Genomic DNA, 113,408 nt, shown 5'->3' on the forward strand with positions numbered 1-113,408 from the left:
CATAGGTCTTCATCATTGCCTAAGTGAATGAATATGGAATAAATGATCAAGAACTATGATCCACTCTCTTCTTCTCTCCCTCCCCCCATACACATTGTGGTGGACTAACTAATGGTCAACTTGGAATGCCCAGCTGAACTGAATCATCATGGTTCTGTGCATGGAAGATCCACCTGAGGATTGTTGCCAATGGCATAAAAAGAGAACTGGAGGGGAAGATCGCTAGCTGTTGATTTTCTTGGAGAAGCTTGCCATGGCTGGTTTTTCTGATGTGAACTTGACTGTTCTCATTGGAGGAGGAGCTCCAGTCCTTGCTGTCACTAGGAATGGCTGCTGTTCTTTTTAGGGGAGCTTTGGTCTTTGCCTTGACTGTGACTTGCTGACTCCAGTGCAGATCTCTTAGCCTGGTGGCACAAATCCTTCACCCCGCCAGCGCAGACTTTCTAGCTTCCATCACTGGCCTTTGGGCCTTCCCAGTGAAGATCCTCAATATGAACAAGCAAGAGACATTACCTTGGGCTCTGGGCCTCTGGCTGGACTCATGGAGGACATTGTCTTGGGCACTAGGCCTTTAGCTGGATTTGTGTGGGGCACTACTGTGGGATCCAGGCCGGCAGCTGGATTCTTCAGGTCTCTAGTTTGTGGATAGGTCTCTTTCACTCCTCTGAACTTGACTTTTTTGGGTGAATATTATAAAATAATCCTGTAAATTATGTGTCCTGTATTAAATCTATTCCCTTGCAAACCCTGACTACAACACACACATACAAATGCAGTAGTACAGTAATATAATAACAAAAAAAAGGGGACGCTGTGACAGTGGTATGTGCCTATTGTCTCAGATACTTGGGAAGATGAGGTAGAAAGATCATTTGAGGAATGCTTCATTCCACGTGAAAAGGAATTTTCCCCAATAAAGAACTGAACATCAAATCCCAATTAGTCAGGTAGCTGAAGCAGGAGAATTGGAGGATTGTTTGAACTCAAGAGTTTCACACCAGTAAAGCCTGGAGTCATGCCCATCTTGGACAACAATGGGAGATGCTATCTCTTTAAAAAAAAAAAACTTAAAAAAAAAATTTACTTAAAGCAATTTCCTCCTCACTCTAAATGTAAATGCCATTCTGATATTTCTATTTATTTTCTATGTATTTTTAAAGCACACATGTATCTATTTATAATGTGCTGTCTTCTTTTTAACACTAAATATAAATGATACAATCAGTGTATTGTTTTGTTCATTTAACACCCATATTTTTCAGATTTCTCCACATTGTTACATGTAATTCTACTTCATTGTTTCTAGGACTTGCAAAAGTATTTCCTTAGGTCCATTGCCTTAGTGTGTACTCACCCCAAAGCCCCTGGGATGATGAAGGGCTGTCGGAGGGTGAGTGTTTTGGTCATACAGATGGTGTGGATGGACCTTATTTGTGGAGTCTGAGCTGTCTATCCCTGAGGGGTAAAGGGATGGAGTAAAAAGGGAAGCAGCTCAGGAGGTCTCCCTACTTGGAATCCCACTTCTAGAATTTTAAATTTGGACTTGATCTTCCAAGCTGTTAAGATATATTTAAGGGCCAGTGCCGAGGAGCAGAGCTGTCCACAGCTCAGAGGAGGTGAATCTTCCAGGGCACCATACCACTGCCCCCAGTGCTGAGGAGGTGAGCTGTGCAGGAGCCAGCAGCACACATCCATCCTCCCTCCCCCTTGAAATGAGAAGACACTTAAACAAGTCTCAAAACAAGACTCTCAGATTACCTAAAGCAATCCCAAAGGGAAACAAGATGGAACAATCTGATAATCAACCATCTAGACTCCCTGAACTGGCAACAAAAGAGGATCTGGAAAAAATGAAATCAGAAATAATTTCTCAGATAACAGCAGAGATTGTGCCCGTAGTGCAAGACATGATTAATAAATCTAGAGAGGACACAGATAAAAAAATAGAGGAGCTCAGGAACATGATGGAATCCCAACATTGGAAACAAATGGAATCCATAAAACAGATGCAAACAGATGGTAAGGAGATTTAAAACTTCATTGAAATTTTATGCAGCATAATGAGCCAATGTGAGGACAGAATTTCAGATATAGAAGATAAGATTGCAATTAGTGACCAGGAAAAGAAAAATTGCTTTAAAATAGTAAGGGACCATGAGAAATGGATCCACCAGCTGCTAGACAATGCAAAGAAGAATAATATAAGACTGATTGAAGTCAATGAAGAAACAGGAGAGAGTGCAGATGACATAAAAAATCTGTTCACAGAAGTAATGGCAGAAAACTTCCCAAGCAGGGGGAAAGAACTTGACATATAGAGAACTGAGGCATATAGGACTCCAACTAGCCTTGATCAAAAAAAATCTACACATAGGTATTCACATACCCACAGGATTCCACAAATCCAACAGAAGAACAAAATTCTACAAGTAGTTAGAGGAAAGAAACAAATCACAGACAAAGGAAAGCCCATCAGAATCACAGCAGACTTCTCAATACAAGCCCTCAAGGCAACAAAAGCTTGGAGTGACATATTTCAAGCCCTAAAGGAAAACAGCCTCCAACACAGATTGATGAACCCTTAAAAACTATCTTTCAAAATTGATAGAGAAATAAGATACTTTCATGACAAAGAGCACCTGAGGAGCTTCATGAATACCAAACCAGCCTCCAAAAAATTTTAGATAATATCCTAGGAAAAGACAATGAGGATCACAACCCGAGGAAGCCAAAAAGAATGAATCTATCAGGCACAACAAAAAATTAAATGCAAAGGGGGAAAATCCAACAGAAAGAAAAAGTCATGACAATGATAAGTCAATACATATCAGTTATAACCATCAATGTTAATGGTCTCAATTCACCAATCAAAAGAAATAGACTGGCAGAATGGGTCAAGAAGCAGGATCCAACAATATGCTGCATACAAGAAACACACTTAATTCAAAAAGAAACTCATAGACTGAAAGTTAAAGGGTGGAAAACAATACTCCATGTGACAGGATCCCCCCAAAAAACAGGAGTAGCTATCCTCTTTGCAGATCAAGTGGATTTCAAGCCAACACTAATTAAAAGAGACAAAGAAGGACACTACATCCCTGTAAAGTGATCAATCCAAGAGAAAGAGATGACAATCAAACATATGCACCAAACAATAGTGTGCCCAACTACATAAAACAAATACTAGCAGACATGAAAAATCAAATAAGCACTAATACAATAGTAGTGGGGACCTCAATATCTCACTGTCACAAATAGATAGATCAACTAGACAAAAAATAAACAACAAAATACTAGAACTCAATCAAACTCTTGAACAAATGAACTTAACAGATGTTTACAGAGTGTTCCCCTCCACAAAATCAGAATACACATTCTTTTCAGCTGCACACAGGTCGTTCTCCAAAATAGACCACATACTCGCTTATAGAACATGTTTAAGTAAGCGCAAAGGAATTGAGGTTATCCTTGTATATTATCAGACCATAGTGCAATGAAATTGGAGATCAATAGCAAAAGAAACCACAAGAATTTCATAAACACACTTCTGAATAACCAATGGGTCACAGAGGAAATTAAAGAAGAAATCAGACAGTTCCTTCCATTAAATGACAATTAAAATACAAGATATCAGAATCTATGGGACACAATGAAAGCAGTCTTATGAGGGAAATACATCACAGTAAATACTCATATTAGGAAAACAGAGGGAGCCCAATTAAACAACCCGATGCTGAACCTCAAGCTTCTAGAAAAAGAAGAGCAGGACAAACCCAAAGCTCATGCAATGAAGGAAATTACAAAGATCAGAGCAGAAATCAATGCAATGGAGACTTAGAGAACAATACAAAAATCAATGAAGCCAAGAGTTGGTTCTTCAAAAGAATAAACAAAATGAACAAACCCTTAGCCAACTTTATCAGAAAAAGGAGAAAAAGGTCCAAATCCATGCAATTAGGAATGAAAAGGATGGAATTACAATGGACCCAGCAGAAATCCAGAGGATCATCCATACTTACTTTGAAAAACTATATGCCACTAAGATGGAAAACACAGAAGAAATAGACAGATTCCTAGATATGTATGAATTACTAAAGTTGATCAAAGTAGACCTAAAAATTCTAAACGACCCAATATCAATCAATGAAACTGAAAACATAATTAAAAACTTACCAAGTAAGAAAAGCCCGGGTCCAAATGGCTTCACTGCTGAATTCTACAAGACATTTAGAGAAGAACTACTGCCACTACTGTTTAAACTCTTCAGTGAAATTGAAAGGGAAGCAAAACTCCCAAATTCATTCTGGGAAGCAGGCATCACCTTGATCCCCAAAGCAGAGAAAGATCCTATCAAAAAAGAGAACTACAGGCCAATTTCACTAATGAACATAGATGCAAAAATCCTTAATAAAGACACCGGCAAATAGAATGCAGAATATCATCAAGAAGATCATACGCCCTGACCAAGTGGGATTCATCCCAGGGATGCAGGGATGGTTCAACACATGCAAATCAATCAATGTAATATCAATAGAGCCAAGGACAAAAAACATATGATTATCTCAATAAATGCAGAAAAAGCATTTGACAAAATCCAACATGCATTTATGATAAAAACCCTACAAAAAATTAGAGTAGACGGTCTCTACCTCAATCTGATAAAAACCATCTATGAAAAACCAACAGCCAATATCATACTAAATAGTCAAAAACTGAAATCCTTCACACTAAAATCAGGAACAAGTCAAGGATCCCCTCTATCACCACTCCTGTTCAATATAGTCTTGGAAACATTAGCCACAGCAATTAGACAAGAGAAAGAAATAAAAGGAATAAAGATAAGAAATGAAGAAGTCAAATCGTCATTATTTGCAGATGACATGATACTCTCTATAGAAGACCCCAAAAACTGCACCAAAAGTCTTCTATACTTAATAACCAAATTTAGTAGAGTATCGCTGGATACAAGGTCAACACACAAAAATCAATAGCTTTCCTCTCCATGAACAACAGACTCACTGAGACAGAAATAGGGCAAACAATTCCTTTCACAATAGCATCCAAGAAACTGAAATACCTAGGAATCAACATAACGAAAGAAATCAAAGACCTCTTCTCTGAAAACTATAGCACTCTGAAAAGAGATTGAAGATGATATCAGAAAATGGAAAGACATCCCTTGTTCCTGGGTAGGAAGAATCAACGTAGCGAAAATGCCCATACTTCCAAAACTGCTATGTAGATTCAATTCAATCCCAATTGAAATTCCAGCAGCATACTTCATGGACCTTCAGAAAACAATCCAAAAATTCATTTGGCACAAGAAGAGACCTAGTAGCAAAATCAGTTCTAGGGGGTATCACAATCCCCAACTTGAAAACATACTACAAAGCTACAGTGATAAAAACAGCATGGTATTGGAAAGAAACAGACCTGAGGACCAGTTAAACAGATTAGAGCATGCAGAAACAACTCCAGACACCCTTAGCCACCTCATCTTTGATAAAGGAGCCAAACACCCTCTCTGGAGGAAAGATAGCCTCTTTAATAAATGGTGCTGGAAAAATTGGGTTTCAACTTGCCAAAGATTAAAACTACACCTATATCTCTCACCATGAACTAAACTAAAATTGAAATGGATTAAAGATCTAAATATCAAAACAGAAATGCTGAACCGGCTGGAACAGACATTAGGTTGAACTCTTGAAGACATTGATGTAGGAAAAGATTTTATGAACAAAACCTCAATTGCCCCTGAACTAGCACAAACAGTCAACAAGTGTGATCTCTTCTTACTAAACAGCTTTTGCACAGCAAGAGAAACCACCAGCAGTGTGAAGAGACAACCCACAATGTGGGAAAAAATTTTCACCTGTTGTTCCTCAGACAAAGGTCTACTATCTAGGAATATAAAGAACTTAAACAAATCAGACCTCTCAAATTTAAAGACCCGATCCAAAAATGGGCATCTGAAAGGAACAGACATTTCTCAGACAAAGAAGTAGAAATAGCAAATAAACATATGAAAAAATGTTTAACATCACTGGTCATTGGAGAGATGCAAATGAAAACAACGCTGAGTTTCCAAGTCACTGCAGAAAGAATCACTGCTATCATGAAATCAACCAATAAGAAATGCGGGTGGGGCTGTGGGGAAAGAGGAACACTGCTCCACTGTTGGTGGGAGTGTAGACTGGTGCAACCACTGTGAAAATCAGTATGGAGATACCTCAAAGAACTAGGACTGGAAGTCCCATTTGATCCAGCTCTTCCCCTGGTGGGTATCTTCTCCAAAGAATGAAAAGAATCATACCACAGTGATATATGTGCACCCATGTTCATAGCAGCATAGTTTGCAATAGCTAAAACTTGGAAACAGCCCAAATGCCCATCAACTGGAGACTGGATAAAAATTTAAAAGAAAAATAAAATGGAGTACTACTCAGCCATAAAAAATGAGAAATTAGAGACATTCATAGCTAAATGGATGCACACTGAGGCGATACTCTTAAGTAAAATAAATAGGACACACGTGTGTAAATACTGAATAGTTTCTCTAGTGTTAGAAACTGAAAGTGTAAGTAAGGACTAAAAGGTATAATAGATAATGTGAAATAGGAAGAAAAGGGGCAAAGGGGAAGGGGAAGTGTGAGTGGTAGGGGAAAGGAAAGAAGGGAATGGAATTAATATGAGAAAATGAAAAAAATGGAAATAAAGTCTTTGTAAATAGGGAGGGAAGGAGGGTTTGAAGGTAGGGCAGGGGAATGGGGAAAAAATAAGAACCAAGAGAGATTATGTAAGGGTGCAAATTTCCAATGATAAATGTCATAATATTGTATAGCTAAAATGTACTAATAAAACTAATTTTTAAAAGATATATTTAAGGTAGGAAGCTAGAACGTATTTTATTTACTAATTAGCTTGATACCAAACTTTTATGTATTCAGGAAAAAAACAGTATAGACCTCCATTTGTATTTTTGACTGTGCCCCACAAATAGAGGAAGTATGCACTTTTCTCACATCCCACTTTCTTCAAATAGTGTTATAGTAGGAAATTATTTGCTGTATAGATCTCCTTTTATTCCCACCTTCCCCATGTAAATTCATACTTCATCTTCTCACTCCACTGGTTAGGACTCTAGTAACTTAAGTTCCACACCAATCTGGAAGAAAGACACTAAAAGCGCGCCAAGCACTGAAGCTCCACAATTTCAAAGCCCCCTACTGGGACCTGCATTCGCGGAGACCCACCACTCGGCCCCGCGGCATCCTGGGAATTGTAGTCTTTGGATGGGCAGCGGCCGCCAGCAAGACTCCTCCCTCAAGCGTTCGACGCTGCCTTTTGCCCTCAGGACGCCGTGACGTCACGTTCTTCCCATCTCTTGCCTCCTCCCTCTTTCTTTCGCTGTGGAGAAAGCTCAGTCCTGGACTTCCGAAGACCTTTTACGACGTTGAGTCTCAGAGTTTGTCTCGGCCCCAGGTCCACTTTTCGGCAAAGTGACGTGGACGTCAACAGCAATGGCGGAAGGAGAGCAGGTTCCGCCGCTGCCAACGTTGAGCGGCGACGGCTGGTGAGTGAAAGCCCAGGACTGATTCTCACTGGCCCATTATTCTTTCATCTCATCATCTTGCCTCACCCTGGGACACCGGCTGGCGCCGGGATGGAACGGCAAGACGGGTTGTCGGAGAAGTCCCGGGCCCCCCCCCCCCCCCCGCTTGCCGGGTCCTGATCCGAGGGCTGGGGCTCTACTTGGAGAGGGGTGGCGTCCAGGCATGGGCCTCAGTTTGGTCCCATTGCTTCGTCCAGCCGTCTCTAAAAAGTGCTGGAAGAGTGGCTTCAGCGATGGGGTTCTCCAGAGTCCTTGGCCAGAGGAGTTGGAGTAGGCTGGTTAAGGAGGAAGTTCCTTGGCTGTAAATGGGAGGCACTAGAGTATCAGTTGAAGAAAAAGACCTTTTAAAATTACCATCGCGACCTTTGCCCGAGGTTCAGGTGTTGAGAGATATACCGGGGGAGGACTCCTACCTCATAGTTGTTTTAAATCTTGTTTTTCTTTTGTTTCGTTTAGTCTTCCAACAGTTTCCACCATATAAGTTTTCTTTTTCCTTTCTATCCCATTTTTTCACAGCTTAATTTCATAATTCGATGCAGTGTAGGACTTTGTTCTTGCTGCTCCCAAGTCTTTGTATGTTTATTTGTTTATACCTGGGTTGAAAGGAAGATCTCCAATAATTTTTTAGTAGGCATTACTCACCCCAGTGTCGTGAACGTTTGAAACTGCTCTTACTACTGTTGCTCTTACTGCTGATATTCACAGCACACTGTTCCTTTTTCTTCTCCTCCTTTTAATAAAAGGAACCTTTAGAAGCTTGTGTAATTTTTACAGTTGATAAAAAAGTGTCTGGATTGCATGTATTACATTGTTTTGGATGGCTTTTACATTATTATGTGTATTGCTCACTGGCACTCTGTTTACTTAAAAACCAATATGCGACGTTGGTAGACTTTAATCTTTGAGAAAAAATGGAAATAATTGAAAGGAATAGCTAATATCGTAATTGAGAAATTGAACTGAATTAGCAAACATCAAACATTGTCTTAGTGCATATACTCTCCAAAGTGTGGAAGAAAACCTTATGCTGACTTAGATGTAATTTCTTTATATTCATTTTGCTTATATTGGAGTTAGGGAACTGGGACAGGTACATTCCTTAACAAGGGAAAACTTTTCAGAAAATGACCTAGCTGGTTACAAAATAAAGTTTGCCGTTTTGCAAGACTGCACTGTATTATAAATGGAGGTAGTGAGCTGACTGAGGGCCACTGGGGGGGGGGGGGATACAGTGAATCCTTGACTTACAAACTCGATCGATTCCTGAGGGCTGGTTGTAACTCAAGTTGGTTGTAAGTCAATACAGCTGAGATCCGGATGTTTACCTGGGTATGCGCTATAGATAACAAGAGACAGATGAATCTTCCATTAACCTAATTAACACAAGTTGTTCGTATGTCAGGCGGATCGTAACTTGAGGGTCCACTGTATTAATAGTGTTAAAGCCTTTTAGGGAAGCTCTTAAGATTGTGAGCATGTTTCTGGTTCCAGGAAAACAACCTGGAGTGAATGATTGCTAGAGATAGCATTTATTCTTGCCTAGGGTTACTGTGTTTTGGTGTGGCTTCTTAGTTTTTAAAAAATTTTCATGAATGGATGAACCATGGGATGTCCTGTTGTGATTTCTGTTATCGCCCCATTCTCCTCTGATATTTTTCTTTCTCTTCTTTCTCCATTCTTTCTCATACGGTAACCCCCACCCCCACCCCCGTATGTCAGAATAGAGTCAGGAAAGATCTTGGTCTTGGGAATGAAAGGTTCATTAAAGCCTTTCTTCTTAGAATGATTGGTGAATATATTGTTATAGATATTTTAATTGTCATATTTTTATTTTAGTTTTGTCAGATAGGACATTTTGTAAAATGTATTACATGTCTTACCACCTAACCCAAACTCATCTTAATGACCAAGTGTCATCAGTTTACAAATGTAAAGTGTGTAAGAATAAAACTAGTTTCCTGTCCTCAGGAGACACATTTAAAAACATCAGTTTTTTTTTTTTTACTAGTTAATAGTGAGACCTTTAGGTCTCTTTCTAGGTAGATGTAGTAGATTGTTGCTATGTTAAATGGCCCCACATAGCCATTGAAATTGCTTTTAATCAATCTTTACTATTTTCTTTCTTGTCAGAGTATCTTCCAATTTAGTCCTAATCTGTGAAACTAGAAGGTGAACTGTTAAAGTTTGTGTATATATTCTTAGTAAGTCTCAGTACGGGCCTTGAAGATCTTGAAAGTACTTGGAGTCCCTGATGTAACTTTTACTTATTTACTAGTTTTTAGTTATGTTCTAAACCAGTGCTTCTCCACGTTTGGAAAAGCATTGGAATTACTTGGGGAGCTTATGGAAATGCAAGTTCTGATTCAGTAGATTTGGGATGGGACTTGAGATTCTGCATTATCTCCTAGATACCAATTTGTGCTGGATGATGTAAATCTCAGAGTAAGTAGGTCTTAGTAGTATTTGTTATATTGTATCATACAATTTTTGTATGATAATTTAATCATTGCTCTTTAGATAGTGCACTTCTCAAGTGCAGTGGCTGACAGCAGGAGACTCAATAAATGTTGAATGAATATATGCAAGAATGAATGCAAAGGGTTTTTGTGTGTGTGTGTGTGTGTGTGTGTGTGTGTGTGTGTGTGGTACTGGGGATCAAACCTAGAGGTGCTTTACTACTGAGCTACACCTCACCCCTACTTTTCTTTTAAATTTTGTAACAGGGTCTTGTGATGTTACCCAGGCAGAACACAAACTTGTGACCCTCCTTGCTCAGTCTTCCTCAGTGCTAGGATTACAGGCATGTGCCACTGTCCAGCTAAATGCAGGCTTTTGTTTAATCATCTGCAGTAGCATACGAAGCTTGTCATTTCATATAAATTTCCTGACACCAGTGTTTTTGTGAGCTGATTGTTAGCTAGTATAATGCTTATTGCTTACAGAAAGCCACAATGGTCAGAAACTGCCTAAACGCTTTAGCTTTCTGGAACTTCAGTAAGCACAAAGAGCATGGTGAAATCGTTTTTAAAATGTTTGTAGTTAGTTTGGAATGATTTAAATTAAAAAATTTTATGTTACGAAAATCTGAATTTGTAAAAGCAAACATTAGTGAATTATTACAAATCAGAGATTTGCAATCCTCTTCTTGCTATTGATGAAACTATCCTTGGATTATTTTCTGAGCTTTTCTTCTTGAAATATTTCCTAAAGATCTAAATTCATAATTAAAAAATTTATAGTATAGGGTTTAATGATATATGTGTTTATGTTATGAACTTCTTTAAAATTTTTACTCAGTATTCACTTTTTTTTTTTTTTTTTTGGTACCGGGGATTGAACTCGGGTCCTTTTGCATAGCAGGCAGCGAAACCACTGAGCTAAATCCCTGGCCCAGTATTCACTTTTAATTTACGTTTTTAAATTATTCTTAAATTTTTTTGAACTTTTCTTAAAATTGGAAAAGGATCAGTCCTGTAAAAAAGCTCTTGTTGATTTGATATGTGAATGGGAATTGTTTTGAGAATAATAGGTTCTTTTTCAAAGTTTTGTGCACTCTGTAAATGGTACTCTAAATGCTTCCCACTTCATAAGCATTAAAATATGAGGAAAGGTTTAAAATACTTTACCTACTAGGTGATTGTTTTAGTCATGATATAGTCAATAAGGAAATATATTTAATATGAAAGCAAAAGGAACTTTCTAAGAACATTGAGAGCTTGTGAGATTGGGAGGGCTAGATATTACCTTAGGAAAAATGAGGTGAAAACTGAGAATTGTGGTGCATAGCTGTACTGCCAGCTACTCTGGAGGCTGAGGTGGGAAGATCACTTGAGCCCAGAAATTTAAGGACAGCCTGGACAACATAGAAAGGCGGGGTATTGACAACTGATTTTTTATTCCACAACTAGAGTGGAGGCAAGGATAAGAACTGAAGATGACTTATTTTGTTTATACTCTTTACATAGTCTTTATTGTAATTATAATTAACATTCTATAGTTTAAAAAAGTAATTCTGAAATAATTCACTTCGTAAATTTTGTTTCCTATAGATATCTTAATATTCACAGTTTAGAGTTATTAATTTGTTCATGTATGTTAAAGAAATTATTTTAATTAATTTCTTTTCATGTAAATATATTCACTGCAGTGGGAAGGATGACAGATTTTCTATATAAATTTTTTAAGGCAATTAGGTAATTCTGGAGCATCCAGTTAAATGTATTGTGATATACAACCAATTTATGAGTAGTATTTCTGAACAGAATTGATAAAATATGTTTGACAAAGCACTTCTCCATTATGCTAAAATATGAGTTTTACTTGGTATACACTAAAGACAGTGCCCTCTTTTATGTATCAAAAAATTTTTACCAGCTGTTCTTCAGACAAAAGTCTACTAAATAGAATATATAAAGAACTTTAAAAAATCAGACCTCTCAAATTTAAAGACTCACTCCAGAAATGGGCATCTGAAATGAACAGACACTTCTCAGACAAAGAAGTAGAAACAGCAAACAAACATATGAACAAATGTTCAACATCATTGGTCATCTAGAGATGCAAATGAAAAGAATGCTGAGATTCCCCCTCACTCCAGAAAGAATGGCTGCTATCAAGAAATCAACCAATAACAAATGCTAGCTGGGTTGTGGGGAAAAAGGAACCCTTCTCCACTGTTGGTGGGAGTGTAGACTGGCACAACCATTGTGGAAATCAGTATGGAGATACCTCAGAAAACTAGGATTAGGGCTGGGGATTTAGCTCAGTGGTTCTGCCACCTGCCTCTCAAGCACAAAGTCCTGAGTTCAATCCCTGATACCAAAGAAAAAAGCAAAACTAAGATTAGAGGTCCCATTTGACCCAGCTATTCCCCTGCTAGGTATCTTCCCAAAAGAATTATACTACAGTGATATATGGGCACCCATGTTTATAGCAGCACAGTTTGTAATAGCTAAAACTTGGAAACAGCCCAGTTGCCCATCAACTGGAGACTGGATGAAGTTTTTTTTTTTTTTATAAAATGGAATACTACTCAGCCATAAGGAATGAAAAATGAGAGACATTTATAGCTAAATGGATGCACATTGAAGCCATACTCTTAAGTGAAATAAATGGGACAAATATGTAAATACCAAATAGTTTCTCTGGTGTGAGAAACTAAAAGTGTAAATAAGGATCAAAATTTATAATAATGTGAAAAAGGAAGAAAAGGTTCAAAGGGGAGGGGTAAGTAGGAGGCATAGGGGAAAGGAATAAATATGAGAAAAGGCAAAAATGGAAACAAAGTCTTTGTAAATAGGGAAAGGTGGAGGGGTTGAAAGGAGGGCAGGGGAATGAAGAAAAAAATAAGAACCAAGATACATCATGTAAAGGTACAAAGTCCTAATGATGAATGTCATCGTATTGTATACCTAAAATGTACCAATAAACTTAATGAATTAAAAAAATTTTTTGAAGTAGTTTAGGAAAGCATTTGTAGTTCAACAAACATTCATTGAATACTAATGATATTCACACTGCTGTGTGAGGTTTTATAAAAAATTGAGTTTTAAATCCAGAACTGTGCTTTGTTTGGGCACTTCTAAGTTTTTGAAGTATGTAAAGATACCTTAAAGATATCTAAACACTACTGTTTTGGGCTGGGGATTTAGCTCAGTAGTTCCACTGCCTGCCTCGAAAGCTCAAGGACCCGAGTTCGATCCCCAGTACCGAAAAAAAAAATTAAATACTGTTGTTTTGGGAAGTTATATGGCTAAACAGAATATAATAGGATTGTAGTATACAGTTTGAAAAGTGGCAGTGCTCGAGTGACTTATTTAGATATTGAGAATTACAAATGGAAAACAAATGAGTCTCTTAGATTAGATTTATAAGATCAGATTGTTTCTAGTAGAAATAAAGGTAAAATAAATTAAAAGCCACTTAAAAAAAAACATTCTTATTTCCTGAAATCTATGTATTAGTTTTTAAGGGTCTAATTGTTTAACCCAACCTAAGAAAATGACTAATTAAATCATTTATTTCAAATCCTCCTTTTTCTTAAAGTTTATGATTTTCATATCTGGTAGCTGACATAATAGCATTTCATAGTTGGGTGAGAATGTTATAGTGTGTGCTTTGTTTATTTTAAACTTGTTACCTAAAAACTTATTGTGGTATTTAATTTTAGCAAGGAAATATAAGAGAAAAGATAATTCATGATTGATAATGGTGGGATATAAGAAAACACTGTACATTTGCATAAAGCTTTACCATTTATATGTAGTGCTTATGTGTACCACCTCATTTGGTGCTTACAACAGCGTTGTGAGAAAGGGTTGTTAGAAATTATTGTAACTGCCATGTTAGAAGTAAGAGTATAGGCTTAGAGTAGTTATATGACAAATCCAGTTAGTGGAAGATTTGATACTTAAATTTATGTCTCTTCACTCTAAGCCTTGTGTTCTTTCTAAGTCAGTTGCATGTACATTACTTATTTCACATATGAAGTGGTACCTTGGTTCATGAACTTAATTTCCTCTATGATTTTGGAAAAGATGGACCTGTTTGTATGGGGAAGATGGCTGTGGTCGAGTTTGTCACCCAATGCAGAGTTTGCAAACAAAAATGAAATTTTGCCAAATGCTTCTGTTTGTGAACCAAATTGTTTGCAAACAAAAGCATTTGTGAACTGAGGTACCAGTGTACTTTAGTTGACACCCGAGAGAGCCCATATAAAAATATGTTAATCATATGTTTAATCAGCTGTGTTGGGGAAAACACAATGTTAAAAAATATGCATTGTTGAGCATATCTGTGAATTGGTTATCTGTGGTGCCTGTAAAGCTAAGAAGATATGTGTGAGCTGTGTACCACACTGAGTCTTGCATCCATGAGAAGGGACAATTCATGATTGATAACAGAGGCATATAAATAACATTGTGTAATATAGCTTTTACCCCTTTTGTATTTATCATAATAATTTTATATCCTTATCAGAAATCACATAAAGCAATTTTGGGTTTTTTTTGGGGGGGTTATGGGGGATCGAATTCAGGAACTTGTGCTTGCGAGGCAGGCACGGTGCCACTGAGCTAAATCCCTGGCCCTGGTTTTTTACCTTAAGAAATTATAGTTGCATACATCATCTAGAAAATATAATTGTATAATATATTGCATACTAATAGATATATTTATATATTATAAAGTATGTAAATACATTAGTCTGGAAATAATATAATTATAGCCTATGTTATATATTAAAATGGAATTCATTTATTTTGATTTGCAGTAATACTAAGAACATATAAGCAATTTTACTGTTTTAATAACCTTACCAACTCAGTAATTTTTCTGTTATTTTTATTCAGCAGTGTTGGGGAAATAAAAATCTTGCATTTAAAATAATCCCCATGTGTTATTTCCTCCTTTTAGGAGTTTCTAACCTTTCTTTTGAAGTATAAAGGTGATTCACAGAAGGCTGTATCCATCTCCTATAGGTGTGTAATTGAATACCAAAAATTCTTCAGATTTATTTTGTAAATTCCATTTAGATTTAACTAGCAACATGAAAGTAAATGAGATGCTGTTTTTATCAAGTAACTGTCCACTACTGGTTGGAATTCAGGTTAAAAATATGAATCCAGGGCCAAGGATTTAGCTCAGTGGGGCAGCACCTGCCTCACAAGCACAAGGTCCTGAGTTCAATCCCTGGTACCAATATCTATATATCTATATCTATATCTATATCTATATCTATATCTATATCTATATCTAATCTATATCTCCAGCATGCTTTTCTTTTGCTATAGCATGATTCCCATTGGGAAAGTGCCCTTAGAAAGAATTGCCCAAATTTTGCAAAGTGCTGTCATTTCATCTGCAGTAGTTCCTTTTCTTCTACAGTGGTCGTTTTAAGAAGAAAAATATTAAAAAGAAAAAAAGAAGAAAAATATTGGTGATTCTTTTTGCTTCTTTTGGGGGGGGTGGCTACCGGGGATCAAACTCAGGACCTTGCGCTTGTGAGGCAGGCGGCAGAACCACTGAGCTAAATCCCCAGCCCTGGTGATCCTTTTTTATCATACTTTGGATAAACAGATTTGTAACATGTAGATAATATCTGACTTTTTTGTTGTTTCTCATTCCATTCTTTGCTTTAGGCAAGAGATATACTCTTTAGTTTCCAAATAAAGTGCTTTGAGGGGAAAAAAAACCCCGCAAAGGACACACATTTCTTAAAAGTGGAAAGTCATCTCATATTATGTAAAGGAGCAATGTTGAGGACTTTTATCCTCAAGCATGGAAAAGGAAAGTGTGTAGAGCACTCAAGAGGTCAACTGCTTATTAGGGGAGAAATTATTTAATATTGAAGGCGAAATCTTACAGCAAATACATTACAACATTACGTATATAGTTATGAGAAACTTTGTTCTGCTTATTTTTAATTTTTTTTTAACTTTACACAATAACTTGAGTTTTGGTTTGTTTTTTTTTGTACCAGGGATTGAACTCGGGTCCTTGTGCTTGCGCAGCAGGCAGCGAAACCACTGAGCTAAATCCCTGGCCCAACTTGAGGTTTTTTTCTTAGCAGAAGGGGCCACTGTTGGTACAATTGATCTACATGGCTTATGGATCAAAAATAAGTATGAAAAAAACTTAAAGCATTTGCTGCATTTGTAGTTAATTTTAGTTTACTGTTACAGAAAAACAATAGGCATCTCCTTTGCCTGTTGCACAGTAACATTGTAGCTCTCATGTTTGATTGGCTTCTTAAACCAGGAGGACTAGATTTAGCACCTCCTTTACTTGGCACAAAATCCTAGTTAAAAGACAAATTCTGAAGAGGATTATGTTTGTTACGGGAGTCTCCCAAAGCTCTTTTTGTAGACCTGATCCTAGCCAAAGCTTCATTCATTTTTTTTTTTTTTTAAACTGGTGAAATATTGCAGGAAAACATTCAGCCCCTAATTAAAGAGTTTTGGTATGGTAGTAATTAGTAACCAGTCTACTAACAATAGCAGTAAAATAAGTTTTGATGCTGACGTCTCATGTCCAGGGCATTTAAAAATACCCAGAAATACAGGAGTATATAAATTAAGCCATGAAATCACAACTCAACACATTCAGCTTGCCAGTGCTTACTCATTGTCACACCATTTCTTAATGGTTACAGCTGGTTGGCTGTCCTTTTAGAATCTTAATTGGTCAGAGGCCTGTGCCTGGCTATATACATGGGCAAGTAGGGCTGTCATTGTTTAATCTGTGCTTACATTTGTTTACATGGTAAACAAAACTGAATGAACTGCACTCCAGGAATAGTTGCTCCTACCTCTGTTGAACAGGATTTAGGTAAGACTTTGGTTAGAACCTTAGAAGAGCCAACTAGCATGTAAGTCACGTGGGAGTATGGCCTTTTTGTCTATTGCCACATCCCTGGTACCTCACATGTGGTAGCGGTTAGTGTGTAGTAGGTGCTCAATATATATTTATTGAGTGAATAAAATATTTATGTCAAGGAAGGAAAGAATCCAGAGTATGAATTAGGAAGGTAAAGGAGAATTTGAAGAAGAATGCTTTAAGAAGAGTGTCAAACCCTACAGAATTATATAGAGAGCAAAGACTGAAAGATGACTAATGACTTCTTGGAGCAATTTTAATAGAATGATGGAGGTGAGTTAATGGGGAGAAAGTAAGTAGAGATGTGTGAAAACTATTAATAATTTTCAGTTAGTTGAACTGTAAAGGGAGGGAAGGAGAGATTTTGTGAAAGAGTTTAGGTCATGTATGGGGGTTTTTGGTATGGAAAGGTAGAAATATTTGAGGTAAGGAGAATAATATTCACAGGTTATATTTCTTGGTAGTTTTGAGTGTTAGAAATACATTCAATGAAGGTTTCTGAGTCCATTTTTTTTTTTTTTTTTTTTTTGGTACTGGGGATCAAACTCAGGTCCTTCTGCTTGTGAGGCAGGTGGTGGAACCACTGAGCTAAATCCCTGGCCCCGAGTCCATTTTTTAATAACTGTTAGCATAATAAAAGGTTTGAACCATATCCCATACAGTAGAAGTAACATATTCAAGAGGTTTACATAGCAAGTTTTGGACTTTTTTTTTTGGTACCAGGGATCGAACTCGGGTCCTTGCACTTGCAGGGCAGGTGGTGGAACCACTGAGCTAAATCCCTGGCCCCAGGTTTTGGACTTTTATTGATATCCCAGTAGTGTTGCTTTTATATTTTTATATTTATTTATTTATTTGGTACTGGGGATCGAACTTGGGACCTTGCTCTTGCGAGGCAGGCGGCAGAACCAGTGAGCTAAATCCCCGGCCCTTATATTTTTGAGAAAACAATACTGTATATCTTAGACTCTGACCATTTTAAGAAACCATAATAGATTTTTTTTTTTTTGGTTCCGGGGATTGAACTCAGGACCTAGCACTTGCGAGGCATGTGTGGCACCACTGAGCTAAATCCCCAGCCATAATAGATTTTTTTAAAAAATTGGTAATTAAGTTTTCCCTGTGTTTTGCATTTAAATTTAGGGTAATTACATATGTTGTAGGTCCTAAATGGTTTTTCTGAACCGTTTTAATCTTTCATTATTATTTATAATTACAGAAAGGATTAAATATTAGAATTTTGACTATTAGGGCCAGGGATTTAGCTCAGTGGCACCACGTCTGCCTGGCAAGCTCAAGGTCCTGAGTTCAGTACCTGGTACCCCCCCCCCAAAGAATTCTGTCTAATAAAGTTGACTTAGTTGATAAACTCTCAGGCTTCATAAATTGAACATTTTTTTCCAGTCCAGAAATATCCTACCTTAAGTGTTTTAGATTTGATTATTAGGAAGAAAGAATGAGTATCATAGGAGAGTGATCCCTGTGGAGTGGTGGCATTCAGAAAAGGAAGAGAAATGATGAGCCAGGATGAGAGAGAAATAGTGACATATACTGTCAAGAATTCTTTCAAAAACCTTTGTGAAAGGAAGTGTCAAGAGATTGGTAACTAGATGGAAAGAATAAGCTTGGAGGAATTTTGTAGTTGCTATTATTGATACTGTTCTTAATGGCAATTCTTGAGCATACTGACTTAGAGGAAAGAGCAGAGAAAGCAATATGGAAATAGAGAGGTGACAGTTGATGGCACATGGCCCAGAGGAGTTGAGGGAAAGATAACAACCAAGTTACTAGTCTTAGACTAGAGAAAGGACACATACACCTGTGACTACAGGAAAGAAGGAAATGGTGTCTGGAAAAAGGGTTAGTTTGTTATTTGGATGGGTTTGAGATCAAAGGGAAGAGAAATCTGCTGGCCTGTTTTTTTTTTTTTTTTTTTTTTTGGTACTGGGGATCGAACTCAGGTCCTTGTGCTTGCGCAGCAAGCGGCGAAACCACTGAGCTAAATCCCCGGCCCATGACCTGTATTTTCTTTTCTTTTTTGGGGGGGGGGTACCGGAGATCGAACTTGGGTCCTTGTGCTTCCGAGGCAGGCGATTTGAACCACTGGGCTAAATACCTGGCCCAATGGCCTGTATTTTCTTTTTGGAGTCAAAAATAAAGTCATCTGAGGTAAAGTATCTGGGGAAAGGGTTATGAAGGAAGTGGTGAATATAGGAGAAGATTTTCAGGCAATATTGATGCCTCACAGATAGAGATGATGAATTTCTGGTAGCATCATAAAGTTGTCTTATTTTCCCAAGGAGTTTGTATTGAGCAGAGTGTAAATCAAAGAAGGCAGACTTGCTAGACTGACCCCTGGTGGGAATTTACAGTTTCCTCTGTGACAAAAGACCGAGGAGTAGAGAAGTTGAGGATTTTCTTAGGCCATGAAACCAAGACTGAAGACATAAAGTGAAGTCTTTTGAAAGGTTTTCTAATCAGTCCATACCACCATTCCATCCTTTACCCTTAAACTCATACATAGGGAACATGGGGAAGACACTTCCCCTCCAGAATTAACTTTCTTCTATACTCAAAAATTGAGCCAAATACTTTTTTTTTTAAACTGGAACATCAAAGTGAATGTTTAATTTAACAGGGCCTGTGCTGCAGCACAGAGGGCCAGTACGCAGGAGGGAGCCCTCCTACACTAAAGCTCAAGAAGTGGCAGGGAAGTGCTGCTTATGTCGCAACTTGAAGACCTGTTTCAGTGAAGATGAGAGCTGAAAGCTTGCTTTTCTAAGTTTATCATGTATGCAAACCTTTAGAAGACAATTTGTTGTCAGGCATGGATTGAGCTTATTTATCCTTTTTATATTTCCAGTATTCATTATTAGGTAACTAAAGTAAAATATATAAAGTAGCATATATTCTGTAATGTTTCCTTTTTAGTGATTATATAAAGTATCATTTAAGTACCAGTTACTTAATACTCTAAGAAATGTGTGTTTGAGGTAAAAATTCTTATCATACTTTTTTTCTCCTTGTAAATTTACTACATTTGCTTATTTTAGAGACTCCAAATAACCCTGTTATCACCAAAATACAAAACTCTCCTGTAAAAAAGTACACCATTAGGAATATGTGATTTAAAAATATCTTTCCAGTGTGTATGGGAAAGAGTAACTGGGGAGAATGTACTTTTTTTTTAAACATATACATTTGTACATTAATTTATTTTTAAGAATTTTTTATTAGTACATGTTTGTAGTACATAATGTTTACACTCATTGTGGGGGAGTTGGTATATGCACATAACACATCTTCATTCTTTTTACCTCTCCTTCCCCTCTTTTCCTTCCCCACACCTTCCAATTTCTTAGTCGCCTTTCCATTTGCAAAAGTAATTTAATGAGCCTGCTGTGGTCAGAGTTCCTGTGGTCTGGAGGAGTTGCACAAAGCTGGCAGAACCCTAAGATGTTAGGCAGAATGCAGAGTAACCAGTCCTGGGCTCCAAAAATCTTGACTGCGTGGAATACTTGGGGGCTGAGTGACAAGGACTGGGATGTGGTCCGTGGAGAGGAGTGATGGGAAGTAGCATTGATAGCAAACTTAAGCAGCAAGCAAGGTTTCTTCTGAGCCTCTGAATGTCCTGCTGGGAGCAACTATCACTAGTATTGAGGATTCAGGTACATGGAATAGATGAAAACATTTCCAATCACTTTACATTCTGGCTGGGAGGGTTTGCATGTGGCATCTGGAAATGGCCATCTAGATACTGGCACCTTGGCTGGTTCATGGGGGCTGTTATCATACTCTGTTGAACAATAATTTTACAACTTTTTCCCACTGCATATGTGTCCTTAATGGCATAAACTTCTTTCCATGTCATTGTTCCTCAGTATTTTAACTTACTACTTAGAATTCTATCTGCTGATGTAAATAAATTCCTATTTTAGGATAGTTATGTTGTTTTTAATGGTTAAAGTAAGCACTGCTTTGAATGTGGTTGTAGCTAAATCATTTTCTTATTCTCAGTTATTGCTGGGTGAAAGGGTATAAATGTTAAAAAAATTTAACATTTAAATTTAAACCGCTGAAACAGTACATTCAAATATATAATATATACGCAAGCTGTACCCGCTGCTGCTGTGTGAGAAGTGAAAGTCTCTTTGCCATCTCATTTTTCCGAAGTAGTTCCTTTCATAATTTTTTTTGTTCTGATGGATATTGTCGTGATCCTAAGTAATATTCATTGTCTTCATTACTCTATTTAACAGTACCTATAGATTATTGAATTACTTTTTTTTTAGTTTTTATTTTATTTTTATTTATTTATTTATTTTTAGTACTGGGGATTGAACTCAGGACCTTGTGCTTGGGAGGTAGGCAGCAGAACCACTGAGCTAAATCCCCAGACCAGTTTTTATTTTTTATTAGTACATGTTTGCGTTAATGATTGCATTCCATGTAGGGAGTTGGTACACGTACATAGCACATCTCAAATCTTTCAATTTTTTTAAATCTTCTTTCCCTCTCTTCCCTCCCCCCTCATTCCATCTCATGATCCTCTTCCCATTTGAAAAAGATATATGTCTTAGTTACTTTTCTTGTTGCTGAGACAAAATAACAGACACCCAAAGGTAAAGGAGGAAAGGTTTATTTGGCTCACAGTTTGTAGAGGTTTCAGTCCATAGTTGGCCAGCTCCGAGGCAGGGTGGCATGGCAGAGGGGCATTGCAGAGGAGAAATAGACCACAGAAAGCAGGAAGGTGAAAGCACATTATTCCTCTTTCTGTCCCTTATGTTTTATGCAGGCTATCCACCCTGGGATGGTTGTAGCACTCGCACTCTTAATCCTAGCCAGAATTATGCCAAATCAATCAGTGGACTAATTTAGTAATCACACTTCCTTGATCCTAGCACCACACACTCTAAATCCAGCCACCTCTGAAAAGCACCCCCACCATGACTGTGTGAGGCTTTGGGGGGTATCTAGACACATGCCCTAATAATAATATCTCCATACTTCCCATTATCTATCTTTTATTTTGCTTTATATTTATATTTTGGGTTTCTCATGTAGGAGAAACCATGTGATATTTAAGATCATGTGTATAATTTATTTCACTTAACATTATAGTCTCAATTTGTATCTGTTTTTCCTACAGATGACTTAAGTTTATACTTCTTTATGGCGAAGTAGTACTCCACTCTGTATAAATACTACATTTTCATCCATTCATCTGTTGATGGTCATATAGACCATTTCCAAGATTTGGCTATTAAGATTTGTGCTGCCAGGGCTGGGATTTAGCTCAGTCATTCTGGCACCTGCCTCGCAAGCGCAAGGTCTAGAGTTCGAGCCCTGGTACCAAAAAAAAAAAATTCAAGCCAATTGTTATGGGCTGGAGGTTTAGCTCAGTGGTTTCTCCGCCTGCTGCACAAGCACAAGGACCCAAGTTCGATCCCCGGTACCCAAAAAAAAAAAAAAGATTTGTGCTGCCAAGAACATAGGTATGCATGTGTTGCTGTAATATGTTATCTTTAATTCTTTTGGGAAGATACTTAGAAGGGAAATAGCTGGGTCAATTGGAATTTTTAGTTTTATTTTTTTGAGGAATCTCCACACTGCTTTCCATTGTGGTTGTGCTAGTTTATATTCTTACCTACAATGTAGGGTTCCCTTTTCCCCATATGGCCTCACTAGCATTTGTTATTATTTGATTACTTGATGATAACCATTCTTTCTGGAGTAAGATGAAATCTCAGCATGGTTTTAATTTGCATTTCTGTAATGGCCAATGATGTCAAATATTTTTTCATGTATTTATTGAGTGTTTGTACTTCTGAGAAGTGTCTGTTTATTTTGGTTGCTCATTTTTTGATTGGGTCTTTTATGGAGGGGTCTTTTTTTTTAGTTCTTTGTATATTCTAGATATTAGTCCTCTGTCTGAGCAATAGCTGACAAAATTTTTTCCCCATTCTGTACATTGTCTCTTCACTTTGTTGGTTGTATCATTTACTGTGCAGAAGCTTTTTAATTTGATATAATTCAACTTTTTGATTCTTCATACTATTTCTTGTGCCATTGAGATTCTGTTCAGAAAGTCCTTGCCTACGCCTGTGTCTTCAAGTGTTTTACCTATTTTATGTTCCAGCAGGTGGTTTCTGTTTTTACATTTAGATCTTTGAACCATGTTGATTTTTGTTTAGTACATGGAGAGATACATGGATCTAGATTCAGTCCTCTGCATATGGACAGGAATTTTCCCAGCACCATTTATTAAAGAGACTATCTTCCTCCAGTGTATGTTTTTGGTCCCTTTGTCAAAGATCAAATAGCTGAATGTGCCTGGGGTTGTTTCAGTATTGCTTATTGTGATCCATTAATCCACATGTCTGTTTTTGTGCCAATACCATACTATTTTTTATCACTGTAGCTTTGTAGTAGTATAATTTGAAGTCTGGGATTGTGATATCTCCTGCTTTGTTCTTGTTACACAGAATTGCTTTTGCTATTCTTGGTCTCTCCTTGTTGCATGTGAATTTTAGGATTGTTTTCCCGAGTTCTGTGAGGAAAGCTATAATATTTTAATTGGGTTTGCATTAAATCTGGAAGTATGGCCATTTTGTCTACATTGGTTCTATGTGCTGTAACCAGGAAGAGGAGCCATCTTTCTATTTTCTGATGTCCTCTTCAATCTCCTTCTTCAGAGTACTTCAGTTTACATTACAGAGATCTTTCATTTCCTTGTTTGGGTTAATTACTAAATATTTAATTTTTCTTGATGCCATTGTGAATGGTATTATTTTTCTAATTTTCTCAGTGAGTTCATTATTGGTGGACAGGAACACTTTTTTTTTTGCTTAAATTCTTTTATTGGTACATTTTACATACTGTATACATTTACATTTATTATTGGGTGGTTGTACCTGTACATGATGTATCTTGGTTCTTATTTTTTCCCCATTTCCTGTCCTCCCTTCACCCCCGCCACCCTTGCCTATTTACAGACTTTGTTTCCATTTTTTTTCCTTTTCTCGTATTTTTTCCTTTCCCTTCTTTCCTTTCCCCTTCCCCTCCCACTTTCCCTACCCCTTTGGACCTTTTCTTCCTATTTCAAATTATCAATTATTCGTTTTAATCATTTTAACCCTTATTTACACTTTCAGTTTCTCACACTAGAGATACTATTTGGTATTTACACATGTGTGTCCTATTTATTTCACTTAAGAGTATGGCCTCAATATGCATCCATTTAGCTATAAATATCTAGTTTCTCGTTCTTTATGGCTGAGTAATACTCCATTTTATAAAAAAACCACATCTTCTTTATCCATTTTCCAATTGATGGGCACTTGGGCTGTTTCCAAGCTTTAGCTATTACAAACTGTGCCCCTATAAACATGGTTGCACATATATCACTGTGGTATGATTCTTCTAATTCTTTGGGGAAGATACCCAGCAGGGGAATACCTGGGTCAAATGGGACCTCTAGCCCTAGTTCTTTGAGGTATCTCCATACTGATTTTCACAGTGGTTGCACCAGTCTGCACTCCCATGAACAATGGTGAAAGGTTCCTTTCTTCCCACACCCCCACCAGCATTTGTTATTTTTTGATTTCTTGATATCAGCCATTCTTGCTGGGGTGAGGTGGAATCTCAGTGTTGTTTTCATCTACATCTCTTGAATGATCAGTGATGTTGAACATTTTTCCATATGTTTATTTGCTGCTTTTACTTCTTTGAGAAATGTCTGTTCATTTCAGATGCCCATTTTTGAATTGAGTCTTTGAATTTGGGCGGTCTGATTTTTTTCAGTTCTTTATATATTCTAGATAGTAGTCCTTTGTCTGAGGTATAGCTGCTAAAATTTTTTTCCCACATTGTAGGTTGTCTCTTAGCTCTGTTGTTGGCTTCTCTTGCAGTGCAGAAGCTTTTTAATAAGATGAGATCCCAGTTGTTGATTCTTTGTGCTAGTTCCTGTGCTACTGAGGTTTTGTTCATAAAGTCAAAATTAGGACAGGGCCTTTTTTTTTCTTTTTTTTAAATACTGGGGATCGAACTCGGGACCTTGAACTTACAAAGTATTCGGCGGAACCACTGAGGTAAAATCCCTGGCCAGAAACACTCATGATTTTTGTGTGTTGATTTTGTATCCTGCTAGATTGCTGAATTTGGTTATTAATTCTAGGAGTCTTTTGGTGGAACATTTTTGGTCTTCTATATAAAGGATTATGTTATATGCAAATAATAATTTGACTTCTGAACCAAGAAGATATAAAAACCCTGAGTAAGCCATTAACAGGCAATAAAATTAAAGCAGTAATAAAAAACCTACCAACTAAGAAAAGCACAGGCCCTGATGGGGTCATTGCTGTATTTTAAAAAAACTTAAGGGAAGATCTGATGTCAATACCCCTCAAACACTATAATGAAATTGAAAGGGAAGGGGTACCCCCGGAGTCATTCCTTGAAGTTACCATTCCCCTGATTCCAAAACCAGATAAGGATCCAACCAAAACAGAGAACTACAGGCCAGTCTCTAATTATTTGAACATAGTTGTAAAAATCCTCAGTAAGATACTAGACACAAAATGCAGCAAGTCATCAAAAAGATCTTACATCATGACCATAAGTAGGCTTGGGGATGCAGGGATGGTTCATTATATGCAAATCAGTAAATATAATACGTCACATAAACAGAAGCAAGAACAGAAATCACATGATAATCTCAGTATACAGAGAAAAAGCCTTTGACAAAACCCAACATCCATTCATGATAAACACCCTGAAGAAAATAGATAGACCTTATCTCAGTCTGATAAAAGCCATTTAGGATAAACTTACTGCCAGGATCATATTAAATGGGGGAAAACCTGCAAACTTTCCTTCTAAAATCAGGAACTCAAGGAGGTCCACTATCAGTTCCTGTTGAACATAGTACCTGAAACATTAGCCAGAGCAATCAAGCAAGAGGAAGAAAAAAAGGGATGGATAGATACATGAGATAGTATATTCAAACAGTGGAATGTTTGGCAATAAAAAGCAAGAAATCATGTACTGATCCATGTTGTATGTATGCAAAGTGAAAGAAACCAGACACAGAAGCCATGTGTTACATGATTTCATTTATGTAAAATATCCAGAATAGGTGAATGTGTAGAGACAGAAAGTAAGTGAATGGTTGCCAGAGGCTGGGGACAAAGTGAGGATGGATTGATGGGTAGGGACAGTGAGTGACTACTAATGGATATGAAGTTTCTTTACAAGCAGAAAGATACATGTGAAAAAATTTACAATAAGTCTTATTTTCATCTTGTTTGGAGAGTGTACAATAAAGAATTTTCATACATTTTGAAAGTTTGGAAAAAAGTTTTTAGAATATGATTGGAAAGAAAATTTAGGAAAAAGTTCAGTAGTAATTTTTTTCTACTAGATTTTCTGTAACTTTTTAGTTTTAGGAGCATGACACAATCTAGCTTTTAAGAATCATAGTTTTTGGGCTGGGGATTTAGCTCAGTGGTTTTGCCACCTGCTGCGCTAGCGCGAGGACCCGAGTTCGATCCCCAGTACTGAAAAAAAAAAAAAGAATCATAGTTTTTAATGTGATTCACCATGTGGTTTATTCATAGTGTAATTCCACATTTCTGACTGAATTTATTAATCCTAGAGGCAGTTGCAAATGCATATTAAATTTGATAGTGCTTGAAAATTCACTTTCCCTGGTTAACATTGTATAAATGCTCCATATGTTACCATTTGTTTAAGGAAAATGTGATTTACTTATTAGCTTGAGTAAAACATTAACTAATTCCATATAAATCTGGTCATATTATTTGCCTAGCTGTAATTTTAAAGCAACTAGGGTTACAGTGCTATGATTAAATTTTTTTTCCTACAAAACATCAGATGAGAGGGAATTGGTTTTTTCTTTAGGTTTTGAAAACATGTCATTGCTATATTATTGAAGTAACTGTACTATTAGACTAACATGTTATAATTTCAGAGTCACAGATTCAGGAGGTGAGTCTATCTTTTCCAGCTGGAAGATTTGCTCTGGACTGGGCCGGGGAATTAGCTCACTGGCTCCACCTCCTGCTTCAAAAGCATAAGGTCCCCAGTTTGATCCCCAGTTTGATCCCCGGTACCAAAAAAAAAGATTTGCTCTGTCCTGAACTTGCTGAGCAAAGGAAACTGTTGCTTATTTTTCATACTTACTAGAATGAATAGACAAAGGATGTACTCCCAAAGACTTTGTCTGAATATCTAGTACATTTATACTAACCTTTATCTTGTTAAGGTCAGTAAGATCAGCTCATAATCAAGGACAACTCTGAAAAACTCACAGTCCACCCTCTCATACCCCAGTAGACATGTGTTTTGTTCTGTACAGTAAAATTATATGTATTGCTGGTTCAAAAGCCGAAATTTGGTCTTGGGGAAGGAAAATTATTTTTGATAACTAAATGGTAGCAGAGTTTCTCTGCCTGACTCTATTGTGAATTATTTAACTTAACAGTTTTTAGTTGTTTGTTACTTTTCAAGCACACTTGCAATGTTTAAGGTCTGAAAACCAAACTTTTTCCTTGCTCAGAAGGTAACGTTTTTAATTATTTAGGTTTGTGAGAAGTGTCTCTTACTATTTAAGGTGTAGAATTTTCTGGTCTCCACAGGAGTTCTTGCTCATGGTTGCATTGCTGGAGACCAGTTTGTCATTCCCTGGGGACAACATCAGAGAATTCAACAACAGCTGTATCAACAGAGATATTCTTGTGATTTAAAAAGTACTTTGAGGATTGGCATTTTGTCCCGAAATACTAGCTTTGTTGTCTGGAGGAGGAAAAGATTTGGCAAAGTTACTTCAAAAAGCAGCAGGTTTTTTGCATTGTAAAATGGAAACATTAATTCATTTATTTGGTAAAAAAAATTCCATTTCATTAAATGGTGCTTTCTATTTCTCATTTCATTTGCACATTTGACCATTTCAGTATGTGGTATTTATTCTCCAAAGATGCCATTAATTTTTTTTTTTTTTTTTTTTTTACTTTTTGGTTACAAACTGCCCTTCAAATTCTTATAGGCTATTTTAGACATTTTTGGCTAACATGGAAATAAACTCCAGTCTTTATAAACTGTAAGCCTGCCCTCTTAACAGTAGACTTGAAATCTCTTTCCCTTCCCACAGTTTGGTGATCATACAACAAAAGACCAAAATGTTTCTTCTGTGTATATTAGCTATATTCTTTGGGATTTTTTTCCAATTTTTTTATTTTTTGCTAGTACGTGTTTGCAGTACACAATGATTACATTCCTTATGGAGAGTTGGTACATGGACATAACACATCTCAATTCTTTTTTCATCCCCTTTGCCTCCTCTCCCCTCCCTTCATCTCATGGTCCCCTTCCCTTTGCTGTCTTTCTATTTACTATTACCTATCTTGTATTTTGCTCTTTATTTATATTTTGGTTTTCTCATAAAACAGAAAGTTATGTGTCTGATTTATTTCACTTAACATATGATCTCAAGGTGCATCCATTTTCCCACAAATGACTCACATTTATCCTTCTTTAGGGCAAAGTAGTATGAATTTGCAGAGCTTTCTTTAGGAACCTTTCACATTTGATCAGTGCTTTTCTATAGATTATGATCCCAAGTGATATTTTCATTTAATTCCTTTCCTTTAAAAGGGCAGCACTTAATGAACTTTATACATTTAAATGAATACTCTTAGAATCTTATCAATAGGGGAGGGTTAAATTATTGAGAGAATGAAGAATGGGAGTAATTTGTTTTCTGTAAAAACCACAAAAATGAGACAGACTCCTGACTCTGGAGAGTTGCTTTACCATTTAGGCTCCTTCACGGAATGATAAAAATTATCTGGCTGAGTTATGACATTCAAACATTTTTTTCTGTAGACTTAGTGTACACTGAATTTATAAACAATGGCAAAAATCAGATTTTGAAAATTCCTAGGGAATTAACTTAGCTGATTATTTTCTAACTAAAAACCAATTCATACCACCGTGGAAGTTAAAAAAATTTTTTTTTCATTTTAAACAAGTTTATTTAAACAGCAAGACACTTGATTATTTCTTTTCAGAGTAATTACCCCTGCCTAAACATAGATCACCATACATGTAACAGTTATACACAAAAATTATAAAATTGTTCTTAGGTTTAGTGTTCAACAAAAAAATTAAAGTTCTCCAGTTGAACAAGGTCTGCAAGGATTTATTTTTTGTTAAAGCAGAATAACTTACTGGAACATAAAGATGCTTGCCACTAATGGAGAATGGGAATATTTTCACAGAATGAGTATTTTCCTCATCCTATCTCAATTTGATGTCAGTCTAAACATATTGGCCATTTAGTAAAAGAAGAAAATTTAGTGTGCTTGTGCACTCACACCAGTTGCTCAGGTTCCCCTTTTAGAGATAACTCCTCTCCACTGCTAGAACCCACCAGATGTATCTTCATCCTACAGTTCCAACTGTGCAGGTGTGTCTGCTTCATTGACTGACCACTGGTCAAATGGGAATCTAATCTGCCTCATTGAGAAATTCTGCTGCTCACCATATGCTTTCATTAGTTTACTAAGTGTGTGTGCCTGTTACTATGAATCACAGAACCATCCTGCACCCCCACCTTCAAATGAATGTGATTGTTATTCTCAGTCTTGACTCCTTTGGGCTTTTCATCCACCATGGTGAACGCTTAAGTCTCCTCAGTCTCACCTTCACAAAAGAGATACCAGGTCTACACCAAACAAGCAAACAAGCAGCATTAAGAGTACCTGAAGGAGAAGTGGCAGCAATAGAGGGCACAAGTGTACACACTCTCTCCCCTAAAATTATTACCTTACCCATGTACAAATGAAAAGAAAATTGATTGTGTACTTATTCTTTTCTTCATAATAGATTGAATATAACCCACCACTTGATTATTCATAATTTACTTGACAATGTGGTATTTTGGTTTAATGTATAATACCAGTAGATTTTTTTTTTTGTTCCTCTAACATTTATTAACTACTAACTGTAAGCCAGACACTGCTGTAGGTGTGATATCAATATAGCTATGTACTAAATAGTAGCAGACTGCAGTTCTTTGATTCTTGGCTAAATTTTGTGATTTCTCCTCCTTGCTACTATTTAGCATAATGTTAAGAGCATTAATTCAAATTTAAATCCTATCACTATTATACATGTGATTATAATAGTAATACATTAAACACTTGAAAGAATAGTGACCTTTTTAGTATTATAGGATGATTACTTCAGTTGTTTCATAATTTTTACCTTAATTTTTGCTTCTGCAACTGGGCCTAATGATGTATCATATTTCATTATAGTGAGGAAAAAAGAACATAGCTATACTGTTAAGAACCATAACCTGGTACATAGTGAATACTCTAGCAAGTGTTAGTTATTATTACTACTATGATTATTATTACCACAATTTCACAATGCTTTCATCCAGCTCACACTATCTTCTATTAAAATTTGTCTAATCTTGTAAAATAACCAAATTTATTAAAACAAAGCGCAAAATGAAAATAAATTGCTTGTGTGCAACCTCAGTTCATCTCCAAGAAAATGGAGTGTAGGAATGCTGTGTGTGCCTTGGTATTAAATTTTGGCTACTGAGAACCCTTTTATACTTAATAAGCCATGCTTATAAATAAATCTTGAATAAAAAAATATAAAATTAAAATTTATCCTGATAGGAACTGTTTTTTAGGGTAAAGGATCTTGAAGAAGCTCTGGAAGCAGGAGGTTGTGATCTTGAAACTTTGAGAAATATAATTCAAAGGAGACCTATACCTGCTGAACTGAGGGCCAAAGTTTGGAAGGTAACTGGAAACTAAAGTGTAATAGTTTAAAAAAATATTAAAAATTTTTTATTTTCAGCTCTCTGAAAAGTCTTATTTTATAAATATGCTGCATCTATGGAATGTTTGTTAAGCAGAGCAGCTTACTAAATATATAACTCTCCACTGCATTTAATAGTAGTGGTTTAGATTTTAGAGGGTAATTTTTTTGTAGCCATTAGTAATGTTTTTATGAAAACTAATGAAAGGGGAAGTGCAACTAGTAAGTAAAATAGCAGATAAAACAACACATAGAGATAATCTCAGCTGTGTTTTAAAAATTGAAATGTGCTCTGGATGTTGGTTATAGAAGATTTTTTCTGTATTCTAATGCATATGTAATATTTAAAACTTTTATTAAAGTTAATATTTTGCTATATATTTGTGAAAATATGATCACAAAAGAAATAAAATATGTTACCTACTGCTCATAGGTACAACATATGTTTAGACGTATATGTTTTTCTTTTTTTTCTATGCACATATATACTTAAAGAAATGGAATTGTAACTGTAATAGCATTGTGAATGTTTTATTTTAGAAATTTAAACTGATATCAAAGTGTGGAGACTTGTACAATGAACTGTGGTGTACTCATAATGCAGCTTTCACTGTTAGCAACATGTGGCCAATCTTTTTTTGTGTGTGCGCTGGGGATCAAACTCAGGACCTTGCGCTTGCGAGGCAGACGGTGGAACCACCGAGCTAGATCCCTGGCCCATGTGGCCAATCTTGTTTGATTAGTATCCTCATCCTTTCCTTCCCACCCTACCCACTGGATTATTTTTAAAGCACATCCTTGCTTGTATACTAAAATACTTTATTATGAAAGCCTGAAAAATAAAGATGTTTGAAGTAACCCCAAAGCCACTAAACACATAAAAGATTAGTAAGAACTTAATATCATAAAATGATTTCATTTGTCTTGTTTTTTTCTTATGGGTGATTTGTTTAAAATTGAATTCTAGGACCAGGGATTTAGTTCAGTGGCACCATGTCTGCCTTGCAAGTGCAAGGTCCTGAGTTCGATCCCTGGTACCAAAAAAAAATTTGAATTCTACAAGGCCCTCTTGTTGTGGTTAGTTGGTGTGTCCCTTAAGATTCTTTCAATACATTGTTTTTGTACCTACTTTTATAAAACCTTACAAAATAGCAACAACATTTTTCTCATGTCATTATTTTATATAATTTTTATTTGTAGATGGCATAGATGCAGGACTTTTTTCTTTGCCAATATCACATTTTGTTTTTTAAATTTTTAAAACAGCAACAAAAATGATTGCTTGAAATAAAGTTATATAAGTATGTAATTATTTTGTGTATTCAGTGAATCAACCATGACATAGTAAAATCTAATATAGGAAGATTTAAAATAATTCTGTTGGTTCATTGTTATGTAAGTTCATAATTTGGTGAAGTATACTTTACTTGCTTTGTGATCTTCATTATTCCTCATTTGAGGCCTTTTGTTATTGTAGCAATTTTCCAAGACTGAGAAATAACATGAAGCTGATTGCTTTTTTAAATCTGTCTTCCAGATTGCTTTGAATGTTGCAGGTAAAGGCGATAGTTTGGCATCATGGGATGGTATTTTAGATATGCCAGAACAAACCACTGTTCATAAAGATTGTTTGGGGCTTATTGGTAAGTTTAGTAATTATTTTCAGCCAAACATTTTTCTCTTCTTATAATTTAGAATATGTTGAATTTGAATCTTAGGCATAATACCCAATGCCCACAACTTAAAGAAGTAGAGATTTATTTTGGCTTACATTTCAGAGGTTTCAGTCCAAGTTTGGCAGGCTTAAAAACTGAAGCCGCATAGAGGAAGGATCTGGTGGAGGAAAGCTGTGCACCTGCAGCCAGGAAGCAGAGAGAAAAAGGTGGAGCTGTGAGGAAGATAGACTCATCCAGGTTCGACCCTCGTGATCTGACTTCCCTGATCAGAGGCCCCCCTCCTAACAGCAAGTCAGCAGTAGCACCCCAGTGGTCTAATCCTCTTCCAAACCCCTCTACCCCACCTATGAGTGCATGAGGCTGTTGGGGGACTTCTAGATGTAAACCCTAACAGCTTTTAGTTAGTTTTAGACCTTTTCTTTTGAAATTTTTATGAAATATTGTTTAATAATTTAGAGACCCTAGGTTTTACTGTTTCTTTTGTATTATATGTCCAATTTTCAAGTATATTTATAGTTTTGTTAGCCTTAAACTTGGTTTTTGTATAATTAAGGTCTATTTGATTATATGCAGTCCTCATATAAAAGGAATTGTATTCTAAAACTTTATGAATGATAGATCACAATCTACTATTGAAAAACTGCAACAAATCATGGGTTGTTTCCAATCACCCCATGAAGCCTATTTTAATTTACAGTGTAGACTATTAATTTAGTTTTATTTTTTCTAATTCATCTATAATCCATTGGAATCTTGTTTTTTTTTGTATCATATTTTAATTAACTTATTGGTTAAATAAATTTTTATGTACTAATTACTCAAACATTATTGCTAGTGTGGACAAAAAAACACGGTACTTTGGACTAGAGATTTGAGGGTGGTATATGATGTATCACATATATTTGAGATTATTCTGATTTTGTTTCCATTTATAAATTTGTTCACATTTAATTTGAATTTTTATTTCTGTTTATTCCATTTGTAAACTGTCAGTACAGTATAAGGCCATAGGTAGTATTATGTTATTTCAGCAACTTTATTAAAAAATAAAAATTATTGAAGAGAAGAAGGAAAGAAAGAAAGAGAATGAATGAATGAATTTGGTGGTTGGAATAAATTCTTTTCTTTCCCCTTTGAAAAGTTAAAGTAGGGCTGGGGATTTAGCTCATTGGTTTCCCTGCCTGCTGTGCAAGCACAAGGACTTGAGTTCGATCCCCGGTACCAAAAAAAAAAAAAAAAGTTAAAGTAGCAGCTGCTCTTTGTGATGTCGATAATAATCTGTTGTTTAGAAAACACTTTTTTGCTTTCCAGCAATGTACATTTAAGTTTATAAGAAAACTATTAAAGAGTTATTTTTTTCTTGTGTTTTGGACCTGTGAACCAGTAGTTACTAAATAAGTATGAGGAAAAATGCTCTCATGTAATTTTACTTTTGCCTTTGTCATGTTCTAAATGCATGCACAATTACCGGGCCTTTAACAGGTCTTTGGTAACTTTATTTTGATGTTTATTTTCTAGACCAGCTTTCGGTGCCAGAGGAGAAGGCAGCAGAATTACTTCTGGATATTGAATCTGTAATTACCTTCTATTGTAAATCACGTAATGTTAAATATAGTGCATCACTTAGCTGGATTCATCTACTGAAACCACTGGTGCAACTTCAGGTGCCACGAAGCGATTTATACAACTGCTTTTATGCTATTATGAATAAGTACATTCCCAGGTAAAATATGATTTAGTTATAGCTTTAAAAGTTTTCAATAAAGATCTAGTTTGCTTTGAGCTAGAGTTGTTGGAGTTACTTGATGGTAAAGTAAAAGGTTCAAATAATTTTTAAGGTTATTAGAACTGTACAAGTAATTGTTTTTTGACTTCACTTTTGTGGTTTTAAACAAAGGATTTTTGTTTATGTGGCATAACTCTTCAAATTTATTAGGTGTTATCTTTATTTTAGTGTCCTTACCTAGTTTTGTTTTTTAAATATAATATCTGTTACATTGTTTGGATGAAAACTTAAGATTTTGGACTACCACCTTAGTGTGGCCAGGATTAACTTCCTGGGTGAGTGATACAGTGAGATCAGACAGATGTGTAGGTAGTTGAGGTGGGAGTCATGGTGATGGGGCACTCACTGATGAAGCCAGAAAAAATTATTTCGGTTTCTAGTACTATTGATCAGATAGTCAAATTTTACAGTCAAAAGAAAGTTTAGACACCATTTAGACCAATGGCTTGGCTGTGCAGCTTAGATGCATATTAGAATGATGGAGGAGCTCTTAAAAATCTTACTGCCTATTTGTAAACCTAATTAATTACATCAAAATCTCTTGGTGGTGGGACTTTGGCATCAGTGTTTGTAGAGCTTTCTAGTTAATTCTTTTGTGCTGTCAAGGTGAAGAACTGCTATTCTGGGCTGAAAAGTTAACTACTATTTTTTACTTCCTATATATAGCACATTGAGAGTGTTAAACATATTTTTTTTTCCTAATTTAAACAGTGACCAATGTAAGGTAGGTATCTGATTTACAAAAACTAAAGCGAGAGAGATTAAGTTACTTTTTCAGGTTATACTTCTAGTGTGTGACTGAGGCTTTGAACCTATTTAAATAAGCATCGTGTTCTTTACTAATATAGTTTTCCATCTCAGTTGCTTGTTAGAATCAATGAAAGAATGTTTCTTTCCTTTAATAGTAACGTTATGAATTATTTACATACTATAAGATTTACCCCTTTTTTTTTTTGGTACCGGGGATCAAACTTGGATCCTTGCACTTGTGAGGCAGGTGGTAGAACCACTGAGCTAAATCCCCGGCCCAAGATTTATCCCCCACCTTTTTTTTTTTTGTACCAGGGATCGAACTCGGGACCTTGTGCTTGTGAGGCAGGCGGCAGAACCACTGAGCTAAATCCCTGGCCCCAAGATTTACCCTTTTAATGTGTACAGTTCACTAATTTTTTTTTTTTTTTTTGGTACTGGGGATCGAACTTGGGATCTTGCCACTTGCAAGGCAGGCAGCGGAACCACTGAGCTAAATCCCCAGCCCTTAAGTTTGATATAATCATAGAGTTGTACAAACATAATCATACTTTTAAAAACTTTTTTACAGCAAAAGAGTTATTGATACATTTTAAGCATACTAATAACATTCATTGTAGGGAATTTGCACCTGTACATACACAATCACCCTTTTAAAACACTTTGATCACCACAGAAAGAAACCTCATTCCCATTTAGTAGTTAGTTCTCCATTTCCCCCCAGTACTCTTAGCCCAAGGCAGATATTAATATACTTTCTGTTTCTGTTAATTTATTGTGGACATTTCATATAAATGGAACCATACAATATGTGTTTTTCTGCCTTCTTTCCCTTAGCATGAAGTTTTCAGGGTTCATCTGTGTTGTAGTATATATCATTCTTTCATCTGTTCTCTTTTTTTGCCAAGTAATATTTTATTGTATGCATATAACACATGTTATTTACTCATTCATCATTTGGATTGTTTTCACTTTTTGGCTGTTATGAATATGCCACTATGAATATTTATTTCTCTGGCATATGTGCCTAGGAATGTCATTGCTATGTCATGATAACTGTGTTTAATTTTTGAAGAATTGCCAGTTTTCTATAGCAGCTGTATCATTTTACATACCCCCAGCAGTGAATGCAGATCCCAGTTTCTCTGCATCCTTGTCAATGTTTATTTTTTTCATTATAGCAATCTGCCTTAGTTACTTTTTCTCGTTGCTGAGACAAAGTACCTGATACCCAAAATTAAAGGAGGAAAGGTTTATTTAGCTCACAATTTGTAGAGGTTTCAGGCCATAATTAGCTGGCTCTAAGGCAGGGTGGCATGACAAAAGGCATTGTAGAGGAGAAACAGTTCATGGCAGGCAGAAGGTAGCAAAGCAAGCAAGTGACCAACTAGCAGCAATCCTCTTTCTGTCCCTTATGTTGTGTCCAGAATACCTGCCCTTAGGGTGGGTAGCACTTATACCCTTAATCCTAGTATTGCACCATGAATTAATCCCACAGTCCAGATCCAGCCACCTCTGAAAAGCCCTACCTATGACCGCATGAGGCTTTGGGGGAACATCTAGATACAAGTCATAGTACCATCTTGGTGGGTGTGAAGTAACATCTCACTGTTTGTTTTATGTTAATTTTTTTCCGTGGTGCTAGAGATTGAATCCAGGGCTTTACACATGCTAAGCAAGTGCCCTACTACTGAGCTACACTCCCAAGCCCTCATTGAGGTTTGTGACGTACATTTCCCTGTTGGCTACTGATGTTGAGTGTTTTTTCATGTGTTTATTGGCAATTTCTGTATGTTCTTTGGAGAACTATCTAGCCAAAGAACAAATCTATTGAATGAAAAACATGTATTTAGAATTTAAAAAGTTTATTCAGCCAAAGATCCCTGTCATTTCGAATATAAGTGGACTGGGTAGATCCTACACATAGGTATATTTTAAAAGCAAGCTCCATAATTACGTGTACTGTGGTGCCTTGAAGCCCTACTGCTTTGTAGAAGGAAATCAAACTCAAAGACGCCAAAAGACAAGGCCAAAATCATGCCAGAGCCAACCTTAATATTCTTATTTAGGAATCTTTCTGACATTCTAGGTCTCTTAACTGCCTGTATTTCAGTTCTTCTCATTGGACATCATTCACTGCGACTGAACTAACAATAGCAAGGACATGATGTTCCAGCTTTCTCTTTAGAGAACAGTGGTGGTGACAGGTAGGAGTAGAGGGAGGGGCTTTTACATTGAGCTGTGAGTATCTTACCATGTTCCTCCAGTTCCTTTTTCCTTCAGTTTCACATATAATAATATTCCAGCCATGTGAACATTGAGGTCTCAGGAGAGAACACTGAGCCCCACAGAGTGCAGAACTCCATTGTAACCTATCCTTCTACAACAGATTCAGATATAAGATGGGTAGAATTCTGTTAAACACAGGGCTTTGCAGTTGACAGTAACTTTGCAGTATGCAACTACTAAATAATAGATGCTATTATAATAACTCTCAAACACTTTTTCAAAAGATGAGACCAGGATTTAGGCAATTGTTTAGTTTATGCCCTTTATTTTGTTTTTGTATTTTGTCTTAGCATTCTGTTGCTTTGCATTTTTATGGTAGGGAAAGTATTCAGACTAGGAAAGAGGTAATCTTGCCAAGTACAAATGCAGTTCTGACTATAGATAGCTGAATTGCCACCCTGGAGTCTTTTCTATGAAACTTGTTGCCATCTGCAGTATCAAAAAGTAGTATGTTGAGAATCATACCAAATCCCTACAGTGATCTCGGATGTTAGTTTTTTACAAATTATTTTTCATTATTTCCTCTTAAGTAGCATTTTTTAATTTTTTAATTTATTTCATCTTATTTTTGTAGTGCTGGGGATCAGACCCAGAGTATTGCTTATGCGAGGCAAAGGCTTTACCACTGAACACTTTCTTAGCCCCTGAATAATATTTTAAAATTCTTTATCAATCCTTTAATGTTAGGACTGCGTCAGTCATTTAATTAACTTTTTTACATGAAGCTTTTTACCTTGTTTCATTTTCTTTACAGCTTACTTTTTTTTTTTTATAGCTTGGTTTTTTAGAAACTGTACCCTTGCCAAAGTATCACTTGGTGAAATATCAAATTATATACATGGAAGGGGATGTGGCATAATGATTTATTGCCCAGTTTCTGTGTATAAATCTTAGCTCCATCATTTCTTAGCTGTGTGGCCTTTGGTGAATTACTTGACTTCAAATAAATCTCCATTTTCTTTTCTGTAAAATGGATAATTTTTTTTTTTTTTTGTACCAGGGATTGAACTCAGGACCTTGTGCTTGTGAGGCAGGCGGTGGAACCACTGAGCTAAATCCCCAGCCCAAAGTGGATATATATTTTATAATGTTGTTTATGAAGATAAAATGAAATAACTTTGCAAAAAGCTATTATAGTGTCTTGGCACAATAAATACTTTTATTATGATGACCTGTGCTTTAAACTGTAAACAGTCTTGCCTGTGACCAGTAGAATACATCTCAGAACAAAAGCTGAATGGAGTAAAGTTTATAATTAGTGGCTGAGGAGTTAGTGAAGACTACTACTCTAAATGAAGATTGAGTTAGTCGTCACTTTGTTCACAGTAACACCATACTTTGACCAACCAAATTCTCCAGAGGTAACTGTTTGTAGTGGTTGTTTTTACCTGTAGTAGTTACAAGAGTAACTGTCTCTGTTATCTTTGGAGTTTTGAGAGATTCTTTTTTTTGTTCCCTAAGTACTGAGGATTAAACTGGGCTTTTGCTTTGAGCTATATCCCCAGCCCATTCTAGTTTTTACTTTGAGACAGGGTTTTCCTAAGTTAATAAGCTGCCCACACTGGCACACACTTGATCCTCCTGCCTCAACCTCCCAGAGTGCTGGGCTTATAGGGATGCACCACCACACCTGGCTAAGAGATTCTTTTTCCATGAAGTAACTCAGTTAAATTTTGAGGTATTAAAAACATAAACACTAAAGTGAATTAATGAGAAAACAATATTATCTAACAGAGTTTTTAGGCACAAAAGATTTTCTAAGAGTACGAATTATATGAGTTAGAAGACAAGGTTTCTGAGTTCAAAGTCAAAGACTGCATATGGGAAGGCACAAGCAACTGTGCTTCTTGAAGGGTGAGCCTAGGATATGAATCTGCTCCAAGGGATTGTTTCCTTTGGGGTTAGATGCTTGGGTTTCTGGGTGTGGGGATGGTGCCTTTCAGAATAGGATTATAAGGCCTGGGAATGCAGCTCAGTGATAGAATAATTGCCTAGCATGCACGAGGCCTTGGGTGTGATCCCTGTTACCCACCCACTCCCAGTACACACGCAAGGGAAGAAAAGATGGTGGTGGCGGTAGACAGAGTAGATCAGAGTTGTGAGTAGCTACTAGCCTTGTAAAGAGGAGCCTGTTTAGGGGCTAGGGATTTAGCTCAATGATGTCGCTGCCTCGCAAGTGTAAGGTCCTGAGTTCGATCTCCATTATCCGCCCCCCCAAAAAGGAGCCTGTTTAAAGCTGAAGGTACTTGATATGCTTCCTGAAATACTGCAGAGAATCTGTAGTCCAGAATGCATCTCTAGGCCTTTTGCATTTATTTTTACTTTTGCACTGGAATGTGGTGTTTGTTTGAAAAAAATAAAGGCATTGTGATAATAAAAATGGTAAGAATATGTATTTGGTCCCTTTTACTGTAAAACAATATTCACATTCAACTTTCCCATTTTACTTTTAACCCTTAGAATATGACAATGATTCACTAAGATGAGTATTTGCTACCTTTTGAAATTCACTCTGAGCACCTAGTACCTAGGCCACTTCAGTGGTTTCTAAGGATAGAGCTCATCATTCTGAAATGTTTATCTGTGGTCATTTCAGTCTTGTACTTTGCTGCTGAAGGACATTCCTAATTGAGTATTAAAACTATGTGGAAACTTCTTTAGGAGTTTTACAAAAACACTTTCATACTTGGGAGAGAAAGAGCAAACTAGATTTCTTTAGGACTCTCTAGATCTTTTGGGACCCCAACCTTATCACAATAACTTAAGTACTATTTTCAGTGATTCCTGTAGTTCCCTCACTTAAGTGCTGCTTGGGTTCATCTCGTGAGCATCTCCCTACAGTGGTTGTAGACCTACTGTCAACTTTTGTCAAGTCAAATGTATTATTAGAAGGGGTTCACAAGAGAACTTTGCCTGGTTCTGTCCAGTAGACTTGCCTCAAATATGTGGTGGTCAGGTATTGTGCAGGTGTTGTGCAGATGGGAAGCAGAGGATTGCAGGAGGTACAAGAGGTGTTGCAGGAGGACTGATTACTGATATGATCATTTCTGGCCTATTAATGTAAAAACACTTTGTTTCTTTTCCAGGGATTGTTTTCTGAAGGGGAGACCATTTCATCTCTTCCGATTACTCATCCAATACCATGAGCCTGAGCTTTGTTCTTTTCTTGATACAAAGAAAATTACTCCAGACTCCTATGCACTCAACTGGGTAATAAAGTGAAAGTAGGAACACTTAATGAAAAATAGTTTATATAAAACTATTGTTGGGCCGGGGATTTAACTCAGTGGTTCCGCTGCCTGACTTGCAAGCACAAGGACCTGAGTTTGATCCCCGGTACAAAAAAAAACCAAACTATTGTTAGGTAGTGTTTTTTCAAGGACAATAGAGTTCTAAATTGTAGACCAGGCCAGGCATGGTGGTGCATGCTTGTAATCCCAGCATTTCGGAGGCTGAGGCAGGAAGACCTCTGTGAGTTCAGGGCCAGCCTGAACTACATAACAAAACCCTGTCTCACACCCCCCCCCCCAATTGTAACCATTATTCCTACTTAAAACTGTAGGAGTAAAATTACTAGTGTTTCAAAATATTTTTTTTTACTCTTATGTTAGCTCAGATTATTTGATGTAAAGTTTAGATTTTTGTTCTATTACACATATTGAAAGTGTAAATAAGGATCAAAAAGATAATATGAAATAGGAAGAAAAGATCCAAGGGGGAAATGGGAGAGGTTGGGGAAAGGAAAGAAGGGAATGGAATTAATATGAGAAAATGAAAAAATGGAAACAAAGTCTTTGTAAATAGGGAGGGGTGAAGGGATTGAAGGGAGGGCAAGGGAATGGGGAAAAAATAAGAACCAAGATATATCATGTAAAGGTACAAATTTTCAATGATGAGTGTCATTATATACCTAAAATGTACCAATAAAATTAAAAAATAAATATGTTTTTAGTATGTGTTAATATGTTATGTATTAATTTACTATAGTAACATTTAACACATTTCTGCAAATATATGCATATAATATTTGAAAATATATATTCAATTTAAAACTTTATGTGTTTAAACTGTTGATGATATATATAAGAGTTGGTAGGGCTGGGGATGTAGCTCAGTGGCACCATGCCTGCCTGGCAACCGTAAGGTCCTGAGTTCGATCCCCAGTACCAAAAAAAGAAAAAGAATTGGTAAATAATCATGAGGAAAATTACTTAAGATTATCAAATGGCTAACATGAAAGAAAATAAAGTACAGCTCATGCTCTGTCCTTCTATACTTGTATTTTATTCTGGGTCAGAGGTTCTCAAATCTTTTAGAACCCCTTACACTCTTAAAATTTAGTTATGATTTGTTTATATGGATTATGTTAATTAGAAAGTAAAAGTAAAGAATTTTAAATATTCATTTATTTAAAAGCAATGATTAATCAATACATGTAACATAATTGGCCTATTTTTAAATGAAAAGCTACATTTTTTCCAAGTCTCATTAATCAAAGACAGGTAGATACACGTAACTGGTTCTTTATTCAATCTATGATGATATCATGTAACCTTTAGAGAATTCTATTATTTATTTATGAGGGAATGAATTTGAAATGGGCAAGTAAAAATCTTAAGTATTATTATGAAAATAGTCTTGACCTCACAGACTCCCCAGTAAAGAGTTTTCGGGATTTTTAGGGTCTTCAGATTACACTTTGAGAACTGCTCTTCTCGGGTAACTTGAAGATCTTTTAAAACAATGATTGGATACTAGAAGACTATTAAGAAATTGAACATTCTTTTTGTGTTGTTTTGTTTTGTTTGAGGTAATCAGGATTGAACATCAGGGATTCCCACTGGGCTACATACCCAGCTTCTCCCCGCCCCCGCCTGTTTTTGAGACAAGCTCTCACTAAGTCACTGAGTTGCTCAATTTGGGTTCCAACCTCAGCCTTCCAGAGTGCCAGGATTGCAGGCATGTGCCATCTCGCCCAACTTGAACATATTGTTTGATTGGGCTGGGAATTTAGCTCAGTGGTTTCGCCTGCTGCGCATGCACAAGGACCCGAGTTCGATCCCCGGTACCGAAAAAAACCCAAAACAAAACATATTCTTTGATTATGTCTTATCTAACTTTAGGAAGAATCCTAAAGAATCTGCTACTTATTAACTGTGTGATATAACACATAACTCTTAAGCTTCAATTTCATCATCTGTAAATTGGGAATAATAACATCTAAGAGGATGATGGGATGAGTTAGCAGTCAGGTAATGGTAATTAAGAGAATCATAACTGCTTTCACTTCTGGACTCATGAAATCTTAAACCTTAATCTGAACCTTAGCTTTCTCATGGCCGCAGGTTTGTGCCTTTGGATTAAAAATTATAAAATACCTATAAAATTGTGACTTCTCTGAGATTCACATGTTGCCATTAAATCTACTTATTTATGTTAAAGTAAGAAATTATTCCCCACTCCCACCCTTTCATTCTTTCTTTGCAATACTGGGAATTGAAGGGGCTGGGGATTTAGCTCAGTGGGTCTACCGCCTGCCTCGCAAGTGCAAGGACCCGAGTTTGATCCCCAGTACCAAAAAAAAAACAACAAAAAACCGGAAATTGACCCCAGGGCTTTGTGAATGCTAGGCAAGTGCTCTGCCACTGAGCTACATCCCCATCCCTTTTTAAATTTTATTTGGGGACAAGGTCTCATGAGTTCCTTAGGCTGGCCTTGAACTTGTGATGGCCTTTCCTCTGCCTTCCAAGTATCTGGGATTGCAGATGTGTGTAGCTATGCCTGTCTAAATACATTTCTATTGCCAGAACTCTGAACTGATAGTCTGTTATTTCAGGAAGTTTAATCTAAATACTAAAATAACTGGTTACTCCTTACCTGAAGTGTCAGATAGTTCATTCTTGCTACTTCATCATGTTGATGAAATAGTTTTTTTTTTCTTTTTTTAATCATGAGATGAAACAAAACTTATTTCTAAACCTTAACACATAACTGTGAACCACACAGTGGTAGCTTTAGTTGAGCTGAGGTTAGGGTTGGCTATATATTACTGTTCTTTTTGTATTTACATCTTCTAATCTGCATTTGTGATAGTAACTTTTCAAACATAAAAAACATTAATAGCATTTTGTACTTTAAAAACTTGTGATTGAGTAAAATGGCAGTTACATGGGCTGTGGTGTTCCTAGTCCCAACAGCATTACTCACTAACCCAGTAAGCTTGGGAAAGTTATTTGATCCAAGTCTAATACCCTAACTGAAAAATGGGGAGAAAATGTCTACAAGCCTATTGTGAGAATTAAGAGCTAATTAATAACATGACAGTAGTTTAGTATCTAACATGAAGTATATACTAGATATCAGTTTCTCATTAGCTCCCTTATATTAAAGATGTTTTAAGTATAATCCTTTAAGTGGAATTGTTTTCTGATCTTACAAAAATTGAATGACTTACAAGTATCACTGAACTTACGCGGTTTAAAAACACAGTTGAATAGCTTTGCATAGTGGTGAATGCCTATAGACCCAGCACTTGAAATGCTGAAGAAGGCTGAGGAAGGAGGATCTCAGCGAGTCAGCCTGGGTAACATAGTGAGTTCAAGACCAGCCTGAACTATGCTGCAAAACCCTATCTCCAAAAAGCAAAAACAAGCTGGATGTGGTGGCGCATGCCCGTGATCCCAGCACTCAGGAGTATTGCTGGGGCAGGAGTATTGCTGGGAGTTTGAGGCCAGCCTGGGCTACATAGTGAGTTTCAGCCAGCCTGAACTACATAGCGAGACATATCTCAAAAAAGAAATCATAGTCATAATAAAAATAAATAACACAATTGGGGTATAGAAAATATTATAAATTTACAACTCTTATTTGAAATATAAGACTTTAGAGCTGAAATCTATTGAACATTATGAATTTTGTTCATCTATTTTAAATAATTTACAAGTAAGCTTTAGAAGCAGTTTACATTTATTTGTCATTAAAATTTTATTGGATACCCTTAAATTACTATATTTGATCCTCATAATTGCCTTCTAAGTTAAATACTATGCTGTAATTAATAGTAATTGTGCCAGGTTGCCCTTATAAAACTCTGTAGGTAATTTACAAGTTATTGTACTGTGGCAGGGACATATGTTAATTATTTTAGATATTCTTGGTTAATTATCTCTCCACAACAGTGGTAGAAATAGAACCTAAGGAGGTTAGTAACATGGCCTAAGTCACACAGCTAGTAAGTGACTCCATTGTGTTTTGAATACACATGTTCTGGCTCTGGATTCCATACACTAAAGTTAAGGTACACATTAAATATCAGGTGCATATAATTTGATGTAATATTTTGCATTTGCTTAATATTTTTAAAAGTATTACAAGCCAGTTCCAGTGGTTTATGTTTCTCATTTCATTTCCTAATTACAGCTTGGAAGCCTTTTTGCATGTTACTGTTCAATTGAAGTCACTCAGGCAATATGGGATGGATATCTCCAACAAGCAGATCCATTTTTTATTTATTTCTTAATGTTAATTATCCTTGTTAATGCAAAGTAAGTATTAAGTTGATTAAATTTTTTTCTTCTCTCTCAGTGGTCTGTTAATGTTTAACTCAAATTCAATTTGATTGCCTTTTACAGAGAAGTTATTTTAGCACAAGAATCAGACAGCAAAGAACAAGTTATTCGTAAGTATTATTTAATATGGAGAAAAGATTTCAGGTCAGTTAATATAAAACTCAGTTTTCTCATCCGTAAATTTAGAAAATTATGCTGGGCTGGGGATTTAGCTCAGTGGCACCATACCTGCCTCGCAAGTGCAAGGTCCTGAGTTCAATCCCTCGTACCCCCTCAAAAAAACTTTTAGAAAATTAGGCTGCAGTTGCTCTGAGGTTCCATTTAACTCCTGTATTCTTTAAACACTCTAGGTACTGACACCTTAAAGATTTTTTTTCTCTGATTTGCCATCCTCATTCATTCTTTCAAGTATTTTAACTTTTTTATTCTATGCCTATACTATTTCTCTGATTTTAATACTCAAGTAGAATGCTCCCCTGCCACTAGTGTACCTTTTTGTACTCAGCTTACAATCTCCACTGTGGAGCTTTGGTTCTCTTCTTTGGATTCTCCTCACTGTAGTTTCTCAACAGAGATAATTATTTCCTCTCTATATTGCCTTATACTTTGTACTATCTGTATAAAGATATACTATCTTTTCTTGCTGCATTATGATGATTTATTTATGTTTTTTATGGAAGATAAAGTTCCTTAGGAACTATAATTCATTTTTTTATTTCTAGGGACCCTGGCATTTTGTGTTTGTAGAATAAGTAAATCAGTCAATTCTGAGTAAAGCTAATGAATTTGATTTTATCTGACCATGTATCAGTAACAGGAGAATTGTATTGACAGTTTTAGCTCCTTTGGGGAATCTGTTTCTCTACAAGCAGCTTTTTAAAAGCATCACCACTGAGATTCCGTTTATGTAGTATTTATTAGGCTGAATATATTTTAGTTTTGCACATAAATAGTATATATTTTTCACAAGCAATTTGTTAAATGATACATCTACAATCGTATTTCAGAGTTCTTAGAAAATACGCCATCCAGTTTGAATCTTGAAGATATAGAAGACCTTTTCACTCTGGCTCAGTATTATTGCAGTAAAACACCGGCTTCTTTTAGAAAGGTAAAAGACAAGAAGTGAACAGCTCTTCTGTATTTCACATTTCATGCATTGTATTTACTTTATATCAACTTCAGTCAGAATACCCTTAAATTATCATTTTTTTCTTTTTATGTATTACAGTTCTGCGTGATTTCTTTCACTATGAATATTCTCCCTAGTAGAGAAATAGTTTTAAAAAGATATTTGAAAATCATCTAACCTTTGTTCTGATTATTAGTTATTACTGATCCTGAGAAAATTGACTGTGAGGTATTTCCTAAATTAGTGCTTTTGTAACTTCAAAAATTGTATTTCAAAAATCCAATAGCAGTTATGTAGTTATTATGTCTCTTTTTCTGGAGTTCAGCCTTGGACAGTCTTAGTGATGCAGAACTGTGTTGTGTACAAACAAACAAAAAGTTATTCACTTAGCTCCTTAGGGACCGAGATCCTTAGACTAGGTGCTTTCAATGGAGAATACCAGATTAGAAGCATGAGTGGTATGAATGTCTAGGAAATAATACCTCAAGAAGTACAAATAATAGTGGAGGAGGAAAAGTTTTTAAATGTAAAAACTACACAGGTTTTTCTGTGACCTCAGTGGCCTGTAAGAACATTATTGCCATTTTTTTAAAAAAGCATTCTGCCATAGTTATTCCTAGTTGGTAGTCAGTGTGTCACAGAAATGGTCAAGGTTAAAATATGTCCATTATTGGGCTGGGGATTTAGCTCAGTGGTTTCACTGTCTACTGTGCAAGTGCAAGGACCCAAGTTCAATCCCCGGTACCAAAAAAAAAAATATGTCCACTGTAGGTGTCTCAGGAGGCAGATAATGTTCTTTTAAGAACATTTCCCTCAAAAATAAGAAATTTTAAAAAACAATTTGTTTCTGGGTACTAATTTCAGCTAATTTAATAATTTCCTTATATAATTCGCTTCAGTTTCCAACAGTGTTGGGTGAATCAGATGGCGGAATTAGTGGTTTAGCATACTGGGTGAAAAATGTGTCTTTTTTCTTTTTCAGTGTTTTAAGAGAAGCACCTTTTCTTCAAATGTAGATGATCTGTACTAGTAGTTACAAATTACACCAGGCTAAAGATTAGCATATGATGTAATTTATTCAATTTATTTCTGCCATATTTTGTTTTTATTATGAAAAGTTATCACAAGCATATTTTTTAAAATTTGCTTCTTGGAGACAGGGTCTTGCTTATGTAGCCCAGGCTGGCCTTGAATTTATGATCCTCCTGTCTCAACCTGTTGAGATTACAGAGGTGTGGCACCATGCCCTGCCTAGCCCTTAAAAATGAGATAATGGTATAGAAAAGAGCTGTGTAGAATGCTATCTTTTTCTAAGAGTTTGATTTTGTTTGAACTCTTATAGGAATTTTGTGTGTAGTTTTTTAACATATAATATTTGAGATTGTACAAGTTTTAAAAATCACAGGATGCAATGAACATACACAATTATTTCACCCTTTATTGTGGTTTATGAGAATATGTTTAGTGAGAAAGTGTGATTTTGATTTTTTTCCATAATGTTAAAAAATTTCTCTTTGAATAGGATAATCACCATCTCTTTGGTAGTACTCTTTTGGGAATTAAGGATGATGATGGAGATCTGAGTCAAGCTCTTTGTCTAGCCATCTCAGTATCAGAAATTCTTCAAGCCAATCAGCTGCAAGGGGTAAGTAAAGAAAGATCATTTTCTGGGAAACTATGCCTTCTAAGTATAAGGAACCAGAGTTGGGCATATAGCTTAGCCTTAAAGCTTGTGGTTAGCAGGTCAACCTCCAGCACCAGAAAGAAAAGAATGTTTCTTATTAACTTATAACAATGTGACTATTTTGCTTTTTGAATAGTGTGTTAAATCTTCTGTCTAGATGATCATTTTTTAAACTTCCAGCTGTGTGTTATTTTAGTCATCAATAACTATTTTTGTCACTCTTGACACCAGTTATTTCATATTTCAGCAAAGCTGCTGAATGTAGCATTGTATAAAGTACTTATAGGGGTGCATTTTGCATTTAACATTTAAATTCTGTGTAGTTATACAGCTAATTAAATTACATGGTGCAGTGCCATAAAGCTAGCAAAGACCAATTACAAAAAATACATCATAGTTATCTAGTATGACCATCATGAAAATCTCATGAGCCATTTTGACCAATTATTTTTTTTTCAGTGTATGTATTTATTATTTGTTGTGTTACAGTTAATCTTGGGTGTTTATATATGGAAGGTTGGGTTATTTCCAAAGTTGAGCAGGGGAAACGAGAAGATACAGGGTGATAGGCCTTTTAGAATAGCTTTCAGTTGGACTTCTTACTATATTTGTACTGGTTGTTCAGAATTTTCAAAATACAAGCTCTTCTCATTTCTTATTAGAACTAATATTAAAAAGAAAATATGTAATCCAAGTTTAAGAGACCCATATAAACTTCTTTGATTCAAATTGACATTGTAGCCATGCCCCAAGGACATACAGTTTATGTGAATTTGGTCATTGATAAGTTTGTGGACTTGCTGTAAAAATAACAGTGTGTCTAGAGTTGTGTGTATATAGCTATATAGTGTTTACATGATACACATTGAAAAGTTGTTAGATTCTAACATAATTAGATTTATAGTGCAAACTGGCATTCTCTTGCTACATGTTTTGAGATTTCCAAGTCAAGAACAATATATAAAAAATGTGTTAACTGTTTAAAATTAGTAAAAATATTTGGGACCTTGAGGTTATTTTCTGTTATACAAGTTAGATCCTCCTAATTCTATGTGATATCCATTTTTCTAATAAAGTTGTTCTCTGCCTTTTGGTTAACTATTGTTTGGTAAACTATTGTTTGGTTAAGCAGTAGTTGCTACTATTATACTGTGGAATGTGAAGCTCATGGAAAATTTCAGTATGTCGAATGTTTCCCTTTTAGGAAGGAGTCCGGTTCTTTGTGGTGGATTGCCGTCCTGCAGAACAGTATAATGCTGGGCATTTATCAACTGCTTTCCACTTAGATTCAGATCTGGTTAGTATAAATCTTCACTGAATATTTTGCAAGTAAAAAACTAATTTTTTTTTTTTTTTTTAGTACTGGGGATCGAACTCGGGTCCTTGTGCTTATGCAGCAGGCAGCGAAACCACTGAGCTAAATCCCTGGCTGAAAAACTAATTTTTTCTTTAGCTTATAAATAAATATACGTTTTCAAGATGTTTTCCTTTCTGTGTAGAGGAAGTCTTTGCCCCATAAGACATGTTGCTCTTGGGTTTCCTTTTTGCCCAGGACATCTTTCTGGCATCATAAAAGGTAAATGACATGGTAACCATGGCTTACTTGCCATTATGTCAGTAAATTCTAAACTTAATATAAGCTACCTGGTAGGGCAGTTAGTATAGTGGCTTGCACCTAGCAAATAGTCTATAAATATCATCTCTTATTATAATTGGGTAAGAATTTTAAAAGCTTTACCTTAAGTCCTTTTTGTAATCAAGAGTACTTATGGGCTGGGGATTTAGCTCATTGGTTCCACTGCCTGCCTCGCAAGCTAAGGACCTGAGTTTGATCCCCGGTAGCAAAAAAAAAAAAAGAGTACTTATGCATACAACAAGCTAATATTTAAAATAAGAGTAATGTCTGCGTGTAAGTGGTCAATTCTTAAAATTACTATCCTAGGATCATTTCAGTTGAAGGAATAAAGTAATTAAATTTTGTCAGAGATGATTAGAATGGAGACTAAGATCAGTTAAGCAGTTTTTGGGTCATTAGAGCTTCAGGGATGTGGAAAACAGAAGTGGGGTACTAACCTCCATTGCTGAATATGCAGTTCACTCTTCTTCCCAACTTGTCTGGCAATGTTGGTGCTGAGGCTAAAAAGATGTGCAGAAGGGTCTAGGTGGTGTTGAGAGGAAACTAAAGGAAAGTGGGGAGTTTTGCACATTGTAGGTGAGAAAAACCATTTTGCTCTGTTTATATTGTGTAGGTGAACTCTGTACCTTTCCCCTCCTTGATTGGTAAGCTTATTTTAAAAATTCATTCAATTGATTCATAAATACATGAATTAAATTTTTTTCAAAGTATCTTTAGCAAATATTGCCAAGTTTTTAATCTTCCAGATTTAATATGTATTTATATATTTTTTGTTTTACCACTTCCCTTTTCTCTTAACAGTTTCTTGGAGATCTTTCCATTTAAGTACCTTTATTTTTATTTTTAATGTTACGTAGTGATCCGTGATACAGATGTACCATAGAATTTTGTTTGGTTAATATACATTTCAGTTATTTTCAGTTTTCTTACAAAATGCTGCACTTAACATGTTTATACATATTTTGTGAACTTAAGCAAACATTTCTTTAAAGTAGGTCCTTAAAAGTAGAATTGTTAGGGGCCAGAGATTTAGCTCAGTGGTTCTGCCGCCTGCCTTGCAAGTGCAAGGTCCCAAGTTCAATCCGCAGTACCAAAAAAAAAGTAGAATTGTTAGGTTGAGGGATATGACCACTTTATTGCCCTTTAAAAAGGGTGAACTGCTTTGTACTTCACAGCTGTAAATGCAAATGACTGTTCCATATCATCACCATTATTCGACATTATTGGTCTCCCTCTGTTTTTTTCTTTTTTTAATGTTACCAGAGTGAGAAGAGGAAAATACTGGTAATTACTAATGAGACTGAGCAACTTTTTTTTTTTTAACAAATTGGTCTTTGATATGTCCATTTTTTTCTATTGGATTTTCACTATACTTTTAAAGTAGTCTTATAGAAATTTTTAAAATTTTGTCATAGTTATTGCATGAGAGTAAGTTATTACTTTGAGAGTAAGAAATGAATTTTTCGTCCTTGTGGCTCCAATATCTAAAGTAGTGTTAAGTACAAGTATACTGTAAGGCGCACTTGCCCATAAGTTGAAACTGAAAAATAGAACACTCAGACACTACTCTTCTTGTTTTTAGCCATGGAACCTTCTACTTTGTGCTGAACACTTTTTCCCATTATACTTAAGGACATTAGCTTGCTATTTGTTATATAAGGAAGCAAACAAACAGTTCAGTATGGTTGGCTCATGCCTGCAATGCCAGCTGTGTAAGAGGCTGAGGCAGGAGGATCACAAGTTCAAGCCCAGCCTGGCCCATTTAGCAACCTTTAGTAAGACCCTGCCTTAAAATAAAAAGTGAAACAAGGGCTGGGGATATAGCTCAGTGCAAAGGCCCTGGGTTCAGTCCTTAGTACCACACAGAAACACACACACACACTCAAAAAACAAAACAAAAAGCAAAAATGTTAGTAGAGCAGTATTTTTTTTGCATAATTTAACCTTTCTGTTAATTTTTGAGTTTTATTCTGATGCATTGCAGGTATATTTATGCACACTTCTTTTATCCCCAGGATTTTATTTATAGAAACTTTTCCCTTTGTTTTTGTGGTGGTTCTTTAAATGTTGGGTCTTTCCTGGAAAAATATTTCAGGTTTTACAAATGTATATGAAATACAGACTTAGCGTGTTTTTAATTTTCTAAAAATAATCTAGATGCTCCAGAATCCATCTGAGTTTGCACAGTCAGTAAAATCCTTGCTGGAAGCACAAAAGCAGTCCATTGAGTCTGGCTCCATAGCCAGTGGGGAGCACCTCTGTTTTATGGGTAGTGGCAGGGAGGAAGAAGACATGTACATGAACATGGTCCTGGCACACTTCTTACAGGTATGTTGCCATAGATTATATCATTTTACTTGACTTTTTACTTTACATTGCTTTCAAATTGAAGATATTTGCAGAGTTTTTTACTTTTACATACACTGTTAGATTTATCTATATTTTTCTTTCCAGCTGCTTGGTTTTTCATCTTGCCAGGAAAAGCTGTCTTTTTCTGTAGATTTTTCTTACATACTTACATTGTGTGTTTTTTATGTTTTAAGTTTTGAACCATTTAGAATTTATTTTTGTATAAGAAGGTAGAAATTTAAAAAAATTTGTTTTCCAGGTAGCAAAAGTAGTTGTGCTATCAATTTGAAATACCATGTTTTTAATAGTGCATTAAATTCTTCTAAACATAAGGATCTCTTTCTGGATTATTCTGTTGTATTGATCTTTATACTTATTCATGCTGTAGTACTTTTTATAGTAGCTATATAATTCATTTTAATATTTTCACTTTTAATTTGAATAAATATACATTTATATTCATGACATTTAGCCATTTGTCCTTTTAGTGTTGGAATATTGTTTTCAGCACAACTTAATTTTCTTTTCTTCGTACCAGGGGTTGAACTCGGGACCTTGTGCTTGCGAGCCAGGCACTGGAACCACTGAGCTAAATCCCTGGCCAGCACAGCTAATTTATATTAGTGATATTATTCAAATTCTCCTTTTGCTTTCCCTCACAGCCTCAGTCAGTAATGACTCTTTATAAAAAATAGTTGTTATCAAGTATTTTTTGGTAGTTTATACATTAAGGTCTTTAGTTTGTATGGTTTTAAACTGTGGAATCAGGAAGATCATAGGCTTGGTGTTAAATAATCCACTTAGTTCGAATTCATTTCTCTTTATGTTTTACTGCGAATTTGGTTTGAGAAACTTACTGTAAAGGTAAAATTCTTAAAAGAATCAAGGGCCGGGGATTTAGGTCAGTGGTTTCACCGCCTGCTGCAGAAGCGCAAGGACCTGAGTTCAATCCCCAGTACCGAAAAAAAAAAAGACAGAATCAAAGCCAGGTGTGGTGGTAAATGTTTGTAATCTCAGGTACTCAGGATGATCACAGTTTGAGGCCAGCCTGGGCAACTTAGGGAGATTCTGTCTCAACATAAAAAAGGATGGGGCTGCAGCTCAGCACTAGAGTGCTTCCCTGTCATACTTGTAGGCCTTGAGTTCAGTTCCCAGTACTGCAAAACAAAATACAAAAACAAACAAAAAGACAAAGTCAGAGAAGGAATAAGGTATTGGGAGGAGGGATTATTATCAGATAATTTTAAACCTTCTTAAAGGAAAGAGTTTAGAAATTTATATAGAATAACAAAAATAGGGTCCCAAATTTGTGTGTGTGTGTGTGTGTGTGTGTGTGTGTGTGTGTGTGTGTGTGTTTTGGTGTTTTGAGACAGGGTCTCACTACGTAGGTCATGCTGGCCTTGAACTCTCCATATAGCCCAGGTTCCACTCAACCTGATCCTTATGCCTTAGCCTTTCAAGTTCTGGGATTATGAGCATGTGCCACCACACCCAACTCAACCTCATTTTACTTATAAATTTAACTGGCCTATTTTTAAAATGCTGTAGTATAAAATATATATTGTAAAGGCTCTTATATTGTAAAGATTTGGGATATTGTCAATATTATTCAGATTATTTGTGGAATTTTAGAAATTTTTGTCGTGAAAGGTTAAAAGAAATTGAAAAGTGGGAGCATTGAATGCCATAAATTCTTTATAACATAATCATATACATTTTTATTTACAAAATCTAGCCTAGTGTTTAAATTTCCTTGATTTTCCTAGAATCAAAACAGCACTGCATTTAATTGATTTTTCTTTAAATATCTGGGGTTTTTTTGTTTGTTTGTTTTTTGAGGCAGGGTCTCCCTTTGTAATTCAGGCTGGCCCTGAACTTACTGTGTAGCCCAGGCTGGCCTTGAACTCCAATCATCCTCCTGCCTCAGCCTCCCAGGGCTGGGAGGGCTGGGATTATAGGCGTGTGCCACCACACCTAGGTCTAATATCTGTTTTATTTTATGGGTTCCCATTTCTTTTTTTGTTTTTGGTTCCAGGGATCAAACTTGGGATTTTGTGCTTGCAAAGCAGGCAGTAGAACCACTGAGCTAAAATCCTCAGCCTTATTGGTTCCCATTTCTAATTTTTTATCTTACATACATTTGTTGAAAATAATCCAGTTAATAATTTTTATAGAGTTTCCCCACATTCTGGTTTTGATTACATTCACATGGTATCATTTATCAAGTTCTGTCCCTAGTCTCCTGTGAGCTGCTAGTCAGATCTAAAGATTTGGTCACATTGCCTTTTTAGGGAAGAAGGGGTCTTGGAGTGTGGCTTAGTTACTTTTCTCATTGCTGATACAAAATACCCAACACTCAAAGTTAAAGAAAGAAGGTTTATTTAGCTCACAGTTTGTAGAGGTTTCAGTTCATAGTTGGCTGGCTCCTGCAAGGCAGGGTTGCATGGCAGAGGGGCATTGCAGAGGAGAAACAATTCATGGCGAACAGAAGGCAGGAAGACAGCAAAGCAGAAAGCAGTGAAGTACCAAGCAGCTAGTGACAAGCAGTGACTCTCTTTCCCTTATGTCTTATCCAGGCCATCCACCCTTAGGGTGGGTAGCACTCATACCCAGGGTGAGGCAGCCTTAATCCTAGCATCATACCTTGAATCAATCCCAGCATCATATCCTTGATCCCAGTATCACACACCCTAGACTGAGCCACCTCCGAAAAGCCCCACCTATGACATCTAGACATTTCGATATAAACCTGTAACAGGGTGTTTGCTTCAGGTATATTCTCATTTCTTTCTCTCCTCTCCCCTCCCTCCCCTGGGTTCATCATTACTTAGATCCTGCACAGTGGTAATAATTTATATTTCATAATTAGCTATACTTCTTTTTATATTAACTAGTTTATAAAGGATACAAAATATTTTAAAAATCTGATTACATTTGATACTCTAAATTTAGTTTGACTCTTGCACTATTGGGAGTATGATTAAAGTAAAATCATAGTCCTGTTTATTAGTCATGAAATTGTTCCCTTTTTCTTGCCTATGCAACACCTTACAGTGCACAGGGTAAATGTGTGTGTTTGTGTGAGAGAGATTGTGAGAGAGAGAGAGATACCTCTCTGTGACAAAGTCTAAAATGTTAAGGGAAATAGTGCAAAAATTTAATATATAACTGTATGTTGCATTTGTCAATGTTTTAGAATTACCAGAAGTTTTAAATTGCACTTTGAAATAATTTTTTAAAAATTTCCATTACAGAAAAACAAAGAATATGTGAGTATTGCCAGTGGAGGATTTATGGGTAAGGTTTTAATTTATTCATTTCTTTGCCTCTACTCTTTAGTATAGTGTTTAGCATCAGAGCTTATTTGGAGTAACCAAATTAGGTGAGTAGACTTTCTCTTTAGTCATTTAGTATTTTCAAAAAGGATAAGGCCTGCAGGACATATAGATAGCAAACATAATAGGCAATTGAAATGAGTGACTGTTTGATGAAAGACTATTTAAATTAATATGCTCAATTAACTTGTGTTCCCAAAAAGCTTTTTAAAATTTTTATTTCATTGTACTTTTTTGTGGTGGGGATTGAACCCTGGGCCCTCAACACATATTATGTAGTCACTGTACTGCTGAACCACATCTCCAGCCCCTCCAAAAAATATTTTTATAAAAATAATGAAAAATTGCCTATATTATTTGCCCCTATGGAGAAGAAAGATTTGACAGGACTGGTAAACAAGAATTTAGATATATTATTTTCTAAATAATAATAAATAATAAATTATCTGTTGCTCTTTAGATATATTATTATCTTTTAAACTATTTGAAGGTTTTAGCTGGGGTAAACAAATATTGGCTGTACAGAATAAAAGAAATAAGCTGACTTTTCAAATCTACAGACTAATATCTGGTAATCCAAGATAGTAAAATAATTGGTCAATTTTGACAAATATTTGAGAATTTATGAAGGACTAAATCAGTACAATATTAGAAAAGAGCCTACCTTGGCATTAGGAAAAAAGGTTTATAAAAGTATGGAATTATAAATGCTGAGGTATAAAAATAAATCAGGCTGGGGATTTAGCTCAGTGGTTCCAGCGCCTGCCTCACAAGGGCAAGGATCCGAGTTCGATCCCCAGTACCAAAAAATAAATAAATAATAAAAAATAAATAAAAATCAAATCAGTAAATGTTGAAAATAACAGAATCTTGGGTTTAAAATACAGGAGTTTTAACAGAAGTTAACTTCTTACAGAATGTAATTTATGCTACAAGTTAGAAATTTTGGTATGTTAGGATGTATTTCCTCTTAGTTTTTGTTGATGCTAGCAAAGATTATGAGTATCACCTATGTGTCATGGCCTGATAACTGACTACATTTGAGGCTCATACCCAGAGTTATCTACAAAAGGGATTATTTTAATTAATGAGTGGTATTAAACAAGTGTTGACCTTTTTGCCCAATGTTATTTATTACTAATCCTGATAACATGATATATAATTTAGCAATTAAGCATATAATTCTCGAAAATGCCTGAAAAACATTGTTTTATAGTATATTCTAGATTGTAGAAACTTTTTAAAATATGAAATTCTTGCATTTACCAAGAAATGGTAAATTCTTCATTTACCAAGCTCTTCTCATAACTGTTAATAAAGACTGCTTTGTTTTTATGGGAAAAATTGATTGCTATATCCTCATGGTATAACAGAGAGTCCATAGGTTTTCTGTTACTCCTTGCTGTCATAAAAATGTTGCAGAGATTATCTGTTAATACTTGAAAAATGATCTTTCAAAAAGAATAATGGAAAGCCTATACAGTTATTATTATTCTTAGGGTTAGTTAAAAAAAAACGTTAGTTACCTCTGTACAAAGGATTGTAGAAGGAAGGAGAAGTAGTTTGCTGTGGTCCAGAGTTCCTTACTCACTTATAGGGTACAAAAATACTTTATGTTGTTGGATCCTTTTTCATTCAGGCATTACACATTTATTATGCTTTTTTGGTAATGAATCTTTCTACAAGGGCTCATTGCTCAGGTTTGGTTTTCCTTGTTTATCTTAAGCACTGCAGCAGCACCTTGCAGACATTAATGTGGATGGACCAGAAAATGGATATGGCCATTGGATTGTTAGTACTTCAGGCTCAAGGAGCAGTATCAATTCTTCTGTTGATGTAAGTGTATTTGTATAGTATGTCCCCATAGTTGGATCAATTCCCAGAAGAGATGATTAGCTACTAAATCCCCACCATAAGAGAAATGGAGTCAAAACATTTCAGACACAGTGAGGAGTCACATTATTGTGATGTTAATGAAATGATGGAGGCAGTATGCACTTCTGAACTTGTAATGTAAGTGAGCTGATTCCAGGAATCTACCAATTAGTTTGGACTAAAAGAATACAGGGGCTCCTGTTCATATCTCCTGAACACTATGTTTGTACTTCTTCCAATCCCAAACTTACATGATTAGGACTGTGGTCTAAATTCACACAAAAATGGTTCAGGTTGGGCTGGGAATTTAGCTCAGTGGTTCCGCCGCCTGCCTTGCAAGCACAAGGTCCTGAGTTTAATCCCAGGTACCAAAAAAAAAAGAATGGTTCAGGTAAAAAAAGATAACAAACAGTTGTCAGTCCTGTTATGTTTGATTTTTAGTTATTGAGATGTACATTACTGCAGAGGTTTGCTATAGTGGATAAATACTGGGGATCAAACTCGGGTCCTTGCGCTTTTGAGGCAGGTAGCAGAACCACTGATCTAAAGCCCCGGCCCTGCTTTGGAAATATTTGAGTAGTAAGTCTTTCATAGTTTTATAATATTTCTTGTAGTTTCTTGGATGTCACTGAATATTTTTCTTAATAAATAGTGTTATTTATCTAATGTTTATTCTTTAAAACAAAACTAGACAACTGTATTACAGATTTGTTACTAATTTGGGCTTATCCTCTGCTATACCTGGGTCGAGGTTTCATCTCTGCAACTTCTTTGTGACCTCCAGCAACATCTTTCAGCTGTAGTTTCTTCACCTGTGCAATAGAGTTGATAATAGTAGAATCTTCCTCATAAGGAAGATTGAGGATTAAATATGCAAATAAACATATAGTACCTTCCACTGAATATTTAATACTAGTTATTGTAAAATTTTAACTCACTAGAGATATTGAGGTTTGTCTTCAGCCAGAGAAGTCAAAGCAGATTATTGATAAAACATTATCAACAGATAAAACCTCTCTGAAAATTTTATCTCTTGACATGTTTGTATGAAAAACTAAGTAGTATTCCATTGTATGGATGTGATACAGTTTTTTCAGTTAGTATTCTGTGGCTGTATGTATAGCTTTCAGTCTTTTTCCATTACAAACACTACTACAGGTTATTTTTATAGTGATATATTTGCATATGCCATACCTAGTCCTAGAGGTAGAAGAACTTGATCAAAAGATTACTTATCAGGGGGCCGGGGAGTTAGCTCAGTGGTTTCGATGCCTGCTGCTCAAGCTCAAGGACCTGAGTTCAATCCCTGGTACCAAAAAAAAAAAAAAAAAAGATTACTTATCAGAATCTTTAGAACTAAGCATTATCAAGTAGCTCTCCAAAAAAAACATTATTCTAATTTATATTTTCAACCACAGCCTTTGAAGTGTTAAAGCTTTTGTCTTCAGAGTTGAAAAACACTGATTGAGACAATCATAGAAACTGTTGTAAAGATTTGTTCCATTTGAAAGTGCCAAAGAATTTCCACAGTCACTTTAATTTGGTTTTGAATTTAGATATGGAATTAGAGATATGATTTTTAATGTTTTTAATGACATATTTCTCCTAAAAGTAAAAGTAATACATGTTCAATGTAGCATCATATGTCAGTATTCCTCCTAAAAATAAAAGTAATATATGTTCACTGTAGCATCATATGTCAATAAGAAAGTATAAAGAAAACAAAATCACCTTTAACTACCCAGAGATAATAATTGCCTTTCATATTTAGGAATATTTGCATCAAATCTTTTATTGTATGTGTATTTTAGTATTTTATTTTCAAAGTACTGATCACAATTTATAGTAGTTTTATTTTCTTTTTCGCTGAAATATGAGCATTTTCTGGCATTTTAAGATGTTTTTAAAAACCATTTTACCTAAATCTTTAGGGACTTCATGATTATTTCCTTTCCATAAGTTTTAAAGAGGAACTAGTAGGCAAAATGTTTGACACCTATCACCATTTTGAGTTCTAGGGTATATGTGAGCCATCTTGTGAAGCAATATAAGAATTATACTTACACCCATTAAGTACTCTGGGATAACTTTTCTTCTGAAATTAAAGGCCTAAATTAGGATTTTTTTTTTTTTTTTTTTTTTTTGGTATTGGGGATCGAACTTGGGTCCTTCTCCTTATGATGGAATATTTTAAAAAGCAAAAATATATAAGGACTAAATGTTTAAAAATTCAGGTGTATGAACAGAAGTTTGATTATGCTTTTCCTTATTTTTCTAGATTAGTCTGAGTTCAGAAAGATCAGTTACTTTATTTCTTAGTGAATACAAAAGGTAATTTCAGGCTATACAGATGTACACATATATATGTACAGATATGCCTTAGTTTTCCTCTGTACTGTACTTTTTTTTGGTACCGGGGATTGAACTCGGGACCTTGCGCTTGCGAGGCAGGCGGCGGAACCACTGAGCTAAATCCCCATCCCTCTACTGTACATTTTTAAAATAACTTCACCTAGTGAATTAGTTTGCTAGTGTCACCATAACAAAATAACCACAGACCAGGTGGTTTAAGCAAGAGAGATTTATTTTCTTACAGTTTTAGAAGCTAAGAGTCTGAGATCAAGGTGATGACATGTTTGGTTTATCCTAAGTCTTCTCTCCTTGGCTTGCAGATGGCCACCTTCTCCTCATGTCCTCACATGGCCTTTACTCTGCACCTATACTCATGACTCTCCCTCTTAAGAGAGTTGGATTAGAGCCCATTCTGACCTAATTTATATAATTGCTTCTTTAAAGGCCCTGCTGCAAATATAATCACATTGTAAGATGTATTAGGAATTAAGATTTCATATGAATTGATGGGGATGTGACTCGGTCTATAACATGGGGATAACTGTTAGCAGTAGTGTGTCTGCTAATTATTTGAAGAGCAGTTCCATCTATGTTCTTATTTTTCAGGGTGAATCTTCTAATGGTTCAAATGATAGAGGAATGAAATCACTGGTAAATAAAATGACTGTGGCTTTGAAGACAAGATCTGTTAATGTCAGAGAAAAAGTTATCAGTTTTATTGAGAATACATCAACTCCTGTGGACCGGTGAGTTTTCTTACACAGTCTCAATTTGTTTTTTAATTTTTTATTATCATTAGCAATGCATATTAATTGTACAAATCAGCAGGTTTCACTGTTACATTTCCATTTATGCATATATTGTGCTTTCATGAGTAAATAAAACTAATTACAGTAAGTAAATGTCAGTTGAAAGTGTTCTAGCAAAGGATCATGAAGTACTTTTCTGTTAGAAAGTTTCATGGTTTTTATTATAAGGATGTACTTTATTGTTATAAAATTTGGCTATCAAGATTCCTCGCCTTTTGTACTGCTTAGAATGATTTACAAATAATGATTCTGCCCCTTCATTTAAAAACAAATACTCAATTGTCAGCTTTATATGGTGGTACAGACTTGTAATCCCAGCTACGCAGGAGGCTGAGGCAGGAGAATCACAAGTTTGAGTCAAACCAGAAAATTTAGCAAGACCTTGTCTCAAAATGAAATTAGAAAGAAGGTCTGGGGATTTAGTTCAGTGGCACTGCACCTGCCTCGCGCAAGCACAAGGTACTGAGTTTGATCTCCAGTACCAAAAAGAAAAAAGAAATTAGAAAGGCTGGGTGCATAGCTCAGTAGTAGAGTGCTTACCTAATATGCACAAGGCCCTGGGTTCCAGTCCCTGAATCCCACCAGAAAAAAAAAAAAATCCTTAAATGTCTTAATATGTATTATATTTTGTGATACCTGCTTTGCAAATGTCAAATGAATGAGGGAGGAGTCATCTGTTCAAATATAGTGATCTTATAGAACTTCTTTCTCTGCCCCTTTCTCTGCCCCAGGAGTTTAAAACTTGGTAATTTGGTCATGCTAAATATGGCAGGATCCAACTTTCTTAAGTTTAGATCTTCATACAATTTTTTTTTTACAAATATGAGCAAATTCCATTTCCCTTGTGAATTATAAACCAGAGATGTAATGAACAATTGATAAACGAGTTTGAAAATTATCTTTTATTACTGCTTATTATAACTATGCATGCATATTTTTTCATGTATTAATTTAATTGATCTTTGTTGTTCCTAGAGTTCAAATCTAACCTTGTAATTGTAACACAGAAGTTGTTTCTAAGTAACTCAGATCTTGGAAATGTGTTATAGTATTTGATTTCATTTTCATGTCTTATAGTATCTTGGGAAAGTTGAAATGTTGAATTTAAGAACTGAATGTTAGGAATTTGCTCTTTATCTTTTTATTTAGTATAGTACATATACATACAAATGTACATGTATTCCCATTCAATAAATAACAAAGAAGATAATGGGAGCTGGGTGTGGTGGTGCATGGCTGTAATCCCAGCACTGGGGAGGCTGAGGCAGGACTATCTCCACAAATTTGAGGCCAACCTGAAATACAGGACGAGATCTTGTCTCCAAAAAATTAAAAAAAAAAAAAATAGTGTGTTATTGTCACTAAACCAAAAATTTGTACCTTATCTAGTCTACTAATAATTAAAGCATTTTTCTCAAGCCTGAAAAAATTGGTTTGCTCAGTAATATCTACTCTCAAAAGCCTCTTTAGTGCTTCTGAATTACAGTATTATTACTGCTACATTTTATGGCATGAACATTTAAAATTTTATTTTAAAATGGCATTGTAAAATAGACTAGTGATAATTGCAAGTTCTTTGAAGATGTCATTAAAATATCACTTAAAACTAGCTTTTCTTAATTTTTCTTTGTACTTGAAATGATTGAAATATTTTCTTGTATAATCTGGGTTAGAAAACTGATTATACTGTTGTATTTATTTATAATCATTGTGTTCTGTCCTCTACCTTAATTTACTATAGAATGTCTTTCAATCTTCCTTGGCCAGACAGATCATGTACAGAGCGGTAAGCCAATGAGTAGAGCAGCTTTATCAAATCATCCTTTCCTTTAGCATGCCTCATGCTATCTATAAATGCCTTGTGCTGTCTGGCTAAAATTTCATGCAGCTATTTCAAAACGTAGCTGATCTTTTCTCATTCTCCTTGTAGGAATATGTAATCCTGATGAATCTGTTTTTGTTTCGGTTTGGGTTTCTTTGTTTGATCATTTTAATTTTATTATTGCATGTTTCCATCTCTCATTTCTAAAATAGAAATCAAACTCCTTCACACCTAAGAACTTCATAAGCCCTGAAGTTTTTATTCTGAGACAGGGGAAGGTGAAACAGAAAGTATGTATGCAGTCAAGTGTTGGCAGGGTTTTAGCTTTGGAGATAATTTACTACAGTGCTGTCTCGTGACTTATCAGAAAATTATAGTACCAAAAAATGAACATTTCACAGTTCCAAAAAAATTATTTTGCCAATGACTAAATCCAAGAGCCCTTGTACATGCTAAGTATCCACTCTACCATGGAGCTATATCCCAACCTCAAAAAATTTTAAATTTGTTTACATTATATACATTTACATTTTCATATATTTCAATTTTTATTTATTGTTACTGTTCCTACACAGTGCTAATTATAAGGCATTCTTTCAAAGGAAATTGATTCTTTAAAAATTTTAATCTGTTTGTGAATCATCTATTTTCTCCTGTTAAAGGGCCATTGAGGTAGTCTAATTTTATTTAACTCCCAAATTTTCTCCTAGATTCTTAATTTTTTAGCTTATCTTCTGATATTCATATGCAGGTATATTTATCTTTAAAATATAACTTAATTAACAGAATGAATTGAGTTTCTGAGCTCAGTAAATTAAGTAAAAGCCTGTCCAAACTATTTTGTAGGTGTTTCTGTTATTACTTTGGCCCAAAAATTGTAAGTATACTGATTTTTAGAAATAGTCCAACCAAATCTCAGCATTAAAAAATATAAAAACCAAACCATTGAATTTCATTAACTTTCAGCCAGACTTAAGAAACATCTCAGTAATCATCAGCATTCTTATTCATAAAAACTTTAAATGGTTTTATAAACTACACAAAAAATGAATAGCTTGCTTTTTAGGGTTGTTTTTACCATACTTACTTTCTGTTATGGTTTTCAGGCATTTACTGTAAGCATGATCTTTATTATTTCTTTATTGCTTTTTCGTGTTCTAGCAGTTTATTCTTTAATAAGAGAGAACCTGTAATTTAATCTCATGGAAATTTATAATCTAGGCACTAAAGCATTTCTAGATAAAGCTGTTAGTTTTTCCTTTTGATGGAAAACTGAATCTGAGTTTGAAAGTTGTTTGAACTGCATATTTCTGTCATCAAACTCTGCCTGTGTTCCTCAGCTTTCCATTATTGTACAAAACACCTGAAATAATCAGTTTAAGAAGAGGAAAAGTTTATTTTTGCTCACTGTTTTGGAGAATTCAGCTCATATCTTTCGGCAGGGAGCATATCATGGTGAGGAGAGCATAGAGGAGCAAAACTGTTCACCTCAGCTGGGCATGGTCGACCATGCCTGAAATCCCAGTTACTCAGAAGCCTAAGGCAGAAGGACTACAAGTTCCACCCTACCCTGGACAATTTAGCAAGACCCTGTCTCAAAATTGTAAAAAGGTTGGAGATGTAGTTCAGTGGTAGAGTGCTTCCTTAGTATGCACAAGGCCCTAGATATCTAGTAGTGTGTGCACATTTGCATGCATACAGCACACACACACACACACACACACACACACACACACGCATGCACCCCCAAAAAACCTGGTCATTTAATGGTGGGGATGAAAGAGAAAGGAAGGGCACACCTCCTGTGACCAAAGATCTCCCAGTAGGCTCCACTTCTTAAAAAGTTTCTACCACCTCCCTGTAGCACAAAACTGGGGTAATGCCCACAGATTTGAACTAAAACTAATGAACATAGTTCAGTAGTTTATAAGAAAATTCTGATTAAGATAACAAAATTATGTGGCTTTGACTTCTAATTTAATCAAACTTTATGTATTATCTGACCTAACTTTTAGTTCCCAAAGAGTATTTGTTATATGCTAAACTCTCATTAGATTTTTTTTGAATATTGTTTTAGAAGAACTAAAGACTTAATTCTGTTTCAACTTAATTAGGTGATGATAAGACTTTCATTGATTATATATATTAAAATTAATATATAGATTTGATCTCTGTCTTCTGGGAAAACTGAATTCTTAAAGATATGTAACTTGATTTTGATGCATATTGGAATACCTTTTAAAAATAGAAGATTCTGTCTTCGTATATAACAAAGAAAGAAAAACGACAGTCTTCCTTTAATATTTGCTAATCTTAACTGAATCTTATCCTACAAATAAAACAATGCTTTTCCCCTAAGAAAGGAGTAGTATTTTGTTCAGATGTTTTAATTTCACCTTTTGGTTTTGGATTACCTAAAAAGTAATCAGGTGTGAATTTTTACATTAAAGAGAGGTCAAACTTCCTGCAGAACTAAAAAGGTTTGAATGTACATGTCATTTATGTTTCTGCCATTTGAAAAAAATGGCAGATTCATTTTCATGGTTTATATTTATGCAGCAGAATTACTATCTTGGTTTTGATTAAAACAAAAGTATTAGTAATAAAAATGGGAAGAAAAATTCTAAGACACTTGGATGTATAAGAGAAGCCTTGAGCACTCTCGCTGGAATTTGAATACTTAATACCATAACCTTGTTTTGTCTAGTAAACTGTATGTAGCACTTGCTATATACTAAGCATTGCTCTAAGAGCTTTTTGAAATAATTAACTGATTTAATTCTCACAATAACCCTGAAGGATAGATATTGTTATCACCATTTTACAGATGAGGAACAGAAGCGCAAAGAAATTAACTTCCTTAAAGGCAAACAGATCTCAAGCATTGGTTTTAAGTGGCTGATTGAAATTATTTAAAAATAAATTTTACTTATTTAAGAGTATTCAGCCTATCAAGTCACTTTTGCTGACATATTTTATCTTCTTTCAGTTTCCTTAACATAGCTATCTGAAAGCTATGGGTGATCCATAGGTAGCAAAGAATATTTACGTTTGTTTGAATATCCAGTGATGCTTGGTGGAAATTTTTGGTAACTCCTTAAATGATATTTTCCCTAAAATTCTTTGAATATAGGCATGTGAGCAGCAGTGACAGAGTGGGCAAGCCTTACCGTGGTGTAAAGCCGGTGTTCAGCATTGGGGATGAAGAAGAATATGACACAGGTATAGTAATACCCACATCTACAGACCGTTTCCTCCGTCCTCAGGAGTGATTATAGAGATCATCCCTGGAATAGCATACAACTTCTCTGTAAGACAAAACAATGAACTTCACTACGGGAAAGTGGAGAGTTTGTAGGTTGTTATTAAAACTTCAGTTTTGTCAGGCATGGTGGCACATGCTTGTAATCCTAGCACTTGGGAGGCTGAGGCAGGAGGATGGCCATGAGTTCAAGGCCAAGCTGTCTACATAGTTCAAGGCCAGCCTGAACTGAACTACGCTGGGAGACCCTGTCTCCAAAAAACTGTGGTCACTTCAGCAGCACATATAGTAAAAAAATAAAAACAAAAAACTTCAGTTTTAAAAATCTTAAATTGTGCTTACTAGAAATCCAAAAGTAGGCTTTTGACTGAGACGAGGTCTATGCTGATGATAATGTGAGGGTTATCAGTATAGAAGTCATATTTAAATCCATAGGTTTGAATTTAAATTCCTTTAATTGCCCATTGTGAGATTGTGGGACTGGAATTCAGAGAATTCCAAAATTGAAACATCTGAAAAGAGCCTTTTGAAACTGGAGGCAATATCCTTAAGGGCCACAAGGTGGGGATATTGTGGCAGGGAAATTTATATTGTGTAGTTATCTTTATTTAAATTTAAAAAAATTACTTTTGTTTATAATTCCATCGCAGATTGTCCTGATTAATAATAATTAAAGACTTCTCAATTTTATCTTGTATTCAGTATGACATCTTTCCACTTAGTAATAATGTTACATATTTTCCTTTCAGGCTATGTATCTCCTGAACTTTTTCTGTCATATACTAAAATTTATTTAATCAGTCTTTTTCTGATTCACTTTAGTGTTTGTCAGTGTTTTTCTGTTTCAAACGGCAGTATACACAGAAAATATTTAGATGACCTTTTTAGAGTATATCCAAAGGGTAAATTCTTTTTTTTGGTACCCACAATCCAACTCGGGACCTTGTTCTTGTGAGGCAGAGGGTGGAACCACTGAGCTAAATCCCCGGCCCCAAAGGGTAAATTCTTAGCAGTAATACTGTTACATTAGAGGAGGAAGCACATTAGATATTTTCAAGTTATTACAAAATCACTCTTCTTTCTGAATTCTAAATTATATTTCTAATTCTTTTTTTTTCTTTTTTTCTCCTTTCTTTGTTGCCATATTCCTATTATTAGTCTTTTTCTCTCTGAATATCTCAACTTCCTCCATTTAAAAAGGGGAGATGAAAATGGATGAATAAAATTGTGGTATACAGTATTTACATTCATCATATTTATATATCATACCTGTGATACATATTACCCATATTTATCACATATTTGACACTATAGAGAATTGGGCAGCAATGAAAATGAGAAAAACTAAAGCTATGTGTATCAACAGGCACAAATTTAACATTGTTGGGATAGGGTAGTAATGGCAGAAGAATGCAATTAAGTGGGCTAATTTTCATAAACATTTTGTTGAAACTGAAAAATGCTATTGTATGTAATTTAGGAATATTCATATATAGTTAAAAACAAAGTCTGTACAGAACTGATAACACCCAATAGAGGTTATTTCTTTGTGGGGAAGGGAAAAGGATGTGAGTAGTGAGAGATACATGTAGGTGTCACTTTTAAGCTGGATACGTGAGATTTCTTTTATATGTCTCTATATTTTGAAGTATTTATTAAAAAGCTAAGATAACACTTGTATTAACCCCAGAACCTGTAATTCTTCTGTCTTAAGTTTGAAAAGCAAAATTAGAATTTTTATATTTTTCTCATTAAATAATGATTTTTAAAATTTATCCCAGGAGTGATTTTTTTTTTCCTTTTTAAATTATATTCTTAGTATTTTCACCCAACTTTCTTACTGTATAAAGAGATGTTTTATAATAATGTTTCTATATTAGTATCCATACCATAAGGAAACAGAGTAGCTGAGTTGTAATTTTTTTTTTTTTTTTTTTTTTTGGTCCATCAAACCCATTGGTTCAAAATACTACTGAAATTACTTTTTTAGGTTGTTAGGAAATGTACTGTTTTTAAAGTTGGCAATATCCACTTTTAATACTTTACATTTTTTTGTAGATGAAATTGACAGTTCTTCAATGTCTGATGATGACAGAAAAGAGGTTGTAAACATTCAGACTTGGATAAACAAGCCAGACATCAAGCATCATTTTCCTTGTAAAGAAGTGAAAGAAAGTGGACACATGTTTCCTAGGTACTTTAAAAGATGTCTTTAGAAGTAAAATTGAATTTGTAGAAGTTAATAATATAAAACTGAATTTCAAAAGACCTTTTATTTATCCAAGTATAATAACATATAACCCTTCTGTTAACTTGTTATCTTGATTTTTTAAATATTTGTGTAATTTTTATTTTGAAAATAGTATATTGAACACCTCTATCATAATCTCCTAGATTCACTTACTATTAATAAGCTTTTCATACCACTCCCTTTATGTATGTACATACGTACACACATACACATATACTTCTTTTTTGTCAAACTATTCCAAAAAAGTTGATGTTACACTTCACACCTGAATTCTTCAGCATAAATTTCCCAAGAATAAGGACATTCTTCACAACTCCAGTGGCATTACCCCAACTAAAGTGCTTAAAATCTAGTATCACTCAAAGTACAGATCATACTCAAGAGTTTTCAGAGTATCCCCAAATTATCTTTTGTAGTATCTTTCCTTCTGGATGTTAATAATTCTGTGATCGTTTTGTCTTTAGATCCAGTCACAGAATATTATAAAGTATGTAAGGAAGCCCAACTATTGCCTACTAATCTTTGATATTAAATACAGACTATAGTGTGTTGACTCAGAACAGTTTTAAATATAGAGAATCCCATTAAAATTAATCAGAAATGACTATTTTAATGATTTATATATTTATTGAATTTACAGAGTATTATGCCTTTTATATGGTTGCAGAATTACATTAATAAAATATTTATTTTGCATATAATTAAAAGGTATATAGTTTATAGATTATCCTTTTTATATTTTTTAACTCAAAAGTAATTTCATTTAGAGATGAGCACTTTTTATAATTGGGTTTATTAAACACCTCTTTTGAATTATATTTAATTAGCATTCTTTTTTTCTTTTAATGTTCTCTCTTCTCGCTCAGTCATCTGTTGGTTACTGCAACACATATGTACTGTTTAAGGGAGATTCTTTCCCGGAAAGGATTGGCTTATATACAGTCTCGACAAGCACTAAATTCTGTTGTTAAAATTACATCCAAAAAAAAGCATCCTGAGCTAATTACCTTCAAATATGGAAACAGCAGTGCTTCAGGAGTAGAAATCTTGGCTATTGAAAGGTAAGATGTTTCTTAGAATATTATCTGAATTATTGCGAGTTATTATTAAGCACATTTTTTCATCTGTTTTGGGGAATGGATGGTGGAATAGGATACTTGAAACACTTTTATAGTATTCCTTGCTATCTTTTTCTCCCCAATCCTTAGTCATATGTAGTTTAGCCATTAGTACATAATTTCAGTTAGTGCCATAGCTGATTTTATAACCCCCTCTCCCAGCCCATGCAGTACTGGGAATTGAACCTTGCACTGAGCTACCAGCCCTCTCCCCCCTCTCCCCTGCCCAATGTTTGCTTTTTAAAAAGTAAAAATCTCTTGACTATAATAATAAATGATATATTCATCCAAACAATATATTCAGCCTATAAAAATAGAAAAATATAAAGAACATGTCCCCTAAATCCTATCATATTAACACTTTGGTGACTACCTTTTTAGATAGCTTTCTATACATATGTATACATATATTAAAAACTAAATTAATATAGGCTTTTGTAGTGTGATTTTTAAAAATATATAATATGAATATATTTACATTTTAATAAATTCTTTGTAATGGTTGATATTCTTTTATGGATATTCTCAGGGGATTGATTTGAGCAGTCTCCTTCCTGTTGATTGGCATTTGGATTGTTTCCAGTTTCACTGCTAATACATTTTTAATAGACCTTTCTTAAAATCCATATTTATGTACTTGTCCAGTTGTTCTCCCTGGGCCAAAGAGTATACAATTTTAATATCTATCAGTTAATCCTAAAAAGATATTTGAATTATTACTCATATATAGTACTAATCAATCATTATGTTTAGGGCCAGGGATGTAGCTCAGTGGTGCCACACCTGCAAGCACAAGGTCCTGAGTTCGATCTCCAATATGGGGGGGTGGGTGTTGTCTTTTAAAGGTTTTTTTATAAGTTGTAATAAAGACATTGGATTTCTTATATGTAGATAAACACTTACTTTAAATCCAAAGTTTTGGAAGATAGTCATAATAGTTGAGGATAAATTAACCAGATTCCCTTCCCCTCTCCTTGCTCATAGCTTCTACAGTTCTCTGTACTATCTTACATATATGCTACTTACAGATGAAATATGCAGTGGAATTTTTGTTAGATTTTATCCAAAGTGTTAAAATAGCATTTTCATATTAAAATAGCATTTTTATATTCTTGGAAAGGAAAATGATTATTTAATTTATGGTGTTAATATTTTATAGTAATTATGCATTTAATTTAAAAAATATTTCAGATCCTGTAATTATTTAATGTACATAATCCTCTAAAAAATTGGGGTAACTGTACTTATATATATGTGAATCTGTTTTGGGGAAATTTAAGTTACTTGCTCAAGATCAAACTACTAAGTATAGAAATTATCATTTGGAATTAGAAACCGTCAAAGTATGATTTTGTAGCTGATTACATCTATGATGGGCACCAAACATTCTATTTGGTTGCCTTGTGTTTTATTATCTAGCTATCATGTATATTTAATAATCATAAAGAGAATTTTGGCTCTGCGTTGTGTGAAAAATCACATTGCTTTTATGTTTATATTTTCTTTCAAAATAAGCTTTGGTGTATCTTTTGAAATAAGTATAGAAAGTACACAGGAGAAGATCTCTCCTGGCTTTATGGGTCAGGGAAGTCTTCCCATCAAAAGTGATATCTCAGCTAAGTTCTAAAGGGAAAGTACTACATTAGTGTTTTTTTTTTTCCTCCATAGGTATTTGATTCCAAATGCAGGGGATGCTACCAGAGCCATAAAACAACAGATCATGAAAGTTTTGGATGCATTGAAAAGTTAATATAAAAGAGAATTACTTAAATGAAATTAATGCAACCAAGAGAAACATGAACACATATTTACTGACTGAATACTAACCAGAGACCTTTCATTTGCTTATGGGGGTTCTTGAATGGTGGTTCTAAGTGTAAATTATTACAATCAATTTCTGGATGATTAAACTTTTTTTAAAACTTCTTTTTCAGTTTTATAAAATGATTTATTATAAAGGTCAGTTATTAAAGGACTTTGAAGAAATTGTCCTCGTGCCCTTATGGACAAAAGGATGCAGAATGCAGTTCTGTTTTGAAGAGCTGTTTTAAAGGAACTTGCATCACTTTCAGGTTTTAAAGCAACCATACACATATATTTGCAATGTCTTCACTGAAAATTAGAGATAGAATTAGTTGAAGAGACTTCCTTAATTGCTAATTTAGTTTTACCCCCTGAGCAATATCAGAAACTAAAAACATAGGTTAATAATTAGTTCATTGTTTCAGCCATCAGTTTCTAAGTCATCTTTGCTCCACTAGGTAACTATTTGAATACTAAGTGCTTCAGGAATATTAAATTTCATCCTAATGGTTTCTAAGGAGGAATTGAAAGTATTATAATGAGCTGGTAGGCATGTTAAGATTGAAATTAGCATTTTGGGGACAAAATTGTATGGTATCTTTATTACAAGTGAATTATTTAATTTAGCTTATTTCAGCACAAATGTTGAGCACACATTGATTTGCCTGAGATGATGATCAGTCCACACTAATATCCACTTAAATAAAAGCCAAATAAGCAGAGCTGGGTGGGTAAATTTCAGTTGTTTTTATACCACTTTCTGAAATTTCTTTTTGTTCTTTTGGTGTATCTTCCATTAAAATTTCAGTGCTTTGAGACTATTTTTATTTTCTTGATGTGACAAAACTGAAGTGATCTGCGTTATTTTACAGTTTTCTAAGCTTAATTTTTTGTGGCCCATATTAAGTACTAAGAGATCCAAAAACACTTCGGGGGTCATGTGATATTTTAAATATCTTTTTGAGAAATAGCAAATATAATCTGCCATGTCCTAAAATGCAACAGATTATCTCTGGGAGGTTGATAGAAATACCTAGATGTACCCTGTTAATAGCCAGTTATTTTAATTTACATAATGGAAATCAAGTGAATAAAAGGAGCATAGTTCAACAAGTTTTATTCTTATATCTAAATAAAAGCAGTTTGAGTGGTTGAAGACATCTGCATGAAATTGCACCTAGTGCAATACTTGATATTTATAACTCTCCCCCAAAACTGTTGTATTGCAATTTTTCCTTTTTCTTGGCATTCCCTTTAGAAATATCTTGAGGTCTTATTTTTTGCCCATTTTAGCCATGGGACTTTTCATAATATTAATGTAAAGATGTTTGTGTTACTGTTTATATATTACAATTGTAAATAAACTGGTACAGTTTGCTCAGAGTGTTGTTTTTAAAGACAGTGTCTCTTTTTTCTTTCTCCCCATTTTTAAATGTCTAGATGCTACAAAATTAGAAAGTTCTGGGCCTGGGACTTAGCTCAGTAGTTCTGCCGCCTGCCTCTCAAGCGGAAGGACCCGAATTCGATCCCCGGCACCAAAAAAAAAAACAAAACAAAAAAAAAAAGTTGAAAACTCTTCAAGTTTAAATGTTTAGATTTCATATTTCTATTGGATTCCTGTTTCTGTTCATTAAGAAGAGAGGAAAAGGGCCGGGGATTTAGCTCGGTGGTTCCGGCGCCAGCCTCGCAAGTGTACAGTCCCAAGTTCAGTCCCCGGTACCAAAAAAAAAAAAGGGTGATGTTTACTATTTGGGCCGGGGATTTAGCTCAGTGGTTCCAGCGCTTCCCTCGAAAGCACAAGGTCCGGAGTTCAATCCCCAGTACCAAAAAAAAAGAAAAAAAAAAGAGAGGAAAAGAGATAGTTGAAAACTAAAAATTAATGATATACTCTGGCCAGAATGGCACCCCATAGTCCCAGCTACTCAGGAGACTGAACCAGGAGGATTACCTGAGCCCAGTAGTTGGAGGCAAGCCCGGGTAACAGATACTTCTTTAAAAAAAAATCCCAAATAATATTAAAGTCCACACATGGTAAATTACTACCTTGAACTAGGTAGCCTCTATGAACTTCATTTTTCCTCATCTGAAATAACACCAAAGTTAGATTAGATTAATTGTAATTTACTTGATACACCTTGGAAGAATTATTGCTCATTAAGGTATAATATTAACTATCTTTATAGAATGATTCCACTTGCTCACCATTGATAACATGTTTCCTGTTAGGATAATAAATTTGTATTGATATAACACAATCATTTTTGCCACTGGGATATTTTATATTGTCTTGATACAAAGTACTTGGCTTCTTTTTAGTGCTAATCTTTTCAACAACCACAGTCTCTGTTGCCCCAACTTTAGAGGCACTTCGTTTCTGACCAAGCTTCACATCATTTGGCTCTGCTTTTGCTCCTGATTCTCACTGTAAATCTGGCAGAAAGCAGTCATCAGTATCCATGCCACAGACTGAATATTGGGCTGCCTTGACATGTCCTCCATCTGCCTGTCACCTTTAAATTCAGCCTCACACAAAATCTTAGGACAGGGCCAGGGATTTAGCTCAGTGGTTCTGCCGCCTGCCTTGAAATCACAAGGTCCCGAGTTCGATCTCCGATACCAAAAAAACCCAAACAAAATCTTAGGACATAGGCAAAATGTAGGTAAGTTCTTTCCCAGAATGTAACATGCATGGCCTGTAGTGCAGTTTCCAGTAGAGTCCTTACTCCCTTATTCATAAGCCTGGCCCTTATTGTGCACATTCTCATCATTCTGGCTAAAATTGCCCATCACCACTCTGACTAGAATTGCCTGTCAAGTTCTGCTTACAACATTTTAGGGCTTCTTCTCCCTGATTGGTTGACTCCAGGTCAGAAACAGCACAGTGGAAGGGCATAGCAAAGGAAAGCTGTTCAAACCATAGCAGCCAGGAAGCTGAGATGAGCCAGGAATAAGAATATACTGCCTGGTCATGCTTCAGTAACATCATCTCCCTCCAGGCCCTACCTCTAAGCATGAGACTTTGGGGGACATTTTAGATCTAAACCATAACACCAGCATATATACATAGAAATATAATTGTTAGATGTACATGGATATTAGTGTCCTATTAGGATTTTTTCTTTATTTAAAAATTTTTTTGAAATAGGGTCTAGGTTGCTAAATTGTCCAGGCTGAATATGAACTTGTGATCATCTTGCTTCAGTGTTGGGATTAAAGGTATGTATACCGTTCTTGACTTATTTTAAAGCATGTAATTCAGTGACATTAAATGCACTCAATATATATTTTGGCGGGCTCCTTTTTTTTTTGAGATGGTCTAAGTTCTGACTGGCCTTAAACTCATGTATCCCAGGCTAGCCTCAGACTCCTGGTAGTCCTCATGCCTCAGCCTCCTGAGTGCTGGAATTACAGACATGGACCACCATGTCTGGCTTAGGATTTTCTTTTCTTTTTTGGTACCAGGGATCAAACTCAGGACCTTGCACTTTTTACTGGTACACTTTTGACATACATAGTGATCACATTCATCATAGGGAATTTGTACCTGTATAGAATATATCTTGGTTTTTCTTTTGTTCCCCATTCCTCTCCCCTCCTTTCAAGTTTTCTCCCCATTTACAAAAGGTTGGTTTCCATTTTTCCCCTATTCTTTTTTTTCCTTTTCCCTTCCCTTCCCCCTCCTCCCTCTCTTGTTCCCCTTCCCATTTGAACATTTGCGTCCTATTTCCCAATATCATTCGTTTTGCTCCTTATTCACCCTGTTGTTTCTCTCACAAAAGGTGTTTTCACATTTTTTTTTTTTGGTACCGGGGATCGAACTTGGGACCTTGCACTTGCGAGGCAGGTGGCGGAACCACTGAGCTAAATCCCTGGAACTTATAAGTACTGCATGCTAACGGATTGTGCCACTGGAGCACCCCACATTTCTTATATGATCCTTTGAACTAATTTGTGAAGAGGAAAAAGTTAAAAAATTCATACTGACCTATTTTTTTAATGAATACAAGGTATTTCCGCTGCATGCTCAGTGCTTATAGCAGTGCCTGACATGGAGTGGAGCTTATCTTTTGTTTGCTGAACAGAGAAATTAAAACAAGAACAGAGATTCCAAACTGGTGGCTTATAGCTGAAAGTGACATTTCATGTGGCCATAAGTTCTGCAGTTTTAACTAAGTGGCAACATTTAAAAGTGAAGAGATTCTTCTATAATTTGGATAGTTGCCTTCTAATAAGTAACATTTATTGATTTGACATTTCATGTAAAGTGGTTTTTTGTTTTGTATTTTGTGGCAGTGCTGGGAATCAAACCCAGGACCTTGAGAACGTGAGGTAAGCAAGTACTCTGCCACTAGTTATATTCCCAGCCCCAATTACTTTTTTAAGCATTTACATTGTTTTATAATCGTCAGAAAAATCCTATGCTGTATGTACTATCTCCTGTTTATGGATGGGCAATAAAGGCGCTGTAACTTATACCAAAACATGCAGTTGGTGAATAGTACTACTACTACTACTACTACTACTACTTCCAGAGTTCATTCTCATAGCTTCTATACTAGCCCTCTTTGCAGTGTGTTGGCCTGGAAACTGTAGGTCAGAGCTAATGACCTGGAGTTCACTATTGTTTTTTTCTTTTAAATTGGCAGCTTTACTTCATAGGTACCTGTCTAGTGGGAATGTTAAGTGGTCTTCTCTGTGTACATTAACTTGCCCAAAGTCACACAATCTATCAGCAAAGTTCTGAATTCAGATCTTCTGATTTATGGACAGTTGCACCAGAAATTTAAATACAACTATGTATTTATGCAGGTGTATGCATATTAACAGAAACATAGGCTCCTTTCTCCTTGTAAAAAGCTCAAATCCAATATGATAATTTCCAAGTTCAATCTTTTGCTTTCAGTAGTATCATATTCTCTCCTTGGATTTTATCATCTGTTAGATTCTGCTCTTATTCTGCAAATGACTGCAATTCTAATTTTCAGCTCCTTCTCTCTCCCTTATTTGCATATCCACCTCACCCCTGAAAGCAAAACTCATGTTCCCCAAGACTAACTTATCTAATTCTATGAAGGAGTGATTGGAGGAATGCTAACAGAAAGGAAACCAGTTATGAAGAGCCTGTAGCAGTCTCCCCAAAGTGAGGAGGGTCTAGCTGTGGATAGTGGTGATGGGAAAAGATAGCAAGGATGTTTCATGGGACAGTTAAAAGGGCCCTATCCCTAACCATAAGTGGGGGATGAAAGATTTGAAAGACAAAGAAGTGGCTTAGATTTCTCCCCTTTTTTGAAGGGTTGGAGAGTAGGAGAAATTGGAAAACCTGGCATAAATGGTGGTGAAAATGAGTAAAAGGGCTGTGAGGAGAAGCTCTTTTGGAGACGAAACTTAGTTTCATATTAATTCAGCTTGGACTGTTTTGGGGCAATGAAGTGCCAGAATCCTAAAATAGAACACTAGCAAGTAGATTTCAGTATATCAGGGTGATTTGTTGTTGAAAATACTGCGTTCGAACCTTCAACATTTCTTTTCCTCTTTATATAGATCCTACCGACGCCTAGCATGCCCAAATTAATCAGGGTCCTTCCATCCCAGCCACAGAGATTTTGTTCACAAGGGTTAAGCCAATCAACAGACGGTGTTACTCTGGCCACACAGGTGATCCAACCAGCAAGAAGTCAAGAATCGGCCGACACTAAGCATCAGGACTTTTCCATTCCGGAGAAGTCGCTTTTAAACATTTACCAACACAACACCACGACTCAGCTCCCCTTTGCTCCTCTTTGCAATCTTCTTTTCGAGCTGCGTTGTGACTAACCCTTTTGCGGTCTGTGCTATCGCGAACAACTGGTCCTTAATGGGGGTTTGGGGCAGGGATGTAATTCAGCAATAGAGCGCATGCTTAGGATGTGCAGGGCCCTGGGATCCATCCGGAACGCGAGAAAAATATTGTACCTCCCAAAACAAAACAAAAAAAATCTTAGGGTCGGGGATTTAGCTCAGTGGTTCCGCCGCTTGCCTTGCAAAGGAAAGGTCCCGAGTTCGAGCCCCAGTACAAAAAAAAAATCTGCACAGGCAAACAGCACACCCACCTGGCGGTGGGCGGAACCTCCGACGCAGCGGTCCTGTCCTCAGGCTTGCTCGGTCCCCGCCCCTTCCGGCGCGCTGGCTCCCTCCCTCGCGCGTCCGCTTTGTTCTCGCTGTCTGCGGATGGCCCTTCCAGGGAGAGCCATGGCCTGTAAGTGGCGCGGCTGGTTGCTGAGCTGCACACGGCCAGAGGGGAAGCTTTAGTGTGGCACCGCCGAAGATCAGCGCGCCTAGCCCCCCTGGGTGCAGGTGTCCTGTTGGGTGGTGGGCCGCGGAGGTGGAGGGTGCCCCGGCGCGTGCCTGGGGTCTCCAGGTTCCGCGGAGACCGGAGAAGTGGCCGGAGACGTGGTGAGAGCACCAGGCCTCCAGGCCACCCTGGCTTGCGCCCTGCCCCTCCACGACCTGCCTCACAGAAGCTGACCCACTGGTGAGGTGTTGTGGGTTGTGTATGGTGTTTTCAAGTTTCGTGGGCCACATTCCCATCTACCTTCACAAAACTGCCCACATGATTCTTACTCCCCATCTCACTTAACACTTCCAGATTTTGGCTTGTCATTTGTTCAGAAATTTTGTGCACCTCCCCCCGCTTTCCTTATCTATAAATGTTTATATATTTAAAGGACCTGGCATATCCCTTTAAATGTATTCCCATGTTGGTCCTTGCACTGAAGGTATTTTATCTTTTTCCCCCTGGTGGATGTTTCACTGTGAGATTATAATGAATATTAGGGCAGGCAGGGATGGCAAAAACCATCGAGTCTCCATTTTATAGAGATGAAGTGACTAGTATCACTAGATCAGCGTAGATCTCCCTAGTGGTGGGATTTCTTTACAGCATCTCTGCAGAGTGGGTGATTTGCAGAATGACCCCAAGTTCCGTGCCTGGACAGGATGAGGGGAAGTCATCAACATAGCCATGGTGAGCTTTATTTGTCCCTTGAGTTTGTGGGATGTTCTGATGTGAGTTCAAAGTATCCATTTGTCCCAAGGTAATGTCAGCTTTTGCTTCCTGTTTTAGTGTTCTTTGTTTTTAATCCAGATTCTGAGACTGTTAACAACCTACATTTGCTTGCAACACTCAGAAGCTGAGGCAGGCAGGTTGCAAGTTCCAGCTCAGCTTGGGGAATTGAACAATGTAGTGATACTTTGTCTCAAAATAAGAATAAAATAAAAAGTGTTGGGATTGTAGCTCAGTGTGAAGGCTCTAGGTTCAATCCCAAATACAAAACAGACAAACTACATTCAGGAAAAGAGCTACAATTAGCTTTTCTCCCTATATTTAGGGTAAACTAACAAATGGGCCATTTATGTTTTCATACTTCTAGGTTTAACCTTGAGCCAAAGAATACTTCATCAAGAGCCCAGGTTTTCTTATTGTGGATAATCTAATCTGACCATTAGATTGTTGGTAGTTGTGACAAGCATAAATACCTCCAGACATTTCCAGATGCTATCTTTTAGAGAACCATGACTCCATATAAATTCAGTGGTCATGTCTCTGACAAGTGTTTTCTTTTGTGTTTGTCCTCAGCTTTCCGCTTGGCCCTCATCCAGCTTCAAGTTTCTTCCATCAAATCAGATAATGTCACTCGAGCTTGTAACCTCATTCGGGAGGCAGCAAAGCAAGGAGCTCAAATAGTTTCTCTGCCTGTAAGTATGGTATTCATTCCTTTCTAAGTTCTGTAGACCTAGCAGAATTGAGTTTGTTACCTCTGGTTGTCATGTGTTCTAGGTCCAGCAGTGTCTTTTGAAACCCCAGGATTGTTCAGTGGTTGTCTTATCTTTGTCTATCACAGAGACCTTAGCAGGGTTCTTTGTCATAGGATGTCTGAACATGGGTACAGGTTTTTGTTTTGTTTTTTTTGTTTCGTACCGGCGATCGAACTCAGGTCCTTGCACTTGCACAACAGGCAGTGGAACCACAGCTAAATCCCTGGCCCAGGTACAGGTTTTTAATATCATTCGGTTCAGATAAGGAATCCTAGCACATTGAGGAACTTACTTCAAGATAAAATATTCAGTGCTTGGATACTTACTTTACTCCTTCTATATATAATTAAGTTTTTGTGGGGTGAAAACGTGCTGATTTTCTTTTTATTTTTTCCAATATTTTATTTTTTTTTAAATGACCAAAAATTGCATAGAGATATTAGGAAGCTGGCTTCTCAAAGTCAGTAGAACTCTGCATCTCTTTTGTAGGTTATTTCTTGAGCAGTGGAACCAGTTGAAGGTTGACCTACATTTTTTTGTCGTCAAGTGCAGATTTAGCTCCAGAAAGGGCTCCCCAGATGTCAGGATATGTGTTTTCTCCCGTCTTCTTCTAAAGCCTTTTGGAGGTCGGTAGTTGGCATTATTCAGATAAACCCATCCCTGTCCAGCTGTGAACAGGTAGGATTACCAGTTATCTGCTAATTTTGTCTAGATTGACTGGAGAATTTTCAGGGCCACCTCTTCTTTTAGTCAGGCTTCAGCCTGCTACAGATGTGGCCAGTGAATAGGAATATTTAACAAGGGAATTCAGGATACTACTGTTAATCCAATCTTACGGTGCCAGTCATAAGACTCACCTGTATTTGCCTAGCTGTGGTCCCTTGTTGGTTTATGTTGCTGAGGGTAAAAGCATAAAGCCTAGGAATTAAAGAACTTGAATTCTGCATATACTTAATTCACAGATTCTCTGCCATGCATCTTGTACAAGCTGGTGATCCTCAACTTTGAGCTTCCCAGCATAGTGTGTGGTACATAGGTAATGTCATTAAATGCAAAATGAGTGAATAAGATTTGCCATCTAGTAGTTTTTCCTATAGTTTTCTGATATGTCAGAGCTGATGAACATAGCCAGACTACTAATGAATAAGAGACTTTGTAGAATTAGAATGATGGTGCCAAAAGAGAACTTAAAAACAGCTTGTTTGTAGATGAAGAAATGTCCTAACCCTTATGGCTTTCAAAGCTTTTATATTTTTTATACACAAGTTTTATAGATTGATATAGATAACAATACAACTTTTGTATTTAAGAAGAATTCATCTCAATACCCGAAGTCATGTGAGTAAACTTGATTTGTAGTGTGGATTGGGTCCCCAAGGTTGGGAGCTCATCCTGCAAAGATGAGATAGAGGTAAGTCTAGCCTTTGGCCAGGATGACCAGGGTTTGGTAGAGTTCACATGAATTGCCTCCGCTAGACCCACCTGAGGAAGTTGCCTAATCTGCCTTTTGTTAAGGGCTCTTTAGGGGTTTTCTTTAATGTGTTTTGGTTCATGTCAAGGCAGAACTAAAAATAGCAGCTCTGTCTTCTTTCAGCAGAACTTTAAAATGGGGTAAATGTTTTGGTGGTTTTTTCTCTGCCAACATTATTCTAGGAATGCTTTAATTCTCCATATGGCACAAATTACTTTCCTGAATATGCAGAGAAAATTCCTGGTGAATCCACGCAGAAGCTTTCTGAAGTAGCAAAAGAGTGCAGCATATATCTCATTGGAGGTAACTTCCTTCCTTGTGGTATAATGTTCTAAACTTAAAAACATTTGAATAATGTTTGTTACATTTAAACTGTGGAACACAATTTGGCCCTTGAAAGGCATAAGTATATTTATATCTACTAATGTGGAAAAAGCTTCAAGACACACTTGTTAAGTGGAAAAAAAAGCAAGTTCAGTGTGGTTATGAGCAGAGTCCATTCAAATTAATCTCCCACACAAAAGATGGCTATGACTTTTATATGTAGTTATATATGTAAAGGCATATTAAGTATTATAGAATGACGCTGATGATTTTTTTCTGGAGAAGTAGGAGTACAGGGTTGAGTAGAAATAGGGAAAGAGAAATCATATGTATCTTTTATTATATAATATAGGATTGAGAAAAAATTTTTCATAGTGACCACAGACATAAAGATAGCTTTATTTTTGCGCTTGTGAATGACATTTTAAAATACTTCTATTTGCTAAAATAAAAATAAGCATACTAGTGGAGGGGGCTGTTGTATGCCCTTAATCCCAGCACTTGGGAGGCTGAGGTGGGAGAATTTCTGTGAGCTCCAGGCCAGCATGGGCTACGTAGTGGAACCCTGTTTAAAAAAAAAAAAAGCATACTAAAACTGTTAACTAGATATAGCAAAATTAATCTTTGTATTATGATATATTAAGGATTAGAAATGAAAAAGCAAGAAAGTGTAGAGCTGGAACTACATTCAGTGATGGAGAGCCTGTGACTTAAGTCACATCTTGAGGCCTTTTGGAATACAATCTTGTTGCAGGGCCTGGTATATTTAACTTCAGCAACAAGAAATCGTTTATTTTTCTCTAATGTTACATATTAAGTGTTGCTTAAGATGATGGCTGAATTCTAGGAACAGTTTGGCTATTTTTTAAACCTGTCTTTGGCATCTGACCTAATTGTATTTCATCTACACTTTGGAGTTTATCTTTGAAAGGCCATATTCAAGAAGAACAAGTGCTTAAGTAACACTTGAAAGAATAAACTTTATTAGATACAAGGGACAATTTATCAGGCCTGTAGTTATCACAAAATGATTGCTCCATTCTTGTTAATACTGTTTTGTGTGCCTGTTTGTTTCTTTTTGCAATGAAAGGCTCCATCCCTGAGGAGGATGCTGGGAAATTATATAACACCTGTGCTGTTTTTGGGCCTGATGGAACTTTACTAGTAAAACACAGAAAAGTAAGTAGGGAATGTGTAAATTCTTTTCCTCTTATGAATTTGCTTTGATGTCCCCTACCCCCTCTTATAATACTGTACAGGCATCATGTGTTTGGCAGAAGTAGCTGTCCTTAACTACCTGTGCTTGCATTTTTATGTTAATACAGATGACTCAGTGTGTCAGTTTCTGCAAAGGAACAACCCACAGAAATTTTTTTTTTTTTGCACTGGGGATTGAACTCGGGATCTTGTGCTTGCGAGGCAGGTGGCGGCACCACTGAGCTAAATTCCCAGCCCCTGCAGGAATTTTTTAAAAGGAGTTCATTGAATGGGGTGAGGGCACATCTTTGCAGTATTAAATGCATATACACTTAGGGTTCTAAGTTTTCCTAGTGAATAGATCTTTTTATCATTATGAGATGTCTCTTTTTTCTTGTCTTTTTTTTTCTTTGTCTTAGTTTTATCTCTGCCAATACTATAGTCACTTTTTGCTTATTATTGTTTGTCTCATACATGTTAAAGCATTTATTTTCAACTTGTATATTTGTGTCTTAAAGGCTGTCTTGTAGAGAGAATAGAGTTGGGTCTTACCTTTTTATTCATATCGACAGTTTCTGCCTTTTAACTGGAGTGGTTCATCTATTTATAATTAATTATTGATGTGGCTAGATTTAAGGTACAGATACTCATCTTTCTCTCCTTTCCCCTTCCCATTTGAAAAAGATCTATTTTCTTACTTCCTATTATCTATCTTTTATTTTGTTCTTTATCTGTATTTTAGTTTTCTTAAGAGAGAAATCACATAACATTTACACTTGTGGGTCTGATTTATTTCACCTAACATTATAGTCTCAAGGTGCACCCATTTTCCTAGAAATGACTCAAGTTTACCCTTTTTTTAAAGGATAAACTTTATAAAGTTGCATATAAATACCGCATGTTCTTTATATATTCATCTGTTGATGGACATATAGGCCATTTCCAAGATTTAGTTATTATGAATTGTGCTGCTGTAAACATGGATATGCATGTATCACTGTAATATAGTGCTGTTAACTCTTATAGGAAGATACCTAGAAGGGAAACAGCTTGGTCAAATGGAATTTCTAGTTTTAGTTTTTAGAGGAATTTCCACACTGATTTCCCTACTGGTTGTACAAGTTTATACTCCCATCAGTAGTGGAGAAGCGTTCTCTTTTCCCCACGGCCTCACCAGCTTTTGTTATTGGTTGATTTCTTGATAGTAGCCATTCTTTCTGGAGTAAGGTGGAATCTCAGGGTTTTGTTTTGTTTTTTCCTGAGAAAGGGTATTGCTGTGTAGTTCAGGCTGCTCTTGAACTCCCAGTATAGCCCAGTGGCCCTCAAACTCATGAAGATCCTCTTGCTTCAGCCTCCCGAGTGCTAGGATTACAGGCATGCACCACCATGACCGGCTCAGTGTTGTTTTATTTATTTATTTATTTATTTTATTTTTTTGCTTAAATTCTTTTATTGGTACATTTTAGGTATACAATATGATTACATTTATCATTGGGTGCTTGTACCTGTATCTTGGTTCTTATTTTTTCCCATTACCTGTGCGTACTTTCTCCCTTCCCTATTTACATAGACTTTGTTTCCGTTTTTTCTTTTCTCATAATTTTTCCTTTCCCTTCTTTCCTTTCTCCTTCCCCTCCCACTTCCCCTACCCCTTTGAACTTTTTCTTCCTATTTCAAATTATCAATTATTCATTTTAATTATTTTAATCCTTATTTACACTTTCAGTTTCTCACCTAGAGAAACTGTTCGGTATTTACACATGTGTGTCCTATTTATTTCACTTAAGAGTATGGCCTCAATATGCATACATTTAGCTATAAATGTCTCTAGTTTCTCATTCTTTATGGCTGAGTAGTACTCCATTTTAAAAAAAACCACATCATCTTTATCCATTTTCCAATTGATGGGCTCTTGGGCTGTTTCCAAGCTTTAGCTATTGTAAACTGTGCCACTATAAACATGGGTGCATATATATTGCTGTGGTATGATTCTTTTAATTCTTTTGGGAAGATACCCAGCAGGGGAATAGCTGGGTCAAATGGGACCTCTAGCCCTAGTTCTTTGAGGTATCTCCATATTGATTTCCACAGTGGTTGCACCAGTCGGTACTCCCCACCAACAATGGAGAAGGGTTCCTTTCTCCCCACACCCCCGCCAGCATTTGTTATTGGTTGATTTCTTGATAGCAGCCATTCTTTCTGGGGTGAAGTGGAATCTCAGTGTTGTTTTCATCTGTATCTCTCGAATGACCAGTGATGTTGAACATTTTTTCACATATATAATTGCTGCTTTTACATCTTTTTATGAGAAATGTCTGTTCACTTCAGATGCCCATTTTTGAATTGGGTCTTTGAATTTGGGCAGTCCAATTTTTTTCAGTTCTTTATATACTAAACTAAGATCAGAGTGGATTAAAGATCTAAATATTTTTTATTTTTTAAGGCAGTGTTGTTTTAATTTGCATTTTTCTAATGGCCAGCAATGTTGAACATTTTTTCATGTATTTATTTGCCATATGTACTTTTTCTTATGAGAAATGTCTATTTATTTTAGTTGCCCATTTTTTGATTTAGTCTTTTATTTTTGGGGTAGGTCTAATTTTTTTTGAGGTTTTATATATTCTAAATATTAGTCCTCTGAGGAATAGCTGGCAAAATTATTTCCCATTGTATGTTTGTTTGTTTGTTTGGTACCGGGATTGAACTTGGGACCTTGCGCTTGCAAGGTAGGCGGTGGAACCACTGAGTAAATTCCCGGCCCTCCCATTGTATATGTTGTCTCTTCATTCTGTTGGTTGTTTCCTTTGCTGTTCAGAAGCTTTTTAAATTGATATGATCCATTTTGTTGACTCTTGGTACTACTTACTGTGGTGTTGGGGTTCTGTTCAGAAAGTTCTTGCCTATGCCTGTGGTATCCCCGATTTTTTATACTGTAGTTACCATATGGATTCCATATTCATATGTTATAAATCTCTCAAAACAGTAGCTTGTGATTTAACTAGTCATAAATACTTTAAAATAAGAAAAAATCATAACTTACCCAAATATTTACCATTTCTGGTACTTTCCTTTCCTTCCTAAAGATCCTATGCTGCTATCTTTTCTTTTAGACAGAAGGATTTCCATCAGCATTTTTGTAGAGAGGATCTGCATGCTATGATTTGTTTTTGCTTATGACTGTGTTTTTATTTTGTGTTCATTCTTGAAAGATATTTTTGTTGGTAATATATGTATAATATATATTTTATATATTGCATATAATATTAATATATAATAATATATAATATAGAATCATATATAATATACTATATATTATACTGTATTGTATATTTACATATATTATATATTATACATAATTATGTGATTTTATATATTTATATATAATATATTTATTTATATATGTTTATTTTATATATTTATATAACATGTTATAGTTTTTGATATTATGTCAAAGTCAGCAAGAGTCTAGGTTTTTAATTTTTATTTTGTTTAGTTTTTTGCAGTGCTAGGGATCAAACCCAGGCCCACACTCACGCTATGCAAGTACTATACCATTGAGGCTTCAAACCTAGCCCTGGTTTTTAAATTTTGTTTTCTAGTCTTTTTTCTCTCTGTTCTACAGATTAGATAAGAATGTTGATCTGTCAGGTTCACTGGCACTTTCTCCAGCATCCTGTAAGTCAATCCAGTGAAATGTTTTAAAAATTCATATATTAAATTTTTCAGTTCTAAAATACCCATTTGGTTCTTTTTTAAATAGTTTTTAGTTCTTTACTGATCGTTCCTACTTGTTTATTAAGAACATATTTTTCTTTATGCTCTTGAGCTTAGTTTCAATCCTCGTCTTTGGGTAAGTTTTGGGTAATTATCATACCTGGGTGCCGATTTGATTACCTTTTCCTTGGCATTTGGTAACATTTCTGTTTCTTTGTCAAGTAAATTAGGATTGTTTCTTGGATTATATGTTATAGACATTCTAGGTTCTATTATATTCCTCCAAAAAGTGTAAAATATTTTTGAGTAACTAAGTAACTTGGCTATTCTCAAACATGAAATTTTTAACTTCTTCATGAGGTGAACAACGATTTTAGCTGCTGTTTTGTTTATAAAGTTGTTTAGCCTCAGCTGGCTACCTGGTGGTTGTGCCTCTGTTTTAATTCCATGGTCATCCAAAGATGTGGACAGATTGTTTATGTAGAAGTTAGGCGTCTCCCTCTTTGGCTTTCTCTGTTTCAGGATTCTCCCCCACACTGTTTTTTCAGCTGCTATGAAACTCTAGTCTTTGGTTCTTCAGAGCAGTATAATTGGGGGTGGTTATTACAGTTACTCATAGCAGACCTGGGGCTTGGCTTACAGTTGAAAGCTGTTAACAAATGAGAAACCCAAGCCGGGTGTGGTGGTGCATGCCTGTGATTCCAGCACTCAGGAGGCTGAGGCAGGAGGATTGCTGCAAGTTTGAGGCCAGCCTGAGGTAAAACAAAACTCACCCAGTGTTATTCTCTTCTTTCAAGTGTTGACTTCCTTCAGGCTTTATATGTCTTGGGTTGTTCTTCAGTTCTTTAAGTGGTTGTGTCTTTTATTTTTGTCCAGAATTCATAGTGAAATATCAGAGCTGATCTGATAGGAGCCACTGTACCATTGCAGGAAGAAGAGCCAACTTAAACACTCAGTTCTTTGAAGTATACCTTTTCGATATTGAGCTTACCATAATTGTGTAATACATCTCTCTTTTTGTGCCATTCCTTAGTTTCTCTCAACTTTTTATAGTTTTCTGGGTTTAGTCTTATATATAATTTTTTAGATTATTCCTCATTGGGATTTTTTTGTTTTTGGTACCGGGAGTCGAACTCGGGACCTTGTGCTTGCAAGGCAGGTGGTGGAACTACTGAGCTAAATCCCCGGCTTGGGATTTTTTGGACAGGGTCTTGCTTTGTAGTTCAGGCTGGCCTTGAACTCACCTTGTAGCCCAGGTTGGCCTTGAGCTCTTCGAAGTCCTCCTGCCTCAGCTTCCTAAGTGCTGGGATTAACAGGCATGTGCCACCACACCTGGCTGCTCTTACTGGTATTTTTTGATGGTCTTTCATTTTCTCTTTCTTGGTAGTATATACAAGTACACTAGTTTTTAAAGTACTGATCTTGTGTATAAAAGCCTTGCTAAACTTAACTCATTAATTCTAATACTTTATAGACTTTTTTGTGTATCAATTATATAGTCTGAGAATAATGATAAATTTCATTTTTTCTTTCCAGTCTTTATACATTTTACTCCTTTCTTGTACCTTATTGCTCTACGTAGCGTATGTGGTATAGTTCTGAATAAAAGATGTCTTTTCTTTTTCCAGTCTCAGAGAGGAGGCTTTCAATATTTTATTTTATTTCAATATTTTTCAATATGTTTGTTTAGAATTTTTAAAGATACTCTTTATCAAATTTAAAAAGTTCACTTCCTGGAAGAATTTTTTGTAATTTATTTAGTGATACTGGGAATTGAAGTTGGCCTTTAAACGGAGCTACATCCATCCCCAGCCCCCTTTTGTTTGAACATGTTTTATTTGAAACAAGATCTCACTAACTCACTAAATTATCCAGGCAGAGCTTGAACTTGTGATCCTTCTGCCTCTGCCTCCCAGAGTGCTGGGATTACAGGCATGTACCACCATGCCTGCTTGTGTTGTTTTAAATCATGAATAGTTGTAGAAGTCTACTACATGGAGGCCGGGGATGTAGCCCAGAGATATATTGCTCTCCTTGCAAGTGCAAGGTTCTTGATTCAATCTCCAACACCATATGTGCACGCACGTGCACGTGCACACACACTGTTATTTACCAAATACTTAATATACATTTCTGGAGACAATTGTGTGATGTTCTCTTTTACTTTATGATAAATTACATTGCTTTTCTAATGTGAAACTACATTTGCTTTCCTTGAATAAATTAAATTAAGAAGTGATGCATTATTGTTTTTATACATTACTGAATTTGGCTTGCAGAATTTTACCTGTTTTTAAATGTTGTTTATTTTCCACCTCTTCTGCTAATTTGTCAGTTTGATTCAGATTCTGAGAAATCTTTACTTATACCATTTATAAGTAAGTAATTTATAGTCATTTATAAGTAAGTCATTTATAGTGGACATTGATTTGCACACTATATTGAAAAAGTATTATAAAACCTATAGCATCATTTTCCCAGTTTCCTGTGGTAGAATTCCTGTGATTAGATGTCAGCCAGCTTGTGGGTGGATTATGGGCAGGTTGGGTGTAATGTTTGTACAGTTGATTTTAGGACACTTCTATATCTACCTATGGAAAGTCTGTCCTTACTGCCATGAACTATGCTTGGAAAAAGATAATAACCAAATCAATTATTTGTGATGCAGATCCATCTGTTTGACATTGATGTTCCTGGGAAAATTACATTTCAAGAATCTAAAACATTGAGTCCTGGTGATAGTTTCTCCACATTTGATACCCGTATGTACCAGATAAGTTTGCCTCTTTTAGTAGTCCCAGTGAAGAGGAATAGGTATACCTTTCGTTTTCTTTTGTGTCTTTCTCCACATAACCTGTTTGAAAGACCAGAAATGAGGAAGACAGAGAACAGTCAGAGATGTGGAAAGTTGGGTTCAAGTGGAGAATTAAGGGTTTAACATGATTTTACTCTTCCACTTGGTCAAAACCTCCTATAATAGCATTCAGAGTTTTCTTGTTAGGTCTTGATTGAATCTTGTACCTAGATAAGGAGCATTCAGTTGAAATGAATTTCTTGTCTCTACTCTGATGATGTAAATGATGTCTATATCAGATGAAGTCCCAATAGGATTGGACTTACAAATTGTCTCTATCCAGGGGTTCTGTGTTAATTTGTACTTGTCAGTGTATTGTGTTCATTAAGTCATGGAAGCTTTATGGTGTCACACCATGCTACAGAAGTTTAACTTTTCATTTGTGCTTTTCTGTTTGGAAACAGCTTACTGCAGAGTGGGCCTAGGCATCTGCTACGACATGCGCTTTGCAGAGCTTGCACAAATCTATGCACAGAGAGGTGAGGCAGTGCTACAGTTCTGTTACATAATTTTTTGGAGGTTTGGTTCTGGGCTGGTTTCTGTGGGGCTAGAAGGAACTCTTAGCCCAAATTTTTTTTTTTTTTTTTTGGTGGTACTGGGTATCAAACTCAGGACCTCGTGCCTGTGTGGTGCCACTGAGCTAAATCCCTGGCCCTCTTAGCCCTAATTTTGCACAAATGCACAAAACATTTAGGGGTGGAGTCTTACTCTCTCCATGTATAGCTCCTCCACCCCTGTCTGGCTTCTTAGACTGTCTTAGACTGTGCTGCATATGGATGATAAGGTTTTTAGATACTTCTGACTTAACACATTCTACATTGCTAAGGCAGAAGCCATGCTTTCAAATGTCCAGTCTACCTTTTGGGTCCCTCCTGTTAACTGTGTTTGGAGTCACTTGCTGCCTAGAAGAAATGAAGACATGGCCTGCGCTCTTGTGATTCCAGCACTCAGACATATACTCTGTGATACTTTCGTTCAAACAAAGAGAAGCATTTAGTGTCTGGAAAGCACACTGAACCAAACCAGATCTGGTTTCTGGTTCTAACTCTTCCCCTTAATTGGCATAATACTTTGGGGAAACCATTTAACCTCTACAGCATTGTAGTTTTTAACTTCCTTATAGAAATGGTATAAGGATTAACAGAAGAGAACTTACAAAGCCTCTCCTGTGGTACTCAGCAAATATTAACAACCTTACTGGACTGGTGATGCTACTTCTGACTTGACTGCCACTTAACTTCTTACTTGACTGCCACTTAACTTCTGACTTGACTGCCTGCTTAGCAGAAGGTGGAGGTCCCAGGCTCTGGGTTTAACAGTCTCTGCTGAGCCTTACAATAAGCACTACAGGAACTGCTCTGCCCTTATTTTTAGTTGAAGAGTCACAAAGCATGGTTCTTGGATGTACAACACTGAACTTATCATGCTGAGAGAAATTTGAGAGTTCTCCATTTTTTTAAAGTGAAGGCACATGTTCTGATCTCAAGCATCAGTCCCACTTTTCTTCTGACTGTGTTTTACGAGTGTGTCTCAAAGAATTCAGAGCCATATCTTAGTGCTGATGACTCCCTGTTCTTTGCCTTTTTACTCCCCCAGGATGCCAGCTCTTGGTGTATCCTGGGGCTTTCAATTTGACCACTGGACCAGCTCACTGGGAGTTGCTTCAGCGAGGCCGGTAAGAAAGAAATCAAACATCTCAGTTTTTCTTCTTTTTGGAAAGATTTCCAGTTTGGTGAAAGTATCACCTTTCCTGAAGTGAATTTTTCCCTTACCTGACATGCCCTGGCATCCAGATACAGTTGGAAAGGGTGAATCAGATGTAATTGGAACAGATCAATTTTCAGGACTTCTTCAGAAGACAAAGTACCAACCTGAAGGATTTTGAGGATTGTGCTTTTTGCATTTCTAAGTGCATTCAGTGGGTCATTTTGGCAGTGATTTCCTTTTTCTGTAACTAGCTGTGGATTGGTCTCTCTTAGGACAGTCTCAAGCAACTTTTACAGAGAAGTTGAGATCTCCAGAGCTTGTGTTCAGAGCCCCAGGGTCAATGAAAAGACAGCAGTTATTTTAGCTTGACAGCCTCAGGGAGAGATTTCTGGTCTTTGTGCATTTGGCCCTACCATTCAGATTAGTGTGCTTATCTGGCCCCATCCTCCACACATCCCACTAGTTCAGGGGAGACTCCACCGAGAAATTCATTGTATGTAGATCTTGTTCTTCTAACCTGTATATCCAAGGCCTTGCACAAGTTATCTTTGGCATATCACAGCTGCTATTTCCTTAGTTCTCTAAGGCTGAGGGGTGCTGAAGAGCAAATAGCAGGCATAAGTAGCACAGGAGAAAAAGAGAATGCTCGTGTGTTTGTGTATGTGTGTGTGGTGCTCTATAATAAAATGCTGTCATAGATACAGTTTCCTTCATGACATCCTGTAAAATTTGGGTATAGCATAAAGTATGCCTATTTTAAGCACATAGATCATTGAATTTTTACTTTATGTATTACTTCCCACAAAGATCAACATATGGAACATTTCTAGCCCCCTAAAATGCTCTCCTTTGTTCCCCTTCCCTCTCAGTATTGTCCTCACTTTGCCCAGAGGCAGCCACTCTTCTTTCTAAAGATGATGGCAACTTTTTTTTAATACATTAAGTTAAATGGTACATTTTAGGTATACAATATGATGACATTCATCATTGGGAATTTTTCCCTGTACATGATATATTTTCGTTCTTATTTTTTCCTCTTTCCCCTGCCCTCCCTTCAACCCCTCAAACCACCCCTTTCTATTTAAAAGACTTTGTTTCCGTTTTTCTTTGCTCATATTTTTTCCTTTCCCTTCTAACCCCCCCTCCCCTTCCCCTTTCCTTTTGGACCTTTTCTTCCTATTTCACATTACCTATTATATATTTGGGACCTCATTTACACTTTCAGATTCTCACACCAGAGAAACAATTCCGTATTTACACATGTGTGTCCTATTTATTTAACTTAAGGGTATGGCCTCAATTGTACATCTATTTCTCATTCTTTTTTTTTAATTTTTATTTTTTTTGGTACCAGGAATCGAACTCAGGACTTTGTGCTTGCAAGGCAGGCAGCAGAACCACTGAACTAAATCCCCGGCCCTTAGTTTCTCATTCTTTATTCCTGAGTGGTACTCCATTTCATAAAAAAAAACCCCAAAAAACCCCCCACATCTTCTTTATCCAGTCACAAGTTGGGCATTTGAGCTGTTTCCAAGATTTAGCTGTTACAAACTGTGCTGCTATAAACATGGGTGCCCATATATCGCTGTGGTATAATTCTTTTAATTCTTTGGGGAAGATCCCCAGCAGAGGAATAGCTGGCTCAAATGGGACCGCTAATCCCAGTTTTTTGAATGTCTCCATACTGATTACCACAGTGGTTGCGCCAGTCTGCACTCCCACCAGCAATGGAGAAGGGTTTCTTTTTCCCCACAACCCCACCAGCATTTGTTATTGGTTGATTTCTTGATAGCAGCCATTCTTTCTGGATTGAGGTAGAGACTCAGTATTGTTTTCATTTACATCTCTCAAATGACCAGTGATGTTGAACATTTTTCATGTTTCTTTGCTGTTTCTACTTCTTTGTCTGAGAAATGTCTGTTCATTTCAGATGCCCATTTTTGGATTGGGTCTTTAAATTTGGGAGGTCTGGTTTTTTAAAATTCTTTATATAATCTAGATAGTAGCCTTTGTCTGAGGAATAGCTGGTAAAATTTTTTTCCCAGATTGTGGGTTGTCTCTTCACTCTGTTGATGGTTTCTCTTGCGGTGCAGAAGCTTTTTAATGAGATGAGATCCCAGTTGTTGATTTTTTTTTTTTTTTTTTGGTACCGGGGATCAAACTCGGGACCTTGCGCTTGCGAGGCAGGCGCCAGAACCACTGAGCTAAATCCCCGGCCCTGAGCTAAATCCCTGGCCCCAGTTGTTGATTCTTTGTGCTAGTTCACATGTGACTGAGGTTTTGTTCATAAAGTCTTCCTACATCAGTCTCTTCAAGAGTTCTACCGAAACTGTCTTCCACCAGGTTTAGTGTTTTTGTTTTAATATTGAGATCTTTGATCCATTTTGCTTTTAGTTTAGTGCATGGTGAAAGATAATAGGTCTAGATTTAATCTTTAGCAAATTAAAACCCAATTTTTCCAGCACCATTTATTAAAGAGACTATCTTTCCTCCAGTGAGGGTGTTTGGCTTGTCAAAAATGAAGTGGCTGAGTATGTCTAGAGTTGTTTCTGCATCTTCTAATCTGTTCCATTGATCCTCCAGTCTGTTTCTTTGACAGTTCTATGTTGTTTTTATCACAGTAGCTTTGTAGTATAGTTTCAAGTTGGGGATTGTGTTACCCCCTACTTTGTCTTTGTTGCCTAGAATTGCTTTTGTTATTCTAGGTCTCTTCTGCTTCCAAATGAATTTTTGGATTGTTTTCTCTAGTTCCGTGAAATATACTGTTGGAATTTCAATTGGGATTACATTGAATCTATATATCAGTTTTGGAAGTATGGCTATTTTCATTATATTGGTTCTTCCTACCCAGGACCAAGGGATGTCTTTCCATTTTCTGATTTCCTCTTTGATCTCTTTTTTCAGAGTGTGTAGTTTTCACAGTAGAGGTCTTTGATTTCTTTCATTAGATTGATTACTAGGTATTTCATTTTTTGGATACTATTGTGAAGGGGGTTGTTTCTCCAGTTCTTCTCTCAGTGAATCTGTTGTTCATGTGCAGGAACGCTATTGATTTTTGTGTGTTGAGCTTGTATCCAGCTACTCTATTGAATTTGGTCATTAAGTCTAGAAGACCTTTGGTGGAGTTCTTGGGGTCTTCTATATAGAGTATCATGTCATCTGCAAATAATGACAGTTTAACTTCTTCATTTCCTATCTGTATTGCTTTTATTTCTTTCTCTTGTCTAATTGCCATGGCTAATGTTTCCAAGACTGTATTGAACAGGAGTGGTGATAGTGTGCATCCTTGTCTTGTTCCTGATTTTAGTGCGAAGGATTTCAGTCTTTGGCCATTTAGTATGATATTGGCTGTTGGTTTTTCATAGATGGCTTTTATCAGATTGATATAAAGACCATCTATTCCAATTTTCTGTGGGGTTTTTCTGTAGGGTGTTTCTTTTGTTGAACACTTTTTCTGCATCTATTGAGATGATCATATGGTTTTTGTCCTTGGCTGTGTTAATATAGTGTATTACATTTGTTGATTTGTATATGTTTAACCATCCTTGAATCCCTAGGATAAATTGCATTTGGTCAGGGTGTATGGTCTTCTTGATGGTTTTCTGCATTTTTTGCTGGTATCTTTTTTTTTTTTTTGGTATCGGGGATCGAACTCATGATTTTGCACCTACCAGGCAGGATCACTGCCACTGAGCTAAATCCCCGGCCCTGTTTTCCAGTGTCTTATTGAGGATGTTTGCATTTATGTTCACTAGTGAGATTGGCCTGTAGTTCTCTTTTTTGGTTAGGTCTTTCTCTGCTTTTGGGATCAAGGTGATGCTTGCTTTCAGAAATGAATTTGGGAGTATTGCTTCCTTTTCAATTTCATTGAAGAGTTTAAACAATGGTGGTAATAGTTCTTCTCTAAATGTCATGTAGAATTCAGCAGTGAAGCCATCAGGACCTGGGCTTTTCTTTGTTGGTAAGTTTTAATTTTTTTCAGTTTCATTCCTTGATACTGTTTAGAATTTTATGTCTTCTTTGTTCAACTTTGGCAATTCTTATGTATCTAGAAATCTGTCCATTTCTTCTGTGTTTTTCATCTTATTGGTGTATAGGTTCTGGAAGTAGGTATTGATGAGACTCTGGATTTCTGCTGGGTCCGTTGCAGTTTCACCTTTTTCATTCCTAATTGCATTGATTTGGGCCTTTTCTTTTCCTTTTTTGATAAGGTTGGCTAAGGGTTTGTCAATTTTGTTTATTCTTTTGAAGAACCAACTCTTTGCTTCATTTTTGTATTGATCTCTTAGTCTCCATTGCATTGATTTCTCCTCTGGTCTTCATAATTTCCTCCCTTGTATGAGCTTTGGATTTGCCCTGCTCTTCTTTTTCTAGAAGCTTGAGGTTCAGCATCAGGTTGTTTATTTGAGCTCGCTGTGTTTTCCTAATATGAGTATTCACTGCTATGAATTTCCCTCCGAAGACTGCTTTCATTGTGTTCCATAAATTCCGATATGTTGCATTGGCATTTTCATTAAATCTGTCTGATTTCTTCTTTAATTTCCTCTGTGACCCATTGGTTGTTCAGGCGGGTGTTGTTCAATTTCCATGTGTTTATGAAATTCTTATGGTTTCTTTTGCTATGGATCTCCAGTTTCATCACACTATGGTCTGATAATATACAGGGGATAACTTCAGTTCCTTTGCAGTTACTTAAACATGTTCTGTGAGCAAGTATGTGGTCTATTTTGGAGAACAACTGGTGTGCAGCTGAAAAGAATGTGTATTCTTATTTTGTGGAATGTAACACTCTGTAAACGTCTGTTAAGTACATGATGGTAACTTTTAATGGAAAGGAAAGAGATTTTGGGTGATTGCAAGGTGGAAGATGGAATCAGGAAATATGATGCCAGGAATATTAATAAGTGTGCAGCCTTATCAAAAGTAAGAAAAGCTTGGGAGATAACCAGGATGACATAGGAAGAGTCTAATATCTGTTAAGTCCAGAGCACTCCCAAGAGAGGTGAGTAGGTAGGTACCTGGGCTCCCACCCAGAATTCTTGTATGATTTGAGATGGTCAGACTGTCACCATGGGCATGGGAGCACTGCACAGCTCTCTTAAGGTAAACTGTCCCAACAAGGCCACTCTATTCTCTAGCCATCTTAACTTGTTTTAACCAGAGAAGCCCCTACTCTTTTATGATATTGCTTGGCTAATGCTAGGGCTCCCAGTTGCACTACTAACATTTTAGACTAGATAATTCTGTGTTGTAGTGGGCTGTCTTTTGCAATATAGGATATTTTGCAGCATTCCTGGCCTCTACTTGCTAGATGCCAGTAGCAACTCCGTAGTTGTGACAATCAAAAACTCCCTAGACTTTTTGGTGGACAAAGATACCTTTACTTGAGAATCAATGGCTTATGCAAGAAGAATTTTTTTTCTTTTTCAGACAGGGTCTTGCTGTCTTGCTCAGGCTGGGCTTTGATCTCCAGGGCTCAAGTGATCCTCTTGCCTCAGCCTCCCAAGTATCTGGAATCATAAGCATGGACCACCATGCCTCGCTCAGTCTTTTTTCAGAGCAAAAATTGCATCTATACTGAATAAATACTTTCTTTAAGCAATACAATAAAACAATTACTTAGTTGTTTTAATACTAATATACTTACGTTATATCATTTTAAGTAATCTAGAAGTGATTTAAAGTACAAAGGAGAATGTACATAGGTTATATGCAAATACTACACCATTGAAAATGTTAAAAACTTATTTAAAAATACACAAAGACAAAAATTGTACATATTTAAAAAACATAAAAATTTAAAATGTACATATTAGTGTGATACCATGCAATGTCACGATACATTATATTTAAGCAATATTCAAATCAGTTTAAACATGTTTAACTCCTCTAACCAAGCATGGTGGCGTGTGGCCTAGCCCCAGCATTTGGGTGGCTGAAACAGGATTACTTGAGCCTAGAAGTATGAGATCAGCTTGGGCAACAAAGTAAGACTTTGTCTCAAAACAAAGACAAAAAAAATCTCCTCAAACATTTTTCATTTCTTCATGGTGCAACTTTTAAAATCCTTTCCTCTAGCCTTTTGAAATGTACAGAACATTACTGTTATCCATGTCTACCATACTATGCAATAGCACACAGAACTTTTTCCACCTATCTTAGTACCTACTGATCAAACTTTCCCCTTCCCTCTATACCCCCGACACCCCCTGCCCTAAGGTAACCAATATTCTATTCTCAAGTTGAGATCAACTTTTTCAGATTCCACATATGAGTGAGATCATGTAGTGCTTGTCCTATATCTGGCTTATTTCATTTAATATAATGATCTCTAGTTTCATCCATGTTACTGCAAATGACAAGTCTTCATTATTTTTTACAGCTGAATAGCATTTCATTGTATATATGTGCCACATTTTTTTATCCATTCATAACACTTAGGTTGTTTCCATTTCTTGGCAATTCAAGTGAACATGGCAGTGCATGTCACTTTAATGTACTGATTTAATTTCCTTTGGATATATAACCAGGAATGGAATTATTTGATCACTCCCCTTTCTCCACATCCTCACCAACACTTGTTATCTTTATTCTTTTTGATAATAGCTGTTCTTTGTGAGATGAGGTGATATCTCAACTTTGTGACTTTGATTTGCATTTCCCTGATGATTTAGTGATGTTCAACATTTTTTTGTTAGCCATTTATGTTAGTCCACCGTTTTCAGTATGACAAAATACTTGATATAAGCATCTTGTATAGATGAAACGTTTATTTTGGCACATTGTTTCAGTGCATGGTTGCTTGGCCTTGTTGCTTTGGTCCTGTGATGTTACAGTTTCCTGGAGTTTGTGAAGAAGAGCCTATTCACTTCATGGTGGCTTAGAAGCAAAGAGAGAAAGAGGAGGGTTGGAGTTCCAATATCTCCTTTGAGGGCACATCCCCATTGACCTAACTTTCCTCCCACTAGGCCCCACTTCTTAAAGTTTCCTCCACCTCCCAGTCATACCATGGCCTACAAAGTCTGTCCATGGGCTGTTGCAGGGGACATTCAGGATTCAAACCATAGCATTGTATGTTTTCTTTGAGAAATGTCTTTCTAGATCTGTTGCCCTTTATTTTTCTTCTGCTGGTGCTGGAATTGAATCTAGGACCTTGTGCATGCTAGGCAAGTCCTCTACCAGGTGTTGCATCCCCATCCCATTGCCCATTTTTAAAATCAGGTTTTTCTTGTTTTTTTGCTATTGAGTTTTTAGAGTCAACTATATATTCTAGTTATTAACCCTTTGTCAGATATTGTGTATAGTTTGCAAATATATTCTCCCATTCTGTAGGTTGTTTCTTCACTGTGGTGATTGCAATATTTCCTTTACTGTGCAGGAGCTTTCTAGTTTGTTATAATCCCATTTGTCTAATTTTTGCTTTTATTTCCTGTGCTTTTCAAGTCTTGGCCAGAAAATTTTTGCCCACTCCAATGTCCTGGAGTTTTCTTATGCCTTATGTTTTCTTCTACTACTATTTTAATTGTTTCTGTCTTATTTTTTTTTAAGGATCTGTACACAAAGGATAGAAAACTGTTGCAGATCTTTACTCTTTTCTGTCCATTGTCTACAGGGCTGTTGATAATCAGGTGTATGTGGCCACGGCCTCTCCTGCCCGGGATGACAAAGCCTCATATATTGCTTGGGGACACAGCACCATTGTGAATCCTTGGTAAGTGTGTTGTCTGAGTGAGGGTGGGCTCAGTGGAGCTTGAGAGATGAATGGGCATTTCCTTCCACCCCATTTCCCTAAACATCCTGGCAGACATTAAGAAAAGCTTCTACTTGAAAACTGTGTGGGAAGGAAATTTTTTTGTTTACCTGAGTGAGTGCTTAGCACTCTTCTGCTTGTCCAAGTGACCTTCATTGTCAGTCATACTTGGATCTCTTAGGGTAATCAAATCAGCAGTAATGGGTGGGTGTTTTTAGTAAGAGAAGCTCCTGAACTCTTGGCTTTTGGTTAAAATTTAGGCTCTTTCTTGGGGAGGAATAAGTTACAGAGTGAGGTCTTTGTTCCCAGCATAATGATGAGGGGAAAAAGGAGGATAGGTTCAGTAGGGGAAACTGATTCTGTCCCTTGGGTACTGCATTTTATTACTTAGTGAAAGTAGCATGAAAGTCTGTCCAGATGCACATACATACATCCCTTAATATGCATAACTTTCAGTCTGCATTTGTAATTTACCTTGCACTTTCATGCACTATCTCAACTTGAACTGAGGGGCTTACCCTTACTAAGCTCAGTTTATAGATGGTAGAATTGGAGTTCACAGAGTTAAAGTGGCTAGAACTTGTGTTTGGGTCCATGACTTTGGACGTCAGAACTTTGCTTTAATCTATATTCATCCTGTTTACAAATGAATATATGCATACAGACTGATATGTATTTCTAGTTTCAGGGTAAATACCAGAAACAAGATGAGAAAGGCTAAACAACAGTGTGGGGTCCCAAAAGTTTCACTCTTCTGACATGACAGCCCTCAAAGCTCCATGTGTGTGGTGGGGAGGCCTGGAAGATGTGATCTTTGAGAAATCCTCAGTGATCCTTTTACTCGTTAGGGTATGGAGGGTTAACCACTGAATGAAATGCTTGAGCATTTTTGTGAACTTGCATCCACTTCTTCTGTCTAGTTATTTGTTTTGTTTTGTTTTGTTTTTGGTACCAGGATTGAACTTGGGTCCTTGCGCTTGCGAGGCAGGCGGTGGCACCACTGAGCTAAACCCCCGGCTCCCTTGTATCTAGTTATTAGTAATAGGCTTCCTAGCTCTGCCTCTTGGAAAGCTCTACTCCACAGCTAGTTTTCCTGATAGACTTTTACTGATTGAGCTTGCTGGTTTTTTTTTTTTATACGAGGAATAAAACTCAGAGCCTTGTGCTTGTCAGGCAGGTGCTATACCATTGAGCTACATCCCTGGCCCATGTTTGCTGCTTCTGACATGATGTAATTGCATATGGTCGGTCTTTACTTCCTCCTTTGCAGGGTTTGGGGACTCTGGGGACTCTGGTTTACACTGACATGGTGTGGTTATCTAGGGCTCTGCAGAGAGGGATCTTTGAATTGCCAGACAAGAATTAGAAAAGAACAAAAAATGATTTAGTTAAATGGCATTAATGGTGGTGTTTGTAGCTCATCTGTGCCAAAATGTTTGTGACTGTCTCGTAAGGGGAATCAATAGTTATATTATTATGAGATACTTTGGAAAGCATTCATTTCACTACTTGTATTTTGAACCTCTGCTCTAGGCCAAGAGACTAAGCACTGGAAACAGGTTCCCAGATCAGCTTTTCACTGGAACTTTTTAGGATTGTTGTTCCTGTCAGCATGTGGATCCCTGACCACTTCTACCCATACCCTTAAGATTGAAATCTTTTTAGTATATGTGTTGCCGAAGTGAGCACTAAGATTGAAATCTTTATCTGTAATCTAAAACTAAAATCCATTAGCATAGAGATCCAGGGACCTTGGCACAGAGAAATCCTAGCAGATCTGGGGCCTGGCCAGGCCCAGCCTCAACACACTCAGGTCGGGTAGCAGCCTAAGCAGGTGTGAAGAGCAGACTGAGACAACCCTTGGAAAGGCCCTCATGAGGAAGTAGGATGGTGCTTCCAGTTGGCTGTAGGCTCTAACAATTATTAAGTTATAGGCTTTATTGCCAACTGTTTATAAACATGGAATAGCACCATTTCCTAGCAGTTTGCAGGTTATAAAACATACTCTTTAATTATCTCACTAAGCCATATAAAGCTCTTATTTCTACTTGTTAGATTAAAAAATGGAGATTCTCAGTGACTTGCCACAAAGTTACATAGCTACTTAAACAACAGAACAGGAATTTATATACCTACTTCTTGATTTTTCTTTTTTTTTTTTTCCTCTTTTTGTTTTGTGGTACTCAGGATTGAACCCAGGGCCTCACACATGCTAGGCAAGCACTCATGTCACTGAGCTACATCCTCTCATCCCCAGCACCTTTTATTTATTTTGAGACAAGGTCCTGCTGTGTTGCCTAAGCTAGGCTTGAATTTGTAATCCTTCTGCCTCAGCTGTAGAGTGTACCACTCTACCCTGCTATCTTCTTCTTTTAGATTTCAGAATCATTTTGTTTTAGTTTGTGAGATGGTGAGGGAAAAATGCAGAGGTCTTGAGTATCACCAGACATCAGTGAATCTGCTCATTCTCCTCTGAATTTATTTCAGGGGTGAAGTCCTAGCCAAAGCTGGCACTGAAGAAATGATCCTGTATTCAGATATAGGTAAGATTTGCCCTGGCGAAGTTTAACTCTGTGGTGTCCCCACTGTCTGAGACCAGATTCCATAGCTATGACACTTTAGTCACTTGGAAGGGTTCCTTTATTGCCACTCCTTATTTATCTTGAGAATATTCTAGGCATAGTTTAGCTTGGATTTTCTTGGTTTGGATTTAAATGTTCTAAGGACCGGTGCCAGGCCATTTGTGTGTTTGGATAAGGCCAATATTGCTGAGTCACTTGTTGAAATGCTGGTTGTTTTCACAGTTTAGGGGAGCAATTCTCTTGGTTAGTAAGAAGTTGCAAATTATTAAATTATGCACTTTGCTGTTTTTGCAGACCTGAAGAAGTTGGCTGAAATACGTCAGCAGATCCCAATTTTAAGACAAAAGCGATTAGACCTCTATGCAGTGGAGCCAAAAAAGCCCTAAGGATTATGTTTCCAACATGTCACGAAACAAGAAGATATGATTTTGCAGCATAATAAATTCCCTTTTGAGTCCTTTTTATGGGGAGGGGCGTTGGGGAATGAAACCAAGCCTCATACTTGCTGAACACATGGCTCAGAGTTATACCCCTATTGCCTATTAAATATATCCTTTTTCCTTTTTTTACATTTTAGCCTTTTATTTTATTTTTTTGAGGCTGGCCTTGAATTCACTGTGGAGCCCAGGCTGACCTTGAACTGGCAGTGATCCTCCTGTCTCAGCCCCTTGAATCCTGGGATCATAGGCATGTGCCACCATGCCTGGCTAAATTTTAGCCTTTCATACTCAGAAAACTCTTTTGAGATGACAGAGCCTCAGCACGCTTGTTCTCCACACTATATTGAATAAAAAGGACACAGACCAGTGTCAAAGAGCAGAAAAAGGAGGGGCTGGGTCTGAGGTGACTGCCATACTTCAGTTACCTCAAAGCAGTTGGTAGAAACAGCAGATCTTGGTGTCCTGGTGGTTGATTCACATAATACAAATATATTTATGGAACAAACCTCTTATCCCACTTTCTGAAGTTATAACCCATTATCTGGATAACTTGGTCTGGTGCTAGTCTTTTCCAAGAAGTACCTTAAAGTTAAATTTTTTTGGTTTCTAGCTGTGGGAAGCAAGGTGATAGACCCTTTTTATTTGCCAGACAAAGTGTCAGCCTAAGGTTTTGTTCATGAAATCTTTTCCTACATCAATGTCTTCAAGAGTTCTACCTAATCTCTCTTCCACCAGATTTAGTGTTTCTGTTTTGATATTTAGGTATTGGATCCATTTCAATTTTAGTTTAGTGCATGGTGAGAGATATAGGTCTGGTTTTAATCTTTTGTAAGTTGAAACCCAATTTTTCCAGCACCATTTATTAAAGAGGCTATCTTTCCTCCAGTGAAGGTGTTTGGGTCCTTTGTCAAAGATGAGATGGCTTAGTATGTCTGGAGTTGTTTTTGCATCTTTTAATCTGTTCCATTGATCTTCTGGTCTGTTTCTTTGACAGTACTATGCTGTTTTTATCACAGTAGCTTTGTAGTATAGTTTCAAATTGGGGATTGTGATACCCCCTACTTTGTCTTTGTTGCCTAGAATTGCTTTTGCTCTTCTAGGTCTCTTCTGTCTAGGTCTCTTCTATTTCCAAATGAATATTTAGAATGTTTTCTCTAGTTCCATGAAATATGCTGTTGGAATTTCAATTGGGATTGCATTGAATCTATATAGCAGTTTTGGAAGTATGGCTTTCACTATATTGGTTCTTCCTACCCAGGACCAAGGGATGTCTTTCCATTTTCTGATTTCCTCTTCTATCTCTTTTTTCAGAGTGTGTAGTTTTCACAGTACAGGTCTTTGATTTCTTTCATTAGATTGATTCCTAGGTATTTCATTTTTTTGGATGCTATTGTGAAAGGAGTTGTTTCTCCAGTACTTCTCTCCGTGAGTCTCTTGTTATGTTCAGGAAGGTTATAGATTTTTGTGTGTTGAGCTTGTATCCAGCTTCTCTATTGAATTTTGTTATTAAGCCTAGAAGACTTTTGGTGGAGTTCTTGGGGTCTTCTATATAGAGTATCATGTCATCTGCAAATAATGACAGTTTAACTTCATTTCCTGTCTTTATTTTATTTCTTTCTCTTGTCTAATTGCTGTGGCTAATGTTTCCAGAATTATATTGAACAGGAGTGGTGATAGGGGACATCCTTGTCTTGTTCTGATCTTTATAATTTCCTCCCTTGTATGAGCTTTGGGTTTGTCCAGCTCTTCTTTTTCTAGAAGCTTGAGGTTCAGCATCAGGTTGTTTAATTGAGTTCACTGTTTTCCTAATATGAGTATTCACTGCTATGAATTTCCCTCATAAGACTGCTTTCATTGTGTCCCATAAATTCCAATGTGTTGTATTGGAATTGTCATTTAGTTGTAGAAATTGTCTGATTTCTTCTTTAATTTCCTCTATGACCCATTGGTTGTTCAGGAGTGTGTTGTTCAATTTCCATGTGTTCATGAAATTCTTGCGGTTTCTTTTTCTATTGATCTCCAATTTCATTGCACTATAATCTGATAATATACAGAGGATGATTTCAGTGCCTTTGCATTTACTTAAACATGTTCTGTGAGCAAGCATGTGGTTTATTTTTGTGACCGACCTGTATGCAGCTGGAAAGAATGCGTATTCTGATTTTGTCGGGTAGAATACTCTGTAAACATCTGTTAAGTCCATTTGTTCAAGAGTTTGGTTGAGTTGTATTTCACTGTTTATTTTTTGTCTAGTGATCTATTTGTGACAGTAGGGTATTGAGGTCCCTCACTGCTATTGTATTAGTGCTTATTTGCTTTTTCATGTCAGTTAATATTGTTTTATATAGTTGGGTGCACTAGTGTTTGGTGCATATATATTTATGATTGTTATCTCTTCCTCTTGGATTGTTTCCTTTACAGCGATGTAGTGGCCTTCATCTCTCTTAATTAGTGTTGGTTTGAAATCCATTTCGTCTCCAAAGTGGATAGCTAGTCCTCCTTTTTTTTTGGTTCCTGTCTAATGGTGTATTGTTATCCACCTCTTAACTTTTAGTCTGTGAGTTTCTTTTGAATTAAGTGTGTCTCGTATGCAGCATGTTGTTGGATCTTGCTCTTTTTTTTTGGATCTTGCTTCTTGACCCATTCTTTGTTTTGGTACTGGGGATCAAACTCGGGTCCTTGTGCTTGTGAGGCAAGAGGTGGAACCACTGAGCTAAATCCCCCGCCCAGCCAGTCTATTTCTTAAGATTGGTGAATTGAGGGCTGGGGATTTAGCTCAGTGGTTTCACCGCCTGCTGTGCAAGCTCAAGGACCCGAGTTCGGTCCCTGGTACCAAAAAAAAAAAAAAGATTGGTGAATTGGGACCATTAACATTGATGGTTATAACTGATATGTATCAAATTATCCTTGTCATGACCTTTTCCTGTTGGATTGTCCCTCTTTGCGTTTAATTTCTTTTCATGTGTGATGGATTCATTCTGCTGGGTTTCTTGGGGTTGTGACCCTCATTGTCATTTCCTAAGATACTGTTTAAAACTTTTTCAAGTGCTGGTTTGGTATTCATGAAGTTCCTCTTTGTCATGAAAGTACCTTTTCCATCGATTTTGAAAGATAGTTTTGTAGGGTACATTAATCTGGCTTGAAATACTTCACTCCAGGCTCTTCTTGCCTTGAGGGTTTGTGTTGAGAAGTCTGCTGTGATTCTGATGGGCTTTCCTTTGTGATTTGTTTTTTTTTTCTTTTAACTGCTTGTAGAAGTTTGTTCTTCAGTTGGGTTTCTGGAATCTTGACTATTATATGTCTCTGTGTAGATTGTGTTTGATCATTGCTAGTTGGATCATGCCTCAGTTATCTATATGTCAAATTCTTTTCCCTTGCTTAGGAAGTTTTCTGCCAGTACTTCTTTGAGCATTTTTTTTCGGGGGGTACTGGGGATCAAACTCGGGTCCTTGTGCTTGCACAGCAAGTGGTGAAACCACTGAGCTAAATCCTCAGCCCTTTGAGCAATTTTTTTATGTTATTTGCACTCTCTCCTGTTTCTTCATTGACTGATCAGTCTTATGTTATTCTTTGCATCATCTAGCAGGTGCTGGATCAATTTCTTATGGTCCCTTGGTCTTTTTAAGAAATCTTTCTTTTCCTGGTCACTAATTGCAGTCCTGTCTTCTATATCTGATACTCTGTCCTCACATTGGGTCATTCTGCTGTATAAACTTTCAGTGGAGTTTTTAATCTCTTGGATATCTGTTTGCATCTGTTTTATGGATTCCATTTGTTTCCTATGCTGGGATGCCATTATTTTCTCAGCTCCTCTGTTATTTTTTTTATCTGTGTCTGCTCCAGAGTTGTTAATCATGTCTTTCCCTATAGACATTATATCTGTTGTCTGAGAAATTATTTTTCTTTTTTTGGTACCGGGGATTGAACTTGGGTCCTTGCGCTTGCGCAGCAGGCGGCAAAACCACTGAACTAAATCCCCGGCCCCTGAGAAATTATTTCTGATTTTATTTTTTCCAGATCCCCTGTCATTGCTAGTTTAGAGTCCACGTGGTTGAGTTTCAGATTGTTTTATCTCATTGCCCCTTGAGGTTGCCTTTGGTGATCTGGAAGTCTGGTTTTGAGCCTTGTTTAGGCATCTTCTCATTCAACTAATGCAGTCTTCTGTGCCTTTATTGAGGTGACTGCTATCCCAGTGGGCTTTAATTCTCAGCAAGCCTCAGAGAGGCCTCTCTGCTGGTCACCACTATGCCAATACCTGTTTCAGAATGATGGCTTCTGGAACCCCGCACTGGGCTGTTGTCCCTGCAGGCTTCTAGCTGGAGCCTGTGTACACTTACCAATGGTATCTTGCCAGGTCTTTGGCTAGGTCTGCAAGCCTGCACAGCTGTTTTCCAGATGGGCCTTTGGCTGGCGCCTACATGCCCAAGTTGGTGGTGTCTGGGTGGGACCCTGCCTGAGGTCTGTGCATCCTCACCACTATTGTCCCAGCAGGCATCTAGCTGGAGTCTGCTGCCCAGCCACTGGTGTCTGGGTGGCTTCTTAATTCGTATTTCTTTAAAGACTAATAATACTGAACATCATTTTATGTGCTTCTTTACTCTGTATCTGTCTTGGTATAGTGTTATTTCATGTCTTTTCACCATATTTTAAAAATTATTTTCTTGAGTAATAAGGTTCTTTATATTCTCTAGATAAAAATTCTTTGTCAGGTAGTATGTTTTGCAAACACATTCTCTCAATCTGAAAGATAAAAACTGTCTTTTTTTTTTTGGTGCTGGACATTGAGCCCTGGGCTGCAAATGTACTGAGTGTACTCTGCCACACTTTGTGTGTGTGTGTGTGTGTGTGTGTGTGTGGTGAAGTGGATCCAACATAGGACCTCACACATGCTAGTTAAAAATGTATCATTGAGTTACATCCTTCACCCTGTTTCATTTTTCAAAAGCATTGTTTGAAAGCAAAAGTTTTAAATTTTTCACAAAGGCTGTCTTACTCCCTTTTAAAGTTCATACTAATATTGAATTTAAGAAACTGCCCAAATGAAGGTTACTAAGACTTTATATTTTCTTTTAGGAGTTTTATAGTTTTAGCTCTTACAGTTAGATTTATAATCCATTTGTAATTAACTTTTTGCATAACTTTGTATAAGAAGAGCAAGATGATGGTGATTTTATTTTGCATATGGCTGTCTAGTTCTAGCACTATTTGTTGAAAAGTATGTCCTATCCTTGTTAAACTACCCTGACACTTTATAAAAAATGAATTGGGCATGTATATCTTAATCTATTTCTGGACTCTATTCTAGTTTATTGTGTACCTGCATATTCCATTGATCAATATGTTATTGTAACAATATTTTACAGTTGTTGATAAATATGTTACTATGGAGTCAGACTGTTTTCTCCAGCTTTCTTTCAAAGTGGTTTTCACTGTGGCTTTTGTATTTCCATACAAATTTTGGAATGAGGTTGTAAATTTCTACAAGAACACAATACTGGCTCATCAGAGCTTTGGGATTGTATGGAATCTATATAGAAAGTTTGGCAGAAAATTGACATCTTATTTTGAAAAACTGATCCAGGAGTGTGAGATATTCCTTCAGCTATTTATGTCTTCTTTAATTAGCTCAGCATTATTTGGTATAAAAGTAAATCTGTCAGAACTACATGTATTTTCATATGCTGTGGTATTTATAAACTTAAAATTGCTAGTTAATTTATTTCTCTATATTGAACTTGTATTCTACAACTTTCCTAAACTCATATACTCAAGCAGTTTTTTGGTGGGAGTAGATTCCATGATCTGTTTTGTTTTTTTTTCATAGATAATTATGCCTACAAATAAAGGTAGTTTAAAAAATGAATTCCCTTTACAGCCTGGTTTCTTTTTATTTATTTTTCTGACTTTATGGCATTGGCTAGAACCCCCACTACAATGCTGAATAGAAGTAGTGAGTGGATATATTTGGTTTGTTTCTGATCTTAGGGAAAGCAGTCTGTGTTTTAGTACTTTATAGAGACTCTATTAGGGAAATTTCTATTGCTAGGTTGTTGAGAATTTTTACAAAGAACAGATACTGAATTTTTCAGATGACCTCTACCTTTATTGAGATGATTTTTTCTTTTTTGTTATATCTTGGTAAACCCATGGTAGGTTGAAAAATCAAGTCAAAATGCATTAAATATATCACTGAACACCATAGCTTAGCAACAGATACACTGTAGAATATTGGTTGTTTACCCTTTTGCTCATATACTTGACTGGGAAGTGTGGCTCCAGAAATCACAAGAGTACTGTACCACATATTAGTGCAGGAAAAGACCAAAATTCAAAACTTGAAATAAAGCTTCTATTGAATACCTGCTTCTACCATAATATCAAAAACCAGTAGGTCCAAAATAATAGCAAGACTCAACAAATGAGCTGGGCATGGTGATCCATGTCTGTAATACCAGCACTCTGGGAGGCTGATGGAGGAGGATTGCAAGTTTGAGTTCAGTCTGGGCCACTTAGCAACTTAGACCTAGTCTCAAACAATGAAAAAGTTTAGGACAGAACAAAGGCCCTGGTTTCAATCCCAGTAAAACACACACACAAAAGTTAACACATGAGATTATATCAAATTAGGTTATCCACAGCAAAGGAAACAGTAGAGTGAAAAGAAGATATCCCAAAGAATGATGAGAGAATATCTTTATCAGTTATTCTGACAGGATTAATACTGAGTATATAAACTCAAAGGACATAAAAAGAGCAAGTAATTTAGTCTAGAAGTGAGCAAACTGAACAGGCACTTCTCAAAGTGCAAATTGTCAGTAATTATATGAAAACATTTCAACATCTTTAGCCACGGAAATGCAAATTTAAAAACTACACAGGGAGTTTTCTCACCCCAGTCAGAATGGCTATCACCAACAATACAAAAAACAATAAATGCTGATAAGGATATGGGGAAAAAGGAATCCTCATATACCATTGGTGAGAATGTTCCTTAGTACAGCTACTATGGAAAGCACTTTAGTAGGTCCTCCAAAAACAAGTAACAGAATTACCACATAATCCAGCTGTACCATTCCTCAGTATATAGTTGAAGAAATTAAAAGCCAGCATACTGTAGAGATAAGTGAGCTATCTTTACCAAGGCACAACTCACAATAAGTTAGAGTCTATGGAAGAATGGATAAAGAAAATGTATATGTACACAATGAAGTATAAGCCAAGAAGAATGAAATGTGTTGCAGGAAAAGATGGAACTGAAGATCAACATTTTAAGCAAAAAAATCCAGATTCAGAAAGACAAGTATCATGTTTTCTTTTGTAGAATCTATTGTGTGTGGGAGAGTAGAATGGAAATTCTTGAAGGGGAGAAAGGAAGACAATGGGTAGATATGATCTATGAGCAATGAATGTTATATACATATATGAAAATGCCACAATGAAGACTGTATTTTTTTAACTCAAGTTGGGTCCCACCTTTATTGTCAATTAGATTGATTGCAAACCAGTCTTCCATTTCTCACTAAACAATAATATAACAAGGTCCTTTAAAATACAATGTTGGAGAACCAGGCATGGTGGTGCATGCTTGTAATCTCAGCACTCAGGAGGCTGAGGCAGGATCACTGCGAGTTTGAGGCCAGCCTGGTGAGACCTTGTCTCTCCCCCTCAAAATTATATACATATATCTATGTATCTGCACACACCCATTGTTGGATTTGGTTTGGTAACATTGAAAAAAAATTTTTTTCATCCATGTTCATGAAGGGTTGGTCTGTACTATTTTTTTTTTAAATATCTGACTAGTTTGGGTCTATTGGCATCTTGAAATGACTTAGCAAGTGTTTACTCTTCAGTGATCTGAAAAAATTGTATTGTAACTTGTATCTTAATATTAGTCACTTTGGCTAAAGGTTTACCAATATGACTGATTTTTTCATAGAACCAAGTTATGGTTTCACTGATTTTTTTGGTCTTACAGAATTTGTTTATTTTTTTTCCCACTTACTTTGGGTTTTATTGGCTGTCCTTTTTCTAGTTTATAAAGTGGATACTGAGGGACTGTGGATATAGTTCAGTGGTAGAGCACTTAACTAGCATGTGGAAAGCCATGGGTTTGAACCCCAGAACTCCAATAAAGTGGACACTGAGGTCATTGACTGAAGACTTTTTCTCATTTTGAACATAGGTATTTAGTAATGTTAATTTTGCTTAGTATTGCTTTACTTGTGTACTCAACCTTTGGTATGTTTTCATTTTCATTCAGTTCAAAATGCTGACTTCCTTTTTTATTTCATCTTTGATCCAAGGGTTACAGTGTTCCTAAATACTTGATTTTCCAAATTCTTGTTTATTTCTAATTTGATTCCTTTGTGGTCAAATAATATTCCTTGTATAATATGAATCCTTTGAAATTTATTGAGACCCATCTTAGGGGCCCAGAGTACAAGCTAGCTTAGTAAATGTTCCATGTGTAGTTGCAAAGAATTTGTATTTTGCTGTTGTTTGGTGGAGTACTGAATAAATGTCAATTAGGTTACATTGGTGGTTGTTTCTTAATGCTTTGTGTATCTATAATGATTTCCTATGCACTTATCAATTTAGAGGTTTATTGATATCTACAATTTTGTGGATATTTCTATTTTTTATTATAATTGTCAGTTTCTGCTTCATTTTTTTTTTTTTGGTACCAGGGATCGAACTTGGGATGTTGAGCTTGCTAGGCAGGTGGCAGAACCACTGAGCTAAATCCCTGGCCCTGCTTCATGTATTTTGAAACTTTGTTATTCATTGCATAAATATTCAGGGCTACTGTCCTCTTGATGAATTGACCTCTTTTTCCAGTACAAAATAATTCTTGGCTCTACAAATGACTTTGATAATATCATATTGCTCCTTTCTTTTGATTAGTACTATCATGGCATGTCTTTTTCTCTTTTTTTTTCTTTTTTGTTACCAGGGATCAAACTTGGGTCCTTGAGCTTGCTGGGCAGGCAGTGGAACCACTGAGCTAAATCTCTGGCCCCATAGCATATCTTTTTCTACCCACCTTGATAATTCTGACCCATTTTTTGTATTTAAATGTTTCTTTTACGCAGCATATAGTTGGGTTATGTATTTTTATCTGATCTAACAATTTTCTACTTTAATTGGAGTGTTTGGATCATTTATGTTGTTGATATTGTTGAGATCGACTCTATCGTCTATTTTGGACTTATACTATTCTTTCCTCTTTCTCTTGTATTACCTGAAAAGCATCTTGTGATTTCACTTTGTCTCTTGTTGCAATACATAATCCTTTATTATAACTGTTGCTTTAGTTTATACATCCATAACAAGTCACTTAAGTTCTCTAAGAACTTCCTCCAAAGAGCTTAGAATGTTTTGCTGATAGGTTATGATGGTGGTTCTAAAATGTCCCCCAAAGACTCATGTGTTCAGAGGTGTGCTTTTTTTTTTTTGGTACCAGGGATCGAACTTGGGACGTTGTGCTTGCGAGGCAGGCAGAGGAACCACTGCGCTAAATCCCCGGCCCAGAGGTGTGCTTTTTGAAGGTGACTGGATCATGAGGGCTCTTAACTTCATCAATGCATTAATCCATTGATGAATTAATAATTTGATGGCATTATTGGGAGGCAGTGGAAACTTGAGGTGGGGCTTAGTTGAAAGGAGTGGGTCATGGGGGGATGCTGTTGGGGGACTACACTTTGTCCTCAGCCCCTTCCTCTGGCTCTTTCCTTTCTCTCTGCTTCCTGATTGTCATGAGATGAGCAGTTTTCCTGCAACAACCCCTTCCACCATGATGTTTCTGACTTGGAGTCAGGAGAACATGGTCAAAAACCTGAAGCTGTGAGCCAAAATAAGTCTTTCCTCTTTTAAGCTGTCTTTCTCAGGTTTTTTATCATAATGATAAAAAGCTAACACAGGCGGTGAGTAGGTACGATGAAAGCAGCAGATGGAAAGGGAAAAGATGGGTTCTGTGTAGGTTCTTCAATAACCTACATATTGCCAGTACAGTTCAGAGTTAATTCCTTATGCCTCACAACCACTTTTATGTTGCAGTTTTGTTTTCCCTGTCAGATTATCTTGTTTCTTCTTGAGTGAAGACTGGCGGATAAGAAAAAGGTCAAGTTGGAAAAGAATCCATTTTAGGATAAAGTAGTCTTGTTAAAACAGAAATTACTAGCTGGGCGTGGTGACACACATCTGCAATCTCAGCACTCAGGAGGCTAAGGCATCAAGATCACTGCGAGTTCCAGACCAGCCTGGGCTAGTGAGACTCTGGTCTCAAAAACCAAAACAAAGAAATCCCAGAAATTAAAAAGTGAAGCCCCTGATATACAAATAACTGAAACACATACATACAAGGATACTACTTCTTGTTCAATAATTTAGTTGGTTCATAGCCACTAAAGGAACAAGAATCTGCAAGAATGTGACCAAGATACAGTATACGTTTAAGTACTGTCATAGCTATCTCTTCCTGAGATATTTTAAGCCTTCCAAATGTCTATCTCTTTATGCTTAACTATCCTTCAAGTCTAAAAAGTTTTGCCCTCGCAACAAAACCCCTACCACCCCGTAAACTACTTTTTTCATTTAATTTCTTTAGAAAGTCACTTCTAATTATTAGATATTTCTGGTCCTTCAGTTGCTTTTTAGGCCCTTGCAGCAAGATACTGCCCTCACCCTTCCAAAGACAGCTCTTTGGCAAAGATTACAAATGACTGACTTTAGGCCTGTTTAGCCTGTCTCAAACTCAGCACCACTGATGATGTTACCAAGTTTTAGCCTTTTAGTATTTTACCTTTTGTCCTGAAGTAATCTCATGTACATGCATAGTCCTAAATATATGCTCATAATTTTCATACATTTAGCTCCACTATTTGTTCTTACTGGTTTAAAAACTTGATTTTGCTGGAGTCAATTCAAATGCATCACTTTTACCCATACTCATAATGTCCCTTCACCTAAGATTTTTTTTGCTGTGGTTGTATCCCTTTTTAGAAAGGGCCTCACCTAAAGCTGATTTATTCCTTAAAGCATAGCAGAATTTATTACTCTTGTGTTTCTAACACAAGAGTGTGTACATAACTTTGACTATGGCACCAAACCTGTCATGTAGTTCTGAGCTCTTTTATTTCATCTTTTTTTCTTTTGAGACAGGGTCTGGGTTACAGCGCAGGCCTGCCTCAAACTCTAATCCTGCCACCTCAACCTACTGAATGCTGGACTTACAGGCACATGTCAGCTTGCCTGGCTATGTTTGAGACCTTTATATTCATTTTTTTATGGCCAGTCCTCTTTGATGAGTGTTTACTAAGTTAATGAGTTGGAGGTATTTATTTCTACAAGTTATACTTGTTCACCTGCAAGTTTTCTGGCTAAATAATTCTAAGAAGACTTTTACTCTAAGGGAATCTAATCTAGGAAGATCCTGAGTATAATGTAATTTTACATACTTACAAATGGATGGGACATTCATTTACTTAAGATGGCACACATAGTGGGAAGCAGTGTTTGGTTAGAACTAAGGTCATCTGATGCTCAGGCCAGTAATACTTTTCCCGGCACCATGCTGTTATCCAAGTTAGATACTGTAATTCTTTAAACTGGTGAAAGATGAAGCTTGAGATGAATAAAAGATAAGACCGTGTAGGGATTGGGGGTAAGTGTCCATGCTCCACTGTTTTTTTTTTTTTTTTTTTGTACCGGGGATCGAACTCGGGTCCTTGTGCTTGTGCAGCAGGCGGCGAAACCACTGAGCTAAATCCCTGGCCCTATGCTCCATGGTTTTTTGTACATCTTGTGAGCAGAAGCACTGATGGTTTGAGATAATCCTTTTGAGAACATCTGTATAATGAACAGCTTTGGAAGATACAAAACTTTACCTCTTGCTCTGGGTCAGTGTTGGCAAACCTTTTAGAGACTGAGTGCCAAACTGCAACCCCAAACCCACTTAATTATCAGAAAGTGCCAACTCTGTAATTAAACCTGAATACTGAAGTTTTAGCTTAGGAAAAAAACACCCATACATTAATATCTTTTGTCTTCAAAGAAAAAACACAATAACATATGTGCTGTATGTTTGCCACCACTGCTCTAGGTAAACCTTTCCACAGCTTCTAGAAACACTTGCACAGTCATATTTACAAACAAAAGAACTGGAGAAGCAAGCACTGTGGCCTATGCCTGTAATGCCAGCTCTTTGGGAGGCTGAGGCAGGAGGATTGCAAGTCTGAGACTAGCCTGGGCAATTTAGAGACTTAGAAGACCCTGGTCAAAACTAAGAAGGTCTGGGAATGTAGCTCACTGCAAAGGGCCTGGTTTCAATTCTCAGTACCAAAAATAAAACACACAAAAAAGAACTGGAGAAATCAAGTCAGGTGACACTGTACTCTGAAAGCACTCATCCTGGCCCTTTGCCTATTCCCTCCTTTAACTTCCTCTCCTGCTTCAGATGGGGTCAGATACCACAGCTATTCTTGTCCTAACATTTAGCAGAGTTCCTGAGCAGGAAGACCATCTAAAAAGGTCTAAGAGTAACAGATCTGAAATACAAAGTATAATTTGTGTATTGTCACCTTAAAATAAATCAGACTCATTATTTTCATGCTTACCTAATTCATTAAGTTTCAAAAAATTTGAGTATAGTATCTTCAAAAATACTGATACTTCTTCTAGGATACTGGTAGAAGGATATTAACTTTTATTTCATATATGAAAGGCAGCCCTTTGGCCTGATGATTATACCATGATCAGATTTATTTTAAATCACAAATACCCCTGACTCTTGACTAAAACGCTATTGTGAATCTGAGTGTATACTCACTGCTTAAACCACCTTTGGCCAAAACTTAGGTACATATGAATTCTACTTTGGGACACTCAAACAAATTCTTTTTTTGTTTTTTGAGACAGGGTCTTGTTATATAGTTGGTCTTGAACTATGTAACCCATGCTGACCTCGAACTCACGGAGATCCTCCTGCCTCAGTCTCCCAAGTGCTAGGATTACAGGCGAGTGCCACTATTCCCAGTAAGAATTTCTTTAGACTATAAATCTCCTTATATAAAATAGCCAAAGGAGTATTAATTTCTGTGGTTACTGTAAAAAATAAGTCCACCTTTTTGCCATGCAAGCTAACATTCACAGGTTCCAAAGATGAGGACGTAGTTATCTTTTAGGGGACCATTATTCACCCAATTACAGTATGTTAAATTACAGTATGTTA

At 36.4% G+C, this 113,408-nt stretch overlaps 2 protein-coding genes across 7 annotated transcripts; both read left to right on the plus strand.

Annotated features, from left to right (window-relative positions):
* The first annotated feature begins 7,372 nt into the window (after positions 1-7,372).
* On the plus strand, positions 7,373-70,467 carry Tbc1d23 (TBC1 domain family member 23). 5 transcript variants are annotated; one of them, XM_087214297.1, is made up of 20 exons: positions 7,505-7,573; positions 30,717-30,828; positions 32,385-32,490; positions 32,626-32,760; positions 34,042-34,246; positions 40,435-40,558; positions 44,768-44,892; positions 44,980-45,026; positions 45,924-46,027; positions 47,571-47,693; positions 48,937-49,029; positions 51,526-51,696; positions 54,972-55,014; positions 56,779-56,888; positions 59,886-60,025; positions 61,830-61,874; positions 65,044-65,132; positions 67,231-67,366; positions 68,290-68,484; positions 70,210-70,467. In XM_087214297.1, the coding sequence occupies exons 5-20, from the start codon at positions 34,227-34,229 to the stop codon at positions 70,289-70,291; spliced, it is 1,647 nt and encodes a 548-aa protein (XP_087070423.1). In that variant the 5' UTR covers positions 7,505-7,573; positions 30,717-30,828; positions 32,385-32,490; positions 32,626-32,760; positions 34,042-34,226; the 3' UTR covers positions 70,292-70,467. The 5 variants fall into 5 exon arrangements, with proteins under 5 accessions (XP_004858029.1, XP_004858030.1, XP_087070414.1 ...); XM_004857972.4 differs by lacking the exon at positions 32,626-32,760 and having other exon boundaries at positions 7,373-7,573; XM_087214288.1 differs by lacking the exon at positions 32,626-32,760 and having other exon boundaries at positions 7,386-7,573; positions 30,703-30,828.
* Positions 70,468-76,472: 6,005 nt separating this feature from the next.
* Nit2 (nitrilase family member 2) lies at positions 76,473-100,306 on the plus strand. 2 transcript variants are annotated; one of them, XM_004857976.4, is made up of 11 exons: positions 76,513-76,579; positions 77,264-77,347; positions 77,960-78,078; positions 79,792-79,912; positions 81,024-81,112; positions 87,513-87,606; positions 88,103-88,177; positions 89,295-89,373; positions 97,018-97,116; positions 99,643-99,698; positions 100,032-100,306. In XM_004857976.4, exons 2-11 carry the CDS (start codon positions 77,320-77,322, stop codon positions 100,121-100,123), a joined length of 852 nt encoding a protein of 283 aa, XP_004858033.1. In that variant the 5' UTR covers positions 76,513-76,579; positions 77,264-77,319; the 3' UTR covers positions 100,124-100,306. The 2 variants fall into 2 exon arrangements, with proteins under 2 accessions (XP_004858032.1, XP_004858033.1); XM_004857975.4 differs by lacking the exon at positions 77,264-77,347 and having other exon boundaries at positions 76,473-76,579.
* Positions 100,307-113,408: the final 13,102 nt, after the last annotated feature.

Source organism: Heterocephalus glaber, unplaced genomic scaffold (genome assembly GCF_053883595.1).
Source record: "Heterocephalus glaber isolate CG9 unplaced genomic scaffold, H.glaber_assembly_v1.0 deba00000122, whole genome shotgun sequence".
NCBI lineage: Eukaryota > Metazoa > Chordata > Mammalia > Rodentia > Bathyergidae > Heterocephalus > Heterocephalus glaber.

Bases quoted from the DNA above. Each gene is read 5' to 3' on its own strand.
- Tbc1d23 (XM_004857972.4), top strand. From the start codon at position 7,521: ATGGCGGAAGGAGAGCAGGTTCCGCCGCTGCCAACGTTGAGCGGCGAC. The intron at 40,559-44,767 runs GTAATAAAGTGA...TCCTAATTACAG, and splicing joins ACTCCTATGCACTCAACTGG to CTTGGAAGCCTTTTTGCATG. The intron at 68,485-70,209 runs GTAAGATGTTTC...TTTCCTCCATAG, and splicing joins GAAATCTTGGCTATTGAAAG to GTATTTGATTCCAAATGCAG.
- Nit2 (XM_004857975.4), top strand. From the start codon at position 76,552: ATGGCCCTTCCAGGGAGAGCCATGGCCT. The intron at 97,117-99,642 runs GTAAGTGTGTTG...AATTTATTTCAG, and splicing joins AGCACCATTGTGAATCCTTG to GGGTGAAGTCCTAGCCAAAG. The intron at 99,699-100,031 runs GTAAGATTTGCC...CTGTTTTTGCAG, and splicing joins GATCCTGTATTCAGATATAG to ACCTGAAGAAGTTGGCTGAA.